The 122,116-nt window shown below is 41.1% G+C and overlaps 2 protein-coding genes across 2 annotated transcripts; one reads left to right on the top strand and one right to left on the bottom strand.

Moving 5' to 3' along the window:
* Positions 1–25,375: 25,375 nt before the first annotated feature.
* FDX1 (ferredoxin 1) lies at positions 25,376–44,563 on the bottom strand. Its single transcript, XM_059818202.1, has 4 exons — positions 44,397–44,563; positions 35,777–35,901; positions 32,899–33,028; positions 25,376–27,894 (listed from the first exon to the last, which is right to left on the bottom strand). Exons 1-4 carry the CDS (start codon positions 44,561–44,563, stop codon positions 27,780–27,782), a joined length of 537 nt encoding a protein of 178 aa, XP_059674185.1. The 3' UTR covers positions 25,376–27,779.
* Positions 44,564–70,811: 26,248 nt separating this feature from the next.
* Positions 70,812–113,614, top strand: RDX (radixin). The gene is made up of 14 exons (XM_059830291.1): positions 70,812–70,846; positions 78,675–78,746; positions 89,857–89,940; positions 94,657–94,752; positions 97,816–98,090; positions 101,822–101,905; positions 102,390–102,536; positions 104,010–104,106; positions 104,791–104,954; positions 105,605–105,735; positions 107,917–108,077; positions 109,055–109,147; positions 110,003–110,245; positions 111,223–113,614. Exons 2-14 carry the CDS (start codon positions 78,735–78,737, stop codon positions 111,385–111,387), a joined length of 1,752 nt encoding a protein of 583 aa, XP_059686274.1. The 5' UTR covers positions 70,812–70,846; positions 78,675–78,734; the 3' UTR covers positions 111,388–113,614.
* Positions 113,615–122,116: the final 8,502 nt, after the last annotated feature.

Here is a 122,116-nt window from a genome sequence, read left to right as displayed (position 1 = left end):
AGCACTGGTATTGATGTGTATGCATTCAATGCTATATATTAAATATTATTTGTTATGTCATAAATTCAATTTATATTCTGTGTAATTTTTTTTAGGTGTCAGTTCTACAAGCTATTGATGAAGCAAAAGTCCCAGTGATGCCACTGCAAATCTTGCATGAGGAAGGACGGCAGCATTTTTCCTTCTCTTTGGCATCATTCATATTGTATGTCATCATCCTGTTAACTTTTGTAAATTTTAGCAATATTCAAACAAGAATTCCTACCCTTTTGCTCTTCATCCAGAGAGATGAGGATGTTTTCAGCCAATGGGATGCAGTTAACAATATGGAGGTGCAGAGAGATCTTTTCAGGTAATAGATACTATTAGGGTTGGGAGCAAGGAAAGGAGGGGAGCAAGACACTGGATGAGAGCAAGATTTATTCTTTAATATTAGCAGGGTTATAGAGAAAGCAAGAAGGAATGGCAGGGCTAAACTAAACACATCTGGGCATGTGTGCATGCATACAGTGCTTCTGAAATTGCATTGGTTCATTCACCAGCTTTCCATTTTCAAAAGCCCTCCTCCACTCCAGCTAATACTGGCCAGTAATGGAGTTTCAGATCTTATTCTGCTTAACTATGCTCTCATAAAGGTGCTTATGCTCCTAAGTCACTAGGCATTTCTGAAAAATGTAAACACTGTCTAGTGCTCTAAGCCGTTTCCAAGTGTTACCAGCATAAAAGCTGGTTTTTAGCTCTGTATCAGACAGAATGGATACTCTCCAGCAGATTTGGGTGGGGGAATGTATGTTAACAAAGTTGTTAGAAATATCCTTACTCGCAAATATAGAATCAGAGGGTCATTATTTTTGGCTCTAATCCTGCAAATGCTGTATCTGAGCAGAGATGCATTTGTGGAGACCCACGTAATGCAATAAACCATCATGCACTTAGAACTATATTAGCATGTATAATTGTGTGCAGGCTCAAAGACTTCATTGCAAGTTGTTCATCTTTTTCAAATCCTGGTATTTTAATAAAAATGGTAATCTGCAGAGTCTGATCTGTAATGGTCACCTTCCAAAGGTAAAATCCTTTGTATGTATTTTGAGACCTGTCATCTAATAGCCCTACATATGCACTTCCTTTAAAACAAACAAAAAAAAAGATGTATTTTGAAATAAAACAGCTACTCTGCATTTCTTTTCAAAACGGTAAAAAGCATATTGCCGTGCTGCCAAGATTACATCAAGTAGCAAATGCTGATTCATTGCAACGATAATACAGCTTTAGAAAAATCTCTAGCCTCTGCAATATAAATGTTCTGTCCTACAAATGATATCTTCCAGCAAGTCATTTATCTCTGCTAGTCTGAAGTAAAAGTATATCCAAGAGTGCTTCGATGTGAAACAAATTATGTGTCTGCTTTTAAGCTGTAGCTAATGCTAGGGTGCTTTCAGCTTTAAACATGTGGTGAACAAGCTGGATGTAGACCCAGTACAATTTAAAATGCACTCCTGTCTTACAAGACACACACCCCGCTGGTCCACGAGACATGTTCTGTGACAATCACAGAAAAAGCACTAGCGGAGAAGATCACTGTCTGCAACTCCTCACTGAAGGAATTAAATGCTGTTAAGATCCAAAATGAATTATACTGAACCACTTCAGAGTGTCAGATGTGACTCTGAAGTCTGCAGCAAGCAGCAGCTTTAGGTATGCTGTTGTTGGGAGGCCAACATTTAATGCACTGGGGTCTCTGCTGCTCTCTTCCCCTGGGCACCCCCACGGGCTGGGACGGGATCTCTGGTCCCGGGAATATTACAAAGAAAGTGGCCCCAAGGCCTGAGCCCCCCCTTCTGCCCTGGCTCCAGCTGGGTGCCCCAAATGCTGGGGTCCCTGGCGAGGTCCTGCCCAGGTCCTGGCCACCGCAGGACACCACGTCTTCCCCAGCCACCTGCCTCCCTCGACTGGCAGTGGAGAGTGGCTGCCTTGGAGAAGGTGCCTGAGTTTTAGGGACAAATGGTAGGTGAGATGTTTCCAAAATGCTTTCTTCTTTTGTGGAGTAGCAAAGCTTCACAGAAAAAAAAAAAAGACTGACTTAGGGAAGAAAGAGTGGCAATGACTCCTTGTTCACTGCTGTCAAGCACACAAAATGAAGCAAACTGACAAATTACCTCTCTCACTTGGACTTTCTGTCCCACAGGGGTTCATGGTCTCATCGTTAATGAGCACCCTGCTTTTGTTTCACAAGTACTAACCAGCATTCCTTTCAGGTGATTTCAGAGATTAATATAAGGTAAATTTAGAGCAATTTGTTCTCAACCTGCAATCTTTTTAGCCCTGGCAAAGGGTTTATGTGCCTGAAATGTCACGGTTTGGGTTTGGGGTTTTTTTTGGGGGGGTGGGTGGCGGGGTGGGCTTTTCCAGCTCACTCCGTCAGTCCCATAAATGCTATTGCTTCATCCCTGCAAGCTTTATCTCTCCAGCACAGCCAAATTCAGGAAGCGGGAAGACATCCCATCTATTTCCTGCTTAAATTAGCTTGTGGAGTTCGAGCAAAATAGATTATAGGTCCTGGGGCTGAAGCATGACTTTTAAACTGAAGGTGTCCCTCTACCCATGCCTCCAAACCACCAGATTTCTGTTAATACCTGCTGGTCCAGCTCCTTTCTTGTTCTGGGGACATATGTGGCTCCAGGACCTGGTGGTCAAAACATCTCACCTACAGCTCTGCTCCTGATCTGCTGTATGACATTTGACAAACCTACTTGCCTCCTCCACTCCCTGTTTTGCACCACTGGTCTTTTCTCTAAACACCCTAGTTTGCTGGGACATGCTGGTGGTTGCTGGTGTTTGCACAGCGCCCAGCACAGGGTGGGGTGCTGCGTATGTGGGACCTGGACAACGGTGCTGTTGCACAAGGAGCTGGGTGAAACCCGCTGACAGCACTGAGTTTATTACAACTGCGGTCACCTCTGTGTTAGCTAACCAAGTTACTTGGTAGCACGGAGCTGTTATCTAACTTTCTACCACATCCACAGCAGTCACGCCTGCACCCATTCAACTGACCTTATTCACAGATGCAAAGTCCGGGAGGGTGGTGGTGAGAAGTTCTCTCTTGAAAAGAAAGACAACTGCAGATTCTGACTTTTTCACTTTCGTCCATGCATAACCAGACGTGACGGAGATTGGGAGATCAGGAGGTGGCCAATGCTTTTGGGAACCGCACACACGTGCATTCGCGTGTATGTGCAGATGGTGAGGCTCCCATGAACCAGGCACACGGACCTGCTTCACATGCCTTGCAGGCTGACCTGTGCATCTACAGCATTTCCAGGACAATCTCAGTGAGCTGGACCTATCAACCTCTTCTCATTTTCATCCATAAAAACACAGGGACGTGGGATAAATAATGCTGGAAGAGTCCTCAGGAGGTCTTTGGTCCAGCCTCCTGACACAGGCTTGAATGTCCATGTAACTCATGTCTGGAAGAAGGATAGCAGTACTCCAGCAATTCACTGCTATTCATCGTGGCTAGAGAAATTTAGCAAAAGGTAGCTGGCTCAGACAGCTAAATAAAATCTTTTGGAATGGATGATGATGATGATTTTTTTAAAGAACCCAGAAAATGTCTAAGAAACCAGCAAAAGCTGTAGTCTTACACCCAATCTTCAGGTTATCTTAATAACCTTTTATATTAGGAGCAGAGACTACGATACACATTTTCCCTCAGTATTTAACATCTCCCCATACCCTGGATCCAAAATACCTGAATACGTGTAAGGACATAGCCTCGATCACACCACTGGACAACCTCATGCACTCACAGCATTTTGAGAAATCATCTAGAAGAGGACCCAAGACACAGGCCACAGTGGGGGCTTTTTCCTCGCCAAGGGCTGATGTGAGGAGAGGCTGAGCAAGCAGCCGTGTTAAGCCTCGTCTTTGGCATTTGTGCAAGGACACTGCCCCTTGGAAGAGTCCTTCGCTCCTGCCAAGTGTAAGAGGCGGTGGAGCATGATGTCTGCCGGCTAAGCGGAGCCCTACATAAACACCAGGGGAAGCAAGCCAGCTCTCTCATTCACAGAAATGCTTGCATGATTTCATTTACTCTTAAGATTAGTTACCAACGTCTCTGTATTGAGGCCACCATCAAGCTAAACTAATTGACCCGCTAGTATCCAAAGGGGAAGACTCTTTGGCTAAAGGTGTTGAATATTTCTGTTAGGACATGGTTGCCACACAGGACCTAAAGGTTTTGGGCATCACTTGTGTTTTATAAAAGTGTACAATGCACTCTGTAATGATTTTTCCTTGATACTAGGTTTGCTCCCGGCCTTATTTTGTCTGGGTTTCCTAGTGACTTCACTGCAAATGTCAGCAGTTCCTCGAGGACAAGTGCTCTGGTAGCTGCTGCCAGTTGCATTAAGTTAAATATTTCAGAATTTAGCCATTCAGTGACCCTACATAGGAGAGGTGTTTTCGATACAGAAATTATTTCTCTGCACTTGATTCTCTTGTCACAAACTATTTCTGTCAGCCTGCTACAAAACTGCTCTCAGACGCAGCTGTAATTCTAATGTGACCATTGAAGACAAGGTTGTCCTCCTCCTCCTTCTCCTCTTCCATCTCCTCCTCCTGGGTAGGGAGAGCTTCTGCAGGGTTTCCTGCTGCCCCGGGGGCAGGACAGGCAGGGGGTGGCAGGTGGTCTGCCAGCGGGGAGGGAAGGGACAGGACCACGCTGCTGCCATGCACAGCTGGGGCTACGCGATCCCAGCAGAGGCTTTAGAAAATGAGCCGCCACGGTAAGGGCTGATGAAGCAAGAGCGACCTGTGGAGGGCACCCGCTTGTGGTTGAAGCCTGGCCATGGGAACATGAGGACCGCCGAGGGATCAGAGGGCAGTGCTGGGTGCAGGATCCCAGGCACCCCACCTGAGGCAGTGGAGCCCCAACCTGCTCCCTGGGACCGTCAGAGGAGAGGGGTCAGCCCATGGTCCCTGGGTGAACCCCACTGAGGAGCCAGAGCTGATGGGGGATGAGTGCCTGCGGGGCTGCAGGGGAGAAGCATTTGGGGATGTTGTACAACTTCCCTTAAGGTGTATTAAGGGGGTTGTGGGAATGTGCAAGATTTGTTATGGGACATTTAGGGGAAGGATCAAAGGCTGGGAAAGGGGGGGATCGAGGTAGACTGGGGAGGAACCAGTGTGAGAAAATAAAAAGGAGACAAAAGGGGCTGGTCCTGGGTAACACCTGGCTGGTCAGTACGCTTGTCTCACCAAGCCCTGCACCCCATCATCACAGCCAGCCCTGCAGTCTTACTAAATATTCTTACATCATAACAAGAATAATTATTTACTACTACTAACAATAATTACTCTTACATTCTTTCCATCCACCTTCTGTGCAGGCACGCCATCTAATCTGACCCCACGTGAGAGACCACCAGCGATGTTCAAGCCAGACTAGTGGGCAGCAGCACGAGAGCCAAGTGCCGGCGAATGGAGCAATGGAGCGGGACCACGAACCTCAGCGGCTGGAGGGTGCCGGTGCCGGCACCCGGGGAAACCGCGGCCTGAGGCCAGCGCTGGGACAGACTGAGTAGCTAATGCCAGCTGCCGGAGAGACCCCTTTTCCGTGTGTGAGTACATATTTCACTAGTGGATGTTAACACAGAGAGGAAGAGTACCTCCCACCCATGCTGTTCACGTGTGTGCAAGGACTGCGTGTGTGTGCAGCTACCTTATGGCATAGTCAGCAGTTTTGAACAAGGTTTTTATAAATGTTAAGTGCCCCATGGACAGCTTGCACAAAAGGTGTGGTGTAAAATGTGTTGAAAGAACTTATGGTGGGAGATGATCCCCCCACATCCAGCTGAAGCCGAGGGGTCAGCTGCCATTTGCTACAGGGAGGAGCTCGTGTGGACCCCCAACCTCACAGCAGGCAATAGCAGCTTTGTTAACGCAAGCAGCCTACTCAAAGTGTTTTACCTGAACAAACCGGTTTTATCTGAAACACCACTGAAAGCACCAAGATGACCCATTCCGCTAGCAAAGCTGGGAGGCTGGCTTGGTGGGGGTGGTAGGAAGGAGGCAGGGCTGCGGTCAGGTCCTTTATTGGCACACCTGCTTGGGAAAGGGATGTCTGACACCACTGTCCCATGTCCACAGGCACCTTTGACTTGAGGAACCTGAGGTGACCAGGCAGCCAAGGAAGTTCATGCCCCAAAGTCACCTTTTGAAGCAGGAGCTGGTCTCCACGGATCAGAGCAGTGAGGACAGTTTGGCACTCAAAGATGCTCTTCGTTGCTCAGGCCGATCTGAATACTTCCATGGCATTGCTATCCCTCTACTAAATATCCAAATACTTGCAGAAATGTGCAGCATATGAGTGATGTCCTACTTTTCATGCAGAGATAGCATGAAGAGTCTGGAAGGTCAGCTTCAGCAGAGTGCCTGGACTTGGGCTTAGCTTAAATGCGTAAATAGCCCCAGACAAGTCCAATAAGATTGTTTATGTGCTTAAATTCCTTACTGGGCTGGAGCCCATGTGCCTATTTTCTAAATAAATTAGAAACCATACCAGATGTTCCCACATTGCTGGAAAAATTGCTCCCTATCAAATTTCCATTTACAATTTTAATTTCTATTACAGAGATCTAGCTATTATTTTTTAAAGTAGAGACTTTGAAAATATTTTTTCATTGTGTAAGAACTAAGAAAAAGTATTCGGTACTCAGGCACCCTGTCTAGATTTTTAAAAAAATGAAGAATTTGTCCAATAAAATGTTTGGCAAAGCCAAAGTCTGAATTTTTTGTGTTTTTTTACCTTGGGATATGAGTTTACAGTATACTTGTCTGAGGTGTGTAAATTCAACAGTGTAGTAATTGGTTTATTACACAGAACCTGGAGGCTCCAACTTTGCCAAGAATTTTTACTGGGTAAATTCTTTACTTTTCTCACCTTCAAAAAGGCCATAAAAGCCACAAGTCTGCAAACGGGTCTCTGTGAACAAAATCCAAGCCCTGCCTCATGGTCAGGAGACCCACACGATGCGGGTGCAGAGCAGGTCTCATTGTAAAACGGGTTGTTAGTCCAGGCCCATGACTCCGAGGTATTTATAGCCTTAATACAGTCCCCATATGAATTCACTTAGCTTTCTGTTAGGAATGCATAAGCTCTCCTCTCATAAAGGGATGGATGCTCTCAAATCTGATTTTCTTCCGTGGCTGGTGTAGAATCAGGCCCTGAAACATATTTATTTTAAAATAAATTTATTTTATTGGGGTTTATTGCAACGAACTGAGCAGGTAAGTATGGCAGTGCTGGGAGATGAGCAAGGTACGTGGAGGGCTGAAAGATGGCCATGGTCAGGGCATGGATTAGGGTATAAAAATGCTCTGTGTGTTCACGAGGTGAGAAGATGCAGAGGCCATGCAATGGGGCAGGGCGATGGCAGGCTCTGGGGAAGTGGCTGCGGTGGCCGTGCTGCTCCCACTTTGTCCCATGGGAGTCATGGTGCAGCACGGGCACCGCAGAGATGGGGAGATGGTGGGATCGGCTGCTGAGCTCCCAAACGCAGGGAACAGCACCTCTCTGCTCCTCAGGTCTGGGTCCACAGCTGGGATGTGCAATACCTCCCAAGGAAGGTATTTCCTGGGGGCAGGACAGGGACACCTGAAGCCTGGATCCACGTCCAGAATGAACACTGATCTGCTTTGCCATCCTTGAGGCATCCCAGGAGACCTTTCGCTGCTTGTTTGCAATAGAGAAACAGTTCAACAGCACCTTCTTCTGAATTATTTTCTTAAAAAAGGAAATAAACTCACTGCAAGCTGCAGTTCCTCCAGTCCAGAGCATCAGACCAGGAGCAGGCATACAGGTGAACTGTGTCCACAGCTCTGCCTGACCCTGCTGCAAGACCTCGGGTACTCGATCCCCTTCCCCAGGGCTGTTCCTGGACGTACTTTAGATGTACAGTCCACATAGGATGTAAGGGGGAACTGGTCTCCCCTACCCTAGTCTACCCTCTCCACCTATATTTGGACACCTAAACTCAGCAGACACAGGCTCCCTTCAAGGAGCTTTAAGGCCACTTTCTTCTCTCCATGCCTATAGAGGGAATGCAGGCACAACCTATGGGAGGAATGATTCATTAATCTCCCAAAATCATGAATAAAGACTATGCCTAATCCATGGGAGGGACTAGATACCACCCTTGGAGGGAGAACCTGTCTTGTGGCATGTGGATCATCTACCTCGTAGAAGAGAGTGTCCATCACACCTGGAGTCATCAGTTACTAGTGGTGTAAACCACCAGCCTCTGATGCTTCTTGTATTTCCAGTGACAAAGTGACTCTGATATTACACTTGTCACCTTCACTGGAAGAACTCACAGTCCTTTTGTTGTTACAAGCACCCTGCTGATTTTGTTTCTGCCAGTCTCTCATCCGTTGATCTCCTACCCAGGTGACACTGGAACAACTCAACTCCATAACATTGCTGCGTGTGCCAGACCCAGCGGGTTGGGATTCAGTTCCAGCAGACGAGCCCATGGGGAGAAGCATGACCATTTTACCATGAATTTCCATACACCTGCAAGTCAAAACAAAAATGAAAATACCTCACATCCTACAAGGGTGTAAAGCAAAGGGACTTCAGGAATGAAGCATGTTTAGGAGGCTCATTCCCAGGATGGAGAAATGTGGCTCTCACCATCTCCTGAGCATCACGTCCCCGCTGGACCCCAGCCGAGGTGTCTGAGTGCTTTCCCCACTTGGCGCTTGGAGGGCATTCGGGCAAACACCCAACGAACCCAAGATAACGCATCAGGTTTGAGGCAGGAGGCTGGATTACTTTGATTTATTTTCATCTTAGGAAATGTGATTACAAAATAGGTCAGCCCAGATGTTAAGGATTCAGCCTGTTCCCTTGCTGATGCTTGATTTCAGCTTTTTTTTACATAGGTGTTATTGATTACAAGGAACCAACAAAAACATGCACCTAAGATTTCTTTTTCTTCAGCATAGCTATTTCCAAAGGAAAAAAAATTGCATAGAATGATCTTTTTAAGCAGAAAAACAAGCCCTTCTCACAAAGGTGACCTTATTCTTTAGAAGAAATAAACAGCCAAAACAACAGCGAATAATAGCAAGCAAATGTTTTGTGATAAAAGCTTGGAAAATTCATGATTTTCAGTCATGTGTTCATTTATCATGAGACTTAAACTAGAGATTTAGTGACATATTGCCACGTGTCCAGCGTTTTGACTGTTGGCTGGGGAATTTCCATGTCCAGCCCAGCTCTAACATCCCCCGTGGGGAGCTGTCCTTGAGAGGCTGCCCCGTGGCCACTGCATCTGAGTAGTTCATTGCTCGTGAACACACAGAAATACATCAAATACTGACAAAACTAATGCTTTTCACAAAATTGCCTGGAGTGGCACTTGTTTCCAGAGGTGTGAAGGTGAGAACAGGGCTGTCCCGTGTGCCTGCTCGGTGATGGGACCATCCCTGGAGGAAGAGCCACCCTGCAGCCGGCACCGGCTCTGCAGACGTGGGAGAGGGGGACCAGCTGCGGTGGCCTTTGCCTCCTTGCACAGGTGACGCCTGCACTTTTCTGCATAGGTGAATTAGGCAAAAAGCTTTTCAGGTTTATGTCAGCTTTTGGCCTCTCGAACCTGCTGGTAGCAGCAAGTTCACTGCTGAGCTCTGCCCGTGTGAAAAAGGCATCCTGGGGCTTTGTTTGAAACCAGCCACCCACACCAAAGTGCTGATAAGGGCTGGCTGACATCGCAACCAAAGTGTCCCCAGGCCCAGGGCATCCGCAAAGCCCTGGGATCCAGCCGTGGACACGTCCGAACCTACATACTGCAGGACCTTGTCCTTCTCAAGAGGCCAGGTCACATAGAGCCTGCTGCTTTTCCTGAAGCAATGGGCTTCTCACTTGCTTTGAGTAATTAAATCTCTCTGCTTTTCAATACAGAGTTTTTTACTGGTTGGGGGTGTGGGAGAGAGGTATTTATTTGCCTGAGTATCAGGAAATAGATGTGTTTTGTAGGTAACATTGAGCCTTACACCAAAATCAGTCCAGAAGGAGGTCATCTGAATCCCTTATTTGTAAACCTACCATGTGCAATTGGTATTAACTGGAGTCTGCGCACTCTGTGAACACCAGCACACGTGTATGAAAAGCTACATATATGTATGCCTATGCGTGTATTCATCTATGCTTACAGATGAGGAACATGCTCGGCATTGCTTATTGCTTTCACTCATCCCATTAGCAAGACCTGGAGGCTGTCGCCCTCCTCCCATTGCCCCCAACATGTGCACACACACTCTTAATTAGCAAACAGCACAAGGAGCTGTGTGCTGTGGGTCAGTCACCCAAATTGTTGAAGAGACACTGCTGAGCATGGAAAAGGGTATCAAAGAAAGCAGGCTGGGCTCACAAATAGCGCACGCACAAAAAAGGACTGTATTCTTCAGATAATTTATTTGCAATGAATAATTCAGCTAGCTTTTGCTGCAAAGCTGAATTAAATACAGAGCATTAAGCACGCTGAGATCCCCAAATAAAGGTCACTATTCACTCCTAGCACAAAGGATTATTGTTTACTATCATTAATTAACTTCTACACAAATCCACAGCCATTTCTTTAGGTTCTGAGAAAGAGTAAGAGGAGAACGTGAGCACAGAGCTGCTATCATTTCCCTTTGGTTTTCTCTCTCTCCGCAGACACGCACTGGCTGCAGGCTGAGTTTGGCTCACCACGGCGTTTTTGGCAACACCATCCCTACGCTGGAGCGCAGGCAGGTCGCTCGTTACAGCACCACAGAGCCCACGGCCCCCTCGCCCCCCACGGCTGGGCTGTGCCGGGGGGTCCTGCCCCACGCCGCCACAGCACCGGGCTCGGACGGTGATGGCCATGGGGCAGCGCCCAGGCCCCCCAGTACTGATGCAAGAAGCTGGTAGATGGTATAAACTGGCATTCACTGAGCGTACGCAGCTTAAAGGATCCGGATTGCTCTGAATAAAGCCTAAGGAGGCAGAGATGTGTTTGCCTTTGGGAAATGGGTTGACGGCCTGGATGCTCCATCTACCTAGGCAGTGAGAGCATTTTTTAGCATTTAATGAGCTTGTGTGCTAATTAGTTCTCTGAAGTCTCTCATTTGAAATACCAAGCTTTACGATAACCAGAAATGCAAATCCTTGGCAATACCGGCAATTATTATTACTGCTGCAGTAGTGACTAGAGAGCAGCTCTTTGCAAGCAAAAAGGGATATACGAGGCTTGGGTCAGGTGGTTATGGAGCTTGTCTTCAGCAGTTACGCCGTGGTCTTCGCAGGTGATGTTGTAGATCACAAACAAAACTGGGTGAAGATGTTTGGCCAAAATATTTTTCTGCTGGAAGACAAGGGTTTAAGTTAAGTTGAAACATTTCATAAATACATGTCAATTTTGCTTAATTGTTTCAGTTTAAAAAGTGCTGAAGCCCTGTTACCTTTATCCATGAAAATCCTTGTTTTCTTCTGACATTTTAGAAAAAAAATCAAAACGAAATTCTACACCAGTTCTTGCTTCAATTTATGACATACCTTTAGAAAAGTGAAGAAAAAGTCAGAAACTAAATATTTTGGGTTGAATTAAATGTTCCATTTGATTCCAGGTGATTTCCTTCAACTTTTCTGTTTGTTGAGAGACCTCCAAGGCTTTGCAGCCTGAGCGATCTGCTGGGAGGAGGACGCAGGGTGGCTGAGCAGGGAACAGAGCCGTCAGCGATCACACAGCGCTACACCGGCCAGCCCGTCCTGAATGTGGAGATGCACCCCTGACAAAGGGCAGGGCAGGACAGGGAGATGTAAAGTGCCATTTTTAATTGAAGAAATATCTGGCTAGGATATAGTTGGAGGAAAAGGCCTGGCTCTCTGCCCTGAGTCCAAGGTGGTCAGCTAGTCCTCCTGTGCTGTGATCCAGCCCTGGATGTCTTACAGCCTCTCGTAGCTGAACATCATCTACCTGATGTCTTGTTATTACTCCAGTGTCATCGGGTCTTTTTGAATTTAGATTTTCTTGTTGGGATTCACCTTAAGAGTTAGACGTCTAATTTCAGGTGTCTACACCTGTGCCAGGCGTCCCAGCTTCCACTGCATTTGGTACAGTCAGTAGAGCATAGACAGCAACTTGGTCAGCCACTAATGGCATGGAAAGCGGTTTGGCAAGTGAGATACATTGCCCAAATGTGGGCACTTGCTGCTATTTGAAATGTCCTAGGACAGTGGATGCAGCTGCACAGGGCTGGCAGATGCCATACAGGAGGTGCAGATCCCTCACCCCCTGGGACAGCACCTGGAGACCAAGCAGTGTCCGCTCCCTCCAAAGTGGTGCCAGACACCTATGTTTTGGCAGTCAGATCCTTCCCTGGTGCTTGCTTTAGGGGACCTGAGTCACTCTCTGGACTCTGCTGACCGTGTTGACTGGACCCCCACCAGCTACTGTGGGAGCTCAGGACTTGGCTCACATCTGGACATCTATGTATACACCCCTAAACCTTGGTGGGCACCCAAAGAGCCCGCATTCAGCCTGAATCCCAGCCTGCCATCCTTTACCTTGGCATTGGCTGCAAAAACATCTTCTCAGCTCCAACCTCCAAATGGTGTAGAGGTGCAGAGGCAAACAGGGAAGGACAGACCCCCTTTCAGTGCAGACAGCCACAGGGCCCCTCATCTGCTGGTGACTGCTCTCCAAATGCAGCTGTTTGTCCATGCCATATTTCCCCTGTTCCCTGTAAGCATGCCATGCTGCTTGGCATCAGAAGTCAAGGTATAGAGTATCTACTGCCTCCTCCACCTCCTTTTATCCAGGTGACTCTCAGAGTAAGAAATTCAGGAGAAGGCAGAAGAGCCAGACAAGAAGCATTTTTTACAATACATTTTTCTGAATCAAATAATATAATTTTTTTTTCAAATTTCTATCTATGTTTGAACTGGTCAAATTTTGAGCAGGAGAGGCTCCCAGCCACCACGTGTGTGCATGTGGGGCAGGAGAGCTCAGGGGGGCTCAGTCAAGGAGAGCTGCTCTGCTCCCAAAACTGTCATTACTCTCCCTCTCACAGATGTTACAGAGAACTTTTCACCAGAACAGTGGCTCAGGCTTTATTAATTATTTCTGTCTAGTCAAATCAACTCTTCCTCCTTAATTAGGCCATTGAGGAAATGCTTCAACAATGACCATTATTCTGTGCGCTCAGCAGCCAGTGACGCACTGAACAGCATCTAACAGGGCAAGAAAAGCAAGCATCTCTCTGCGTCAGAGAAATTAGCTCAGACAAGGGGAGTGAAGCAAACTGATCTTGCAGTGCTCTAAAACGTGAAGGTCAGAGCTCTCCATTCAGCAGCTTCCTCTAGGAATAATTATTGGAGGAGTCGTTCTTATTAACCATGAGGGACAGGTAACCACAGTCCAGCTCAGGATGGGGAAATAGTTCTTCTCACACTGAGCACATCCATATGCTGCACTTGTGGTTATCTCCTGGGAGGTCTTCAAGCCCCTGCATAGTTCCTGCGACCCTGCGGGCTCCCAGCAAGTTCCTGCTCCAGAGCAAGCGGAGTGCTGGGCGCCAGGTCCCACCTTGACCAGCGTGCTGGGCTGGGGGCACGGGGCACCCGTCCCAGCCGCCCCACACATCCCACAGAGCTGTAGGACATCTCGGGAATGACGCCATAGCACTGATTCATGAGCCAGCTCCAGGCAAAGCTGCCTTGCAGCTGAAGGAGCTGGAAGACTGGATCTAGCCCATGTTTTTCTCTAAAGCTTTATTTACTTTACAGCAGTTTGTTACGCATCTTTGGACTCCAGCATGGCGTGACAAAAGAGAACACTTCACCGTGCTGTGAGGGCTGTGCTCAGACATCGGTGAGGGGGAACTGGTGGTAATGTGCGGCAGAAATAGGGACGTTGCCTCTTAATACTCCTTCTTGAGATGATGCGCTATTCTTAGTTTCTCTTTCAGAGCTCCTTTGCTTAGATGTTGTTGAAGGGTGTCGAGAAAGACATTTCCATTGCAAGCTATACTCAACAGCTCCCCACCCAGGATTATGTGCTGTTTGGGGAAGGGGAAGCAGAAGGGGAAGGGGAAAGGGAAGGGGAAGGGGAAGAAGGAGAAGGGGAGGAAGAGCTGGTGCCATAGCTGACGTGGTATGGCTGTGCCAGAGGAACCAGCCAGCAATGGAGGTACAGTCACTTACTCCTTTGCCTGCCAGTCTTTGCAACTGCTGAAAGTCTTGGTTTCTAAAAGAAGCTAATTCTGGGGAAAGAGTCACCATCTCCTGTAACACCGCCTTAACTAACCACATCAATCTAATTTATTCACATTTCTCAGATCCTTTCCTTCTCTCCAGAAAAACTGCACTGGCTTCTAGCTGGAGAGTTAACTGAGTGCATCTCTAGATTTCTCTCTCTCTGCCATAGGCTAATGAGAAAATTGAGCTGCCATTCTCTCAGCCCATCCCCTCATTAGGCCAAGGGCACATTCCACCCTCTCGGAGTGGCTGTGGGAGTCTCCATAGCTTGAATGATTTCTGTGCTCATTAATGCCCAGGGAAGCAGCTCAGGGGTTCAGGGGCAGTGAGTGAGGAGGGTGGGTGCCCCTGTCCCAGCTCCTGATTTTACGTGTGCCAGACTTTCTTAACACCTCTCAATTTGAACCTGGGCTGACACCGGTCAGCCACCATGTGTAGGACAGAGGTGGTGTTCACCCATGAGGTCTTTCCTAACATGGCTCATTATCTGTGGGGACTAGAGATTTACAAAAGGGAGACGACCTCACTGATGATGCTTGCATGTAGGACAAGAGGATAGACCAGAGAGAAATGGTAGGAGAATCTGGGGCTCAGTACAAGATGTGTGCAGTAATTGAGAGGATACAAACTGCAACACAAACGAGACAAAGCTGCTGAAGGTGCCATGCATTGGAGACCTAATGAGGACTGTGGGATAACATGTGCATGTGTAATTTCCACATTTTTCAGACCATCCAGTCATGGCCACCTCAGATTTTCTTCCGAGCCATCCTGCACCCTTTTTACTGAAAATCCTGCCTAAGGAAGTGATGCAAACCAGGGGCCTGCCATCCATGAGAGCCTCAGGGACCATGGTGCAAATAGGACATTCATGACTACCCAGAAACGGGCCTTAATGATACAGGAGACTCCCAGTCCTCAGTGATTACTCATAACTCCATAATGATTACTCACTTTGTTCAGGACAATCACACAGACAGTCCCATGTCCCAGTCACGGCCTTGATGTTTAATGAGTAAACATGCAAAAAACGCATCTTCTTTAGCTGTGCCTGCGTCAGAGAGAAAAAACAGGCTCATTGCAGGGAGTTTCCAAACACAGCTGTTGCTTTCTTCTCACTACTGCACCAGGTCATTTACGCACAGATTGGGTGTCTACTTTGTGCCTATTTGTGCCTGAATTTTAGTCTGCTAACTGAAGAAGGGAATGACCCACTCTCCTAAAGCCCGGGTGAGATTTCAGCCATCCACGAATTAGTGTGAGATTGGTTATGGTTTTCCTCTAGAGCTGAAGGATTGTTCAGATGTGCCTTCTCCCACCTCGAGCTGTTCTTTATGGTGAAATGAGTGCCTCCTTCTCCAACCCCCCAAAAAGGAGACTTGACCACTTATTTAGTCCCACCATCTGCTTGCCAGGTGGATGGAGGTACATCAGAAGGTACTTCCAAGTACAGCCAAGGGGTACCATGACACCAAGGCTCCCATGCAGTTGGTGGGCACTCAGTTTCCAGAGTCTAATCCAGGACACTTGAAGTTCAGACAGAGAGACATCTCCTGAAGTAGGTGTCATGCCACATAGGACTAAACAGGAGGCTAAGTGGTTCTCTAGGAGTTAGGGGGAATTTAGGTGCCTTCAGGTGGAATTTAGGTTAAATCCACTTTAGGTGGCATTTAGAAGGACCAGCTCTAGCTATGGTTACCTGTTTTACTGTCTGAAGTGCACTGAAAGGCAGTCACAAACCCTCTAGACATGTCCTAGGTGTTGCGAGGTGAAGTAGGAGGGTTTTTGTGCATTGCACATGCCAGAGGCTGCCTAAAGCCACAGGCCCCTTTGGCAGGTGCCCTACAGCCCACCCCTTAATAGCAGCAGCCACCACTGACCACGTAAACCCTGCTTTGAACTACCAAGGTGGCTACTGTGTGTGCAGGTGCACTTTGAACCCCTCAAGCTGCTTAGGGGTGATCTTCTCTTGGTCTGATAGAGGTAAGGGCAAGGTGTGGGTGGGTGGCTGCGTGGGAACAATTTTGCAGGGAGAAACCTGGCGTGGAGCAAGGGTCAGGTTTCCTCCTGCTTATCTATTCTGGCCCCATATAAGAGCTCCATTATCCCACTGAGTGTCTGAGACAGGGAACAAGCTGTGATTTTTAAGACTAATTGCCTGCAGGAGCTATTATTTCTATTTTTATCCTTCCCTGTAACAAAAGCTTTCCAGTAACGTCCTCACCACTCATCAGCATTACCCACTACATACATTTAAATAACACAATTACTGTATTACCCTTTTTACTCCCTGCTTGCTTCTTGATGTTCACCCAACAAATAAATGCCACATTTCTGCTTCCAACTCTATAGTATTTATATGCTCTCAGGACACCTTCCAAAGATCATTTCCCAGGATGGAAAGAGACTATGTTGTGAAGGGTACTGTCCTAACCTGGACAACAAGAAAGCAGTGCACACACACTGACCTCACAAATTAATTGAAAATTCACACTGTACAAAATAATAGATTATGGGTCAATTTGGGAGGAGCTTCAAATTCCGTTTGAATGACAAAGATTAAGCAGAGAGGATGTATTAAGGCACCTGGTTGCATAGTCCCTGATAAAGCTAGTATTAGTAAATATTTTGAGCATAGAGATCCATCAAATATAAGATGGAAAACCACCCTAAACCACTCCCACGCACAGCAAACCCCCAGGGAGCAGAAAAATCTGTTGTGAACTGGGCTGGACTTAAGATGACTATCACCCTTCATCAATGTTCCCCCTAAAAATAATCAAAAAAAAAGGCTGCCACCAGAGATTACAGGGGAAGAAATGAACCATAAGGGCTCTTCAAACCACCCCTCATCTTGCATTGCTGTTACAGACTGCCAGACAGAAGGTGCTGGAGGGACATATGTACCATATCTTACATAGGTGCCTTAGTGGTCACAAGGCTGGTAGCGTGTCCTCGCACCGTCCCTGAGCTGCAGCCTCCCTCCATGGGCTGGGCAAGGCAGGGCAGTGCAGGCAGGGAGGGGTTACACAGCCCTGGGAGCAGAGGTGCACAGTATCAAACTCTCTACATGCAGACAACTAAAACGGCCCAAGATACCCAAATGGAGAGGTTAAGAGTCAACCCTTCAGAGGTGTCAAACAGATGTAGTTACAGCGAAGAGTCCACAGCCGTGGAGTTTGCACCCTCTGGGGTCCAGTGGAGAAGTTCCTCGCCCATGATGAAGCTGAATCATGGAAAAAAATCCTTGGATGTAGACCCAGGGGTGACTAAAAATGTCTCTAATCCTCCCACTCTAATTTCCTTTGTTTCCCAAGACAAATGATAGTATGTGAGTATTTACATACTTCTTGCAGACTGACAGGAAAAAAAAGAGACCCATCTTCCCACCCAAGATCATAAGTTTTCTCCTCCTTCTGGGTATATCTTGAAAGATGTTGGATAATTACAACCTAGCTGAAAGATCATACCTTGAAATAACTTTTCTTAGAACTACCTTTTTACCCACAACCTCTCTGGCCCTCCAGGCACCTCCCACCCATTCCAATCTCATCACCAGAAGCAAGATACCTCTTGTCCAACAAACACCAAATGGAGACAGATCTTGCCAAAGCATGTGCAAAAACAGACAATACAGCGCCACAATGTGTCCTCATGATGGAAACACCAAAAGCCATGGGTGATAGTCATGCTCAACCAAAATGCTTTCGTGGAAATTATTTGGGTGAAAACTAAACAACCATTAGTCACCAAAACTGACTAACTGGGAGAGCTGATAAAGACCCAGAAGTATCCAGTTATCTGCAAGTGACGTGCTTTCACAGCACACCATTTCTGCTTCTTGGCTTCTGATATCATGGACTCCATGAACATGGCTATTTTTTCAACTGGGTGGTCTGCTAACAAGTATTATTTCCCCTTCTCAGCCTCGATCCCTGAAAAGGTTTTTCAGATTTTTTTTTCTTTTGCTAGGACACAAGTTTTGCCTCCTAAAGCAACATGTCCCTGTGGCGGCCACTCAGCTCACGTCAGGATAGGACACATTGAGCTCACAGACGTCACACCAGAGGCTCTACACTAAGAATAACCCTTGAATCAACTCTTCAACTGAATCCTTGCTCCTGGGAACTATATTTAAAAAAAAAAGGCAACAAACCCACTTTCATAACCCAAAATACTTCAAGTTTACCAACCAGCTAGTGACAAAATTACTGACTATAGTTTAGAGTAAATTTTGGATTTCTTGGCGTGCTATCTCTTATGAACAAACGCCGTTGAGAAGCTTCTTCCAGTCTGTGGGTACCAAGAAGTCCCCATGGCGGCTCATGCCCTCAAAGGCACTGGAGACACCGTCCAATGTGTTGTTAAATCTCTCTGTTACCCTACAGACAAGTCAAGGGTTGTCTACTGGCCACCATGGCCATCTGCCATGGACTCACAACCACTCTGCCCCAGCTCTCCAGCCCCAACAAACCCTTGGCCAGGAAGACTGGATCCACACCTCTACTTCTTTTTACTTTTTTTATTTGGTTTACTTGTTTCAGTTGTTGTTTTTAATGGAAAAAAAGTATATTTTTTTCCCTATAGATCAAAATTATAATAAATCACATGCAGGCAATACCCCTGGTATCATATGCAATTAAAAAAAAAAGTTAATGACAACTGTTTTATAACACACCAGGAATTATTTAACAGACTAAACCAAAACAGCCTCTGAGTGTTTCTTAGCTCACTTGGAGATTTCATTTGGAAATTTCCAAAAACTAAGGGGTATAATATGTGTGATGTCTGTGAAAACACATTGAATTTCAATACAATCAACTTCCTCAAAAAATCTAGACAAGTTCTGCAATCAACTTATCAGATACACTAGAAATTTTATGCAATAAACTTATCAGTTCCACAAAGTTTATTCAGTTACCTAACCAAGTTTGCAGGATGCAGGGGGGCTGGAGTAGGTGATCTCTGAAGGTCCCTTCCAACCCAAACCTTGCCAACCAAATATGCTGGTTTTATAGCCCTGTGTCCATCATTTTGAAAAACAATGTAATATTAGAAAAGATCTTTCAGAGCCTGTGCTATAGAGAGACTTAAAGACAATTTCAGTAATTATCAGATTTGGAAAATGTTATGAACAAGCTTACCAGAATTAAATGGTACAAACCAACAAAATTGATTTTCTGCACATACCTTTTAAATGAACAGCTTTCACTGTATGAAGAGCAATACAAAAAGAAAACTATTCAAATTTCACAATTTTTTCAAGAAAAAAGAACATTTTTATTCAGCAGTTTATTTCACATTTTCCGTGAGAAAATAAAAGTAATTGTGAAAATACTGTAGTGTGAAATTCAGCTTGGAAGTCAAAAAGGTCCCAGCCAGGACATTGAGACGTTATCAGCAATGGGGATTTTTTTCAAAAGCACTATTATCAAGGCTATGAAATTAGAAAAATAGCACACTGACATTACAGATGGCATCAGAGCCGCGGATAACCTGGGAGAAAATGGAGAAAGCAGGTTCAAGATTTCTGCTGCTTCATATCTTCAGAAGTAATGATGATAATTTGTTTTTTAAGGAAGCTATCAAAGTTAATAGCAACTGAAGAGAGAGCCGTGCCTGGCAGAGACAGCGTACGAAGGACGCAGCGCCGGTTGAAGCTGTTCAGACATGAGGTTTCTCAGTAGTCACTAATTAAATTGCCCCTTGCTGTATGCTCAGCCATCCAGTCCATCTCCAGCACTTTACAGGAGGAGCTTTGGCAAAAGCCACGCAGCAGAAATGTGAGGCTTTCTGGCATTGCCAAGCTGCGAGAACAGGTGTGCTCCGCAAATTCATTTCAGCTCTGTGCACCAAGCCGTACCTCAGCGTTACGCTGCGGTCAAGCCCTGAGTTCCCCCTGCAGCTCCCAGGGATTGAAGGGGGCCACACCAGTACTGGAACACCAGGATGCAGCTCTGGAGCCGGGAGCTGCTCCTGCACCCTTTCCCTGGGCTCCTGGAGGGGCTTTCATTTCTACCACAGTTTACCCCGTCAGGATGCCAGGCATTGCAGTTACTCAGAAAGTAAGAGAAAGCTGAAGAATTTCATGATTATTGAAATGAGCAGAGTTTGCATTTAATACAAATATTAACTTGCGCGTTAAGAAGGAAATTTTTGCAGGATACCCCATGTCTCTCTGACAAAGAAACACAATAAACAGGACAGGAACTGAGCAGAAAAAAACCCAACCCAGATGTACCCACTGAGCGAGTGGAAGTCATGGGATCTGAGCGAGGAGCTGCAGGCGATGGAGCAGGAGGGAAACAGTCGATAAATCAGGGGCTCTCCGGCGAGAGCAGCGTAGGGAGTACAAGAGGAGCGGGCTGGGAGCTCAGTGCACGCGCCAGTGGGGCCTGGCTAGATGGTTTATTTTTATATCTAAATATTCCACGTGCTCTGGAAGGAATATTGCTGTTTTCACTTCTGAAACAGTACTGTGACTTGTATAAAATGTAATTTGTTTTAACATTTTTGCTAAACCAAAACATACCGGTCTGTTTATTTTGGAGAGATGGGGAGCAAGTGGCAAGGATCGGCTAAAGGCTTTTTTTCTTCCCTCACTGGATTTGGGTCAAATGTTTACAGATTCAGACCTGCTGTCAGAGCAGCATCCACCCAAATTTGCTGCCAGGAATGAACTCCTTAAATAACACAGGTCTCCTTCCAGGCTGAAAGGTGACCAGGAGTTTTCAGCAAGAGGACCTTCCTTTGTATTTCTGAATGCACTCCAGATTTGAAGGCGCAAAAAAAGCCCTATCGTTCTCTGTGAATCACAGAATCACAGAATCACTACGGTTGGAAAAGACCTGTAAGATCATCAAGTCCAACCTGGAAAAAAAAAAAAACAAAACAAAAAAAACCCAAAAAAACCACAAAAAAAAAAAAAAAAAGCCCACCACAAAAAACCAAAACCCACCACACAACAACAACAAGCCACAACGCACCCAACACCACACAGCACCATGTATCTCATTGCAGAAACCATGAGCTGCTGACTGCGTCTGCCTGGTGCAATACGGCAAGTGCCGGGGCAGTTGTGCTTGGACTGACTGTACTGCAGCTCCAGCTCACTTTGGGCTCAGAGCTGGGATTCATTTTTCACTCGCTAGCAAAAAGATTTGGGGAAATTATTTTGCCAGAGAGTAAGAATTTCTGGCACCTGACCCTCAGAGGAAGGTTAATGTTACAAAATTCCTAGGATCTAGAGCCGTTATAGAAGCGCTTCAGCTGGAAGGAAGCAGAAATGGATTAAATGTATTATTTATGGTGAAGGCAGGGCTTTATGGTAAACCAGGAGCAGCCCAGCACTGGGCAGTTGGCAGTGCCGATTAACCAGTTATATAAGCAATGAAATACCATATCAAATGTCCCGTGGTTACTCCGTACTTTTACTCCAAGAATTAACTCCTCTTCCCCGGTAATTGGTTTCCCCCCTTCATTTCTGTGTGCTTCTGTAAAGGTCTCTGATGTCTTGTGCCTCCTTTAGGCATTTTTATCTCTGAAAATAAGTACTATAACAGACAAATCAGAAGGGAAATATTTCCCATCCTTCTTATCCAGAGGCAAATACTTAATAAAATGCAAAAGTGATAGAGAATGAAGACCGGCAATGAGGTCTTTAATTAAGGTCATTTTTAATGTGAAGCTCGCGCACAGTGATCAAATGCGAGCTGTTTGAGTTGGAAATACAACATTTGCTGCCTACATCACTCAGCGGAGGGAGATCCCAGTCTCCTGAGCTTCCCTGCCAGGACAACATTCACCCTCGGGGCAGCTCTGCTCTGCTTCCCCAGAGCTCTGCCTCAGAGGCTCCTGTGCTGCCCTTCTCCTTGAAGGATAGCCCCAGAAGGGCAGGAAACTTCAAGGCAAGGGACATGGATTGGTTTTTATTCTCCATGCCAGGACAGAATGTGTTTTTCCTAATTTCTGACGGTAATCCAATGGCTGTGGTGATCATAACAACTCAATTAGGCCGGAAGGGAAAAAAAAGGTGCTGAAATCTGAAGCAGAAACTCTCCTGCTCTGGCCACCCCCTGCTGTGCTCCCTCCTGACCGTCGTCAGTCCCCTGGAACTGAACCACAGCCTGAACGAGCCTCCCCGTCACTCCGAGCTACCATATGCTTTGTCTCTATGACACCATTTGTTTTCTTTTACAGCTATTTTCATCTGTTGTTAAACATTCCTCTGAGATGAGACCTACCTTTATCCCTGGCCAAAACCCATCGCTGGCTCCCTGGGTGGTATATGTCTGCCTCTCTCGTGGATCCAAGAGGCTGCAGCTGCATCACCATGACCTTGTGTCAGCTCGCTCTCTCTTTCCCCTTCTCCCCTCCAGTTAGAGTTTTCTAGGAAGGCAATGCCCTTCTCCTTCCAAAGCATTACCAGTAAAGCCTGTGAGCATCCACCAGATCAAAAGCTAGGGCTGGCTTACCTATGCAAAGCAGGGCTGTTACTTGAGGAAGAGTTAATGAGCCGCTAACCCGCCTCTGAACCTGCTCAGATGCACCTGGATGGAGTAAGACCCTCCAGCTTGCCTGGATATTTGTTTGATCCAAAACTGGATTAAGGAGAGCCATTTTTGATGAAAGACAGCCTGAAGGAGAAACGCCAGCTATGGCCTGGCATTTCCTTCAGTGAGACAGGACTGACCTCTCCAAACCCGGAGACTTCAGCCCATCAGCTGCCAGCGGCAGTTTGCTGCCAGCGGGAAGAAAACCGACCCAGACGTAGCTGCAACCCAGGTACAGCTGCCACAGGCACCCACAGACTTCCCCGGAGTATCTGGAAGCGGTTACTTACTCGGCACCACTGTCCCATGTCATTACCACTTCTCATGTGTAATGCGTCCTCTGTTGCCTGCTGTAGCGCTGGAGAAACCAGGAGAACAAATGTCCCGTCCCGGCATTGAATAGTGTTAGGTTATGTGACTGACGGCTCATCCCCACGAACACGAAGGAGCAGAGGCACCATGATGGGCAGGGGAACCCCTGTAACCTCACCAGAGCTGGCTGAGCCCCGGACGGGGCTGCTCCCAGGGCTGCCACGGGGAGCCACCACCCCACGGTCCATGGGAGAGGCTCCCTGTCAGCTCACGGACGGACAGGGATGCTGCTTGCAGGGGCTTGGGGCTCACGAGGGAGATGGCTGGCGCCATGTTTTCTGTCTGCATTGATCAGCATGGCTGATGCATGCGTGTCTGCACGTCTGCCTGTCCATGGGACTCCATGCTGAGCCTTGCCGCCGGCTCAGCGCAGGTACCCAGTGCCGTGGAGGCCTGGCTGGATCCGGCAATAGCTCTTTTCCACTGCAACACTGAACCTACGTTTCCTTCACAGCTACAGACACCCGAGCCGGCTCCATAACAACCAGCTCCACCCGAAAGCCGTAGCTGAGCTGGGCTCACATGCACGGCTGCTTTAACGTGCTGCACGGTTCCCACTCCAAAATTTAATTCTTACTAGTGCTGTGCTGTGGGGATTTACCACCTGGGGTCAGCACCAGCTGAGAGAATTTCAGACCATACCCTGTCTAGCCCAGGCATGCTCTGAAGAGCCAGGAATGGGAAGGTGGAAGCTCTGCTGTACCTAAGCGGACGTAAAAAAGGTTCTACCAAGTCTGTCCCAAACCCTTTTTATTCTTTCTGATCTCTAGCAGATGCAAGACACGTACCCTACTGCCTGTTCAGGGAAGAAGGCATTGTGATGCGGAAGGGGTTAGGAACAAGGGGGATTACGCTGGCCAGAATGAGGTAACACTGCTCATGGAAGCACATGGGCAGTTAGATGATGCTCTAAATAACCCTTCTGCTCAAGGGAGCTTCCAGGACCATGGAGGGGGACCCCAGAGATACTCCTCTGTGCACAATGGAGCCATGGCTTTAGATGAAGAGTTTGCCCCTGTTGCAAATGCTGAATCACTGCTGGCCAGAAATTACTTTTAACAAGACCTTTTTGAATTTGGACTGGTTCACATAAAAAAACCAAAAGCATTTAACAGGTGACCAGGTTAGAAAGTAAATCTCAGGATTGTTTTTAATGCTTGTTGGTTTATGTATGGACTGCACTCCTTGCTCTCCTGGCAGCATAACAGGGAAAGAGCGAGCACCAAGGCACTACAGCCCCCAGCAGAGTGCGGATCTACACAGCCCACCCCCCATGATGCAGGAAAGCCCCATTCCCCTTTCACATCTTTTCAGATCATTTGAGGAGAAATCATTGAGTTATCTACAGAAGCTGCAGCCCCTTTCCAACATTTTCTACTATCTGATACCTCAGTGACTCAGCTTGAGTGTCTCCTCTCCAAGACTTACTTCTCCTTTTTCCTCTCAAGGAATGAGGATTTTTTTAGTCTACCTATCTTTGTATACCACATTGTCCTCTGCAAGGACAAAACAAAGTCAGGTTGTAGGAAACCTTCTCCACACCCAGAGCAGTGAGTGGGGGAAGCACTGCCACTTTCACTGCAGCTTTTTTGGATGTGGCCTTTTTAATTTGCCTCCAAGGGGGATGTGAACTAAGCTTGGACATACCTGCCTTAAAAGAAGTTTTTGTGATCAAAAAGTAACAAACTGCCTGGAGAACGTGCCTCTTCCTCTCCTCAGCAACAGCTTGCAGTCCAAATGATGGACACTTCCCCTGACAGAATAAGATGTAGCAACAGTGGAGCACGAGGCACCCCCTTCCTTCCCCGTCAGACATCATACCAAACACTAACAAGTACAGCACTGACAAAGTCAATGCTGATTTTCTCCTCACTTTTGAGGAGAGAGAGGCAGAAGAGACCCACTGACTCCATGTTTTGACAGAGAAAGTAAATGCCTTTAGAAAATAGGTTATCTGTAATCTTTCTTCAGACAAGAAAGTAAATAAATATATATTTAACTAGCTTTGATGTTTTAATTGTGTGTCATTGCACAACAATTCATATTTACACTTGAGTGTGCATCATTAACTGTTAAGTTCCACTTTACACCCAGAAATACATTCAATGACATGGAGAAAGAGGGAAGGAAAATCAATACAAACAAGGTGTGTCAGAAAGTGGTATAAAATAAGATTTATTTGCAAACCATTTTGACACTAAGGAAACAAGTATCTCCAAGCTGTGCATTTTGGGGATTACATGTCAGTTCCTTTGCCTTCTGAGATTTCCATTTGCATGCAACATGGGATACCTCTAGAATTTAAGATGAACTTTAAAGTGTCCTTTTTTGCCTTGCTGTGCTAAAGAATTCCTTCCACAGGCACACTATAGGCGAGTTGAAGTCTTTGTAATGAGAAGCTGTCACAGGAAATGCACAATGAAACAACCTTGGCTTAGAAAGAAAACTGTCACATGAGAGCTGTTTCACGTTTGTTTAACACAGTGTTAAGCGCTTCAAGATTCCCACACTGAGAAGTGCCTGGTGCTGTAAGTAAAAAGAACCAACCCAAAGCAAACAAAGAAAACCCCAAAACCCAACCACCAACACCTACCCTCAAACCCCACAGCTACACTGAAACCTGGGATTTCTTTTCTGTGTAAGAATGCACAGTACTTCTGGTTATGACCTGAGTTCCCTCTCTTGGAAGCTGAAGAACTGTGTCTCATGTAAGAAAAGTTCAAGATTTAATAATAATTACTGTACATAAATGAACTCAGGACAAAGTCAATACAAAGTGAGAACTGATTTACCTTAGCGCCTGATTGTGGGAAGGTAACCTCTAAATTACAGTTAGAGCCACAGCAGTTGAAGAGAAAGACAGCACTATCTTCAGAACATTTCTTCACTTTATTTTCACCTTTTGCCCCAACCTCGCTCTCTCTGTCTTCCAAAAAGCCAGAAAATTTCAACTCTGAAGTCATATTTTGAATTAGATGAAATAGGAAGTGTATTCTGAAAACCCTATATGATAAAGTTCTGAGCAGACCACATTAAGCATATCTTGTTTTAGGGGAAAGTCCAACGGGAACACCAGGAAACAAAGTAATAGATCCTCAGAGAAGAAATTAAAGAATCTTAACTAGATCCATTTTCAGTACAGTTCTAGAAAATATTTCTTTTTATAACAAAGAGGGACTTTTTTCACTTTATGAAGCTCAAAATAATCCTAATATTTGACATTGGAAAAATATTTTTTCCTCTCTCCCATAAATATAATAATGCAAGAAAAGACATCTAGATGTCATTGCCACTAGTTCAAATAAGGCATTAATGAATGCATTAGATCATTCAAATGTAAATAAACATGTTATATATGTATAAATATGCCCCAAAATGACCTTATAAGGGGAATAACTATTATATTAGTGACAATCATTTCATCTAAGTATTTGCTATTCTCTCCAATTTTTGTTGCTTAAAGAGTCTTTAGAGACATTATTTTATTTTGGTCTACTTTAGAAAGACTAAAACAAGATCCAACTGAAAGCTCTTCATCATCAGTCCACATGCTACCCCACCATGGGAGTCTCCCTACCTCTTCTGGAGAACCTAGTCCATCTTTATGGAATGAATATACTTGGTCATTTCACATCAACCATCACAGAAATGATCTTGAGAGCAAGGCTCAGAATCTAGGAATCTCTTCAAGCTGAATGCCCTAGCTAGTATCAGACTGCCTCGTGAACAAGCTCAAAACCAAAAAAGTAAGGGATAAAGATTTCAGAACAAGTCTTATGTTGACAAACATTGCCCTCTTCAATCCCAACTCAGACATCTTCAGAGAACAGCAAGAATTTACATTTACCTCCAGTGGTTAAGCCCTCCCATTAGACAGCTCCAAGGCTTTACTCTAAGCCATGTGTATCACCGTATTTGTGGTGTAGTCAAACATAAATACAGTTGAGGTTTACTGACTTCTGATTTGGGCAAGAGATGCACTGCAGCAATTAAGCTGCAGGTGCAAACATTCTGTATCAGACCCTACATTTCATGGTTTTATCAGTATTTCTGCAAGACAAAATTTGCCACTTCTCATTAAGATTCCAAAGTTTGGAAAACACCTACCCTGAAAATCCACTATTTACTGAGGAAGTATCGTATTTACTGAGAACATGAATTAGCTCTGAGCATACCATCTTTAATGACAACACTTCAAAAAGACCCCATGCAGTTTTACAAGTTTTGTTCTCTTACATAACCAGGTCTGAAACCTAGAAATGCCCAGAGGTTTTTAGAAGTGATCCAGTTTTCAAACATCATTAAAGGTTTTGGCAGAATAATGTTATATGAAGTCTGTAATACACTTGCTAACATTTATAATCCAATGATCAGTTATAAGAAGTATTATTGCATTTTAAGCGTAAAAATATAGGAGGTTCTATAAAGAAAATTAAAATAGCATTAATCTAATATTGATAGTCATATAAAATAACTCACAATTATGTAAGTTTCCATATTTAATTACACATTTAAAAATAAGTTATAAAAATAATTAAGCTTCTTTAAAACTCCTAAGATACTTTCTTTTAGGAGTTTTTACTCATATCTACTGATTGTCTAGCATCAGCAACAGCTTCTGGTACTCGAACAGTCATATCATCCATTGATTTCTTCAAGCAGATTTGGCAGCCTAAACGTGATCTGTAGGGAAATACAACATTGTCATTAGTTCTAGCCAATCATATACCTAACAGTATTTACCCCTTTATGCCTCCAACATTCAGCCATCCCAAACACATTAAGATCTAGAAACAGCTACCCTTGTGCATGGTCTTAATCAAGACCAGTAGTGAATTGCATGCATCAATGCAAAGATATGAGTGGCAGTAATCACAATTTACATGAAGTAACAGAGTTCAGTACATTGGAAAGTTGTACACCAAGTACTTCCTACTTGCGACACAACGTATAAGGGTGGCTCTTCCATTTTCAAGGGTCCATTAACAGTTCAGTCAAGTGCAGGGCATGACACTCGATCTCCCGAAGGAGATTTGGCATCTCTGAAGACATGAAGGCAATCAATCTGAATGAAAGCCTCAGAAAAAGCATAGCCTAACTTATCCAGGGCCTGAAGACAGCCCAATGTTTTCAAACTGAACAACTCAAGATTGGGTCATCAAGCCAGAAAGGTAAGAGTGAAAAGACAAGAAACATATGGAGAAGGATAAAATACCCATGGCACCTGAGGAGATGCAATCCTTCATTTTTTACCTATCATTCAGCATGAAAAAATCTTGTATGTGAGCAATTAAAATCAAATTATTTAATACCACCATGAAATTCTGCAGACACCACAAGCCACTTTTATTGCTGGGATATCTTTAATTTAATGTGCATGCCATGATACTTAAGTATAGAATACTTAACATCAGCAAGGATGGGCAATGTTCTGTAGTACCAGCTGAATAATTCAATCAGCATAGGAATGTAGGCAGAGGTATTAAAAAAATGGTACTACATTAATATCTGTACAGAAGTCTTTCAAGCATGTAGTGATCAACTGTTGTTAAAGCTCCCAATTTGGTACTATACCTGAAAGTAATATTTCTATGTAAGTGACTGTATACACCAACTTCAAATTATTGGAAAGTATGTATAAATACATACATTACCAGAAGACTTCATCTCATGAATATGCATCTGTAAGAATAGCTTTAGAAATGAAATCTATTAGAGAGATGTGATTTCTGATATTTATACGTAGCATCGCCTGTAAGGCTTAATTTGACTGAAGCATCTGTTTTTCACTAAAGACCAATGCTAATTGCCTAGGTACTCTGCAGTGTGGCAAGAGATTCACTTCCCGTGAAATAACGCTGCCCTTTATTTTAAGCCTGCTACACAGCAGTACAAAAAACCTAGGCAGCACTAAATAACACTGTGAGAAACAAACTACCTTCTCCTATTCAAATTCTTCCACAGCATTTTCAGTTTTGTAGATACTTAGCCAGATTCCCTCACCCCTTAAAGCTGAAGAAGCTTGGACCCCAAAAAAGTTGATTTAGCCAATTCCTGCATAAAAGCCATTCCACCTTTAACCACTTCTATAGACCTTCCCTTTATTTCCTCTCATTTACTATAAAACAGAAAGTCACAGTTGCACAAGTATAAATATATGGTGAATCCCCATTTGTCATATAATGGTATTTTCTGGTTTTCTACCTGTTCCTACTAGTATCACCAATGTTCCATTTACCTTTTTGAGGGTTTTTTTGTTTTGGTTTTTTGGTTTTGTTTTTTTTTATTTTAACACACTAAACCTTAAGCTGACATTCCTGGAAAGACACTAGCTAGCTGACAGCCTGTTTCAAGTATGCAACGTTACCACTGTTCTGCTCACCTCTCCATCTACATTTATCTGCACCTTTTAACACCAAATTTAATTTCCTATCACTCAACAGCACAAGATCCTTGCGCATGCCTTCGTTGACAGTTTTCGATTTTACCACACTGCACAACACACCACTATACACAAACCTTATTCTTCATTCTCTTTTTGCAAGTTTTTCCACAGATATGCTCCCTACATAAAACCCAGCAACAATCACTTTTAGAACACACTGCTCATCACATACTCTTACCAGACAGCCAAATACTTGTACCTTGCTAAAAGACTTTTTTTTAACCAAATACTTATCCTTTACAGGGCCTTTGCTCTTATGCCATTGCAACTCAGACCTTAGTAAAGGATTTCTGGACCTAAGTAAACTACATGAACTGTAAGATCTTTCTTCATGCTCAGTGACTCATTTGAAGAACTCCTGTATCTGTTACTTCCCTCTACAAAAGCTCTGTTGAATTCTCTCCCTACCATTATTTAGCAGAAACTATAAAAAACCAACAGCCCATACACACAATTAACGTGTCCAGTATGGAATCGGACTCACTGTTCCGATGATCTCATTTTAAAAGTTGGGTTGCTACCTGCCATTCCTTTGACATGGAAGCAGTTTTAAACCAACTAATTAAGCCTTACAGACAGTAGTTCAGAAATGTCATATTGAATTCCTGCGGAACTGCTGGGTGAATGCTACTAGTCATTACCATTTGTTACTACTCATTTTACTTATTTGCTGTAATACTACTTCTATGGATACATCAGTTTGAGACAGATACTCCAGGAAACCCTCTGCAAAGAAACCTTTCAGTGCATGGACATCCTGTAACATCTCTAGAGACAAAAATGCAAAAGAAACTTTGCTTTTATGTTATCTTTTTATATTTTAAGTGCACCTTCTACATCACCTATTGGCTCTTCACGCGAAGAAGTTTCCTGCTTCTGATGTTAGAAAGAAAAATATTTTTCTACTTTTTAGCAAGCTATTTCTCAGCTGATTTTTTCTTTAGTATTATTTTTAAACATTTACATTTGCCAGGGTTTGTGTCCCCCCATCTTACTACTTTTAATAATAGCTGCTATTCTGCAGTTATTCAAAACAGCTTTGTTTTAACCTTTCTAAGTAGACCCTCATTTTAAAAAACCATTAACCTTCAGGGCAGCTTCTAGCTGAAACTTTCCCAATCCAGAGAGTCACTGACAAGAAAAAGCTTTATCCTTACGTGCTGGTTTTGGCTGGGGTAGAGTTAATTTTCTTCACAGTAGTTAGTACGGGGCTATGTTTTGGATTTGTGCTGGAAACAGTGTTGATTGATACACAGGGATGTTTTAGTTACTGCTGAGCAGTGCTTTACACAGAGTCAAGGCCTTTTCTGCTTCTCACACCACTCCACCAGCAAGTAGGATGGAGATGCACACTAAGTTGGGAGGGGATACAGCTGGGATAGCTGACCCCAACTGACCAAAAGGACATGCCATACCATATGACATCATGCTCAGCCATAAAAAGCTGGGGGAAGAAGGAAGGTGGGGCATGCAGAGTTATGGCATTTGTCTTCCCAGATAACCGTTATGCGTGATGGAGCCCTGCTTTCCTGGAGATGGCTGAACACCTGCCTGCCAATGGGAAGTAGTGAACGAATTCCTTGTTTTGCTTTGCTTGTGTTTGCAGCTTTTGCTTTACTTGTTAAACTGTCTTTGTCTCAACCCGTGAGTTTTCTCACTTTTACCCTTCTGATTTTCTCCCCCATCCCACCACGGGCAGGGTGAGTGAGCAGCTGTGTGGTGCTTAGTTGCCAGCTGGGGTTAAACCAGAACACCTTATACTTATGACAGCGCGTAGTAGTGCATCTCCATTATACAAGCTTATATCAGCACAGAAGACCAGGTAATTGGTTTGGCCCAGAACCTAAAAACTTGTAGGAGAATTATGGTAGATGGTAAGAATGAACTAAATTCACACTTAGTAGGCTTATGGGGTTTTTTTTTTTCCTCAAGATTGCAAATGGGTTTTGGGAGACAGGAAAAAGGATAAAACAAAAGAAGCTGAAACAAGTTTCTCATATGCTTGACTTCTTTGCCTTTACAACTTCCCAGAAAAGTTAAGACTTGGCTGAAGTGAGAAAAAGTGTGCCCTCATGTAGAAACAATTAGTACAGAACTCCCATTACTAGCTTAAGGGGATAAACGAGTCAATTCGGAGTACTCCTTTGCAGAGGCATAAAAACCCCTATGCTATACAGGCCAGGTATAAAGTCCTCTGACATAATTGGAAAGATTCTCAAAAACTTCAACAAGCAGTTCCATTGAAGCATGAAGGAAAGGGCTTATGAAACCTTGTAAGACATAGCTGCCTATTGTTCATGTGCATACGTTCTATGATACAAGCTATGTGTACACCAGCAAGTAGTGCAGCCCATGAAGAATGGGTCTGTGATGAGGATGTGAAACCCTGATTACAAAGCATGTGATGGTGGGAGAGATGTAGAACAGAGGATTACTTTAGACTACCACTGGTCTAATCCTATGCACTGAAATACCAATTAGCAGTTAGAGCACACTTTGGGATTAGTTTCACCCAAAGGGACTCTGGCTTGTGTGCTCTAAGAGCACTCTGACATGAATCAAAGCATGGCAGGTGGGGACACTCCATGTGGGACACTGTTTATCCTAGAGAAGGCTTGGGACAGGGATCTTATCAATGTACATAAATACCAGAGCAGTTGTGGAGTCTCCATCCTTGGAGATATTCAAAAGCCATCTGGACATGGTCCTGTGCAACGGCTCTAGGTGGCCCTGCTTGAGCAGGCAGTTGGACCAGATGACCTCAAGAGGTCCCTTCCAACCTCAACCCTTCTGTGATTCTGTGAAAAGAAGATCTGACCAAGACTAAAATACTAATGTAAACACATTCATAAAATTCATTAACTAGCTAAGACTAATGGAGACAGAAAACAGAAGGGAAGGGAAACAAGAACAAGAAAATTCACACACATGACAGCACTGGCAAAGTTTTTGTTGAAAGAACTGGGTTTTTGGGTCATACTTCAGTATCTGACACTTCTGCATCAGACACCTCTGATAAGCTAAGTACTGGCAAGTGCCACTCTTCAGTTTACAAAAACACTACTGACATTTTTTTAATATTAATTCAGATAAACAATATTTAAACATGGCACTCCCATTTGTGTAACAGAGTCCAGATATTCATTAAAAGCTGATTAAGGCATTCTAAGAATACTGGACTGCCCCATCTGCAAACCCTTATTTCCATTCTTTGATGTAGTGAAGGTGTTATGTTGCCTTACGTTTCTGTGAGGCCATATGCCAGGTCCAGCATGTCCATCTCTTCATCAGTAATTGCATCTAGTTTCTCAAATATGTGGTCTTCAAAGATTAAATGACAAGTTGAACAGGCTAGCGTTCCTTCGCATGCACCTAAAAAAACCCAAGATAACAGAAAATTCAAGTTGCGAATTACAGCAGAATTTCAGAAGAAATCCTTTATATGTGTTTGTCTCATACAAGAAGCATCTCTGTTGATTAGTAAAATTAATGTTTCATACATTACCACATGCATATATCTACTCTGCATTCAACTGTCAATAGTATTTCTACAGTTCCCACAACATTAAGATTTACTTGAATGCTGTAGTTAGTTAAAATACTTCACTAATTCCCTTTCTACTATTCGAAGAGAGAGAAGTCTTCTACTAAAAGAATGCAAAAGCAGACAACACTTTCAATCAACACTACTTAATTTATTCCCAAGGTTGACCCTTCTATCCCTTTCTTTCCCACAGTTTTCAGAGAGTTTCCTCAAGAAGTTCAACAGAAGACACCTGCTATACAAAAAATTCCTCAAAAGTACAGGAAGGAGGGATTTTATACCTGGCATTTCTTCTCACTTAACAGAAAACTAATTCCCAGCAGCAAAGGTAGTCAGGCTAGAGAGAGATCGTTTTCTCTGTGTTCGAGGCCTACATGTACCACTAGACAATCCAGCCTGAGCCAAGGATCTAGTCATAGGGTTGAACAGAACCAACATCAACTACATCTACCTGCTAGAACAATGAGGTCATCACAGGACAGTAAAAGCTTGAACACCAACAAATTTGTCTCTGCCACTGTATAGGGCTGGCACCAAGTTCTCCACTTTGTTGAAAAAAGAAACATGTGACTTCAAGAGGAGAAAGCTGAACTCTTCATACTTGTGTGGAGATTGGAGTTGGGGCACACAAACCCCCACCTCTGATTTAAATTTATAAAAGAGAAGCAGGTAAGACATTAGCCAAGTTTAACTTATTTACTCATTTCCAAGGAAAGCAGAACCAAGAGTATTGTGACCACATCACCTTTGTACTCATGTGGAAACAAAGGGAAGCAAGGCTGCATGTATAACCACAGCTATGAAAAGAAACAGTGGGATTCATCAGACCACAAGAACCATACAGAAAGCACTGTGCTGTTACATGTAGTAATGGTATAAACAGCATATATTCAAAGTGAGCACGACACTGTACTAACAGACGATTTTAAAAATGTATCACGTCTTCAGGTACATACAAATGCACATGACAAAGTAGAGCTTAAAGTGACAAATAATGTAAAATTTGTCGTATCAGCACTTTAAGTGTTTTAACGTTGGGTGAGGTGAGAAGAGAAGGGGGGGGGGGGGGAAGAAAAGAGAAAGAACACCGACCAGTCTATTTGACCAGTGGAAGGTCTTTCTGCAACTGTGAAGCTAGCAGTAGCAAACAAATTGAGTACAGCTGAATCATTCAACAGTTTTGTAAGTCTTTACACAAAGGTATTTTTATTATTATTACTGCACATGGGATGCCCCCTAGTGATAGAAGTAGATAGGCAAGATTCACATTTCACATTCCTTCATTTTTTCTGAACACAGAACATACATTTTTACATTGTTTATACTGCATTATTTCTCTGCCCTAGTATGATGTTTCATTATCAAATGATTATTGAAATGGGACTAGCACATGTTATAATTAAAGATTGTTACAGTATCTCCAATTTTTAATTTGGCTTCTGTTTATTGACAGCATTGTCTTTTTTTCCCCACTTTACCACAATGCTTTAACATGGCTGATACTTACACAAACTGAGATAATATTTACTGTAGAATACAAGCAGACTAGCCATAAGCCTATATGACACATTTAATAACTGACACAGAGCTAGTTATCCCAACACATTACAGATTAAGAGACAATTCTTCCCCAAATGTATGCAACTCTAGACGTAAGAGTTGCCGTCTCAGTCTGAGATTTGAAGTCTTATCACAGATTTTATTACTAGCAGTGAAATTTATTTGCACTTACATAAAGCATAACTCAGACTTCAAACTGTGCTACAGTAGCCTACTTGGGTTTTTTTCTGACCATGCCATGCTATGCATTCACTCTTGCAAATTGTACTTCCGTTCCCTGCTTTAGTTTGTACTATTAATTCTTAAGCTCATGTTCATGTAAATACCTGTCCTAAGGTATTTAATTGCCATTACCAAACACCACTGCTTTGTATGAGCAGAATCCTACAACTCCAATAGAACTAACTATGGAAAGTATAAAAGTTTGACAGAATAGAGAGGTGTTATAACTTGCTCCTATTTTGATTTTAAACAGAACTTGTACCGAGTTAGAATTTCATTAGGGCACTGGTCTCCTTTATACCAGTCCTTTAATAAGAATTAAACTTTTTGCTCTTCCCTGCTACCTGACATGGATTTGGTTGTTTCATTCACTTAGCACTCAAGTACTACAGCAATTTGTGCTACAAAAAGCCTGATAATAAACTGAGACACTATGGCAACACTGAAGTAACCAGACACTGTTAGAAATACACCAGTTTTGTGTTGCTCCCAGAACCTTTTAGCTCAGAAGAGCTTTAACACTCAATCAAGGCTCACCCCAAATATTTTTTTTTTTTTTTTAGAACTTGACCAAAAATATTCTACACACCTGCAGGAAAAAAATTGTGAGAAAATCCACATATAGTAGAGCTAGGTTTTATACATAAATAAATCAATAAATATTCATTTACAGTTGGACTTGATGATCTTAAGGGTCTTTTCCAACCTAAATGATTCTATGATTCTATAAAAATTTATGAATAAACTGGTAATGGAATATAATTTCTGATACAGTATTCAGTGAATCTACTTACCAAAACCATCTATGTCTAGATTATTATCAACAACAACATCCAGCAGTGAATCCCCAGGTTTTCCTTTGGCTGTTAGTTTGTCACCATCACGATTTATGAAATGAACAGTTATTTTATCTTCTGAGCTGAAAAAGAAAAGTATATAATGGAATTAAAGAAAGAATTCCAGAATTTAGATCTTTAAATTGATTGAATACTACCAAACCAGTAGCCACTATCAACTTTAAGAGCACAGAAACCTAAGTTATTGGCTTTTAAAAGCTGTAACAGGTATGGGCATTTACTGCTGTACATTGAACAAAGGCCACAAAAAATACGAAAAAAACCAATCCGGTTTGTGTTTTGTCACTAGAAGCTATATAGGAACCTGATGTTTTGCCTTTCACTGAAGAGAGTGAGTGCCATTTTATTTCAGGCACAATATTTTCATTTTTACCAAATAAAAGTACTTATTTTAAATACTTCTCTTCACTGCTTTCTGTGGAGTCTTCCTTTGGATTTATAAAGTTTTAATTGCTCTCATTGTCATTTAGGACCAATTCAAAAATTTTCCCATTTCTGCTTAGTTTAAGGCAATTTACTTTATTAGTTCCAGTATTTAATTATGTTCTCCTCCCAAGAATGAAAACACTCTAAAAGCATTCTGCTTTTTTCAAGCACAGATTGTCTTAGGATTTTACTTTGTACATATTAATTCCAGTGAAGTTCAGAGTTTTGACGCTGGCTTCAAAGAAGGAAGGTTTTGTATTTTCCTGCTTTGCTTTTCAGACAATTATACTTATTTAAGAAAAACTTCTCTTGCAGTCTGCATAAAAATTTCTTACGACTAATGCTTTTAATATGAACAAAATAGCTTTTTGGTGTTCCATATTGTGTGATTTCACATGCAAATCAAAGGAAAGCTGCTAAAATACTAACAACTCACACAACTGGAGTGCTCCACTGGATGGCTAAAACTCTTCAGAAGGGACAGGCAAGGAAGGAGAGGCGGTGGGGTAGCCCTGTATGTCAAGCAGTGTTTTGACTGTCTAGAGGTTAACAATGGTGACAATAGGGTTGAGTGTCTGTTGGTAAGAATCAGGGGGAAGGCCAACAGCACAGTTATCATGATGGGAGTCTGTTATAGACCACCCAACCAGGATAAGGAGACAGACAAAATATTCTATAAGCAGCTGGGAGAAGTTTCACAGTCCATAGCCCTTGTTCTCACGGGGGACTTCAACTTACCAGATGTCTGCTGGAAATAAAATACAACTGAGAGAAAAAAGCCCAGGAGGTTCCTGGAGTGTGTGGAAGATAACTTCCTGGCACAGCTGGTGAGTGAGCCAACTAGGAAAGGCACCCCACTGGACCTGTTGTTTGTTAACAGAGAAGGACTTGTAGGGGATGCGACTGTGGGAGGCCGTCTTGGGCACAATGATCATGAAATGATAGATTTTTCAATTCTCAGAGAATTAAGGAGGGGGGTCAGCAGAACTGCTACCTTGGACTTCCAGAGGGCTGACTTTTGCCTATTTAGGAGCCTGGCAGACAGAGTCTCCCTTGGGAGACAGTCCTGAAGGGCAAAGGAGTCCAGGAAGGCTGGACACTCTTCAAGAAGGAAGCCTTAAAGGCGCAGGAGCAGGCTGTCCCCATGTGCCGGAAGACGAGCCAGTGGGGAAAAAAGACCATCCTGGCTGAAGAGAGACCTTTAGGTGGAATTCAGGAAAAGGAACAGAGTTTATGACCTCTGGAAGAAGGGGAAGGCAAGGAGGACTACAAGGATGTTGTGCAGGAAGAAAATTAGAAGGGCCAAAGCCCAACTAGAACTTAACCTGGCACTGGCCATAAAAGACAACAAAAGATGTTTCTATAAATGCATTAGCAACAAAAGGAGGGCTAAGGAGAATCTTCATCCTTTACTGGATGCCGGGGGAAACATAGTGACAAAGGATGAGGAAAAGGCTGAGGTACGTAATGCCTTCTTTGCCTCAGTCTTTAACAGTAAGGCCAGTTTTCTCTGGGTACCCAGCCCCCTGAGCTGGAAGATAGGGATGGGGAGCAGAACAAAGGCCCCACAATCCAAAGGGAAACGGTTAGTGACCTGCTACACCACTTAGACACACACAAGTCTATGGGACCGGATGGGATCCACCCAAGGGTGCTGAGGGAGCTGGCGGAAGTGCTCACCAAGCCACTTTCCATCATCTACCAGCAGTCCTGGCTGACCAGGGAGGTCCCAGTGGAGTGGAGTTTAGCAAATGTGATGCCCATCTTCAAGAAGGGCCGGAAGGAGGATCCAGGGAACTACAGGCCTGTCAGCATGACCTCGGTGCTGGGGAAGATTATGGAGCAGATCATCTTGAGTGCCATCACACAGCACATACAGAACAAACAGGCGATCAGGCCCAGTCAGCGTGGGTTTATGAAAGGCAGGTCCTGCTTGACTAACCTGATCTCCTTCTATGAGAAGATGACCTACTTAGTGGATGAGGGAAAGGCTGTGGATATAGTCTACCTAGACTTTAGCAAAGCCTTTGACAACATTTCCCACAGCATTCTCCTGGAGAAACTGGATGCTCACAGCTTGGACAGGTGCACTCTTCACTGGGTAAAAAACTGGCTGGATGGCCAGGCCCAAAGGGTTGTGGTGAATGGAGTTAAATCCAGTTGGCGGCCGGTCACAAGTGGTGTTCCCCAGGGCTCAATACTGGGGCCAGTCTTGTTTTAATGTATTTATCGATGATCTGGATGAGGGGATTGAGCACACCCTCAGTAAGTTTGCAGATGACACCAAGTTGGGTGGGTGTGTTGATCTGCTTGAGGGCAGGAAAGCTCTTCAGAGGGATCTGGACATGCTGGATCCACGGGCCAAGGCCAGCTGTATGAGGTTCAACAAGACCAAGTGCCGGGTCCTGCACTTCAGTCACAACAACCCCATGCAACGCTACAGGCTTGGGGAAGAGTGGCTGGAAAGATGCCCAGTGGAAAAGGACCTGGGGGCATTGATCAACAGCCAGCTGAATACGAGGCAGCAGTGTGCCCAGGTGGCCAAGAAGGCCAACTGCATCCTGGCCTGTATCAGAAACAGTGTGGCCAGCAGGAGTAGGGAGGTGATCGTGCCCCTGTACTCGGCACTGGTGAGGCCGCACCTCGAATCCTGTGTTCAGTTTTGGGCCTCTCACTACAGGAAGGACATTGAGGTGCTGGAGTGTGTCCAGAGAAGGGCAACAAAGCTGGTGAGGGGTCTGGAGCACAAGTCTTTTGAGGAGTGGTTGAGGGAACTGGGGATGTTTAGCCTGGAGAATGAGGCTCAGGGGAGACCTTATTGCTCTCTATAACTACCTGGAAGTGACAAGTGATAGGGCAAGATGAAATGGCCACAAGCTGTGCCAGGGGAAGTTTAGATTGTATAATAGGAAAAACTTCTTCACCGAAAGGCTTGTCAGACATTGGAACAGGCTGCCCAGGGAGGTGGTGGAGTCACCATCCCTGGAGGTTTTTAAAAGATGTGTGGATGAGGTGCTTAGGGACATGGTTTAGTGGTGGACTTAGCAGGGTTAGGTTTACAGTTGGTCTTGATGATCTTGAAGGTCTTTTCCAACACATTGAATTCTGTGATTCTATAACTAAAATACAGCTTGTTTGTTTTTAAACTATTTTCTTTCCTATAAAAAGTGAGTAAAACAAGAAAAACTTGTTGGATGGACAAGCAATGAAACCTGCTAAGAGATGAGTGATATAAATAAACTAACTGAAAGCTAATGCAAAAAATCTATGTTTCAATGCAAAATCCACATTTAAGAACAGCATGCTTAGTATTACCTTTAATCTCTTTAGTAATTTGGTCTTTGAGTGATCTATCATATGGAAAGCATACAAGCTTGAAAAATCAAGTCACTCCCTTGAAAACTCTAGCCTGCAGAGCCAAATATTAAAGCAAAAATTTGAAAGTGGCCATACTGAAACATCAGTAAACTGCTTATTTTTGGAACTGGCTGTAAAAGAAAATGTGTTTTTAGCAATCTGAGCTTTGTTGTTTTTCAAAACAAGCTAGATGTTTGTTGCTGTAGACTTAATGTACTTGCCACAACCGTAAGCTCAGTCAGCAGCAATACGCGCCGTGATTCATTATGATGTTGTGTTCAATTCTTGTCATACCATCCATTCCCTGGAAGGCAGCCACAACCTACTATTAACTATAAATTCATACCAAAATTATAATCAGTACTGAAAGATTGACCATGCTGACCTGCAGAACGCAACTGAAGAAAGCACTATAATAAAATTCAGAGATCTTAAAGATCTTTATCTGCACAAAATGCAATTAGTGTTGCACAGTCACCTGTGATATCAAAGGACCACCTCCAGCAAACTGTTCTGTGGGGGTTTAAGTTACCACTCTGCTCTTTTTGCTCCTCTGCTATGTTAACACCTCCCACAGAACAACCAAGGAAACAAGCACCCACTTCTTAGATATACTAGTGAAAAATTCACCACCTTCACTGGAAGTTTAAGACTGATGGGTTTAGATTGCATCTGGAAAGGTATAGATTCACATTCTGACAGCCAAAGTAAGCCACGGACAGTGTATTTTTAAACTGCTTCAAAAAGCCCTCCCAGAGCTCACCAAAACATACTCATTTACTGAAATATTTCTGTAACAGGATAAACACAACGCTGACAGGAGACCCTATGCAAGATGTACTTGCATTTATGGGCATCCTCTGCCCAAGGTATAGACATGGCAAGTACTAAATATTTGTTCGATATCCAAAACATACCCTCTCCTCTGTTATAGGATGAGGTAATCACAGGTAACTTGGACCAAACAGCAAGATGTCTGGCCATCCACTACATCACTGGAACCTTTGGAAAAGACAAGTCATCTTCCTCCCAGTTTTCAAAACACACCTGAAAACTGTCTTCACCTGTGATTACACTTTAACCTGGCACAAGAAGAATGGTCCTGGCCCCCCTCCTTTGTTCCTTCTACCTCCAGCACTCACACTGTCATGCAGTAAACTGGGTCTGGAAACAAAACTGGCTGAAACCCAACCTTCGCAGGTCAATGGCCATATGGATGTCAGAACTGGTACACATTTGGATCTGCCTGTTATATGAAATTTACATCAGTTTAAAACAATTGTGTTACTGAAACTTTATGATGCAATAACACAATCTAAGCTTCATGAACAGCTTAAGCTGATCTCTTTCTAATATAAAATAGTGGGTTTGGGTGATCCCCACTCCAAATTGCCCTGCCATCATCCACACACCAGTATTACAGCAAGTCAACTCATTTTGCTGATCTGGCTGAAAACCAACCATAGAAACAAAGTAGTCTCAGCTGAACCAGCAAGCAAAACTGACAAAAGCATCACTACCCACAACAAAAATGAGGAAACAGGAGTTGGATCCCCTTTTCGGTACTAAATCTTACACTAGCTTCAGCCACCTGTGGAACTGCACCGTGGCTGTACATGCCTAACTGGTGCGGCATGCAGCAAGGGGACAAACCAAAGTACCACCACTAAGTCACTGATTTTTGTTAAAGATCGCTACAGTAATTGACAGGAACTAATCCACCCTGGTTGATTATTACAAATAAATAAATTTTAGTTAAGTTAGAGATAGCCTTCTTAAGTCTTTCAGTAGGATCTGTTTTTCTGCTATTGACTTCTTTACCACTCTTCACATAGCCAAAATGTTTAATTTAAAAAAAAAAAAATCACTGAGGCTTTATTGTGCATGAGCCTGAGTGATGAAAATACTTTCAGAACAGCATGTATGTAATAATCAGACTAGTCAGACATTCAAAACACACACTGTGCTGATCTTTTCAATGACGGGGAGATACGATTAAAAAATTAAAGTCACACCTGCATGAAACAATGTTTAGGCTTTATAAATTTCAAGTAACATGGCTTTTGTCTACCCAGACATTGCTTGCGTAAAAACCCCACAAACACCACCATACTGTGAACTAGTCACAGGCAATTAACATGAAACATGTGCCAGGTCTATGCAAGTATAAATAGCCTCAGGACCATCAGGAAGGACAAAACATATTTTGTAATCTGCATAAAGCTTAACTATCTCAATTCATGCTCAGATGAACCCTTTTCACCAGATCTAAAATACAATTAATTTCTTCATATGGTTGCCACAGTACTATCAGCTTTGTTATCAAGCTTCCCCAGGATACCCTAAATCAAGCATACTGCAAATGCACAGAAGAGCACCAGAGAACTGTAAATGCTCTTCATTGTCCCTCCCATGCAAAAAAGAGTAACTACAGCAAGAATCCTGACAGCTACCTCTTCCCCCTTAAAAGTAGTATCCAGCTATTACTTCCACTTCTTACATTCCTCCAAACAAAACAAAGATAACAACAGTAGCCTGGTGTTGCACATGACAAGACCAACTCTATTATTCCCAGATCTTTTATTAAATGGTAAATCTAACAGCCCTACCTAATTGCCTGAAGAGTTTCATGAATTAAACTATTACACAGGCCTCAATTGAAATATGGCAGTTAAGTCTAAACTAATCTTTAAAACATGTAGTAATTATATTGTGCCCCAAAAATACTGTACAGCTATTTAAACCGGTATAAAAGAATTTGAGATAACTACTGTTCACCATGAAATGCAAAGGGAGAATAACAGATAAAAATGGAGCAAGAGAAAGAATGCAATGGAAATGAAAATATGATGCCTGATACTTCACTGAAACCCTTGGGAACTTCTACTCACAAGAATCACCTCAGCTGATGATTTATATAGATAGGTCTTCATCCTCTAGACAGAAATACAGCTAATTTTACATGTACAAACAATAATGTATCTTTTTTACCAGAGTAACACTGACTATATAACGTTCAGGAACTGGGTCTCAAATAATATGATATCCAGAAATAGTAGGACTCCACGTAAGTGGAGAGAACACTAATATATGAAAGAAACAAGGATTTTCTTTTGCTCCCAACTCACTCAACCAGGTTACAACAGAGTATATAAACAATACATTTGAAATACTTGCTTGCATGAGCTTTTTTGCCAGTATGCTTGCGCAATAAATGTGAATAAATTCCAATCTGTATTCAGTCTGTTTGTGAAAGACCTGGGAGATTACAGGTCTTACGTTACTATTAGGCAAGGAAATGTTTTCCCTTTCTAGTATACTTTTTCCTCCCATTTTTACACTGTTAAATAACTTTAAATACCTTTTAAAAATTTGACAACTTTACAAAAACCATTTTTGAATGAAAAACTGCTAATCAGGGATCTCAAAATAACTGATGGTCAGGGCACTCACTCAGTGGAGACTTATTAAGACACTCAGCAGGGTCACTCAAAGAAGAGATCTAAATTAGCAACCTACCTATATCATATGGGAGTCCTAGACTAGAAAGTTCATTTGTCTCTCCATATTAAAAGTATCTGCTGGAACAAAGTAATAGAACACCTACAGGAGAGTTTAAGAGCAAACTATTGAAACAGCTTTGATGGTGAGGGCACTACCCAACCCTCTGGAAACAGGCTAGGCTATACCACTGATGTTGGACAGCTGATCATGGGTCCTTTTCAGAGTGAAAGAAACTTCTCTAGCAAACAAGTAAGGCTTTTAAAACTTCTGCATCTTAAATACTGAGAGTTAACTGTACGCTCTGACCTATCTCTGAATATACAAGCTAAAAGCCAGAAGGCCATGCATAAACAGTCTTTGACTAACACATACTAAGTTGCAAATCTATAGTTGTGGGCAGTGGACTATTAAATGTCTACAGATGTAATGCATTTTGAAACACCTCCTTATACGTAACTGGTGAGGAAAGGAGGAGTTCTGCACACTTAGATGCACGAGTGCTCTTCAGTAAAGAAAAACGACACTAAAGGGAGAAGAGATCTTCAGTATTGACCTCTCTCTGATGTGCTGTACTTTTGCCACAAGCCTTGCCAAACTTTCACGAAAAAAAAAAAAAAAAGCAAGCACTGCCCTGCATGAAAAAGCAACATAGGTAAAGTCACGACCTTTTAGAAACTAGTCTGAACATTAGGAACCCTAGTTTAGCGTTCCATAACGTTACAAGCTCTGTCAACAGGGTTCCAGATCACATAGGCGCTGTGGCTTAACCGCGCCGCAGGGTCGGTGCGGTGCCTAACCCAGGCCGGCCCACGGGCACCTCCAGCTAACAGTCCCCGGCACAGCCTCGCGGGACACCGCTCGCCCCACCCGCCGAGGGCGCTCAGCCGACAGCCCGGGGGGAGGCGGGTGGCAGGTCCCCCCGCAGAGCACCTCAGTGCCATCGCCACGGCAGCCGCAGGCGGGACGGCGAAAGCCAGGGCGAAGCGCGGCCGTGAGGGGGCCGAGGAGGAGGCCGGGACCTGCCCCGAGCGGGCCGGGACAGCGGCAGGGCCGGGACAGCGGCAGGGCCGGGACAGCGGCAGGGCCGGGACAGCGGGCCCCGGCGCGGCGAGCGACCGGCCTAAGGTCACGCAGCGCCATCCCGGCCCGGCCGCCCCGTGCCACAGGTGGCTGTTGGCCCCGGGTGCCCTCAGCGCCGAGGCCCAGACAGCGGCCCGGAAAGGCACGGCACTGCTGCGGCGGGAAGGACTCACGGCTCCGACCCTCCTACCTGAGCACCGTCCGGGCAGAGAGGCTGAACTGCCGGGCTGCCCGCACAGCAGCGGCGGCGCTGCCGCAGCCCGGCCTCGTCCCGGCTGCCGGCGAGGCGGAGAAGAGCCAGCGGCGGGAGGAAGCGGCGGCAGCCCGGAGGAGCCGGGCCGGCCCCGGGGCAGCCATGGCGACGGCAGGACGGGAGCGCGGGGCCTCCGCGCCGGCACCGGAGGAGGGGCGGGGGCAAAGTCCCACCGCTTACGCTTCTGGTACAAGCTGCGGCGATTCCCACAGCCGCCTACGTAACGCACTTCCCGCCCCCTTTTGACGGCGGTGAGAGGTGACCGCGCGACGGGAAGGGCGGGGTTACGCAAAGTGCGCAGAGATGCACGGTAAGGGGCCGGGCCTTACGGAAAAGGCGCAGGGTGCTACTCGCCCACGGGGCTCGCAGCGGGGCCCTGTGCGTCGCCGGGTTCCTGTCTGCTTCCTACACCGTAGGCCGGTGAAAGCGCTCTGGTTCCCAAATCCAAGCCCTAGGCCTACTCTTCCCGGGAAGGTGGTCCCGTGGAACCCGACGTGTCCTGCCCCGCTACCCGGTTGGGCCTGTGCGAGGTTTAGTCACGGCTCGGGCCAAGGCGAGGGCTCAGCGCTGCCTGGGCCGCGGTGGGGTCCCTGATCTCCTTCTATGACCAGGTGACCCGTCTAGTGGATGAGGGGAAGGCTGTTGATGTTGTCTACCTGGACTTCAGCAAAGCCTTTGACACTGTTCCCCACAGTATTCTCCTGGAGAAGCTGGCGGCCCGTGGTTTAGACAGGTACACTCTTCGCTGGGTAAAAAACTGGCTGGATGGCTGTGCCCCAAGAGTTGTGGTGAATGGGGTGAAATCCAGCTGGTGGCCAGTCACAAGCGGAGTCCCCCAGGGCTCAGTTTTGGGACCGGTCTTGTTTAATGTCTTTATTGATGATCTGGATGAGGGGATAGAGTGCTCCCTCAGCAAGTTTGCAGACAACACCAAGTTGGGAGGGAGTGTTGATCTGCTTGAGGGTAGGAAGGCTCTGCAGAGGGATCTGGACAGGCTGGATCGATGGGCCCAGGCCAACCGGATGAAGTTCAATAAGGCCAAGTGCCGGGTTCTACACTTTGGCCACAACAACCCCAGGCAACGCTACAGGCTTGGGGACGAGTGGCTGGAAAGCTGCCCAGCAGAAAAGGACCTGGGGGTGTTGGTCAACAGCCGCCTGAATATGAGCCAGCAGTGTGCCCAGGTGGCCAAGAAGGCCAACGGCATCCTGGCTTGTATCAGAAATGGTGTGGCCAGCAGGAGCAGGGAGGTGATCATGCCTCTGTACTCGGCTCTGGTGAGGCCGCACCTCGAATACTGTGTTCAGTTTTGGGCCCCTCACTACAAGAAAGACATTGAGGTGCTGGAGCGTGTCCAGAGAAGGGCGACGAAGCTGGTGAGGGGTCTGGAGCACAAGTCTTATGAGGAGCGGCTGAGGGAGCTGGGGTTGTTCAGCCTGGAGAAGAGGAGGCTGAGGGGAGACCTTATCGCTCTCTACAACTACCTGAAAGGAGGTTGCAGAGAGGTGGGTGTTGGTCTCTTCTCCCAAGTGACTAGTGACAGGACTAGAGGAAATGGCCTCAAGTTGCGCCAGGGGAGGTTCAGGCTGGATATTAGGAAAAAGTTCTTTACTGCGAGAGTAGTGAAACATTGGAATAGGCTGCCCAGGGAGGTGGTAGAGTCACCCTCCCTGGAGGTATTCAAGGAGCGTGTGGATGTGGCATTGTGGGATGTGGCTTGATGGGCATGGTGCTGTGTGGTGTTGGGTGGGTTGGTTTTTGGTGTGTGTGGTTTTTTTGTTTGTTTTTTTTTGTTTTGTTTGGTTTTTTTTTTTAGGTTGGACTTGATGATCTTACAGGTCTTTTCCAACCTTAGTGATTCTGTGATTCTGTGATTCTGTGACACATGCTGTGGAGGGGGTGCCCAAGCAGTCGCCGCTACATCCCAAATGCCCCTTGGGAGGCCTGGCCTGTGCGGGACTGGGCTTACTGGCTCCAGGCAGGGCAAGAAGCACAACCCCCGGGGAAGGGGAGCTGGCAGCTCAGGGATCTGGGCTGGGCCGCCCAGGCAGGACCACCAAGAAATTCCCAGTTCCTCATTACTATTTCTTATGACAGAAGATCAACTTCTAAAACTCAGGCATCAGCAAAGGGACAGCAATGCTATCAGAGGCTTTAACAGGAGGTGAGCATTCATGGTGAATGGCTCAAATACCAGTATGTGCAATAGGAAATTTTGAGATTTCCTGAGCAATTACGGACTGCACAGGTAGACTTAATTTGGTTCTTTCAAATGTACGCATTGCTCTACAAGTTTTGATTAGATGGTTATGTAGATCCCCTTCACCCTACCACATGCAGACTGGAGAGTGCTGAGGGAGGAAGAAATGGAGCATTTACTTAGAAATAATTCCTTCAAACAGTGGGAATAAATGGGGGAAAGGAGGAAAGTTGTTTACCTCTGTTGTGCTTGAGGTAGCTAAGATTATTCCTGATGCCTTTTCATTTTAGGAGTGTGTTTTTGTTGCATCAGAGTAAGATCAAAGAGGGAGATAACATTATACTATATGAATACTGGTGTATTTTCTTTAAGAGAGGAGAAGGTTGTGGTGGAAATGTCAAGAGCCTCCAAACTGTCTGGCTATAAACCAAGTGATTTGAATGTGCCAGTTTTCTCTACGTCAGATATATAGCTCCTACCCTCTAAGTTAGACTCAGTGTCTTTAGAGGGATCCCCTTTACCCATTACAAATATGGCCAATGTAAGATTTTACATAGTCTGAATCTTGTCTTTTAAGCTTTATTTCAATTATTGCTATGTCAAAGTAGCTTTTATAGCACCTACACTGTATGAATCCTGTTATACTAAATTTATTTCACATCATTATCCTTTACAATCCAGTATTCTTTCCTTAAAAACAAATTTACTGCTGTCCCCATCTAGATTTAGCATAGGATTTTAAAAGTGTTACAACTACCTAGATGAACAGTGTATCTCTAAATTTCAGCTGACAATGAGGTTGACCATTTTTTCTAGGCTATTTCCTTAAAAACTCTACCTGTCACAGAGGCTGCAGTAGCTTTACAAAGGTTACCACTGTGTAATACAGGCAGAATAGCTTTCAGTTGTTCTTTGATTACTAGCAAAACAATTGCATTTGTTCAAAAATACCGTGCACAGAGTAATATTTTTAAAATATGACTGAAATCAATGCACTCAATATGTTTATGAAATCATATACTAATATAAATGCAGTTAATATATGTGAATATATAGTAGAGCAGTCACTGAAATAAATACTCTGAGGGCCAGATCCTCAGTGAGTATGCTGGTGTCCGCTCACCCACTCTGAGCTCTGTTTCAATAGGTTTCACTCTTCTGCAACACAAGAGAATGTGGCCACAAAGACTACAGTTTATTTCAATATTGTCACTACAGCATAGGGTCATGTATGCATGCTCATAAGGCGGTATATAGCTACATACATACAGTTTTATGTGGACTTTTAATATTGTAAAGCCAAAAGAACACATCAGATAATATGGTCTGACTTTAACCAGAAGGCTGCTTGCTATAAATTAATGATTAATGCAGGACATAAATCTGAAAGGGACCCTCTGGACCTTCTAGTGTAAATCTTTGCTGTCACATGCAACTCAAGTAACTAAATATAGAAGTATTTATCTGTTTCTTAAAGTTTTCTTGCTGGTATTAACTGCACTGAAAAAAAGTCCCCAAATGTCGCTCCTTAGAAGGGTAGAAGGCCTAATTATTTATTAATTTTCAAATATTTTATTTTATTAGTTTATTTCTTAGTATAGGATTATTTATACCAATTTGGCCTTGGCCAGTGCTGCCCCTGAGTTTAAATAGTTTTTGTTCTTTGTGATGTTCACCCATTATTTGTTGTACCCCCTCCAACCCTTTTATTTTAGCCTCTGTTGTTACTAGTCTCCTTTCACAAGACAGGGAAGTCTTACTATTCTCCTGATTATCCCACTGAGTCATTTGTGCATATGTTAGTGTGCTGGTTTTGGCTGGGATAGAGTTAATTTTCTTTGTAGTAGCTAGTATGGGGCTGTGTTTTGGATTTGTGCTGAAAACAGTATTGATAAAGCAGGGATGTTTTAGTTACTGCTGAGCAGTGCTTACACAGAGTCAAGGCCTTTTCTGCTGCTCACACCACCCCACCAGCGAGTGGGCTGGGGGTGCACAAGAAGTTGGGAGGGGACACATCTGGGACAGCTGACCCCAACTGACCAAAGGGATATCCCATACCATATGATGTCATGCTCAGCATATAAACTAGGGGAAAGCTGTCCAGGGGACTACTGCTTGGGGACAGGCTGGGCATCGGTCAGAGGGTGGTGAGCAATTGGTTTAATTTGCATCACTTGCCTTTCTTGTTTGTTGTTGTTACTTTCCTTTTCATTACAATTTTTGTTATTATTTTATTTTATTTCATTTCACTTATTAAACTGTTCTTATCTCAACCCACGAGCTTCTCACTTTCACTTTTCCAATTCTCTCCCCCATCCCGCTGGGGCAGGGGGGGAGTGAGCGAGTGGCTGTGTGGTGCTTAGTTGCCAGCTGGACTTAAACCATAACAGTCCTTTTTGGCGCCCAACGTGGGGCTCGAAAGGGTTTGATATAATAACAGATTCAACAGAGCATATTAGAAGGGATTTCTATCTGTTAAAAGTTACAGGTCACAACATTGATTCATCTGTTCTTGACATTCATTTATTTGATCTGCACCATGTTGTTTTGGTTTTTTTTTTTGCTGTACCTGTTAAAAATTGGTGTTGGCTTTTTCAGTTTGCTCTGTTCTGTAGTGATTAGTGATGTTTTGCCTGGGAGATTTGTTATTAAAACACTGACCTTGAGCTTGGTCTGGTATTTGGTCTCTGTACTGAAGCCATTACAGAAGTCTCTGTACTTCGGGTACCATCTCATGGAGGCAATTAACAATTATACTTCTTCCTCTAAGAGGTTTTTTGTGGAGGAAGTACAGAACGGCACCCTTGCTACCTTCTTCTGTGATGTTGTCTCCCTCGTTACAATAACTTTTCAGTATCTTGAACATCCTTGGGTAGTTAAAATACTTCTATTGGTATTTCTTAGAAATATTGCTTTGGTTTTGTCTAAGGTTAACAAGCAATTTAGGAATATGACCCAGGCTCCGCGAGAGTATGGTTGTGGGTGGCACGGCATGTGGGAGAATATGGGCAGGTATCTAGAGAACTTCTCACCTCCAATGGTCTGGAACTTCACTCCCGAACAGCTACAGGATCCTGATGAAGTGGTAGAATGTTTGAAAAAAAAATGCCGAGGCTACTCCAAAGAGGCACAACTTACAGCACTGTGCTGGGCCCTGGCCAGTATCTACCAAACACTGCTTGATACCATGCAGCATCCTCAGGGAGAAGAGAGGGAAAACAAACCAACAGGCACTGTGGCTGAACCGGGCACTGTGTCAGTTGCCCTTATAACTAAAAACAAACAGTGGAAGCGGAAGTCAAATGGTTTAGTAAGGGATGAAGAAGCTTCTCCTAAGAGGGCGCAGGAGAAAGAATCAGAAGAGGCAGCCTGTTCTACGGCAGAGCAGTCGCAAGAACAGGAGGAGGAAGAGACTGAGATAATCAATGAGACAGAAACCACCCGATCCCTATCCCTAAGTGAGCTGCGAGATATGCGAAAAGATTTTAGCCGTCAACCAGGTGAGCTAATTCTCAGCTGGTTACTTCGATGCTGGGATATTGGGGCCAGTAGTCAGGAATTGGAGGGTAAGGAAGCCCGGCAGCTGGGATCTCTTGCTAAGGATAAGGCCATTGACAAAGGGATTGGAAAAAAGGCAGGAGTCCTCAGTCTTTGGTGGCGACTGCTGTCAAGTGTGAAGGACAGGTATCCCTTCAAGGAAGAACTTGCAGATTCTCAAAGGAAATGGACCAACATTGAGGGGGGCATCCAGTATCTGAGGGAGTTAGCCGTGTTGGAGGTGGTCTATAATGACCAGGCATCCAGAGACCCGGATGAAATCCAGTGCACGTGGTCCATGTGGCGAAAGTTTGTACGAAATGCAGCGACGTCATACACCCACACCCTGGCGATAATGACCTGGACAGACACTGAGGCACCAACTATAGATGAACTGGCCAGACAACTCCGAGAATACGAAGATAATCTTACTCCCTCCATGTGTGCTTGTGTCTCGGCTGTGGACAGACACAGACTGACCCAAAAAATGTTTGAGCAAGCTGAGAAGTGTAGGTTTTCCTCATACACTCCAACCAAAGCTTCAGCTACTAAGAGTCAGCTTTTTCCTGTTCAAGCGAAAGGGTACCGGTGGCGCACACCACGTGCAACCCCGTGGTTCTTCCTGCGTGACCAGGGGGAGGACATGAGGAAGTGGGATGGTGAACCTGCCTGGAGACTAGAAGCTCGGGTGCAGGAACTGCAAGGAAAAACAACAGCCAAAAAGCATCCATCCAGGAAAATTACTGCTCCAGTGTCTGTTGGGCAGAGTAGAAGGGCTGACTATACTTTTGATCCTGATGAAGGGACTTCTGTTTTGCACTTACAAAAACCAAGTGGATAATGCACAAGGATGGGGGAGTTCAGTGCATACCTCAAGTGATTTAATTCTGGGTGAAACTAATTCATTATTTGAGTTACATATTACAGGAATTACTATAGCAGGAACCACCTGAACCAATGGAGGACAAGCCTTACAAGAAGCAGTGCAAGTGCAGCAGTGATCTGACCTGAGCTGGCTGTGGTGCCCAATAACTCCATGCAATACAACACCTCCCCTGTCCTGAGTGACCACCATAACAGATGGATCCCAAAGTCATGGACTAAATTAACTCAGTGGACATTTTGTGGACATTTGTGGATATTTATGGACACTTTACAGACATTTCACAGGGGTGATCCATAGACTAAGGGAATGATATCTATGTACTATATCTAAGGATGGGAAGGGTGATGGTAGGTAATGAGAATGTATTGGATAGTGTGCTACCTGAGTACGACATAAATGGTATGGAGTAAGGGGTGGAGAATGTGCTGGTTTTGGCTGGGATAGAGTTAATTTTCTTCACAGTAGATAGTATGGGGCTCTGTTTTGGATTTGTGCTGAAAACAGTGTTGATTGATACACAGGGATGTTTTAGTTACTGCTGAGCAGGGCTTACACAGAGTCAAGGCCTTTTCTGCTGCTCACACCGCCCCACCAGCGAGTGGGCTGGGGGTGCACAAGGGGTTGGGAGGGGTCACAGCCGGGACAGCTGACCCCAACTGACCAAAGGGATATCCCATACCATATGATGTCATGCTCAGCATATAAACTAGGGGAAAGCTGTCCGGGGGACTACTGCTTGGGGACAGGCTGGGCATCGGTCAGAGGGTGGTGAGCAATTGGTTTAATTTGCATCACTTGCCTTTCTTGTTTGTTGTTGTTACTTTCCTTTTCATTACGATTTTTATTATTATTATTATTTTATTTTATTTCGTTTCACTTATTAAACTGTTCTTATCTCAACCCATGAGCTTTCTCACTTTCACTTTTCCAATTCTCTCCCCCATCCCGCTGGGGCAGGGGGGGAGTGAGCGAGTGGCTGTGTGGTGCTTAGTTGCCAGCTGGGCTTAAACCACGACAGTTAGTTTGAATTCACTCTTGTTAAACATGGGTGACTAGTTAGTACATTCACTTCAGATCTTGTACAGTGTCTCTAATGGAAATACGTGGCCCTGATACATCCTAGGATTGTATTTGATTTTTTTTCATGTACGCATCAAATTAGTAACCCCAAATCATTTTGTGATTAGTTAATAACCCAGATGTCCCTTTTTGCTTCTCATGAATGCAGCTGTCGTCAACAGCAAGAGTTCTTGGTTCCCCCAAACTGAACACAGTAAGCTCATTGAACTTTGCTTCGATCTACTTTCATGTGGGATTTTCATTCATACACCATTTTAATGAATAAGACCATTTCCATTAACCAACTTTACCCCTGTGTTGGGCATGTTCCATGCCCTCAGGCTGCCATGGCCCTGAGCATGTTACCCCCTTGCAGAAGTTTAGCTGTCAGAGTCCAAGGTCAGCTCCTTCACTGATAAGAGCAGTTGTGAACAAAGCTAGCAGCAAGGGCCTGCCTCTCCTTTCCCTCAGAGCCACTTTTAAGCTGAGGCTTTGTGCTGGCCTTTGCCTGTGCCACAGTGCAGCTGTGCAGCAGCTCTGTTTGCATCATCTCGCATCTCCATGAGTCTGGCCCTGACCCGGACTCACTGACTTGGCATCCTGGCTTGGCATTGTACCTGCCTCCTCACTGCGGCCATGCTGGGTGACCGCTGGACTGTGTCTGACCCTGACCACTCTCTCTTGACCCAGTCTTGACCCTGGCTCACCATTCTGCATCCTAGCTCTTGTTGGTGAGGTGACTGCTTTCACCTGCCTTGGTATTGCACTTAGCTCCCGGCACACCTTCCACTGCAGAGCAGCCAACTCTTGCTGCTCCCGGACACCCCCCCCACCGCCAAACACAGAACCCTCCTAATTCCCTCGTAATTTCTATATAATGTACACGTATGGGTGGGCAAGCTTGAAGAAAATGGTGAAGGAAATTGGGTCAGGATACCTCCATGAAATAAGAGTAGCAGAATGAAATAAAAGAAAAATTACAAACACTGTGTACCTAACATCTCTCTGAATCCCACGTTGGTTGTGTGCAAGTTTTTGTTGCTTGTCTCCATGGCATGTTCATTCTAATGGTATACACTTCGCAAGAGGCACTTCATCTTTCCTATGTGTTCGTATAGGTTCTTGCACATTGGGGAACAGATGTAATACAAACATTTTTTTATAAACATGTCCTCCAATGTTTTACTATTTTTTAAGTTTATGTTTGCAGGAGGCCAACAAACCACTAGATGGCAAACAATTTCAGCAAGATAATACATAGGTATTCACACAGTCTTCTGTTCTCAAGCTTCATCATTGAGGCCATGGAGTGTAGTCCCATGGCAATTTATAGAAATCTGGGGTGAAGCTGATATGGTCCTCCTCCTCCCTGCTTCTCCCTCCCTTTTGCTGTTCTAGTGTTCATGACCCAGGTGTGGAGTGGATTCATAGAGGTGATCTATGCAAAAACTCACCTAGGAAAAAAAGAAAGGGAAAATAAAAAGGAAAGGAAAAAGAAGAAAGTAAGTGGTTTCCAGCCATTTCGATTCCATCAACCAGCTTACAGGCCCCCTGTGCAAAACAAGAAGATGTATTCTGGGAGAACAGCAGTCCCGGCTTGGATTGTTCTATGCTGCTGAGCAAAGGTACCACATATTCCTCTATTTGGCATAAAATCCCAGGGTTCAGGATGATAAAAACATTGCATATGTATACCAATGGTCAGCAGATAATTTCTGTAAGTTACTACAGATGATCTGTCTGAGTCCTGGTTTTCTATCTACAAGAGACATGGCATGAATGCATATTTACAAAATGCAAATCCAGCTGTTTTAAAGAGATTTTTCTTAAAAACAAATCCACCAAGTAATAAGACTTCCGTATTTGATTAGCTTTTCTGGTCATTATCAAAGTTCTGTGCGAACATGTGCTTTAACCTGGATTTTCTTGTAGGCCAAATTGTGTCAAACTATTCCTTTCAGTTGAAATACTCAAGGAGGTCCAGAGAAAGGAAGGGATCCATGGTCCATGTGGAGCTCTCCTTTTGTGATCATGTCCTGTTAACCGGCATGGGAGCAGAACCATCTCATCGGAAGTTTCTTCTCTAAGGTGTGCGATTTGTGATATCCTAGGATTCCCCACTCTGGTTTTTGGCATAACTGTTCAGTCCTCTGGCTACCATTTCTCTTTGATTACAAGAGTTCAACTAAGCCCTCACAAAAAAAGACAGGACAGCAGCGGGCCACATTGTTTCGTCTTGGCAACCTTCATGTGACTGGGGGCAAGAGTGGTCATGTGAGCTGCTGAAACAGAACATTTTCTACATATTTGTTCCTCCAAACTACGGCATCTCTTCAACCTGATTTTTCTGAGACCGTGTGAATGACCAAGCTTTCTCTCCAGCTGCCGCCACAGTTCAGTAACACTGACCTTGATCTAATTTTAAGCAATCAAACTTAAAATAAAATGTAGTCATTGATCACAGGAAGCTCCAACCAGTCGGAAACTGGCAGAGATTTGGTCTGTAGCTGAGCGAGTGGGACACACAGGCTGGGCACTTTGTTGTTACCTTCAGCCCAGGAGCATAGGACCTGAGAGCGGTGAGGTCTGAAGTAACCCATGCTTGAAAGGAGGCAGGAATGCAAAGGAGAGGTCATCAACCAATGAAGGATTAACAGATAGGTAAAATGCTCACGGGGTGGTTGTTTTTATTTTGGGAATTAAAGTGGTTTGTAAGTCTTTCTGTAAAAGGCAGGTAATCTGAGTACCATCAAAGTGTGTGTGTAGCTGCCAAGCAATTCTGCAGCTACAGAGAGATTTGGGAACATTGGCACTTTGTTGGTGAGGATCCAATAACTGCAGTGCAGCAGGGCAGGAGAGTGTTCTGTTTGCAATTGCTTTGTCTTTGTTGGTTTTGCTATAGCGCCTGAAATACAGTGCGAAACAGATAGAAATGTTCGGAGTTTTGTCATTCAGAGAGATAGAGCTCTGGGAATAAGCCAGAACCTGGTGTTATCCACTCAGAGAGGAAAGCTGAGGAGGTGGGTCTGGCTTATGACAGGAGGGTGAATTACTGCCATAGAATTCTGCTAAACTGTAAATAATTCATTGCTTCGAAGCCATGGTTCTGTCATACGTAAGAGACTGTGAAATCTGTGTGAGAATTTGCATCTCTGAGTAGGGGATTTTAAGGTTAGTTGTCTCAGAGTCTTGGTACTCTTTAATAGAAAGATGTGTGAGTTTTTCCACAGGAAAGCTTTTCTGACTCTTCTGAATTTCTGAAATTCTTCTACATCGTTATGCATAACATTTCATAGCAACAGCTCCTTCATATGATAAGTTGAAAAAGTGTGTGGACAGTTTCATGTGGAATTTTCAAAACAAAGCAGAATTTGTCACTGAATTAGAGCCAGATTTTCTTTGTGAATATTTGTCTCCATCAATGGGGGATCTTAAAGTGTGTTCAAAATACAACTGTACAAGGTCGGGAAAGAGACATCCACTGCAGGCTATTAAATAAAAAATCGACCATGTCCAGCTCATGTCTGAAGTCCTTGATCTGCAAGTTGTTGCAAGATGGGAAGGTATTCCGGGGAAGTCAGTGCTTGCGCCATTCTCACATTCTTTCCCAGGTGTCGACTTCACAGTTGCTGGAGACAAAATACTGGGCTTGAGGGACCTTTGGTCTAACATAAAATGGACTCTTCTTTGGTCTAACTCCTTCCTAATTTTCATGCTTATAATAACACCCTTAAGTTGAAGTTGTGGAGTTCTTACTGGAAGACAGGAGTTGAGGACCAAAATCCACCACACCTTCCCTAGTGAATTTGGGCTGGGGCAATCTTCTTCACTACTACCAGTGTCCCAACTCCTGATCAAGACAGTAATTAGATTCTCCAATTAAGCAAAAAAGCCACTTTCCGACTGCACAAGATTCAAGATGACAATGAATTACATTCATTGGCCTGATATCCACTGCCGTTGCCTACTGGTGCCCACTTCTCTTCTCTGTATAATGCTGTTATGAATTATCAGTAACACATTTTTATTCTCTTCCCAGGAGTCTTTACAGTTGTTTGGTAAGAATACATGTAACAAAGCGTGAGCAAAATCTCTCCATTAAGCAAGGATGTTGATTGCTGTAGATGCTTCAAGTCCTGCTGTCCTGTCAGTAGCAAGTGGAGTGAGTGATGTATGAGGTCCTGCATGCTGGACTTTACTACTTTTGAAAAATAGGTCTTCGTATAGCCCGCTAGGAAGGCATGCATTTACTTTTAGTGGTAGCCTATTGGTTGTAATGAGAAGCAGCTGAATTACACATGAGAAAGTCTTTCCTATAAGATTCTTAGAGCAAGTGTGTTGCACAAACGTAGTGCACTAAGGCAGGAGATTTCTGTGTCCACTGGGAGGCATAGCAAGCTAGGGCTCCATCTTGCTCACAGCACTGCACACGCTGCACGTACCAGCAGTGAAGGGAGGCAAAAGTTTTCATCAGATTTTTACATCCGGAAGTAGGAAATTGAGAGATTTCTAGAATAAAAATGAGAATGTGGAGAACTGGCAAGAAGCTGAGGTAGTAAAATGCATGTATGTCAAAATGTTCTCTGGTCAAAGACTATAATTTCAAATAAATTTTGTTGCTGTTGTTCACAGTCATTGGAAGTCATAATTGATATGACCAAAAATAAAAATGCTAATCAATGTATAAAGCAATACTGGGGGCTCAGCTTCTTAAGGTATACATCAGCAGTTGTGTAAGAGGCCAAATTAGATACCTCCATGTACATGTGGAGAAGGACAAAGTTTTGATGCTGCAAACATTTGTGCATGTGAATGACCATATCTGTTATATGTTAAAAATATAAAAAAGATTACGAAACCAGCCAAAGGCTTACCAATAAGTACTAGCACATTTGGGACTCCAAGGGAATCCAGGTTGTAATAAGCTTATCAGTTATGCTTCTCCTCCGACAGTGTAACTGGACTTAGAAACAATGATCCTTCTCTTTGACACCGTAGGAGCATGTATATCACATCAGGAATGTGAACAGTGGTGTTTTCAAAGCTGGTAAATTTTGTGATTTTTAAAGTATTGTAATCAAAGCCTTCTTTTCTGTCATTTCAAAATCAGGTCATCAGCTAGGAATTGAAAATCTAAAACCAAGCAAACAAAAAGTTCTCTTCCCAGGCTTGAAGGGAAACCTGAATGTAAGAGCACAGAAAGGAAATAAAGAGAACCCCAAACTATTATTAAGGCCTCATGAAGTTTTTTTTTAATGCCAGTCTCATGACTTTCTGGGAACTGATTTATTGAAAGCCTTGGTTTGGCAATTCTGTGCTTGGCTAGCTTGGGCTTGACCCATGTCCCCTTTTTTCTTGGCAGCACTTAAAACAGTTGAGATGTAGCCTATGCTCCTTCGTAATCCGAGATTGCTGTGTGCAGTGAAGAACCCTTAAGCACAGAAAGTTAACAAAGTGACCCAAAGCCGTGGGGCCCAGCTGGTGGTGCAGGCTGTGGGGCTGGGTTGAGGAGCCAAGGGCTCCCCAGGACCAGCTTCTACGTGGGTTTAGTGCAGCTGACACACTCCAACTGGTGTAGAAATTCTGTTTTACTTTTAAATTGCGCTAGTTTGGCTGGCAATAATCCAACTGCTGGAAACTCAGTTGCATAGAGAGAACTTGTCTGATATTTCCAGTTCTTCAGCATTTACACGAGCTGCTGCTGCACACCAAACAGACACAGCGTGCAGCCATCTCCTGCGGCAGGTCACGTCCTGCTGGAACACTGCAGCAGCAGCGCCAGGCTTTTTCACGACCATTCAGCAATCTCAGCAGTAAGGCAGCAATAAAACAATGCTTCCAATGTATTGCACTGGCTTTGCCTCTCCGCTCTTATTTCAAGGCAGAGCACTCTGCTGGCATATATATATATCGTGCAGTAGGTTTCTCTTGCACTGCTTTTAGGGCTCTTAGCCAAACTGCTGGCACAAGGTTGGAGTTAGTAACCCACAGCAGTACCACCATCGTTCCAAACTGCTGAGGTAGCACTCCACCCTATTACTTTTTTATACACTTCTGTTTTCTATATAGAAATAAGGATAATGGAATCATGCAGCTCTCAAGTCTTAAAACAGGCCAAATTCTTTGTTCTAAACCGGCACAGCCGTGAAGTTAGCAGAGTCCTGCTGCATGACACCAGCACAGAGCTGGGCTAGCTGTCACGATGCAGAGGCCTGTGCAAAGACAAAAAACCGAATTATCTAACTCTGGTGTTTTATGCCCTGTGTGATTAAACATGATACTTCTTTTAGTAACCCCCTTAAGAGCAAATGTTTTTTAAAGTTTCATTGCAACATCCTGGCCTCACGGACTTGCCTGCAGAGTTCAGGACTGGCGTTTGTTGCACTTGACAGCTTTTATTTGTGGACTGGTGTCTTACTAAGTTGGAAGAAACTTGAACTATTCTGTTATATAATGGAGAAGAAAATGCTTTTCCAGAAATTACTGTTTGGTTATGAAGGGAGGGTGGGGGTGTGGGGGCTGTTTCCTGAGCCAGCATTGTTGCAGTCATTGCAGACCTGCTTGTGTCTTTGCCATTTGCAAGCTGGGACATCCAATTAATTAGACTGAACTTGTTTCCTGTTGTATCTACCCATCCTGGGTTAATAGTTTAGAGGGTGTGTATAAAAGACTGAAGTCCCTGGCACTGCAAATATATGAATAGTTTTATTCAAAAGACTAAACTCACTGCATGAAAGACCAAGATGTCATCACACAACAGCTAAAGGAAAAATACTTGGATTTTTACATCTTTATCATTACAAAACACTTAAATTTTACTGAAGCAAAAATAGTTCAATTCAAACACAAGGTCACAGAGTTCCATGGTTTTATTTGAGTGTATTATATTTTAATAGAAGTACAACAGAAGTTAGCGGTTATAACAGCACCCCACTACACACCGGAGCACAACCTGTGTCAAGGTGTGCCTGTCCCTCATGCAGATGTCAGCCTCTCAAGCAGCCTGCTTGACACCTGCAGAAATGCTCACAGGCAGCCCATGGGCAGCCTGTCTCTATACCGATGCAGCATGGTGCCCCAAACTGAGCTGTACTTACTGTGAATCAACCTCTGAGGGGTGCTCGCTTGCTCTCAGATCCTCATGCTCTAGCAGGTTGCACAGCTGGGTTTATGCCTGACAGAGTGCCTCTATTGTAGAGGAAGAGTGTGGAGCATCCCTCAAAGGGCAGCTGAGATACACCCACTCAGACCAAATATGAAACCAGAATTACCCACATCCTTCTCTGCAGTATCATTGTCTCAAGTGCATCTTCCTCTGCTTCACAAGAAGAAAAATCTGGGGGAAATCCTGTGTTCTCTTCACAGATTTTTGCTACAGCTCTGACATCTTATGTAAAGAAGTATAATGGTCCCAGCTTAATTTAGGGTAAACAGTATCTTGTAATCCATCTTTGGTCGATTTGCTGAATTATCTTTCTTGTCCTACAGATTTGTTAGCGGCTTTGCCTACTGCATAGGGAAAATACCAGTCCAGGGGTTTAGATTTCATTGTATCTGCAAAAATTTAGATTGCCAGTTCTGCAAACCAAAATGCGTATGAGCACTTCTTTGGCTAAGACAAACAGAACTACTAATGAGACTCATAGGTCTTGTGAGACTTAACTTTACTCTGTATTTTAATTTACTGCAATAGAATGTAGCGAGCCTTTGAGTAATAGATTACATTAGGTACTACACAAATATTTTTGTAACTGATTTCTGAATATATTAAGATACAGATTAGCAGGTTGAGTATCTTAAACTGATAAAGAAAAATGTTAGCAACAAAAAATCTCTTCCAGGGATTTTGAAAATGTGATGAGAAGCAAATGACATCTGGTTATACTAACATCTTGAAGAAGGCCTGAACCTTTTATATAGCATTGCTCTGAAGGCTCTTGATGAAGAAATTTCAGCAGCAGTTCTCATGTGGCAAGGTGAAGAAGTGAACACAGAACGCGCCTACTTCTCAGTGCAGGTGACAATGCAGCTGCTGGTTTTACTCACAATATCTGGGTTAAAAGCCCCTATGCAGACTTCAGGCGTATCTTCATCTTGCTTGTAAAACCACCTTAACAATACAGCCTCCCTTACTGTATTTTCCAGGATGTGGTGTTTCAGTGTTATCACAAAACTACTAATGAAACAGACACGTAAGCAAAAATGTTGTATTCTGCTCTGCTGCCATTAGCAGTAGTAGCATGACTACGCTACTACTGAAAAATAAGCAGGTTACAGTAAGAGCTGGATTCACTTCTTCCATACAGAGTTGTATAGTCAGACTACTGCCATCAGATTCTGTATATGTGGGAGAATGAATATCAAAACGAGCCTTTGCAAATACCATGAACTTCAAAGAATCTTGGGTGGAACCATGACAGACCTTTCCACAGGGAATGGTAGTGCTTTTCAGGATCTTAATACTTGGTGATTGCATTTTAAGTTAGAAATTTTAATTGCTAAGCAGAGCTATAAACAGGAATCTAACTCACCATTTTTATGGTCTGTTGCATTTGCGAACAAGGTTTTCTGAGCCCAAATAGTTGTACAGTAACACCTGAAATGGATCTCTGCATAAATTAATTTCCCAAAAGCCTAAGTTGCCTAGAAGAACTGACTTCCTACAGAAACGAAGGATTTTCTGAACAGTTGTGTAACATGTATTTCTTACATTCTCCTAAAGGGAACTAAAAATTGACCTTTCAGAAAGACGGAGTTTGGAGCAATTACTTGGTCTTCAGTAGTCTCTTTGAAACTTTGCTTTACAGAATTAAACCTTAGAGATTCCTTCCCCTGTTTTTCCTCAAGGCATCTATAGTTTGATCACTGATGTGCTCTCTCTGTGGGCTAAACCTAGATTTATTTCTAAGAAACTGTTGAGCTCACTGGAGCATATAACTTGCCATACTGCATTATGTTCATTTAGCCCAGTTGTGTATCTCCAACTGTTCTCAATTCCCAGTGCTTCTGAGAAGATGCAAAACCAAAACAAAACCAAACATATTTTCAACAGAATTGGGCTGATGGAGACATTATCCTAATTACTAACTTGTTTAAACTTTGTGTTTCAAGCTGTTTCTTTCTTTTAATACCTCTTATATAAATAACAAGAATATCCAGAAATACAGTAATTCAGGACAAGAGAATGTTGCCTGTCCTCTTAGACCCTCTCTGTGTGTTTTGACTTCAATAACATCCTGGAGCAGTGAGTTTCACAGTCTATTTTGTTCTTTGATGAAAAGACAACACTCAGTTTCAAATATACGAGTTGCCAGCTACACAGTCTGCCTCCTCTTGTACTACAAGACTAAGAAAATGAAAGCTCACAGACCACATTCTCTATTCTATTTTTATGTTTGCAAGCCTTTTGCTAGATCTTGACCTGGAATTTCTAGGGAATATTTACTAAAAAATGACCTAAATAATACTGTACTTCCCATTTATAAACAGCTTAACAAAACAGAACTTAGAAAGGAGGAAAGGAAGGGAAATGGGACAGCAACTAGACTTGCCCTAAAGGACAGTAGTTATAATTTAGAGTTGTCCTCTGATTTCTTAGTGCGGGTGACAGCTACTTACCTCCTCAGGTAACACTTTATTCACTGGTACTTAGTGTCAAGACCAATGGGTTGACCACCTGCCCCAGTTTAGGCTGCTGCATGCCAAAATGTCACCATGTGATTTGGGTTAGTCGCTCCCTGTTGAACTTGCTGTTCTTTCCTACTGACCAACCTGCTGGCTGTTCCTTTTTGTTAGTCACTCGCTAGTGGTTTTGTGCTTTTTCATAGGAGATCACATATAAAGACACAAATAATCCTTGTTGTCCCAGGAAGACAGTTTTTTACAGAGCTTTCTATTCTCCTTCTAGCAGCTGCTGCATCCCCAGGCTGAAAGAGAGGTTTTAGATTAGGATGACTGCTAGCCCCGAGCACATTTACCCTGAGTTGGTTTGGCCAGGCTTTTCACACATTACTGTAATTACATCACTGTTTCAAATTTATACGATGCTTTTTCTCAGTGGCTGACTTGTTAACAGAAATACAACAAAGCATAAACTTCCAATGGAAGGTTTCAAGCCTGCCCGTTTCTGTTCAGCTCCTTTTCTATCCACAAGATGCCAATGGAGCATTCATCCCCTCTTGGTTTTCCATTCCTCTACAGTACTCAGGAAAAGCCTGTTGGGTTTTTTTTTCTCCTAAGCCTGAGTCTTGCATATTTGCATATCTTCTTATTCATTTCAGTTCTTAGGCAAAAAGTTCTAATTCAGTTAGAGGCCTTTTTTTCATGTCAGTGTCTCCAAATGCCTCCTAATTCTGTAGTCTTTCAGGCTGCAACAATTAGAGCTGTACACAGATTTCAGCTGAGGTTGTATGATCTGTACATATATGAAACTTAAACATTTGGTTGATCATAGCCACATACTGTACTGCCTACATCGACAGCTGTCTTTTTCTGGAGACAATATTGTTAACATATAATGTGCAAGATTAATTTTTTACCTTCTCTACCTTGTGCAAACTTCATTTGCCATTGTGCTCCCTGCCCACCAACACTGATGAAATTCCCCCAGTCTTTTGTAGATTGACAACAGAAGTTTGCAGAGCTCAGCTGAAGCAATGAGGAAAAAAATTCTCAACTGTACTTACATGATAGGAAATGATGTAAACCAAACTTCCATTTTCATGCAAAGCCTCAGTGGTTTTGAATGGCTCCATGTAGAAGAAACTCCATATAGAAGATGATGAGCAATCAGCAGGGCAACCAGAGTAACCCTTCTCTTGATCTGTTAAGTGGGAGCAAGGAACATACTCTCTTTAAAAGAAGCAAAAAATGACCAAACCAAAGGTCTTAGCAGGAGGAATGCTTCATCTCATCTAATTAAACTCCAAAGATGAACATCTGAGCTATAGAGATGCGTGCAGCAGACAGATGTTCAAACTACTAGAATTCATCAACTCCAGGATGTAACAAGATTTTGAACTTTCAGATAGAAAAAGTAGTAACCCAACCTGCTGGTTTCAATGCAGCCTGCAAGTAGCATTTAATGCCAAATGTTGAACTTAAAAATGCGTTATCTACAGTCTAGTCTGAACATTAAGTCAGGATATAGGAAAAAATTGTTCATTGTTTAACAAGATAAATGACTTGGACTAGTACTTCTTCTGCCTTCATAGTGGATCTCAGTTTTATAACTATCTTCAGCCCAGCTTTTGCCATCAAACTAGATTCCTCTGCAACCTGATAACTTTAAAACCTATTAGCCAACTTCAACCAAATGCAACAAAGGTAGGGGCCTTGGAAGAAATTAATCTAATACAAATTTCATGTAAAAGGCTGTCAGGAAAGAAGAAAAAGACAATTGAGGTGTCCCCAGCTGGGAAGGATTGACTGAGTGATCTAATAACTTCTCGGTCTGCAGGGAATCCACACTAGGCAGAGGTCTCAAGTTTGCCTCAGCCACCGAGAAGAATTACAGCTACACCAAGTCAGTCAGTCATAGGGCTGTTTCCAAGCACACACAACCTCAGTCTATCTAGTTTCATGGAGCAACTTACCTATTTTGTAATTCCAACTTCAGCAGCATCTGAAGTATCAAATCTGTCCTTATGTGCCATCCTTTCAATCTCTGTTCACCACTGAACTTCATGAATGATGTGTAATAGAAAATCATTAACAGAATTCAGACCCTTAAGGGGACTAAGTCAAACTAATTTCCCATTTCAATTTAATCACATTTCATTGCTTTGGCATTCTTGTAATATTCTAGTCCACCTGGTTCTACAACTGCCTTTGAGATATCCTTAAGGATAGCCAAAGACTGTCTTTTAATATTTTTTCTAAAGGCAAATAAATACTCTTAAATCTTTCAGACCTTCTTCATACACAGGGAAACGAAAAAGGAGCAGCCTTTAAAAATATACTCAGAGAAATAGCACACTGACGTTCCTAGCATCCTAGAATTTTCATGCCTTTCTCCCTTTCCTGCCTTACATTTTTCTTTGCTGAACTTTAATGGTGGGTGATTTGTTCTGATAAGGTTACATTGCAACATAATAACTGCTGCAAGAGCAGGTGCCCTCTTAAGGCTAAATTACCTTCCAGACTCAAAATTGCATCTTTGTAGGTGTGCTGATGATAAAGCCCTGAGATTAATCTAGTTCTGCAAATGAAGTGTCTTGATACATTCCTCACTTGCTATGCTTGTGAGGTGAAAAAAAATGAATCTGTGGGGGTATCCACTTCAGCAACAGAGCTGTAGCTGGTTTTAATGACACATGCTTTTGCTAAGATCAGCTCAGCCTTTTTGTTCCTAAATTCCTTCAGAAGCCCAGAATGATGGCGGACTTATGACCTTGTACTCAGTACTAGCAGATTAACTCTGAAATAAGCCAATGATTTCAGTGGAGGCATAACATTTAAAAAAAGAGAGGGATTGTATTCAGTCCCTACTTCTTTACATAACGTTCATGCTGGGACTTTTTTTTTTTTTTGCTGTTGCTTTTTTCAGCAGAGTTTCATGATTAAGGGCTACACAGGTTTTAGCTGAAAACAACTTTGGCAAAAATTGCCATCTGTTTTCTTCTAACTAAAACTCTTTTTTAATAAAAGTGGGTTGAGGAGACTGTTGTGGAATATCCCCTTTAAAGAGGTTATGGGGTGTTTCCTTTGGTTCTGCAGGCATTCTGTCGTCTTTTGTGGTGCTCCTGGCATGCTCTCAAAAATGTCCCATATCTGGAAAACACAAAACTGAACAGTCTTCTTCAATTTTCACTTTTTTTCTAAATATATATAAATATTGCAGGAAAATCCCATCTTCAAAAAGGAGTTTTAGCCACTCTATTTGGAAAGAGTTGAGGGGAAAGCTGGACTTCTATTCTGAGGTTTTGACATGTCCACTTTTGTAGAACAGGGAGATGACACAAAGTCTTGAGAATATATTTTGCCTGAAAAGTTTTATCTCTCCTTCCACAGACTTGTTTATTTCTGCTTGTTAATAAAAAAGAAAGTAAATGCAGTAAAATCAGAAGGGGTCAGCACCTAAAAATACTTCAGTGACTGATTCCTAGTAAAAAGCTTGACTTTGTAATATGATTTTGTTTATTCACAAAGTTGTATGGCCTTGCGGGGGGGGGAAGCCCAAAGCATTTGCTTTGGCTCTAACGGTTGTATATATTTTTCAAGCTTTCAAACACTTGCATCCAATTCCTTGGTAACCATATTCCTTTTTTTCACCCACAGAAACAGTTTAATCAAAAAAGTTGTTGTCTGGATTGGTGCCTTTATCTCTGCCTAGTACCTTTCCTCCTATTTTATTTCATTATAAATACTTAACACAATTTTGCTGAAGTGAATACCTCCATGATTATTGGTGCCTTTGACTTCCTATGCTATGGTCATGACCCAGCTACAGCCACATTATAACTAAAATAAACGCTGTCACTAAAAAAACAATGCTGTCATTGCAGAACAACTTGCACTTGTCATAACAATTATAACTATGAATGAGATAAAAACATTAAGTGGCCAGAAGCAGGAACTGCAGCTAAGTGTCAGCTGTTAGATGACACCCTTATGTATTGCTGAAGGCATGTTTGGGTGACATGACACAGGAGCAGTGACATAAGCAGATATGTCCCATCTGGGATACAACGGCTTGCCCCAACCTTAATTGCAAAGCAGCTTTCTTTATTAACTTGTCCCTTGTGCAATTACCAGCAGTTACCAAAAAAAAAAAATCATAAAATGATTAACAGTGGTTGAAATAATAGATGGTACATAAGGGCTGCATAATACATATTTTGCGTGCACAAATTAAATTAGCAAATTATTACCACAGAGATGCAAATACTGATTCACTTAGAATGAATTGTTAAGATCCATAGTTGACACTGTTAAATAAACACACTCCTCTACAAGGAGGATTTTTGCTACTTCCAGTCTTGAACAGAAAAGGTATTAAAATTTGGCCCCGAGATAGGCTGACACCACTGTGGTATCTTTGCTGTAGTACCAGAGACTAAATACCTGAGAGAAAAACAAAGATGTGTCATTGGAAGAGGTCATCATGTGTGAGAGACGGTCAGTGGTAAAGCCTTTGGGTTTCTCACTCACCCAGGCCCCAGCCAGTGTAACATGTCTGCTTCTAGTGGGCACAGTCATCAAGAGAAGGAACGTTCTCCTTAAGTGTTTCACCAGCAGGAATTCATTGGGACGCAGGACAAAACTTTTGCAAAAAACCTTAGAGATTTTCAATAGCAAGGTGACTGCTGGCCAGCCAGTTTCAGTGTCAAAATTAGAGGCTTAGCCTCTTCAGCTAGGTTATTAAAACAAAAGGTAGAATGGCCCGACAGCAAGCTAGCTGCCAACACAGCAGTTCATTAGTAGATTATCCTGACCGCTGTTTTTCACATGTTTTGATCAGCCTTTGGGGTCCTGGTTTACCCTTTCCGTTTCCTGCCTGTCCCTGAAGAGGAGGGAGAATCCCCCTTTCCATATAGCTTTTTGCATGCTGGACTGTCCTCCCTCATCACAACACTCGTGCAAGGGAATATCCAGCTGCAGAGTCCCAGACCTGGACTCCGTGACATCTTCTCTGGCGCTGAGGCTTGTGGAGGTGCTGCCAATTGTAGGATCATGGCATTGAAGGACACCTAAGTGAGCTTCACACAGCTACGGTGCTTCAGAAAAGAAAAGGACAAACCCTTCCAGAGTCATACCATATTTTGCCTTTTGAACTTGATCAAAGCTGAGACTATATATATATATATATGCACGCAATAAAGGCAACTGGAATGCTCAGTGTTGCTACTGGAACCCTTATATTTTTATTGAAATCTGGTATTTTAGTAATGCATGAAAAATACTTTTTGGCATTAGATACATTTAATTTTAAATGACAGAGAAATTTAACAACAGACATAAAAACTATTACTTCAGACATTTATTGTTATTTCACCAAATATTTAAAATATCTGTGAATTGGATTCATCTAATGACCACAAAATTCTTTCAATTCTCTTTGTTTCTAGCAAAGACTTTAAAAGGCAATCTAACATACTTGTTGGAAAAAGAAATACGATTAATGTCCACTAAGGTAACATATCCTATTATTCAAGTACTAACAGAAGAATAAACAATTTGGTTTTAGACCGTACAATTAGTAATAGTAAAATTACCCTGCAGTAATTTTAGACTATGTAAGGTCTGCTTCTGTAAACATATTAATAGATGAGTATGTGTGTGTTGAGTCATATGCATAAATATTCCCAGACAGAGCGGCTAGCTTCCAGGCTTGTAGACTAAGTCCATGTATAAGTTTTCATGTTAGCGGCACAGTATGGGCAGAACTACACTTCTATCCTAGCTGATGGCATAAATCTTAATTGAATTAGAAGATAAAGTCAAGGTGTGGTGCATACCATTTGAGATGCCAAAAAATTCAGAAATTCCTCAAGGTGATTTTTTTTTCCCTTAGTTCTCCTTTCCAAAATGCCTTGTCCAGTAAATGCCCCTTGGACTGTACATTTAGCTTTAATAAAAGTAGTTTCTAACGCACAACTGGGTCTTCACTGACTAATGCTTTATGCCTTTGCAGGTGCACTGAAAAAGAAGAGAAGCATTGGCCGAGAAATCTTTACTTTCAAAAGCAATTCTAGGATTGATTCCTCAGATAGGGCAATGAAAATTTAAAATCTGTTTTTTAATGAAGGGCTGTATTCTGGCATTACTGCTGGAAGACAAACTTTTATATCTTGCAGTTATGGCATTCTTATCATTAACTTTATCTTTATAACCTACCTCTTAAAGAACTGTGTAATTTAAGTTGATATGGGTAACTGAAAGCTCTCTTTATTGCCTGTAGTTCCTTCTGTAGTTTCAATTTCATGGCTAAAAAGAATACGATCTCTAACTACACTTTTGTTTTTACTGCCCTGTTTTATCAAACAAACTGCAATTTTACACCTTGTTAAGGAAGCAAGGTGAGAAGAAAACCACATTATACTGTTGACAAGGAAGATAAGACTATTATTTACCTTGACATTTTTGAGCAATAATATTCTCCATGTAACAGAGTAAGAGATAAAGCATATCCTATGGTGATAATGCACAAATTGAAAGAAACTTTCTTCCACGTGCTATCAACGCTAGTAAAGAAACCATGCCCCAGTGCAATAATCCTATATTTAAGCCAGTTCACAATGGACTATTTTGGAAGAAAAGCGAGCCTCTAATTCAGTCAACTAAAGTGAACACATTTTATCTGTGCACTGCACTGAATCACAGACAATTTCTTTAGGTGACTGAATGAAACTGAGTTTCATTTTCTGTGGGGTTTTTTTTCATTTACCTTGGATCTTACTCTGACCTGCAGGAAAAGACTGTCTGAACAGGGAAGAGAATGTTGCATACTAATGGTGGCTGGTCAGCGGAACTATGTATCTGCAGAGGCTGCAAGACACTTCAGAAGTTTAATGTACTGCAAACTATTCTGTTTCAAGCCAGGATGTTCTTCATGACGAAGAACAACAGAGAGAAGGAGGAATTAGCCACTGTCACTTCTTCCTTAGAGCAAAATGGCATAAATAAAGCTGGAATTGAAATTTTAGCCCATGGGAGGAAATTGAACATACCTTTAATAGACTGAGATGTTCAGGTTCTGTGGTGATACCTGCAAGAGGAACGCCTGTTTGAAATATACAATAAAATGCATAAAATCATCACAGATTAAACTCATTAAATGCCTCCAGAAGAAGCAATTAAACTATAGCTTATATAATTCAATTTAATTTCATCATAGTTTGTAGTGTGTAGTCATGTCCGAATATTCTTTAATTTTTGTCCGAACAAATTAAAAAAAATTTAGTCAGTGAGGCTCCCACAGATTCTATGGGAGATTATTCCTTGTTGTTTGCCAGGCTGCACTCCTCTTCTTCCCCTTCTCCCCACCTCCAATTCATCCTAAAATGTTATTATTCTTTTTGAAGCAGCTTTAATTGAAAATTCCTCTTAGTTCTTCCCCCAACCTTTCTTTATCAGACAGCCAGAGGGCGAGGTGTATTAATAGCAGCTGCATGACTCAGAGCTGGTAGCTCAAGTGGATCCCTTTGCACTGAGCTTTGCTGTTTGGCCTCCCTGGGTATGTTGCCACCGAGCTCAGGGAGCACCTTCACTTTCTTGCAAACAAAATTAATCTGCAAAAGCACAGAGGGGGCTGGGACTGCCTCAACATCTCTGTCCTTCAGAAGGATTCTCCTTACTGCTGTTTTCTTCTCCATCCCCATTGGGATTGTATATGAAAAATGAAAAAATACATATATGAAAAAAAAGTGTAAACCCATCCCTCTGTGTGATTCTTTCCCCCACCTGAGTGATGAAAAAGGAGCAAGGGTCCCATCACTGCAATGAGACGGAAGAAGGGAACAGGGTCAGTGCTCTCCACTCAAACTGCATTCCGCACTCTTTCTCTGAAGGCTTCCCTTTCCTCAGGGGCCATCACAGAGTGAGCCTTCCCAGCCCCTAGCTCATCACACCCCGAGCCCCGTTCCTGCCTGCTGCGTCCCCCCGGCTGGTGGCACCGCCAGCTCCGTGTCACCCTATCTGCCCAAACACCCGACTCCCGCCGCGCCCCAGCTGTGCCTATCGCACCCACACGGCCCCCTGAAAGACACGCCTGCCGCCTTCTCCCCCGCCAAAAAGGAGGGCACGTTATTACCTCGCGGGGCTTTTAGTGGAAAACATCCACGCTGCCAACTCCCCCCTCTCTGGCTCAGGCTTTACTGACATTTTCTTTAGACCCGGCTGCCCAGCTGTGCGAACCGAAGAGCTCTTTCTCCTCATCCTCTCCTCACTTACGTGAGCGAAGACTTTTTCGAGGACAGCTTTACCCCTGAGCAGCTATTACAAGCAAACACGCGTGGGCAGAGCTGGGCTCGGGCGATTTCCACGGGGCACTCGCGCCCCCGAGTACCGCCTCAGCCGAGCGTGCAGGACGCTGCGAAGCTCCATGCACAGGGGCCGCAGCGCGGTACCGACTCTAGCGGGCCTCGGGGCCGCCGCGCCCCGGACACCGCCTCACAGGGTGGGCGCTCGCCGCCGTCCCCTCACGGGAGCTCCGTCTCTAACCGTCGCCGTCCCCCCATGGGAGCCGCGGCCCCTCAGCCTCCCTGTCCCCCAAAAGGAGCCCCAGCCACCACCCCCTCACGGCCACGGCACAGCCGCCTCACCACGGCCGCGCACGGTTCCTTCCGCGCCCGTGGGCCGCTCGCGCGCTGCCAGCCTCCGCCAACGCCGGCACTACGGGCAGCAGCTTCACGCCGCCGGACGCGCATGCCCGGCCGCGCCGCGCATGCTCAGTGCGGGCGCAGGAGCAACATCTGATAGGGGGGAAAATCTGAACGGCGGCGGTCGCCGCCATATTGCGGAGCTGTCAGCGGCGGCCGCGCTTGGCGCCTCGTCCCCGGCGGCGCCGCGAGCAGCACGGGGCGGCCCCGCAGCGCCTCCTGCCCCGCTGGGAGGGGGGAAGCTGCGCGGCGGGGGGGGGACGACACCGCCCTGCCCCACGAGGAGTGGAGAGCGCCGCGCCCAGCACCGTACCCCGGGGTCTCGTCCCCCCCGCGCCCGGCGCCGCGGAGCGCCCACCCCGCTCGCGCGGGAGCGGAGCCCCAGGTGAGGTGGGGGCGCGGGGAGCAGCCGTGCCGCCGCCCAGGGCGCGCTGGCCCCGCGGGGCGCTGAGGCGAGGGGAGCGCGGGCGGCTGTCAGCGGGCGCGGGGGCGGGGTCTCCCCTGCCGCGGCGCCCCGGAGGGCAGCGCGGGGGCGGCAGGCCGCGGCCGTGGGGGCCCGCTCCCCCGCCGCGCTGGCGGCAGCCGGAGGCGGGAGACCGCCCGCAGCCCTCGGGGGGCGGGGGAGGGCACCAGCGCGCAGCGGGGCGACTTGTTGCGGCGGCGACGCCGCGTTGCATCGCGCTGCCCGTCTGCGGGGCGCAACGCGCGCCGCCGCCTGCGGGGGGGGGGGGGGGGGGGGGCCGGCTCGCCGACCCCGCCGCCGCTGAGGGGGCGGCGGGCGGGCGGGCGCTTTGTTGGGAAAGCCCCGGGTGCGCGCCCTCGGTGTGCCCGTGCCGCGCAGCCCCCTCTGCATTATTCATGTCCCCGAGCGTCGTGGCTCTTGAGGTTACCGTAGACATGTGGCAGTCGGGTCGGCCAGCTGACTGTGGCGGTGTGGAAGAATAATAAGGAATTACTTCATAAACAAGTTCTGTGAAGCATCTGTTGCTGTCTATTGTTTTTAACAAATGCACATTTTTAGAGTCCTTAAATACTGGCCGACGTAATGGGCACAGCGGCCCTGAATGAGCCTTTGTGCATTGTTTTTTTTGAATGGATTAATGTTTTGTAGAAGTTGTGGGCATTTGTAATTAACCTTGCTGCTTAAAGTCTAGCGCAGATAAGGGGTTTTAGTTTCAACTTTGTGGAATTCATTTCTCTTTTGTCAGTTTTCTTAATTTGAATGTGAAAAAAATAACTCTTTGGACTCTATGCCAACACAACTAATCACATCAGTTGTAAGGTGCTATTAAGCTGTCTTTTCCAGGCTATGTAACACCCTAGACAAGTATTTCATGTTCCTCTTTCTGGTACAGGCTTTGAAAAAGATTCCATCTTTTTTTATTGAGTTACGGGAGTTGTAATTCTGAGTTTTAATTAATTCTGTCTTTGTGACTGGTTTGTGTCAGGCCTCAGACATGTCCCTGCATCTTACTCTGTTTTGTTTTCATCCGAGATGCTTGTTATCATGTTTGTGTCGTAGAAACATTCTGAGGATGCATCTGCCTGCACAGCACTTCACATATTCACAAGACCGTAGAAATACCATTGTTGCTGTCAGGTCTTGTGTAGTGCATTGGCACAATGCTGCTAGGCAATGTGTGTTGTGAGGGAAGACATGGAGATGGTATACAGTAACGTTATGGCTACTGTGATGAGGTAGTTTTGTGATTCTTAAAGATAAGAGACAAGTAGTAACTGTTTATTGAATTATAAGACTTGCCTCTATTGATCTATTGATTTAGCATAAGAGGGCCTGTGAGAAAAATAAACTGCAAGTCAATGCAATGTTCCCAGATAAGCAACCTCCCAGCAAATGGCAATTGCAAGGCAGTGGCACATTTCCAAGCTTTGTGCCGAAGTGACACAGCTCTTCCATCAGGTTGGGAGACTAGAGAGCAAAGGTACAACAAACAGCTTTATAAAACACACGGAAAATGACATCGTGTGACATGTCAGGAGCTGTCCAGAGATTTTTCCTTGCATGCTGATTGAAAGCAATGGTGTAAAAGTGTTTGTAGAGACAACAGGGTTCTGATCTGACTATTTCTGCCATTGCAGTAGAGAGTATTACAGAGCTGCCAGAAGAAAAGTTGGCTCACAGAAAATTAGGTAAACCCGTAAAGAGAGTGAGAATATAGATTCATCTACAATGTGCAAAATTAGGGGGGTAAAAAGTGTAGAGGTTATGATATTAGAAAGCAGCTCCTGGTAAAGAAGTTTATTTTAGCCACTGCCAGGGTAGGTATTTGGCCTTTCTTCTTCAGCAGTCTTGCTCAGCTTTTTGAGAAGGGGTACTTCTGTTGGCAGAGGTAAAGAGGGAAGTTGTTTAAGGTATTACTTCTTTCTATTGGATGTGTTGAATACATCAAAGCTGTCCTGTTGCTTTGTGTTGTATTAGGAGTCTGTGGGAGTAGAGGAAAGGGAGGATTTTCGAGTCTGTAAATGTAAACAAAGCTTTATACAAACTTCTGAAGAAAGTCCTGATTGTTGAAAGATACTGATCCATTAAAGCAGCACTCAGTGTATCTTGCATGCTCAGCGAGTTTACTTCAGAGCTGAAGGGGCCTAGGTAGACTCTTCCCTTTCAGCATTGAAGGTCTGTATCTGTGGGTTAACTTTACGAGTAGGCTAATTCTTAGCTGTGCTTTGAATTTAAAATCTTTTTTTCCTTTCTGCTTTAGATGTTTATTAATCGGTCTATGAAATGAAACCTTCAAGTCATGTAGTACAAGGAAAAACAAATATTACATTGGCCTGAAAAGAGAGTTAATAATCTTTACGCTAGAACATTTTTATTTAAGAACTCTAGCTCATGTATATAGAGACTGATGTGAATGGGCAGTTCGTGTTCATAAGCTTCCTTTATTTTATGGAACTAGTTCTACGAGATTTAACAGCATTATTCAGAAAATATAATACCTGGTTTTGAAATGGGAAATACCCACAATTTTGGTTATGTCATAATTCTTTGCTAACTGTATTTTTAGATAAAGGTTTATTTCACCTTGAAACAACAGAGTACCCACATCAGTCACACTTCCTAATTTCTATTTTTGCTTGTATATCAGATGTACATGGGAAGATTGGCCATTCTGTCATTGCAGGACTCTTCAAAATCTTAGTTATTTCAAATAGTGCAGTTGTGGGTACTTTAAAATTTGAAGTAAGGTTACTAAACTTAATAAATATAAACTGTATGTAAATTGTATAGCACATCTGTAGCATACCAGCTTATTAACTGGTAAAACTGCAAGTATTGCACTAATATTCGTTGGCTGGTCTGTGTTGCTTTTTGTTTAACTACTGTGTTGGCAACTGCCAAGTTTTCATTTGTACTTCTGAAGTTCTCAGGAACTGCAGTTTGGAAGAAACACTTCACTTTTTCAAAATATATTTAGCTATAAAAATATTTAATGCATAACAATTGTACTGGTTATATTGCAATTTTTTTCAGAGAGACAGCAAGCCTATCTAGTATTTCGGGGAAGGGAGGATGGGGGAAATGGTGGTTTTAAGAAGGTAAAGATTCAGCACTAAAAAAAAAAAAGTCGTTCGTATGTAATACTCTGCATGTAATATCTAGCAATAGTCAAATCTCAATTATTACATGTTAGTTATAGAATTCAGCTCTTTATTTTTCTTTTTTCCTTTTTTGTGAGATAGATGGCTTGTTTTGGTTCCCTCCTTGGTTTGCTTGCATCACAGACAGTTGTGTAGACACCTCTCTGTCTGAAAAAGATGTATGCAGAAGCAAAGTCTGTGGCAAATAAACTTCTTTATTGGACTGCAGCAAGTGTGTCATTAGGGAGCTGTTAGTGTAAAAGATGATTGCCCTGCAGGCATTTGCAGGCTGCTTTGGAGTAGAGAGGCGTTTTTGTAGAAAGCTGAGACCAGTTAGTCAGGTACCGTGGCCTGTAAGTTGCCTTTTGCTGCCTCCCCAAAGATCTAAAACTTTTAGGTAAACAAATGGAACGGTATAAGACTTTGAAACAAAAAAGTATATTAATTTTAAATAAGTTCCTGTAAATAAATTAGTTAGTTGTATTGCTATGGCTAAAGCTCTGTGGTCCCTGCCATCTGTATGTAGGAAAATAGATGATGAACCTCTTCCTAGAGCTTAGGAGGCACACTTGCTGAAGAGACTTTCTGAGAGAAGGTCCCAAGCTGTCAGATAGGGATCCTGCTTTTGAGGGTTGGTTCTCTGCCAGCCAGGCATCCCGCTCAAGTCTTCTGCCTCCTATCCCATCCTCACCTGACCTGAGACCCATGGCTGTGTGTATGAACGTTTCTTTTGAAAACAGCTGCTGCATGAATTATTTGACAGAATTTTGGCATCAAGCATTTTATGCACCATCATTTTCCAAAGAAAGCTTTCTTTGTCATCTTTCAACAATTGCTTTACTTGTTGTCTTCTGTGGCATAACTGGAAACATGGGTGATACTGATTTAAAAATCCTAACTGCCTTGTAGTGAAATGAATTGAAATCACAGTTCTTCATTTCAAGAGAATTCTTGAAGTTCAGGATGATTTTTTTGTGTTTGTGATGTGGAGCCTGCTGATATTTTGGTGGTTTGGTCCAGACTCCAGATTACTGCATATGCTGTGAAGGTCTTGAGGGCTGGCATGTTGTCGCAGTAGGAACTCTGCAAAGTCACAACCCTGCTAATCCTGACTTGGAAGAGGCACCTTTGGGAACTGAAATGCCAAAGTGATGAGCCTTTATGTCTAGTAGGTCACAAGCTGGTTTCAGAATGCAGGAAGTGACAGGGATATCATTCCCAATTCCAGCTGGCTGGCTTTTTTTCCTCTATTTGCAATGCCATTTCACATGAGTGTTAAGATAAAAGTAAGTATAAGTAATTAATTGTTTCAAAGATAAAAATGTAGTAAAACTGATATGTTGCACCCACTAAATATAAATTTATTGGAAATGCCTAAGTAGCAGAAGTGAACTCCCACTGCAGTAATAATAGTGGAGATGGACAATATTTTGCCTGGCAGTGATTTTTTTGTTTCTTCTGGCCAAATCTTCCTTACATTTGTTTTGTTTTTAATGTTAACTGGTGCCAATAATTGGGAAAGATAGGGTGTTATTTTTTTATTCAGTGCTTATTTGATTTCAATTTTTGCATAATTTTAGAGATCTGTGAACTTCTTGATTTTTATATACCTATAATACTTAGTTGCAGTGCTTTTGCATGAATATACTGTTTCAAAATTGCGTAACATTTTGAGTATGAAAGCATATAGACACAGGCTGGTTTTGCATTATATATAAAGTGGAAACAATGGTCCATGAATTTAAGTTGTAGACCCTATAAGTTGAGTTTGACTTTTTTTTCCTTATAATATGGCACAAGGTCTTTATGATCTGAAATAGAAAAAAGTTCAGCATAGTTGGCTCCAAATTTATTAAATTTCTTTCCTTTTTTTAAAAAGAATTTTTTTTTTTTTACTCTAGTAAGAGATTACAGCAAGCACTTCAACAAAAAATATCTGGGCTATTAATTGTTTTGCATAGATTTTTTTTTTTCCTGTTCATTGTGTACTGTGATAATTTATCAGGCCCACGAGATCTGTGGGGCTGGCAGTGAGACTTCATTTCTGTTGAGTTTTGCACAAGAGGATTCTTACTTTTAGCTGATAGCTTTGCTTTATTGCATGCAAACAATAAATGTTAATTCTGTAAACTCATTTAAATTACAGGTCTACCAGTTATGATTTGATGACACAGAATTATCCTATAAAACTTTGTAGTCACGTTTCTGATTTTAAAAATTACCTTAAGGTTTTAAAATATGTTTTCAAGTAAGTAATTTAGAGGGTTGGCTGATAGTAGTTGAACAAAATGTTTGGGTAAAACCCGAAGCAAAAAGTTGGGACATATTTATGGAAGAATTTGCAATGATGAAATGTATGAGGGTATGAATTTGCAATGATGAAATGTATGAGGGTATGACAGTCAGTTGAGAAAGTGATAGACATGGTCTCTCTTAGAAAGACCTCAGAAAGTAATCTGTTGATAACACAGACCTTGTGCCATACGCTCTCATTTGTCTCCTGGAGACTGGACGGACTTATCAGTCATCTTACCATATCCCTTCTTTTCAATGCTAATATAACTATAGGCACATAAAAATAGTTGTGATACTTTCTATTCCTTTTGGTACTGTTGAGTTGGCATGCTTATAAAATGGTGTATGAGAATCTAATTTAGTTTTTGCATCGTTAATTAACTGAGTTTAACTCTAGGGCTTCAATCTGCCTTCAGTTTTGCAAGCAATGAGTCTCTACTGACAAAAAGGTGAGCACAGGGATTACTACAGCTCGGAATCCTGCTTACTGTTAGCAGATATTAGAGCTAAGCTTGTTTTGCTTTTTACTACTCTTTTGAATTCTTCTGAGGAGTACATTAGGGAAAGGAGGGGAAAAGAGGAGGCAATCTCTTCTGTGAACTGGAAATGTGCTATTGAATTTTATCAACAGCCAGTGTTGTAAGGACCCAAACAAACTTTTACGCCCCCCACCCCTGGAAGCTTTTTTGGTTTAAAAGAAAAAAAGGAGGAGGGGCAAGTTGTGGAAAAGTGTATTTATATTTTTCAATGTTATATTGAATGATATTGTGGAATAGTGAAATAGTTTTACTGGTACAGTCCAATACTTTAGAATATCTTCTGTAATTAAAAAAATAATTTACTGGAATGGAATTGTCTTTATGCTAGGCAAACATAGTGTTATACTTTTATAGTTGTGCTACACTAGTTATGTCATAATGAATATAACTTAAAGATACTGTTTTAACTTCTTCGGGCTGATTCTTCTTTAAACAAAATTTGCTCCATATCTGCATTATACCATTAGATCTCTCTTTCTGTAATCTTTAGTCTTAACATTCATTTTTCTTTACTAGCCAACAACATTGATGCTTCTTAAATTCTGTTTTCATCCTTCATTTCTTTTGTCCATTCCCTCTTTTCAAATATATCTCTACAGTTAAGAAAAATAAAAACAAAATGCTAGTGCACCTTAGGTTGCTGTGCAAATGTTTCTAATATTTACTGTATTTTTTTATTGCCAAGAAGCAATTTTTCTTTATGAATGAGAAATCATTTGTACAAAAGTTGGTTTTTGATAAATGAATTACTCTAAACATTTTATTTTTCTCCTTACATATATATATATTTAAGCACTTCTGAGAATTTTATTCATCTGATGCAGTCATGGAGTTATAATACTGGAATCTTGGATTATTCAGAGTAGTATGCCACTTTCATTTTTCTTAGTATGACTGTAATTCCAGTTAATATTATTTTTGAAGGCAATGCTACCTTTGGTACTCTTTGCAGACCAGCAGCAGGACTGATTCACGGAAGTCATTACTTTAGAAGTGTGCAAGAAGGTGACTAGCTGTTCATTCTTTCTGAGTTAGAATTAATTGAAAAGGAGGCAGGATGCTATCTACCAATACATTGCAAGCATATTTTTTCAAGGCATAAAAACTTTTTTGGAACAGGACACAATAGTGAATACTTTCATTACCATGTAGACATAACTTACAGCTGTTCTGCTTAAAAAAAAAAAAAAGCAGCTCTATTATTTTAAGCAGAGCAGATTTTCTTCCTTTTTTTTACTGTGATGGTATACTTGCATTTCTTTTCATCTGGAAAAATGACCATATCATTCCTTCACTGAGAGAAACAGATGCTTTTATAGACATGAAATACAATTTTGATGCTTTAAAATTATGTTAGGCTTTTTCTTGGTTTTCATGATGTTTCAAGTTTGACTGGAGTTGACAGATTAAATTGTAGCTTTGGAGTTCCTTGTACAAATTTTACTTCTTCGCAAATAACGTTAAATGTTTTTAATACTAGAAGGTGTCTGATTATCAAAAGTTTTAAAAAGAATTTGTAGCACTTGGGGAACTGTTATTTCTTATTAGTGGATTATTAGTCTACAAAAAATAGAAAGGAGGTTACTGCTTAGATACCTGTAGATTCTGGTGCTGCCTAGTTTAGTTGCTCTTTATTTATGTTATCTACTGAAAAGTGTGTTTTGTACATGTAGAGCACTTGTTTACCTGCCTTGGAGTTTGAACTATTTGCTGTAATGTATATGAACTCTGTTATGATTAATTTAAAACCAACCCTTTTAATTTTGTTTTTGACAGAAACAGACAAAGAATTTGTAGAAGATTTAAGCAGACGAGAGACTAAAGAAAACAAGGAAAATGCCGAAACCAGTAAGTAGCTGTTCTCATCTTACTTTAGATGAGTAAGCTCATCCAAAAGCTAACAGGGTTTCCATGTTTTAGAGTGGTGATCTTATAACAGCTCTAGTTATTTTGACTCTGCCCTTTCCAGATTTTATAGATCTGATAAGGTACAACTGGAGTTGAGATAGTTTAATACTGACACGTGAAAAAAGATCAAGAAAGCTCAGTACTGCAAGTTGCATGGAGCTTGGAGATGAGGGCAGTACTTGTAAACCACAATGAACTTAGAGCCCATTTGGCTGGCAGGAGGAATGACTTTTCAGGAATCCTTGACTTTGAGATGAGATGACATACAGTGGTTAATGGAGCCTGACTCAACGGCTGTGAGAATCAGTGGAAGAATTTGCTGCAGGATTTGTCAGGGGAAGACAGAACATGCGTAAAGGGTCTGTGACAGCAACAGCACTAAGTTAGGTGGTAGTTTTACCATGGTGGAGGGTATAACCTAGAAGGTAAGTGTTGAAGGGAGGAAATAAGCAATGTTTGGTCTCCTGTTCATCTCACTTCAGCTGAGATAGGGGTTCATCCACTCTCTATCCAGGGGAAAAAAAAAATCTCCAGCTTTTATTTCAATAATAGTTCTAGAATTCTTTGAGGAGATAGGTATTTAGCAGCTTGATTCTTTTACTCTTGATGTAATATTGGTTCCTTAAGATTTCATCGGCCATGTGTTAAATGACTTTTGGTTGTCTCTTCCCCTTGTATTCAGTGAGCAAACCATTCAGAAAGGGAACTGAATTGTCAGGGGAGATTATTTCTATTCAACTCAATTGGTTTATGTAGTAACCTTCAGGCTTTCTTTGTTTACTGTTGTTTCATTGAGGTAGTAGATTAGTAATAGATCTGCCCTGCTACTAAGAATAAATATGTCCATGTGCATGTGTGTACACATATACGTACCTATACATAGATGTATAAAAAGTTTTTGATATTAATCAGAAATTACCTGTGTAAGTAGTCTGTATTGCACACCAGTGTTTGGAACTGGTACAGCTTAATGAGTAATGCGAGTATGGGATTGTCCAAGGGCTAGAAGTTCTGTTCTGAGCTTTGCTGTTGGTCTAATGACCAGCTGGCCTTACCATACTGTTTCTGTAATTTCTTCTTTCCCCCCTGTGGATTGGGGCCAATATTTTAGCATCTTAGCACTTTCTGAAGTTGGAAGTAGTTATTCGTATCCTGCCCGCTTCTTACAGAAAGCTGCACTATTAAGGGCAGGAAAATTAATTAGCAGCATACTGTTTTCCAACCTTTTTGAGTCCTGGCTATGGTAACTGAGTAGTGCCTTGACAGAGCTTCTCAACTGGAAAATTGTATTTTAAGAATAAGGCAAAAAGTCACTGTGAGCCCATGTTGGAGCCTCAGGCCTCCAACTTCATGCAGCTACAGAGCAATGAAGTCACAGAAGTGATGATTAGAAAAAAGACAGCCTGAGTGACGTTACTTCTTTTTAAATTCTGGGATTGGAACCATGAAATTTAGGCGGCAGCGTTTCCCTCTATTTTAATGACCTGAGAAAATCGTAGGAAATACAGTTTTTGGGTTGTTCACAAGAAAAGCAATATCCTTAGAAGTGAGATTGCAGAAGTGTTGGAAGAACTCACAATCCACCCTAGGAATGGAAATTAGCTACCAATCTTAGGAAAGAAGCAGGACTCATGCCAAAGATGAGATAATTTTTTTCCTTTTATGAGGAGCTTTATATAAAGAGTTCTCATATGTTGGGATGTTCTTGTATGTCTCCTGATGATGTAGGCACATGAGATAAGGAAGCTAAGTGAAAGGAGCCATTAAGAAATTAAATTAAATTGATTACATTTCTCGAAAAATGTCATATGGATTTCTTCCTGTAAACTACAGGTTGCTGTAATTGTAATTGTTAATCAGTGAATGAAGAAGTAGCACACATGCCAAAGACAAAGTAATTTTCCGTATAAAAATCAAACCTCAGATCTTTCTCTGGTTGCTTCTTAAATGGTAGATTGCTTTGGAGCTTTTCCCTTTTCCCTCCCTGCCCCCCTTCTTTGGAGACTGTAAGAGCCTAGTCATTGGTTATGTTTAATGAATCCAACATTGTTCTTTGAAGAGTCTTGCTGTTCTGCTAGGGTTTGATAGTAATGGACTACAGAAGGTCTCTTGCTCTGGACATTCACTGTAGCTCTTACCAGTTGTCTTTAAAGACAATCCACAATAACCAAATGCGCTTCTAGTCCGGAAACTATTTGTGCTTCAACTCCTTGTTCTTTATTTTTGACAGCTGTTGCAATAAGATGTCAGTGTTCCATAGTTTTATTATTGGAGGTCTTTTAACCTCAAAACAATGAAATAATCATGGATAAGAGCTAAGAAAACCCAGTTAACATAACTGGTGAGAATTTGGACCGTGTTATTTTATAGCTCTCTTCTCTTGCGGGACATGGTTTAGTGGGCTTGGTGGTGTTGGTTGATGGTTGGACTTGATGATCTTACAGGTCTTTTCCAACCTTAGTGATTCTGTGATTCTTCACATTACTGTCATCTATTTAGGGTTTTTTTTCCAGATTCTGCTGGTCGTCTTGTAAATGCGTGAACCTGTGCAGTACCACTATAAGTAAATTCTCTCCATGTTTTTGGAATGAATTTTTTTTTTGTTACATGTAACAAATAATTAAGCTGTAGATTCGTTTAAATTAAATCAGTAAACACTAAATCACAGAAGAAAAAATGGAATAGATTTCAGTTTCACTTTTTTGCTTTCACATTGAGAAGTTAGGTAGTATTCCAGACAAAATTAAGTAAATGAAGACCAATAAAGGGTCTTGCAATAGCTGAATTTTAAAGTAAAGATCTTTCATTCTTCCTGGAACCTGAAATAAGGTTCATGGCACTGGGTAGTAAAAGGTCATTGTTCTTATGTGTTTAGGATTTTGTCTCTTAGAGGCTACTAGGTTAAATAGCTTGAGTGAAAAGGCTGTTTTGAAAGGGTAAAAGTGTCTTTAATATATTGTCCTGAGATATTAAAGTAATATATGTCTGGAAAATATACATTATTGAAACATTTTCTTGTTTGATTGCTTTAGTAGAAAAGTCTGTTTGTTCACTTTGGCTTTCCATTTTTTCAAGCAGTTCACTCAGCATCTCTTCTACTTTTAAAACAAAACAGTTCTGAGACTCAATATTCTCAGTTCTGCCTAGCAGTGCAAAATTAAGTTCCATTTAGCTTCTGTTGTGATCTATCTAAAAAAAATTGGTCACTTTGATTAATTAGGTCTTTGCTGCTGTAATCAAAATTGGAGCTGTTAATAGGGCTGGTTTTAGTGTGCTTAGTTCTCTGCTTGCTGAAGAATAGAATATTTGTTGAATCTTATTTTCAGTGCTTTCTTCCTAAAAGAACAGATACAAAATATTTCTCAGCTGTATGCCATTCTCCCCGATCTTCACCAAAAATAGAAACATAGAAACTAAAATTAGACATCATTAGTTACATAACTGTTAATCATTTCATAGGCTAAGAAGATTAGGTTTAATTGACTGAAATATTAGTTGTGTTTATTAGGTGTAAGAGGAGTTAAAATTATCAGTGTTTTTTGCTGGTAATTTGCAGTATTTTTGTACAAGACTGCAAGGTGTGAAAGAAAAGGCATTATGCTGGGTAGTAACAGGGGTAGATGTCAAAGCTTAAGATTGTTAAAGTCTAAAAACATAATTCTTTTTCATTTTACAATATTGTGTATTCAGAAGGAGTAGATACCAGATTCTGGAATAATATGGATGTTTAAAATTTGAATTAAAATCTACAAGATCAAGTTAATTTCTGTAAAGTGATTGAATGAAAATAGTATATAAATTAATTTTTGACTAGAGTGTTATTTTACAGGAAAATCTTTGAGATCTGTAGTGCAGTATTTGAATTATGGTTTGAATATGTGATTTATTTCTGCAGTATAAATAGACAACTGATGTCAGTTTGGAGGACTGCTTTCTTTCGATTTATCTGTTAGTAAAATTTCGTTGCCATTATTCTGTAGCCTTCTGTTCCTAATGCTGTTTAATCCTTACCTTTTTACCTTCTTCATTAATTCTTCTCTTGCATCTCTTCCTATGTCTGCTTTGAGGTTGAGGAGAGTGTGCTGGATATATTTGTACACTTTATAAAGCAGTGGGACCAATATACTCCTACTCCTCAACACAAATAATTTAATACGCAAACTTGATATAGTAATCCGCTCAACTATTGTGAAAAAACTCTTGGAAGAAACTTTTTCGCTATATGCAATTTTCTTTATTTGTACGAGTTGGACTAGTTTCTGTGGCTTTTACACATGACTAATTCATATTGCATTTATTAAAACAAAGCAAAACCACTGGAAACCTTTTTCATGTAATATTAAATGGCTTTCTTACTAAATATTGGTACATGCTTAGTTTCGGCTTACTGATGAAAGCTAAGGTGCCACTATTAATATCTATGAATGATGGCTGAAGCACAGTAATAGGAAATACTAGACTATTAAGCTAACAGTCATTTTTTGTACATATTCTGTAGAGCGTATCTACATTTGAGGAGAGTTCTAACCGTTAATGTGGTGACTGTAATATCCCATTAAATTGTGGAGGATTTTTCAAGTCCTTAAAGCAGTGAAAGAATACAACAAAAATATAATTCCCATATGAAATGTGTGCTTTCAGTAAGTGCACATGGATGTTTATTGTTCCAGGTATGGTCATTGACTATACTCTTTATGGGTTTGGATAAATTTTTTCGTAGATAAATTGCTTTAGATTGTTTTTTATAAATACTATTTTGTGAGCTGTGGCAAATGTCCTCACAACCCATTAGCAACATTTGTTATTAAAACATCAGTTGCTCCCTTCACAAAGAATAATCAACATGTATGTATGTGTTCTTCCCTTTCCCTTGACTGTGTTTACTCATTCTGAAGCAAGTCTAGTAAAATACAGATAAACTCAGACTGCTAGTTCTGATGTCAAGGACCTGGACAAGCTTGAGAAGTGGGCCCATATGAACCTCATGAGGTTCAACAAGGCCAAGTGCAAGGTCCTGCACCTGGGTCGGGGCAACCCCTGGTACCAATACAGTCTGGGAGATGAAGGGATTGAGAGCAGCCCTGCAGAGAAGGACTTGAGGTACTGGTGGATGAAAAATTGGACATGAGCCGACAATATGCGCTTGCAGCCCAGAAGGCCAACCGTATCCTGGGCTGCATAAAAAAGAAGCATGGCCAGCAGGTTGAGGGAGGTGATTCTGCCTCTCTATTCCACTCTGGTGAGACCCCACCTGGAGTACTGTGTCCAGCTCTGGAGTCCTCAGCACAGGAAAGACATGGACCTGTTGGAGCAGGTCCAGAGGAGGGCCACAAAGATGATCAGAGGGCTGGAACACCTCTCCTACGAAGAAAGGCTGAGAGAGTTGGGTTTGTTTAGCCTGGAGAAGAGAAGGCTCCAGGGAGACCTTATTGTGGACTTTAATACTTAAAGGGGGCTTATAAGAAAGATGTGAGCAAACTCTTTAGCAGAGCCTGTTGCGATAGGACAAGGGGTAATGGTTTTAAACTAAAAGAGGGTGGATTCAGACTAGATATAAGGAAGAAATTTTTTACGATGAGGGTGGTGAAACACTGGAACAGATTGCCCAGAGAGGTAGTAGGTGCCCCATTCCTGGAAACATTCAAGGTCAGGCTGGATGGTGCTCTGAGCAACCTCATCTAGTTGAAGATGTCCCTGCTCATTGCAGCGGGGGGGGTTGAACTAGATGACTTTAAAGGTCCCTTCCAACCCAAACTATTCTGTGATTCTATAAGGTGAAGAAGATAACTGTCAACATGCAAGGGTTTAAAGCATTATTATTTGGGAAAAGCTTTACTACAAATAGATTTAAAAATGTGTATATGTACCCAGATACTGGGACAAAGCAGTTTTGTCAGAAGTAAGGAACAACTGTACTTTTTGTAGCAATTTTTTCCAAATGTTTGGTGATCCTTTTATGGTGAAAGGTTTCTGTCCCTGGCTGCTTGTTTATATTGTTCAGTATAGGCAAATGAGCCAAGCTAAATAGTCACTTTAAAAGCTGTGAGGTAGGTATTGGTATTCTAAACAGAGATTTGGTGCTCTAAAATAGAGCTTTGCAGTAGCGTTTTCCTGTATGTCCAGCAGACTTTTTTTCTATGCTATGCTAAACTTCAGTGTGTTTTTTATTCCCTCTTACAGCAGCTTTGTTTATAAAATGCACTCTTAAAGGTAGCCAGCTGAAGAAAACTTTGTGCTAAGCATTTTCTTTCTTTTAGAATTTTTAAGAAAATTAAAATAACTCATTAACCTGCCCTTTTATCTTTCCATTATGGACTTTTAAATACAGTCTGTGCTTGTCTAGATGCTTGGTTTATGTAACTTAATGTATAGTTGCATAATGGCAATATATTCAGGATGAAATTCTGCCAGAAAGAGGCAAACCCTAAAAGTGTTCACATTTTGCCTATGGGTTGTGTTTTTGTTTTTTTTTTTTTTTAAATGGCACCTTCTTCCCAGCACGAGTGCACTTCTCATCTTAGCTTTGCTGTACAAACATCAGTATAGTCACATATCTAAAGTGGGAGCTGAGAAGCTGTCTTATCCTCTGCATTAAAACCGTATATAGCTCCATGGGTTGGGTGTTGGAAGCATTGGAGTTTTTTTGTTGTTTGTTGGTTTTTTGTTTACCGTGTAAGTCACAGTGGCCTAAGTCAGTGATTTCTGGTGTTGGATGCAAGAGAGCTGGTTTAGGAGTGCTGTATTGCCAGGTTTCAATTCTGTATGTCATCACGGAGCTGCTGTTCAGGTATGATGTTGCCTGGTCTGTGGAGGAGGAGCAGAGGATCTCTCACCACATGGATGTTGCCAGAGGATTCATAAAGTCTAAGTTACCCAGTTACTAAGCCTACAATAGCATTTTAAGTATTTCTCAGACATGATCACCATAATATTTTAGTATTTAATATTTGCATAGAGATACCTAGGTCAGTAATAAGTGATATAAATTGTAAATTGTGTCACAAAAAATAATGTTTGCATATAGCCACTTTTTAACTGGAAAAAAAAAAAAAAGAAAAGTTTGCTCAGGCATACTCGTCTGAATTGCATAACCACCTAGAGAGTTTCTTGATTCCTTTACCAGAGTAGGATCCTTAGAAGGCATCTACTCAGAGTTTGGTCAAAATTACATGCTCATATACCAAATGAGACTTGTTGCAGCTCTTACCCTGAGCCTATGCACAGCAGAACGGGATTTGTCTCACGACTGAGCAGCTAAAGTTATTGGCTAAGTCTTGTCTAGTGCTTTGTCATAGTTTCTGAAGTTTGAAGGAAGGTGTGTAATCCCGGTGAGAGCAAGACTGAAAAGCAGCATTAAATGGGTCTTGTGGTATGAGCAGTGGTAGCCTTCCAACACTTCCTACAGGAAACCTTCATACATTTCTTTGTCACCGTTGCAAGAGCTCCTTCCTGTTTCTGTATTGATGTGGTAAAGTCTGTTCAGAGTAATTACGTTCAGATTAGTGTGTGTCTTCATAATTTGTGGTTCAGATAATTTCCCCTGTCACCAATGTCACATTAGGAGTGTTGCTTCAAAGTAGCTGGATACCCAACAGCAGATTACATGAGTGACAGTCCATTGCTGAATTTACTGGGCCTTCTTTCTCTGCCTGTGTTTTCTCAATTCCCTGCCTTATTTAGCACACAGATTCATTAAGGTTGGAAAAGACCTGTAAGATCATCAAGTCCAACCGTCAACCCAATACCACCATGCCCACTAAACCATGTCCTGCAATGCCACGTCTACATGTTTTTTGAACACCTCCAGGGATGGTGACTCCACCACCTCCCTGGGCAGCCTGTTCTGATGCTTGACCACTCTCTCAGTAAAGAAATTTTTCCTAATATCCAGCCTAAACCTCCCCTGGCGCAACTTGAGGGCATTTCCTCTTGTCCTGTCCACTCGTCACTTGGGAGAAGATACCAACACCCACCTCTCTGCAACCTCCTTTCAGGTAATTGTAGAGAGTGATGAGGTCTCCCCTCAGCCTCCTCTTCTCCAGACTGAACAACCCCAGTTCCCTCAGCCACTCCTCATAAGACTTGTGCTCCAGACCCCTCACCAGCTTTGTCCCCCTTCTCTGGACACGCTCCAGCACCTCAATGTCCTTCTTGTAGTGAGGGGCCCAAAACTGAACACAGGATTCGAGGTGCGGCCTCACCAGTGCCGAGTACAGGGGCACGATCACCTCCCTACTCCTGCTGGCCACACTATTTCTGATACAAGCCAGATTGCCATTGGCCTTCTTGGCCACCTGGGCACACTGCTGGCTCATATTCAGATGTCTGTCGACGCCCCCAGGTCCTTTTCTGCTGGGCATCTTTCCAGCCACTCGTCCCCAAGCCTGTAGCATTGCATGGGGTTGTTGTGACCCAAGTGTAGGACCCGGCACTTGGCCTTATCAAACCTCTGTAATGTGGAAACTTCCCCCATGACTATTCTTAATGTAGTTGGTTAGCTTTTTTTTACAGACAGCGGAACTGACACCAGAAGCTTGATTTTGTTGAGAGTGTGCTGTGTGATCAAGGTTTGGATTAGATAAGTAAACTGTTCTGGGCTCAGTCTCAGGTTTTGCCAAAAGTAACCTTCTTATTTTGCATCCCCAGAAATAACTGAAACTGTGAAACAATGTCATTAGGGTGTAAAAACTCAGCATTTGTATGCCAAAAATCTAAGTCAGTCCAAATGTCTTCAGAAGGAAAATGAAGTGTATTGTTACTTTTGTCTCTTCTTAAATAACTCATATTATAAAAGGTAACATTTTAATATTGCTATGATTTAATTTGCAACTTTCTTAGTAGAACTGAAATTGTAAATATTAATCAGCAGTTGGGTGATCTGTTAATCGGAAGTTCAAAGAAAAAGAAAATTGCTGAAGACTAAAGCAGTTACTGTAATGCATATAAGTGACCAGGCACTCCTGATGTGTATTTGTAGCTATCGCAGATGTAACAGCTGTGTACTCTTATCACATTCTACTTTTATTTGAGGCAGTAACATCCAGAAGTGAACAGACTCTACAGGCTGTGTTGAGTTTGCCTCTGTATTACAGCTGTTGTTTTACTGTTTGACTACTTCAGTTCTTGTGAGTGATAGACTTTCAGGTAGCAATTCTTGCATTTGTAGAAGATGACATTTGTTACAAGGATATTTATGTAAGAAGTTTCTGCTGCAGCTCTAAAAGTCTGCCACAATTAGTTGAACTTGCTGTGCTTTGTAGATCTTCTGTGAAGCTTCTTGTTTTGGCAGTGCTGCTGTTACATAATGGAGTGCTTTGGCATTTAATAAAGTTACATTTTAGCCTTATCCCTTGTAACTTGCTTACTTGTAGCTGCCTTAAAGCAGGCTTCATTTTTAAAATTGAAAAACTGCTTAAAGAAATTAACTTGTAATTAAGGGGCAACCCCCCCACGCTTAAACCAGTGCAACTGGCAGTGATTTAGACCTACCATTTAAAATGTTTTTTTCTATTAGAGAATAAGCAATTTTTTTTTCCTCTTGAAATGGGCAGAGTGAGAGAATCTACAGAAAACACCTCTTTTCCCTCTGCTTGACACACATCCTCTAATTTTTTTTTTTGCAATAAAAGTTTACTATCTTTTACTCCAAAGCCTTCAACTCTTGTTCTTTATCAGTGTTTGCACATAAAAAAGTTTGCTAACCCCCTGCTATCTTCCTTGTTTGCAGGTCTATAACCTAGAGGTCCTCAGACTCCCACTACTCTTGTCTTGTGTATCCAGCTCATGCCCAAAGTTGTTTGCCTTGACACTAAAGAAGGCAGTGAACAAGCTTAATCTGTTGCACAGGGACTAACTTCTATCCAGTTTTCTTTTTCGCACCTTAGATCTCCTTTCTGTGTTCTGTCTTGTGGAAACTTTTCCAGACTCTCATTTCTCAAAGTATTCCACCTGGTGGCAAAATCAGGGAAATAGTTAATGGAAATGGTTTACACAGGCATAGATCAAGTAGTGCAAGAACATGTATTACAAGTCCTAATTTATTCCTAGAATGTATCTGTGTGCCTTAAGTTTCATGTTTCTGGTTTTTGCATTTATAGCAAAGTAGATTTGACCCTTAACACTTTATATTCGTATTCACTAAAGATAAATACAATGTGATACCCTGGCAGTAGGAATGGAGGACTGTTTTAACAGTGAGAAGACAGTACTGTGCATTTAGTACTTTGTTCTGTTTCATGAAAATTCTTACTTCTGTGTGTACCAGTTGAAGAGAAATTGGAACAGACTGTTGTACTTCCAAGTAAGGTATGTGTCCAGATACCTCCTGGAATATCTGACTGCTTGTTTTAGAACAAATAAAAACACTGACTGTCAGGAGTAACCTGGAAAATGGTCCTCTATTTCAGGAGAAAGAAGTAGCTCATTGAATGGCAGTGGTTTTTCAGTCTTGTAGTACGAGAATCAAATGGAATCAGTATTAAGGGGCGCTAACTTCTATAGTTCCTCCTTCCATTGACGAAAAATCTGCTATTAGTCTGTCCTGAGGTCTATAAGCTCTAGTCCTATATACTTTAAGACCGCTGAACCTCTTAATTTTAGAAATGGTAGGGCAGGAGGCTGCTTGTCTTTTTATATTGCCAAGTATAAATACCTTAAAATGATAATGTATATGACTAGGAACTTTTTCTTTTGCACATATTTGGGAAGCCCACTGAAAGATAGTGCCTAGTAGCTGTACGTACCAGTGTTCTTTGAGTGTTCAGTAGTCACGTCAGCTACCCATTAAATTGATTTTGAACTTTGTTCCCTGGTTTGACCTTCAAACCTAGTGTTAAATATTATCCTGAATATGCTTTTATACTAAATAAAATATGAGATTTTCTGCAGATTCAAATTTTCCATTTTTATATTTGCTGTGTTCTGTGTGTATATGAGACCATTAAAACTGTTGAAATTATTTACCATGTATTGTTTCTTACAGGCTTAATTGCAGTATATAGAAGCATTACACTGTTACAGTATGATTTAAATATTTCTTTGTCTTCTGTAGATCAATGTCAGAGTAACCACAATGGATGCAGAGTTGGAATTTGCCATCCAGCCCAATACAACAGGCAAGCAGCTCTTTGATCAGGTAACTTATGTGTGTCTCTGTATGTATGTGTACAAACCCATTAAAACTATTGTGGGTATTGAGGCATGGTTTGAGAAAGTGGAAGTGTTCTCATGTATAGGTAATGTTTTTCCTTACATTATCTAAGCTATGCTCTCAGTTAGTTTGAACTTCCTCATTACTTCTCACAGAATGTATTAAATTCAAAGACAGCTCTGTGTAAATAGGCTAACAGTGAGGCTTCAGTTGAATCATGTGTATAGAACTGCTTTGAAATTAATGGTATTTTTTTATGTCTTATCACATTATAGTTGCAACTGCAATATAATTGTTAGAATTACGTGTATGAGAAACTTACATAGCCTTCACTATTTAATGAATGTAACAATAGAAGTTCATTAAGGAAAGCTAACATCTTTTATTTTTTCCAAGAATGGAAGCTGTAGATACTTTTTCATTTCCTAAATGTTAGAAAAGTAATGTCCTATGATCCAGTTTGAAAATTTAGTTAAAAAAAAAAAACACTAAGTGAAAATGATGGCTTTAATGTGCTTATGGATTGCAGACCCATCAGAACTACACATTCTCACTTGATAGTGTGTCTGTGGTACACCAGTCAAATGGGCTAAATGAAAGATTTCTTGAAAAGGGTTGTTCTCGCATTTGTTTCATGTGATGTTAGCCATCAGAATCTTGAAACAATTTTTTAATCTAGGTTGTGGAGTGTTCTAGGAAATGTTAAGAATTGAAGCGTGTCAATGTTTTGTTTCGTATTTCCTTGAGAAACCAATAAATACATTATATTATCTAGATCCAAGAGGTATGCATTTAGTTAAAAATGCAGAAATATTTGAAATTACTCTTCAAAAATGGTTAACTATATCAAGAATTATGTCTAGTAGAACTGTCGTTTCTGTCCACTCCACTATAGATGCTTAAAGTATGTAATGATGGGTATTAAGAGGAAGTAACACACTGAAAGAGTTCTTAAAGAACTCTTAAACTTTTAATTGACCTTTGAGTTGATTACATGTCTTAGTATATAAGTTGAAAGGAGGAGAATGTTTATTGTTTTGTAACACTGAGCTTTTCCTTTTAGAGGAAAAAAAATTCATTTGCAATTTTTGTTTGAAATGACTGACTCTTAACATTTCTACCTCCTGCCTCCTTCTCTAATATCCGTAGCAGTATATCTTCAGCCTCTACATAGGAATAGAGTTCATGACTCTTACAAAGACTTCTTCAAGAAAGGGGCTGTCCTGCTTTTTGAACAACACCATCAAATAAAAAGTATGGTATTCTGTGGCACAGAAGCCTCAAGCTGTTACTTGTCTTTTGCCAACCTTTGCTATCTTATGCCATGCAGTATTGGGTGGGGTGACATTCTACTGTGTAACATCTTGTGCCCAGGTAATCAAGTTTCTCCAAACTGGGGCATTCACAAACAGGGAACAAAGATATGGCTCTGAATTCTTCTTCATGCTCTCTTCAGCTTTGTTCCTCAGTTCACTGTGTGGCTTTTGACATCTCACCAGCTCTTACAATCAATTTCTGGAAGTTTAAATTGAAAAACTGTTAGGTCAAGCAACATCAACGTGCATAGTTGTGTGCGAGGAGAGAAGCATTTTCAGCCTGATCTTAAATTCATGTGTGAGTTCCACAGAGTAACATCAAGAGCTGAACTGTATTGCAAAACCAGCATGAAATTTGCAGACAAAAGTTATGCTGTTTTTCTATAGAAAGATGATTGAATAGCACTGTTATTGAGAGGATTGGTCTTCAAGGTTTATGCAAAAATGGTGGACGTGGCAGTAGACTTGCTTATTGCTTGCAGAAAATAACCTCTCCGTGAATTAAGTTGTTGTGTAGTCCTCCTCTATGTTTTTGGTGAACTACTTGTCCTTTTTTGCAGTCAGTGGTTCTTTTAAGCTTTTAATTGGTGTTTTCTGGAGTTGTTGATTTGTTTCCCATTCCATGTGTGTGTTTTCCCATCATCTTCATCTGCTAGCAGACAAGAATTCAGCATTTAATGTCTGTGGCTTTCTCTTTTTCTCTTCCCTTGTGAAACTCAGTGTAGTTTTTGTTTATTGCACAACCCCCTTTTTTTTTAATTATTCATATTTTAGAAGGTGCCTTAAGATATTTATCGTTTGTCCTTCTGTCTATCCTGTCAGTTGTCAGAATGGACAAGAGGGGATCTGACCTCCTTTAGTCAACCAATTTAGCATCTATAACTTTCCTAGGAGAGGAAGAACCCTGTGGTGGGTGTGTTTCCACACACTGGTGGTAATAGTGGGGGTTGTTTTGTTTTGTTGTTTTCAATAAAGTGTTAGCACTGAGCATCAGTACCTCTGGTGTACTGTAGTTGCCATTCAGAAAGAATGGGAGGGCTGTATCCTTTATTTCAAGTTACACCCCACTCTCCTTTCCAGATATCTCAGAAGCTTCCCTTATGATCTTTTGGAAGATGACTCAATGAAATTCTTGCTACGTTGTCTTTATGTATATGTTCTGATTTGCCAAAACGTATCTATTGCTCTGGTTCTTCTCCAAGAAGTTTTTACTGCCCTTTAGCAGTCAAGTTGTAGGATGTGATGGTGGATAAATCCATTTTACAGATGTGATGAAGACTTGCATGAAGCCACTTAAGGAATCTTTTGGGCCAGAATCTTAAGTTTCTCATACCACGCTACTGGAGCGCGTTAGCGCTTATATTATTTCAGTACAAAGTTCCAGAAGATTTTTTTCTTTCCTTTGAGCTGAGAGGCAATGATAGACGATGCTCTTTCCTTATTTGTAGAGTCTGAAGTAAAACAGGCTGATGTGTAAGCTGTTTTTAGGGTTGATTTGTAAGTATGTGTATCTCTGCATTGCAGTAGGCAAGTCGTCTGTATTTAAATAACTTGCAATGCGCATCTCAGTTAAGGGCCATAGTTAGCAGGTGAGAGCAATATGTTTTGATGTGAGTGTAAGTACTCGTCTTCTTATGGGCAGAGCTGTTGAGCATCTGCAGTTCTTACTGACTTTTGCAGCTTAGAGAGCTGCTGAGGTACAAAGGCTCAACTTGGACAGCTGCAAAGTAAAGAGTATTCTCAGAGTCATCTGATAAAGCCATAAGTAGTTTGATCAGCATCATATAGGAGATCTGTGCCAAAAGAAGCAGCAGGTCTGAAATTTCTGTGTTGGGACACCAAATTTAATGTTACTCAGGACCATACTAGTAACATAAACTTGTTCTTAACATTTCTTATGTTCTAAAGTAAATGATATGGGAATTCTAGAGAAAATAACTGCTCACTAAAGGAATCAGGTTGGATCCATGAACATTGTCCATTCTGTGCTTTGGAGCTTGAAGGTGAAAGGGTAGAGAAGGAAAAAAGGTGCACTTGAATGATTGTTAAGTAGTAATACAAATATGCAAGGCAACAGAATTAAGTTTGCACAGCTATCTTGTGACATTTTCTAATTTTCAAAATCTTAATTTTGCAACCCGATAGTACTACTTTAAAATGGAGGAGGATCTATGTGTAAAATTCTATTTACTTCACATGCATCTGAATGCTTCCATAAAACAGCCTTCAGTAAACCAGCTTGCCAGCATGGTCCAACCTGAGAACATACGTAAGTACTGCCATACTGGATCTTTTGGAGCCAGAGTTTACAGTTATTTAATAATCTTTGCTGGACTTTTCTGATTAATTGCGTATTGAATCCTTGTGTACTTTTCTATGCAAAAGACTTGTAAGATAGTTCCACAGTTTCATTATACTCCGTGTTGTAAAAGTGCTTCTTTATGTTTGCTTTGAACCTGCTATCTAATGATTTCTGTTGATTCTTTTAATTCTTACATTATGAGAAATAATGAATAATCATTCTCTATTTTCCTTCTACATGCCATGCAAGTTTTATAGATCTATATCATGTTTTTCCTTTCCTCATTTCTCTTTTTTCCTTTACAATGAGAACTTTGTTCGCATAATTAAAATTGTGGTCTTCTACGTACAATATTTTGTTTTTATTAAATACCATCTTTTATTGAGGTTCATCTTCCTTTTTGCTGTTCATTCGCAGATCTTTATGGAAGGTTTTCTACAGCAGATTTTGTCAAATCAGTTTCATTCTTTTTTGCAGATCACATATGAAGTCCTGGGGGACTTCACTAGTGGTTATAGTACAAGTCCATTGTGAAAACAGTTGGTTTGTTTTTTTCTTTCTTTTTAACTAGTATATCCATTAAAAGACCTTCCCTCTATTCAAGGACAATTTTATTTCTTTAGTAGCCTTTGGTGATAGACCTGATCGGAAATCTTACAGGAAATCTGTGTATGGTTTATCAGCTAGGTCATCCTTATCCCTCTTATCATTAACTCTTAGAAGATCTCAAAAATATTTGAAGGAGGTGATTCATCCTCATTACCTCATACTTGTCTACAAGTATTCTTTTATATTAGTTTCACCAGTTGTCTTCTGTTGAAGTGGACTTACTTGTCTGTAGGTCTGCAGATCACTTTCCAGACATGCTTTCAAATATCAGGGTCCTGTTTGCTACCTGGTATTCCTCAGGTGCTGAGTTTGATGTACGCAGTAAGCTGCACGTTCCAGTTGGTAGTTTGGAAACACGGTGTTTGAGTTTATTTAGAACTCTGAGGTAAATGCTTCCCTGAACCTGATGTTTCGTTACTATTTATAATTTTTAAAATCCTGTTGTAGTGATTACTTATGATAATTTATCTTTAGGTGGTGAAAACTGTTGGTCTTCGTGAAGTCTGGTTTTTTGGGCTACAGTATGTGGACAGCAAAGGCTACTCAACTTGGCTGAAGCTAAACAAAAAGGTAACAATTCCCTAATATTTAGGCAAGTGTACAGTTTGAAATATACTTTTATAAGGCTTGCTGCTTTAATGTTGTAGGTGAGATACATCTGGCTTCAAATTTAGTTGAAAAGTTGCTTATCATTCTCTTTAAATGACAAAATACAGTGTTAAGTTTGGTTAGTTATAGAAGAATATGCAAAGCTGCATCAACATTTAATTTAAGAAGGAGATACTGTTTCCTGTATTTCCAGTACCATGGTGATGCATGTATTAGAAAAACTTAAATTCATATGATTGTCCTGTCTTCATGTAGCAAAATATAATAGAATAAATGTTTTACAGTTGGGGGTGTGTGTGTGTGAAATATTTGAGGTTTAGGAATTTGCATGTATACAGCTATAGATCTTTAAACAAGGCACCAATAATAGGCTCCTAAACTTTTGTTTAGGTATCTAATAAGTAGATTGTAGGATAATTTTTGGTTTGGTTTTTCCCCAACAGCACTGAGCACCTTGTTCCTCCCAGCTATAGGGAGCCAGGTCATTTCACTTTAAATTCTATTTACAAATTTGAATGGTCAATTTTTATTTTAATATTGGCCATCAGGTTATTAATGGCACTGTTTAAAATAAAGGAATTTTGTTTAGTACAACTTAATCAAGAATACCTTTTTTATCTTCAGTATTAGGAGGTAAATTGGGAGGTTTTTAGGAGCAAGTCCCACTGTCTGCATTTATATAATCTTTCCTTCTCCTCCTGGTAAATCCAGCAAGTTAAACCTGCTAACCACCAAAGCTGTCTCCTAGGATTTCATGTGTCTTGTTTCATACGCAATAAATGTTGTAGTGCTACAAATATTTTGTTAGCCCTAATGGCTTGCCTCCAGTGGTTGGAGACTACAGGATTTGGTGCATCGTTTGTGAAAAATATAGAAGACATTGCTCTATGAAAGTCCTTAGCAAGTTAAGTTGCTGGTGCAGTTCAGGAGCAACAAGGGTGTGCTCATTCCTTTAACTTTGACTAAGGCAGTTACCTACCTTTTTTTTTAAAAAAAAAAAAAAAAAAAGCTTGTAACATTTGATTCTTAAATGCATCATCATAAACTGGCTCTAACTTGTAAGTTACTATTTAAATATTTGCGGTAAATACAGATAAGATCTGATAAATCACAGAATAGATGTGCAAATAAGGTATTATTACGGCAAGAGCACAACTAATCGTTCACTGGTGAGATTAAAGTGAAATACTGTGTTATGTAAATTAGAAGCAGATGGACAATAATGAAAAGCGAGCAGAACTTTTAAAATTGACATCTGAAATGTTGAATATAGTACTTACGCTGCTTTACATATGTGAATAAATGGTTGCATCATATTTACAGTTTTTGATACTTCCTACCAGTCAAGGAAACAGATGCATCATTTCATGCATAGTGAAGAAGTTCTAGGGGGACTACTAGTGCACATAAAATAAATGTGTAATAAAGTGCTTGAGGAATTGGGCTGTATGAGATTTATTTTATTACGAATGTACCTTTTAACAATCACTGTATTATTTGATGTTAAAATTAGTTTAACTTTGGATGTTTTTGCTTTAGTCATAATCAGTGCTTGTCGTGGATGGGAGAGATAGCTGGTGCACCTCACTTGTAAGGGAGAAGCAGCAATATACTTTATCGATATAAAACAGTGAGTTAACAAAGTTCAATGGTAAATGTGATAGTGGTTTAACAAGATTCGATGGCAAGGTATGCTTCATTATTTACTGCATAGAGGACAGGGTCAGACAAAACTGTCAGGGAGACCCTCCCGTTGAGTCATGAGATTCAGAAAGGACCCCCTTGCATTCTAAACTCCTTCTCAGAGAAGAGTCTAGGTGTGGCTGGATCCAGACTTAGTCCCAGACTTGGTCAACGGTTTATGTCTAAAGGATTATATAGGCACAATCAATCCTTTTATATCAGTTAGCTAAAGTTTCAAAGTTTAGCAAGCTATTAGTCACTTACTGAGAATCTGGTGCAGCGGAATCTCTCAGCCTCAAGGAGTAACGTTGAGAGGCGTCCCTACTCAAGGGGAGATACTGGCTTGCAGCCTGTTGTCATTTCAGGAGAGCTCAAAGGGCTCTTGGGCTGCTCACTATTTATGGGGGTAAGATGATTGACTCATAGTCATATTTGCATACCGACCACAGACTTCAGTTTCTTCCAAGTTTGGCTTGAGTTGAACATTGACCAGCACTGTGGTTAAGTGGACGCATTGCCATAAATTAGCCCTTGACTATTGTGTTGTTATCTGTCTCCCCCGAATCCACTCTGAGCCAGATGCATCATGACCGGACGCATCCATCATGACCACCACTGGTGGTTATCACTTGAGCAGGGTTACAGGAAAAGGTCGCGGGGGGGGGGGGGAGCAGGGAGCACACCGTCATAGTGCTGAAAGCTGAGCCCAAATTAAATGGAAAATTCTGCATAAAAATGCGGTTTTGTTGAAGTTTGAAGTAGACACTTACTTAAAACTTAAGATGACTACATCTGATCTCTTCACAGAAATCATGATTATAAGGCTTATCCATTCTAGACAAATAATGTGATTAATGGAATTAATGTTTTTTGCACAGGAACAAAGCACATGTATTTAGTTCAATAGTTCAAAGGCTTTTAAAAGAATCCAACTTTACACTTACATTGAAGAAATGTGCTGTAGTTCTTGCTAAAGAAACCTTGTTAGACCCTAATTTGTTACTTCCTGCAATTCATCCTTGAATATAGTTTTGATTTTTTTAATATGTATTACAACTTCTTTTTTTTCCCAGATCTTTATTGTAATCAATACAAATTCACACAAGCCTACAAAAAACCTCTTAAACAGTCTTTGAGTAGTATTTCAAAATTGTCTGATTTATCCAGATTAGTGTACTTGATTCAGTGCCATGTGAACCTTTAGTGAGTTCCACAGCGGGCTTGTCAGGAAGCACTGGATTTCTGCGTAGAAAAGCTAAAGAGTTCATTACTACTTAGTTAATTACATTTAATATACCATTTAGTGCTCTTTTTATTTTTTTCTTTATTCCTCTCCCTCAGGTAACACAGCAAGATGTAAGGAAAGAAAATCCTTTGCAGTTTAAGTTCAGGGCCAAGTTTTTTCCAGAGGATGTATCTGAAGAATTAATTCAGGAAATAACTCAGAGACTTTTCTTCCTGCAAGTCAAAGAAGCGATCTTAAATGATGAAATATATTGCCCACCGGAAACTGCAGTTCTTCTGGCTTCTTATGCTGTCCAGTCCAAGTATGGAGATTATAGTAAGGAGATACATAAACTAGGCTACCTAGCCAATGACAGACTTCTCCCTCAGCGGTGAGTTAGATGTTTTAGCATCATCTGCTGCATATAAACTTGATTACAGTACATTTTTTATAATTAAAATATTAACTGATAATGTGCATTTAATGGTAGCTTTCTTAAGAGTGCATGTTTTGCTAGTAAAATTTAGAGATCCTGATTTAGACTCTAAATAACAAAGAAGCGTCACAATCATGGGTTTCTTGAGACCTATTTCCTGTTCCATCCACAACCGTCTGCACAGATGTAGTTGAACAAATTTCCAAAGTACTCCAGAATGATCTAATGTTCCTGAAGGCTTGCTTCTGCTAAATTAAAATCAAAATACTCTAATATAGAAGTCACTAAGATTCATTTGATACTCACTCCTTTCTCCAGTTCTTGATGTTTTTGTACACTTAATTATTTTCAAGAAGTTATTATAATTTATAAAGTATATTGCAAGTAAAATATATTGCAGAAAAATGCTAGCCTGGACAGAACTTTTAGAAGGTAAATTGTTGTCAGTGCTGTTAAGTATAAACTCTTTTATATCAGTCACTCATCTAAGTGGTTAGGAAAAGTAAGCACCAAGATTATAGTTCTGTTTCTTTACGCAACTGAAACCATGCTCCTGGCATGTATTGGCAGCAAGTCAAGTGTTGCAACAGAAATGTACAAAGTTAAACAGTTTTGTTAGTGTAGATGAATCCATGGTGAGGTATTGTGGACAAATGTGTGCTTACTAAATATGTAACATCAATGCATCTTCAAAGAAATGAGAGCCATGGAACAATTTGAGGTTTCTTTAAAAGTGATATGCTTTGTCTCTTTGGCTTGAAAACTAAGAGTGGAAACTCAGTTATTAGTGTAACTAAGCTTGAGAATTTTCTAGCAAGCAAAAAGCAGTTCAAAGGATTGTGGTGAAGTACTGAAAGAAGTATTTCGGAAAATGTTTCGGATTTTTAAAAATCCTGGCTGAGAGTTTGGTTTTGGCTGTTTTCTTCTGACAGTGAATTCTATACCTCTTTCTAAAAAATACCCTTTGTTAGGAAGGCAGAGAGAGGTAGAACCAGTAAAACTGTCATTACTCAATCTGTTAGTTCACAAATCTTAGTTTTTGCTCAGTTATGATGACAGCCTGTGAACACTGGCGTGCTTGTGTACGACACAAACTGAAATACTTAAGATGCTCCTTTCAGTAGACAAATGTTCCCAGCATATGCTTTCAACCAGTCATGTGCTAGTCTGCACTGAGTGAGCACACAGCCTTTGTATTAATTCTAACACAATTATTCCTGTTTTGCCTCCTGTCTCCAGGAGATTTGCCACAAAACTAACAAGTACATCATAAAAATACTTCAGAACAATATACAATGTAATGTCAAAAATACTTACTTGTTTCCCAAAGTAGGCTAGCTTTGCAAAACTGTACTGAAAAAGGTCAGAAAAGATTTGCAGTTCCTGTTAATTACAGAGTCGTAATGTTCACCTGTCAAAACTACGACGTATTTCTTGGATCAAAACTATGACTTGGGTAGCAACAAGGCATCAAGTCCTTGCTGAGTTATTTTATTACAACAGTCCTTGCGTATCTGGTAGTGATGTTTCATCAGTAGCATGTGAAGAGAGAATGGAGGGGACCAAATGATGAGATGGCTATTGCCAAAGACATTGCCAGCTTTCTTGAGGATATCATAGAAACACAGAATCATCTGAGGTTGGAAGGGGAGCTCTAAAGATCATCTAGTGCGGTCCCCTTACTGAAAGTAGAGTCACCTAGAGAGGTGGTTGATACCCCATGCCAGTTAGTGATTGAGTCAGTTGGACAGTGCCCTTAATAACACGCTTTAACTTTTGATCAGCCCTGAAGTGGTGGTCAGGCAGTTAGACTAGATGATAATTTCCAACTGAAATATTGTATTCTAATTACAGCAGGTTTCTCAAGGCCTTTTCCAGTTCGGTTTTAAATATTTCCAAGGATGGACACTCTGCAGCCTCTCTGGGCAACCTGTTCTAGTGTTTGACCACCTTCGCAGTAAAGAAATAAAATCAAAAAATTGTGTTTAAGTGTATTTCACTTGTGCCCATTGCCTCGTGGTTTTCAATTCAAATTCAATTCAAAAAGACTAAAGTGCAAAGAATTTCTGTAGAAGTAGAAATTTAACTTAATTTGTAAAGCCCAAGAAAGCACAAGTCACCATGAGGGTGACTGAGCACTGGCACGAAGAAGAGCTTGGGAGCAGGGCTTTTATTTTCAGATGGGCACTTGTGTGACATAATCCTGGGATCATGTATTTTGCACTATCCTGTTTTGGCCTTTATTTTTTTCATTGTTAGCTTTATGTTGTACTGCTATGAAAGCTTTTGGACATTTTGTGAATATCTGTTGGAGGAGTAGAAGAAATAATGGTGGAAAGCAGCTCACAGTGTAAATATCACAATGTAAAAATCAGGCCTGATTTAATTATAGAATTTCTTTAATAAATTAGCATTGTCCTAGAAGACTTGGAATTAATTTTTTATATGTAATAGAAACTTGTAAATGATTGCCAGGATGCTTTTAGTTTATTACAGCCAAAGCAGGCTGGTCTACTTTGTGTGTTCCGTAACAGGCTTCTCTAAGTATTACATTTAGGGCTTATACTTATATTCAAGGCTAAAGATGAGAAAACAACCAAACAAAAAGAATGTCTTGTCATTGCATGTTCTTGTATCATTTAGCTGTGAACATGTCAGCTTTGTGCAAGTGCAAAAACTAAAACCTCTGCCTCAGTTTTGAGGAGGAAAGCCTGTTGATAGGGATGTACACTAAGCAAATCAAAATGTGATACAGCTCCCACTGAAAAGTGCACTTCACTAGATATGGGGCAAAGTAGCAAATCAAGTGATAGAGAGATCCTATAACAGAAGAAACACTGCATTAGTATCTTCTGCATCACTCAGTCTATTGTACTTTGCTAAAATGTAGGGAAATGTAGGGAAAAGTAGTAAATTCTTACTTTCCTGAGTAAAGAGAACGGAAGGAAAATAACTGTTCTGACTTCCTTAGTAAGATTATTTTGCAGTCTCTTTTTTTAAATTGTCCTTTAAAATAATTTCTCTAGGAATGCTTGAAATGCTAGGTGCATGGAATAAAAGCATAATAAAGTTGTCATATGCATTTGATTTCTTACTGCAGTACTACATTGAAAGTTCTAGTAGGTCAAAACATAATTCCACCATTGCAGCCTGCTGTAGATAAACCTCAAATAGTTTTCTGAAACTGCTTCACTACTGATTTTATTTATAAAAAACCAAACCAACCGCAACAAACTAGTCCACTAACTTGTCTTAATGTGTTACTTTTTCTTTCAAATGACAGCAGAATGAAAGCTTGAGCATATCTCTGCATACCTAGAGATTAATTTGCAGCATCATTGTAAGAGGATTTTATAGGTCTGCATTTTCAGGTGTTCCAAACATTAGATTTTATGATGTTACTGAAAATTGAGATCTGCCATGATGTGACTTTTATATTACAAAAAGTATAGAATACCATAATAATAAAAAAAAAGGTGTTTTCACACTATTTTAAAAGTGTATTTGTTGAAATACCAAGTTTCTCTGTGTGTCTGGGTTAAGAAGATGAGCAGTGTATAGGAAGTCACGGTTAAGTTTGCTCAATTAAAGCATATGTTATGCTGTGTAACCAAACTTATTTTTATAAGTTTAAGAGATTAAATTGGTTGTTAGTGTCATTTAATAGCAACAATTTCTATTCACAGTGTGTTAGAACAGCACAAACTGACAAAAGAACAGTGGGAAGAAAGAATACAGAACTGGCATGAAGAGCACAGGGGAATGTTAAGGTAATTACTTAGAAAATATTCCAAGACCTGTATGGGTTTTTTATTATTTATTTACTTACTTACTTGTTTTGGAAGACATTATATTTGTTTGGAAACTGCTTTCTTTGATAACTGCCTACCCTGCTCAGAATAAAAAACTTCCATGAAAGCTGCGGTGAGGGTTGAGTTTCTAGTTAGGTTACATGATTTACCTACATGATTTCTGGTAAGGTTGTCAACTGCCTTTGTCCACAGTTGCCTGTGTCTAAAATATATTTATTATTTCCTTAGCTCATGGGGTGAAATGACAAAGAGCGATGATTGAACTGTACTTGGGTATTAGGGTGTAAAGCTCTACAAATATCTGAATCAAAGTACACATGAATTTCAAAGAAGAGAGATTTAATTCCTGACTAAATTTTACACTAATTTGTTATTCTGCAGTTCCCTTATTCTTACAGTGTACTTGATTTGTCTACACTATGCCATTTTCTTCTTTTTTCAGGGAAGATTCTATGATGGAATACCTTAAGATAGCACAAGACCTGGAAATGTATGGAGTCAACTATTTTGAAATAAAGAATAAAAAAGGAACTGAATTGTGGCTAGGAGTTGATGCTTTGGGTCTGAATATTTATGAGCATGATGATAAGTAAGTGGCTAAGACTCATTTTGCGGCTCTGTCCTAGGAGATCCTATCTGAGATTATACAAAATCCACCTTACTGTGTGTTCAATAACATCTAGCAAAACAGGTTCTCAAAGACCTTCTAATCTATGCAAAAGATAGAAAAGGAGAGATAGATGTTAACTGCCAGAATATTTGAATTTTAAAGATTAAATAGGGATGCGAAAGAAGGTAAAGGAAGAGCAGTTCTGTGTAAATTTAAATTTACATTGCTTAATATGGATGTATAATAGCTAGACCATCTTTATATTGTTTCTTTCTGTACTTTTCACTTCCTCAAGACTTTCTCTTCAGTCAGGATGAAAAGGACATTGAGAAGATGAGTAACATATTTAAAGAGAAACATTTTGTAAGAGCAGTGACTAGGATTATAGCTGTTAGAACATGAAGAACTTTGGTATCTAAAAATGAAACCTTTTAGACATCAAAGAAAATAGATTAACCTTGTGTCCTGATAAAGAGGTCAAAGAATCTGTCCTACTTGAAGAGGGATAAAGCTGAAATGTGCAAAATTTGAAGAACCTGAAAACAGAACAACAGACTTACTCTTTTGTTTCCTTCCAAACACTTTTTAGTAGTATCTGATGTCCACAGTCCTTTCACAGTGATTTGAAGTTAAACATGATGTGTCAAACACCAGATAACAGCTGTCAACTGAACTGAAACTTAATGCTCTTTGAAGTATATGCCCTGTAACAAAATTCTGTAAGCCTTAATTGCCATTAGATGGCAATATAACTCCTGAAAGAAGGAAATATTCAGAAAATGTTGAGATCAGATTGAATGATCAACCAATTTTTAATATTCTTTAACTCCCAATAGTTAGCAAACAAATACTTAAACGTTTTCTAATGCTTGTAATTATGATAATATAAATTGAAAAAACTTTCTGTGCTCATGGAGAAAAATATTTACAGTTATGCAGTTGGTGTATAACCTTGTAACGGTTTCTGAACTGAATTTATTTAAGATGCAAGGAAAATAAATTTAACTTGAACTTTGGAAATGTAAGAACATATTTTACATCTGAGTTAAACCGAAGTACAGTGTTGCTGAAGGCTAATTTAATTTCAGTCTTTGGAATGTCAGACTTTTTTCAAATTTAAATATTAGTCTTTTCACTGAAAATAAAATTATCAATAGCTTATAAAGAATCAGTACATGATTGTGATGTTTAGCATCTATTTAATGATAGTAGAATGTCACAAACTGAAATTCCTAAATTCCTTCTGTTACAATGCCATGTAATTTATTCATTATGTATTTTATTCATTTGCTGGAATAATGTGTAAAAAAATTGTCTGCCAAAATATGCTTGAACTGTTGTTACGTTTTGTAAATGTTAAGTGTGATAGTGAAAGTGGTACGTAGTTAAGACTTAGTGGACATAAACCAAATGCACATCTTTGCTTCTAATGAGAACTTTTTCTCTTTGAAGGCTGACACCCAAGATTGGTTTTCCTTGGAGTGAGATAAGAAACATCTCTTTTAACGACAAAAAATTTGTCATAAAGCCAATTGACAAAAAGGCCCCTGTAAGTAGTGTGTAGAATACTATGCCTTTGTACAGGAAGAGATTTAAGCCTGCAGGAACTTGCTCTGGCATTATGGCATGAGTAAATATTTTGTGACATTTATTATTCTTATTGGTAGAATAGTCAGTAATCAAAAGGAAATTTTGATTTTGAAGTATGGTATGTTTATTTTCTCTCTTTTCATTCTGGTTGATACTCTTAAGACTTTTTATGTTTTGTGGTGTTTTTTTTTTTTTAAATGTAAGTCAACTAGTATTTTGTGATGTCTTGAAAAGCCACAGTGTAAGATGCTAAATTCTCTGGCCCCCCACCTCTGTCTTTTTTTTTTTTTTTTTCTTTTACTACAGCAGCACATTTCATGGGACTTTCTAGGTCAAAATTCTTCAGTTAACTAACTTACTGAAATAGAGCAGTGAATCATCTCACTTTTTTAGAAATTTAAATAAATAATTTTGTGTAAAATAGCTAACCTCTACATGGAGGAATCCAGGTGTAATTTTGAATTTATCTTGCAAGTTCCTTACAGTAACTAGATTTATAGATTATGGTGTTGGATTGCTCAGAGCATGAATGTCAAAATATTTGTAAGTTTATATTTAACAAATGCAAGCATGCTGTAATGCTTTGAGTCTTGTTACAACTGTATTTTTAGATTAATGGTTATGCTGCAATTATTTTTGCTAGGATTTTGTTTTTTATGCACCCCGTCTGAGAATTAACAAGCGAATTTTGGCACTGTGTATGGGAAATCATGAATTGTACATGAGGAGGAGGAAACCTGATACAATTGAAGTGCAACAGATGAAGGCCCAAGCTAGAGAGGAGAAACATCAGAAACAATTGGAAAGGTAATTAACAAACTTCCATGAAACAGAAAAAAATTCTTCTACCCTTTAAGAAAACTAAGTCATAGAATATCAAACATCTTAGCATTCTAGAAAAGAGAGAGCTGTTTTTCTTCCTATAATATGTAAGCTGGTTTGTGGATTGGCATGGCTCATCTGTCTTAATAGAAAGCTGTATCTTTTTTGAGCTTTCAGCATAGTAATAGTAGCTGTATTGTTGTTTCTCATTACGTTTTTGTGAAACAGTCTTAACTCTCTGTTACTTGATTCTTAGACTTTTATACTCTACAGGTGAACCTTTAAAGCAAGTTCAGTGAAGAATGTCATGACTTACCTTTTGTATATTTAAAAAATACCGTTTCTAGCCCAGGTGAAACATCAGCCATGTCTAAAATGCAAGTATAATTATGGATTTACCTGGTTGAACCATAACCAAGGCTGCTGATCAGTTCTGTTCATAAATTGTTTTTCTGTACAGTATTTTGAAACAGAAGCTTGGTTCTTCTTGCCTTGTAAACTGAATTTGAAACACTTAAAATTATGTGCTTCTCTACTAGCTGAATAACCTGAAAAATAGGCTACCAGCATCCTTAGAGTAGAATTTAATCTGTTTAAGGTAAAAAAACCCTTTTACTATTTTTTTTTTTCCCCAGGGCACAATTAGAAAATGAAAAGAAGAAAAGGGAGATAGCAGAAAAGGAAAAGGAAAGAATAGAGCGTGAAAAGGAAGAATTAATGGAACGCTTAAGACAAATTGAGGAACAAACAATGAAAGCTCAGAAAGGTGAGCTCTTACTGGTTCCGGATTTCTTATATCTGATGACAATACTTAGTTCAGTTGGGTAGTTCAGTTCCACAATTCTCTTGGTACGTGTGTGTGTGGGGGGTGTTTTTGTTTTTTTAAATTTATTTTATTAATAATAACAAGAATTTAGTGATGTATTACTTAATTTAAGAAGAGAGATTCTTTTTCAGTGTTAAGACTTAAAAGATCATATATATGTGTGTGTATGTGTGTATATTTGTAATATAAACCCAATCCCTAATATAGCAAAAGTTTCAATTTTTTTTAATAAAAAGGAAATTCATGTGTACATGGTTCAACTCAGAATTATGAAATGCCTGAAGTGCTGAAAACTTGGAGTTGGAGGGAACAGGGAAATTAGAGAGGAAGATTCAAAGTACTTCCAGGATTTTGTTGACCTTAGCTTTTGATTTGGAAATTCCTTTTTCCTTCATTTTCCTATTCTCTTGTGAGATTTGAGAATTTTAAAACTCAAATCTTGTCAGATTTTAGTGAAAAAATGTAGCTTCACCAATCACAGTTCTTATTTTGAACCACCCTGTAGACTCCCTGCCTCCGCTATTTCCCAGTCCTTCCTCTTCATGTTCTTTTTTTTGCTTCAGGTTTGGTTCACATTCATAAAAGTTCTCTTCCTCTCTTCTTTTCATAACTGTTGGCTTCAGGCATGATAGATAGAATTACTGACTAAATCTATGCAAATAAATTACATATGCCTGATGCTGTTCTCTAGGTAGCTCTACCCCTGTATCTTTCAGTCTTCCAATGCAGAACAGGTTGGACACATCCAGATGGGTAACATACAAACCGTGCCTTGGAATTGCTTAAGGGAGAGCTATTTAGCCCAGGACAAAACAGTGTCAGGGTGATTCTAAAGGTTTAACAATACACGTTTTTCTTGTAACTTTTGTAAGCAATATAGCCTAACTTCTGATGCAATATGTAATGTTCATGTGTTGCTGGTCTTTTTAGCCTTCTATTCACATGTGGAAAAATGTTTATGAAAATGGTGTCTGCGTTCTGTAGTTGACTTGGTAGTTAAGTGTTCTCCATCTTCATGGGAAGATTTTGTTTGTTTTGTTTAAATATTTATGCAATTTATTCAATTTTCAAAGTACTGCATTTGTACAATTCCACATACTTGTAATGCTGTTCATTTCATTTTATAACTGAAGCAGTAGGCCTCGGAAACCAACTGAAGAATATTGATTACATGAGACATACTTAAAACTACAAGTGCAAAGATTAAGCACATGTCAGCATACCTGGGGAGATGCTTTTTTGGTATTAAAGCATATGGTGAAGGGTGAAGGGCAAATGGATCGTTCCAGTAATTGAGCAGTTGTTTAGGTTTTCTGATGAAGGAATCTATGCAGCTATGCCTAGACAAAAACATAGTGGAAAACTTATCATTAGAATCAACAAGGAGCTTCAGAAAGTCTTTTTTCATAGTTGCTTCATTTTGCACATCAGCGGAGTGTATTTTGCCTGTGCAAATCTTACCTTGCACTACTGGTAGATTATTACTACTTCCTATTTCACTCAGAGTTATGCCCTTTAGATTGCAATATTTTGCTAACGAGGCAGGTAGACAACTATTATCCTCCCTTGATTTAAAATTTTCCTGTTTGCACCTCTTTGGCTCTGTTCTATGGAGAATTTTTCTGACCCTTCCAATGGGTCTTTGGTCATTTTGCTGGAGGCACATGCCTAAATTGTCTGTCGCAATTAAGGAATCTTTGTCAGGCATTGCAATAGAGTAGAAGAGTTTTTTGCTTTTTTACTGTGAGAGTATGATTTAATGTATATCAAATCTCCTCAGTAGTAAGAGTGAGGGTGTATGTATATGTACATATATTTTGAGTGTTAAGTTTTATCAGAGAGGTGATAATTTTCTGAAATACTGGTCTGTCAGAACTGTCAGGTGAGATGAAGTATATCCAAAGTATGTCTTAAAGGTGGGGGGGGCGGGGGGGAGGGATCAGACATGGAGCATAGATTCAGGTAACACGGTCAACAGCTCTTCTTAGATTGAGGCAGCCTTGTAAATCTTTGTCAGCTTTCTAGGTTACTTTATTTTGAGCATGTTACAGCTGTTACTTGTGTTACATATGAGGAAGAGCTAGGTAGTGATATCTTGCCTACAAACTTTCTTTTTGGCAGAGCTAGAGGAACAGACTAGAAGAGCTCTAGAACTAGATCAAGAACGAAAGCGTGCAAAAGAGGAAGCAGAGCGCCTGGAAAAAGAGCGTCGAGCAGCTGAAGAGGCTAAAGCTGCTCTAGCCAAGCAGGCAGCTGATCAAATGAAGAACCAGGAACAGCTAGTAAGAAGCTTTAACCCTATTTTGAAACAAATTGAAAAAGATCAGTTGAAAATTTATTCTTGGTTATACCTGTTTTGTCAAATAGACAAGTACATTGAAACACAGATAAAAGTATGTGAAATACCATTACAGATTGTTGTAGGACCTTTTTTAGAAAATGCCATTAGATTTGCCACTACTTGCAAGAAAAAAAAAAAACTGGGGCTGTAGGAAATTAAATGATGAAGTAGACACTTCAGATTGACAGCACCCACTACATTCTCTTTCTAATAGTGTCAGGCTTATCTAGCTGAGAACAAGAGTAGCTTCCTTCTGCAGTCCGCTGGGAAGCCTGTTCTCTGAAGCAGGTCTGTTCTGAAGCTTGGTGGTGGTGGTGGGGAGTTGGTGACACTGTGGGGTTTTTGTGTTTGGTTGGTTTTTTGTTGTGTTTTTCCCCCTCTGTTTCCAGCATTTACAGTTATCTTCTCACATTCTGTGCTAGACTGCTTCTCATTCAAGATTTGTACATAATAACCAAGAAAGGCACAAAAACAGTAGAAGAAATGATTTCTCAACTATAAACCAGCTTTTGATCTTCTGTAAACTTAACATACAATTCTGAAGGCAAGATTTAGCTTAATAGTACTGAGATTATGATCCAGAGTCATAATCTTACTGCTGGAACCATTTAAAGTGGTATTAAACTGAAACAGCCCCAAATGCTAATTTGTAAATACAGCTTGCTCTTTACCAGCAAGCTTTGGAAGTGCAGAAGATAAGTTTTTTGGGTTTTTCTTCTGGACTTATTTCCATCAGGCAAGAGTACTGATTCATTCCCTCTGTCATGTACACTTAAAATTTCTATTTTTAGCAGAGAAGTGATGGATGGTAACTAACTCTTTTCAAGTCAGATCATGGCAAAGGCTCTGCTTTCTTCCACTGCAGAGCCAAAATTATACCAAATTAAAACTTCTGCTTCATTTTTTTGTTTGTTTCAGGCAGCAGAACTTGCTGAATTCACTGCCAAGATTGCACTTCTAGAGGAAGCCAAGAAAAAGAAAGAAGAGGAAGCCTCAGAATGGCAGCACAAAGTAATGAGCTCGTGCTGTGTGAAGTCAGAACTTCAAAGAAACTAAGGGAGATGAGTGCGGAAATCCCACTGGAAGTCCATGGGATTGAATCTCTCTCTTTTCCTTAGGCTTCAGAGAAGCCTTTCTTAAAGGTTTTTGTTCTTCAGTCTGCTGAAGCCAGCCTGTACTTCTGTTTAACTCATTTCTTAATATTAAATAGTCATTAAGGGGGGGAAATTCTCATCACAAAGGTATGGTCAAAGATTTGAAATGGCTTCCTTACGTTTGGTGACGAAATAGATTGGAGCTTCATGTTGGAAAAGAAAACACCTCAGGAGGGCGATGTATAAAATCATGAGTGGTGGTGAAAAGATGAACCAGAACAATAACAAAGGCACATCAAATGCAAGTGGACAATAGTTTAAAGCAAAGTAGTATTTCTTCACAAAATCTGTAATTAGCTATGGGATGTGAGTATTAATTGTGTGCACAGGTTCAAAAAGTGATTTCACAAATTCTAACAATACAAATTCTGGTTAAATATGAAATTTTAAGACATTGCCTTTGATTTAGGAAGTTCCTGAGCCTCAAATTTCAGGAGGCTAGGAAAGTAGGAAAGCAATCAGTACTACTGCCCTATTCTCTCACTCTTCTCTTGTCTACTGCTGGAAATAGCTGGGCTCCGGTACAGCTGGTTCTGAGTCATACCTTTTTTATCCTGTATTCCTATTTGACAATTTTCAGTGCATAAGCTAGTAGTGTCACTTATAAAGGACAGTTTCCATATGTCTGAAAACATGTCAAATACTTATTTTTATTTTTCTGACTATTCATAAATCATTTTAAAAGATGCTAAGTACTGTTTACTATATTTAGGCTTTTGCAGCCCAAGAGGACTTGGAAAAGACCAAAGAAGAACTGAAATCTGTGATGTCTGCTCCTCCTCCTCCTCCTCCCCCACCAGTTATTCCTCCAACAGAGAATGAACACGATGAACATGACGAGAACAATGCTGAAGCCAGCGCAGAACTGTCTTCTGATGGTGTCATGAATCACAGGAGTGAGGAAGAACGGGTAACAGAAACACAGAAAAATGAACGTGTTAAGAAACAGCTCCAGGTAATGAAGATTCATAGTTGTATCAACATAATTCAGGCTTTGGGTTTTCATTCTTTATTTGTCAAAAATCTCACTGAAATTACGGTGTGCCAAGGAAACAGCCTTTTTATAACTTACTAGGTTTATTACTAATTTACCAACCAGTATCATTCATAGTGTTCTAGAAGTGGAATAGATAGAATGATTGGATGTAAGATTGTGCTTTATAGCTTAAAAGTATTAGTATTTTGTCACATTGGCCAGTAAACATTTCTAATAATTATATAATGTCCAGGACACTGAATGTTAAAACGTAATGCTTTCCTTTCTCAATACTGAAATTAAGTGGTATGAACAGATGCTTGCTTAATAGTATTTGTGTTTATTTGCAGTCATTCACAGACGTAAATGCAAAAACTGAATTATGCCTATTTTGAATTAATCTTATTTCCCTGAAATGGAGCATTTCCTCCTAGACTAGTCTTATCCCTCAAAGTATAATAACCTATGTTAGCGTTAACCCTTTGTCTTGTTATGAAATGTCTATTTGGGAAGGAAATAAAAGAAATGGAAAGCTGCTTCTTTTCCTGGCCGCAGTGTCTTAGTAGTGTATGTGTAATACCCTTTCTGCTTGGCCAATCACCGAACAGGATCAGGGAGATACACAAGACCTGTCTTGATTCAAGCAGAAATTGAAAAATAAGGTTGTTCTCCTGTTTTATGCTGCTGGTCCCTTTCTTCTTGGATGTTATGGTATGAGGCCTTTTTAGTTTGTTGCCCACACTTAGGTAAGGAAAGAATCCTATGCTCTCCTTCTCTTTTCCTCTGCAGCCTTTCTGATAGACCTCACAAGTTGAGTTACTGAACAACGCAACAAGCATTTCATAGGTTGGCATTCAAGAAATGCTTATCCAAGTTGCAGAATAGCTGTTATCAGAAATACCAGAATCATTAAAAGATTAGTCAAAGCACTTAAATGCAAATATTTTATTCAACAGGCTTTAAGTTCTGAGTTGGCTCAAGCCAGAGATGAAACCAAGAAAACACAAAATGATGTCCTTCATGCTGAGAATGTTAAAGCAGGCCGTGATAAGTACAAGACTCTTCGACAAATCCGACAAGGCAATACAAAGCAACGTATTGATGAATTTGAAGCAATGTGAGAGCTGTTATTTTGCATATATGTTCCTCGTAAAGCTGAACCACCAACAGAGAAAAAGGCAGGCCTTTGCAGATTTGATGGATTGCACCCCACTTTGCCAAAGCACTTAATACCAGTTTGACTACAGTGGCTAGAAGACAAATTTAGGGCAAGCTATTCAACAGTAAGGCAGTCTGTCATCCCTAGCTTTTTGAGTGGGAGGGTGTGGAGAATGATAGGGTTTTTTTCCCCATCGTGTTTTCAGTTTCATTGTTTCATATTTTTTTCTTTGGAAACTGATGTGACATATATAATGACTGACAAGTGTATGTGTTGCTTAAACATTAAGAAATAGAGAGAAGAATCGAACTGAACCTAAACTGGATAGGTACTATTTCATTAGGAAGTTTGAAGTTACATTTTTCAATGTAGCTACACCATTAAGAGTTTGATATTGCTGACTTTCAGTTTTGTTTTGTTTTTTCTTCCAAGCGAAATTCTTTGGTGTTTCATGTCCTGTCATCATTGATGGTTTTCTTTGCCTACCTGTTCACAAAGGTCTGGATGGCAGGTGGTAGTTCCAGGAAATATTTTTAAATGGAACACCACCTGTGGGCAGCACATGGCTGCTGATAGGCTTGAAATAAGTATTGCTTTTCCTAGGTGATTCTTTTAGATGCGCAAAATTTTCTAATGCAGCAAAGGGGGGAAAAAAAAATAAAAGCTTCATGTGCTATTTGCTTGTAATTATTTTATTTGCAGTAGGGAGACCTGGACCTTTCTGGCAAGGGAGCATATGAAAACATCAGTCCCAGGGAGGGGACAGTATCCTACCTCACTACTATATACATGATGACTGGTCCTTCAAACACCATAAAAAAAAAAAACTGTTTAAATTGACTATCACTACACAGTGATATCATAGAACACTAGGAGCCCTTACTCCTAGGATTTTGTTTTACTTTAAGATGGATTTGTAGTGCTAAATACTGTCTAACTGCCTTTTGTTGAGTTTAAATTGTAAAAGGATCTTGTGTGTTTTAAAGCTGTAACCTGTCACTGGTATACTCTCTCCTGGGAGGGGTGTAGAATGTGCATGTGAGTTAGTTTGGTTTGGGGTTTCCAAATACAAAATGAAAGTTCCCAGAATTGGAGTAAAAGTGTTTGTAGCTTCAGTTTTCAGTGAAGCTAGTATGTAATTGTCATATCTGATGTCAGATCATTGTTATTAAGTCCTTTCCCTCTTGAAAAGGAGACCTGCTTTTTTGAGAAATTTGCTTAGAAATTGAATTTTAGAAATAACTTTACAGTTAATGTGGACTGCAGTTATTCCTTCTGTTACAGTACCCTAGTAAGTATCTACAGTGGAAGAACCCTGCTTTCTCTGAGGATGGTTCAGCTCTTTTCTGTTTGATATTATGCACTCATAAATTTACACTTATCTATTAAAATTTGCCATTTTATTAAACATTTTTTTCATGCACAATAGGTTTAAATTTCTTATGAACAGTCCAACTAAGTTTTTTTTATTTTGCAGAGTTAAAGGTTGGCTATGTGGGGTGACATCATGAAAATAAAATAAAGATACATTAATATATTTTTGGTTTGTGGGGCTAAACATATCTAGTTGATCTTGGAAGACTGATGTGCAGATGGTGTGCACATGCATCAAAATGCTGCTTGGTGGAAGTTGGTGTTTCTACTTGCGGTGCATTGTAAGAACAGTTTTTGCTTCAGAGGCTTCATACACTGAAGCTTAAGCAAATTTCTGAAGTATTCAAACAGTTTGTCATAGCAGGTGAAATACTGTGCTTCCAGTGAGTTTTCATTTTTCCCTGGAAAGCGTGCACTAACACTGATACATCAGTTTCAGTGTTGGGGAAAAAATACCAGTAAAGTTTGCTGTTCATAAATCTACAAAATATAGAGTAGGGCTAAAAGGATTAGATCCATTTCTAAAACTGTGTGATTTTTTTTTTTTTTTTTTTCCTAAACAACAAGGAACAACCATTTGTAATACAGATTTTCACAATGAACAAAGTGGTAATAGCTGCTGTCCCCGGCAGTTGGGAACACTTACTGGTGCGGAAATACTAAGAATACATTTAATGATTACTTGGTGAAGTAATTTTCCACATGCTTTTTCCTTTAGCATCATGTTTTGTGTTGTACAATTAAGCTACAATTACATTACTATTTTGGATAACATTCATTGGTTAACAATAAAGAGATACAGTTAATTTCTCTGAGGTCCATTGTTGTTATTTAACACACTTTTTTCTGACAGCTTTGCTAAATGCACTGTAATAGCCTTTTTCCAGAGCAGTGTACAAATTTTGATCATCTTTTGTTTCACACTTCGGTCAAAATGAAATTTAAAAGAAAAAAAAATTCAAATTGTATCCCTAGAGAATGGTACTCCGCTTAAATTACCACATACTGTTGGGAGGAAGCATTGGTGATTGTCAATTCAAAACAGGATGTGAATCATCAGAACAAATTGGCTTTCTTGAGGACAGAGGGTAATTTGGCCACAGAAGAACTCTTTGGGTAATGTAAGAACTTTCAATCACTGCCTTACATATTGCTTAGCCCCAGGTTAAGTGAAATTTAGTTTTGATAGGTCAATGTCTTAAGCACTGAGAAACCTTTATGTGGTTTTTTGATACTGCACATTATAGTGGACAGTGCTGTCAAATATATGCATAGCCATATGCTTTAGATAATGGCAAGTTTATGGGCTTTTTCACCTGTCTAATACACTTGGAGGTTGCAGGAACAGTCCTGTACAAATAGGTATACAAATTAATCTGCTAAGCAGCTCTCACATAAATTAGACATCCTCTCAGGTGACATTCCATTCTATGTTGCATTTGTTTGGCCTTGCACTCAGTACAAGCACATGACCCTTTTTGTTACTCCGTATGGCAGAATTGCTGTGATGAATTAAGACATGTGTACTTGATACTTTTTACTGTGCATATTTCTAGTTTTATACTTCTGTCTTCTTGGAGCCCCTCCTACTGAGGCATTAGATTTGAGGTTTCTCATTTGTTAGAGAGCTTCTGCATGGGTTTGTAACTTCAGAATATTGTGCTTGAAAGGGGAGGTAAGTGCTTTGAAAGGTGGTTTTTGGGTTTGGTTTTTTTTTTTTAATATGCTCTTGAGGTGGAGAGAAAAGGATACAAAATAGAGCCACTATTTATAGGCCAGACTAATACAATCGCCCAGAATGCCTCAATGTGAAGGAAGATATTCTATCTTCTGGAAGTAGTCCCTTCTGCACATCAAAACCTATATTTTCTGTTGGTTGTACTCTTTGAGTAAATGTTTCTTGTATACTCGGTGTATTTTGTCCAAAACGGAACAAAATTCGTATCTGCCTTTTTAAACCTAGTTTGGAAAGCATTATTGTGCTTTCTTAAAATATGTTCTCTAGGGCTGTTCAGGTAACCTGCTTAAGCACCTCTGAGGAAAAAGGAGGTATGTTTGTTCTAAATGAAATATTTTAAACTTCTGAGGAGGAAGTACCTCAAGTATATTTTCTTACTTTTTTAAAAGAAAGATGTTAAAATAATTAGTTAAAACCTTTTGCTTTCAAAAAGAAATCTGTATGCAAGCATTTTCCATGTCTGTTCAAGCATTTTCCATGTCTGTTCACATGTGGATCATCTAAAAAGCCTTGTTCTCCCCAAGACATCAGATTAGTTTCAAGAATTGGGGATTTTAACGAAGATAATGTATCCCAGTGGGATGAGGTTGTTGATGTCAGTGTTCATAAAGATACTTTCTGGGTAAAAATATCAACATAAGAAAATTGAAAGCTTCCTTGCAAAAGAGCAAAGTTCACTTTATTAATAGAAGTTGTCTCATACACATAAGGTAATGTATCTTGGCTGGGTGATAAAATGTTCCTGGAAAATACAGTAAGTGTCAATGGGTCAGCATACAAACTGTGGTAATTTCTTTGACTCCCTCAGAGCATATTCTGTTGTTTGTGCTTAGAGATGGAGCGTACCTGCCTCCCAGCTGAAATGCTGTGCTGGCTGGTCAGCTGGGTGGGTGGCTGAGACAGTTCTGGCAGGCCACCGTGGCTGCCTGCCAGGCGGCGTGTCCCTCTGCTCCACTCTGAAGCAGGCCATGCAGCACCTCTCCTCCCCAGCCAACTGGTCTGCAAGCATATGAGTTTTAAATGACTGGTCCTTTTCCCAGTTTGGGGACCGAGTCACCAGCTAGGAGCAGCTCAGGGCTGGAAGGGATGACATAACAGTGAGGAGTAATGGTAGAGGACTATAAGGGAAAAAAAAAAACAAACCCAAACCTTGTGGTGAGCTAGAATCCTTAACTGGCCTATTTATTCATTTGTGTTGAGGACTCCAGTGTACTATTGCAGCATCCATGAAGTCACTATATATGACCAATAATTTGTTTAGCAAATTCAGCAGCCAATTTGTTGCAGGGAGTTGCATTTCTCATTTCAGAGCTGAGCCCACATCTGTAGGCATAGGCCAGTTATCTGATTTTGTTTTGATTCATGGAGTCTATCACTTGTGTTCATTTTACTGTTTGCAGATTCTGACTTGATAAATTGCTCCTTTGGAGTATGGTTAGATAAACTTTGACTTGCTTTGCTTTTTCTCCCTTTGCTGCACAGAGATTGCTGACATAGCAAATGTATGTGTTTCAGTTAATGTAAATGAAGTGGACTCACCAAAACCCAAAAAACCTCCCCCCCAAAACTCCAATCCCAAACCATCAGATTTCGTCACAAGAAGAGACCACAGTATTTGCAGCAGTGCCTGCAATATTCTAGATATTCAGGAAGAGACAGATTATGCCTACATAGCTCATAGTTTAGGGGAAGACAAAGTTAGCAAAGGGAAATGGAGCATTTGGAATTGCTGGAATTCCATTAGATGTTTATATTGGCTTTTGTAAATAATATGTGTTGGAGTGTTTCTGTTCACAGCAGTAGGCTTTAGTCAGCAGAAGAAACAAGGGGAGATGGAAACGCACATCAAAGGAGGTGGCCTGATAGGTGCAAATATTCCTAATGCACGTGTGCATAAGAATTAATGTTCCCTGTGCTCTGGATAAGTGGATCAGGTGAAAAGAGATCAAGCTCAGAGGTAGGACAATTGCGTTGCTGCTTTTTGCTTGGTTTTTTTTTGTTTGTTTACACAAGAGGAGTTGCTGTTACCTGAATATTTAGCTGAAGGCTTTTAGAAAACCTGCTGCCCAGCAACAAAACATCTTGGAGTTCTTGAGGCCATGTGTACCCAGACTGGCCTGTGTATTATAGCTTGCTAAATTTCAGCAGAAGACATCCTCCGCAGTCTGGTAATTTTGCCTGAAAGCATTTCTTCCTTGACAAGATAAGAGTTGGGTACATGCACGGTTCTAAGCTGCCCCATTGCCTGTTCCAGCAACGTGAAACCCATGTGTACCCACATGAAACAGTAATCGCATGACAGGCTCCGTGAGCACATAGGCTGAACTCCGCGGGATCTCTTACCAAGTCTATGGCTCCCTGTGGCCTCAGCTTTCACACTTCTTAATCACCCTTGATTTCTTCGTTAAACTTGATACAGTATTTAACAACTTAATCTATAACTTCAATAATATTCCACTAAACTGAGCTTCCGGTGAATGGTTGACTGTGTCAAATATTTTCTTAAACTACATTATACTGATGATTTGAAAAAGTCTAGCTTTACTTTTACTTAAGCAGCACTTCTGATTAATTAATAATCTCTATGAATATGGTAATTGCAGTCATATTGCCAGAGAGAGATTCATTTGCATCGGGGCTGAAGGTGAAACCCTTTCTGCCAAGTGCACTTAGATCTTCAACAAAGTAAGTTGAGAACGTGTAGGTAACATCCAGAATACACAGATCAGTCTGCCTTGCTGCCGCCTTTATTACTGGGAACAAATTCATTTACGTTTGAGTGAGCAGATTCAGTGTTTAGGCATTTGGGACAGGACGGCAAGCTTGTTCACACATCAGAAAGATTTCTAAAAATTAGAAGAAGTCTTCCTATCATTAATCTGCACTTCTGCTGCATGTTTCCTGTCCTTGATAGTTTTTCTTCAGTTTAATTCACATTTTGTATTCTTGGATCTCTTCTCTTGCTAACAGTGTTTTGGGCACCCATCTTGCTGCTCAGTGCCAGTCGTTGTACTTCTCTGTACCATTTGAAAACACAGCTCTTCCTCTTTCTTCTTTTGCATTTGGGATCTTACAGTGGTGTTTTCAACAAAGCCAGCTAACTCATCATATTTAAATTTAGAACTATTACTGCTACTTCTTGGAATAATCTCTGGATTAATTTTGGCTACACATTCTCTTATGAGGCATGCATAGTATATGCTACCTTATAGAAGAAGTAACTATTGACTAGTTAATAATTGCTAGTAGAGTTCTGGAGAACAGAAAATGTCAGAAAACAAGTACGTTAATGCATGCAGAAAACGGGAAGATCTGAATCACAGTGTTTATACCCATGAGGTTCAACTTTGAGCCTAGCCCTAGTCATGCACACAAGGGAGCACGTGGGAGAGAAATTCTGTGCTTCCGTTGTGTAGCTTACCTGTCTGTCTCTACTATGCAAGAGAAAGTACTGGAATAGGGTGGTTATGCCTGCTCAAACAGCAGAGCAGTCGGGCATGACTGCACTGTGCTATGGCTTTGCTTTTCTGCACAACAGTTGTCCTGGATATAAAAATACTAAAAAGGAAAAGAAAAAAAAAACCAACCCAAAACAAACCCCAACAACATGAAATGTTTTGGTTTGGTTTTTTGGGGTTTTTTTGTTTTTCTTTTTTTTACTTTTTCCTGTGGATTCTTATTTAAAGGAGTCATAGTTATGTTCCTCCCTGGCTTCAGACCTCTGCAGGTCACTGTGGTAAAAGCTGAAGTCCTCTCTAGCATAAGCACAGATATCTTCGAGGAGTTCAGTATCCAGTGGCTCTTCAGCCCATCCTGACTTTAAGAAGCAGTGGCAAGTGTGAGGGGAATGGATCTCTTACCTGTCTCTGTTCATTTTAATACAAGGCGATGAAAATAAATCCTGGGGACCCTTCTTTCTAGCAGCGGCTTCTGTATGCTTTGGGTGGCCCTTTTCTGGTGTGTTTCTCCCAGTCTTTGAACTGGTTCTTACTTCTCACCTTGCTTTACTGCTGTTGGCTTTTTCTTTCCTTGCTAGCGTGTCATGCCACTTATTTCATCTGAAGAGTAGATTTCAGTTTAGATCATTGAGACCTTTAATGCAATTAAATAACTTTGTTTCAGTCTAAGAATCCAGATTAAGACAGGGAAGGAAGATGTTGCGTAATTATTAGTTTAAAAACATTGTGTGGGAAAAAAGTTTAGGCCTTAAGACTTGCCAAAAGAAAGAAGTTGCATTAGCTGACTACTTAAACTACAGGGTGAAAACAAGTGGCAGGCAAGGTAGACTTTTTCTCAAACTAAATTTATGGCAGCCAAGTACTTTGGTAAAATTCAGTAGGCTTTATATTTATTTATTTATTGATGCTTTAGAGAGCACTGGAGAAGAGCATACTGTATATTTCTTTGTTCAGTCATATTTCCTTTAATTACTTCTGTTGTGTCTTATTCTATCAATTTAAGAGTAAAAATGCCTTTTCCTCCCCAGTGATTTTGTAAAATTGTATTTTGCCTATGACACTCCAACTAGCTTTGCAATCTGGAGCTTAATGGATGCATTTAACTGAGCTTGATAATTTATACATATCTATATACACATACATATATATATATAAAAAAAAATAACATGGTTAAACTGGAAATTTCTAATACAGTCTGTGGCATCATGCCCTGTAATGGCTGTATTAAAGTGAAATACACAAGTTGCTACTTATTTTTTACATAAATTTTAATCTTGACTAATTTTAGAAATCAAGTTTTTAAAGCGGTGTTTAAAAATTATTTTAAAAATATTACAGCATGCAGAGTGAGTATGGTTCAGTTTTGTCCTTCATATCTAAATTGGATCTGTTTACCCGCATGTTTGTTTTTATCTTCCTGCCAAAGCCAGTTGTTTCTGGGGATCTCTTAGTACCAGGCAACATTTCACTGGTTTCAGTGGTACCTTCCCAGTCTGCAGTTTCACTCGCTGCCAGAAGCCTCTTTCTCTTCCCCACCCCCGGCCAGGAATTGCTGTCAGGTTTTTAAAACACCAGAGTGCTTTTAGTACTTCTGAATCTTGACCACAGATCTTATTTGCTTATGCTCAAACCCTGGAAGTTCCCACTGACTTTCTGTGCCAGAAAATGATTTGTGTGGGAAACAGGCTGTGGTACAAAATTTGACATGATGTTCCTCCGTGTTACATTCTGTGGCTGCCCTCATAAAAAAGTGCTGTTGAGGGCTTCTTACTTTTAAATAGCAACTCATTCCCTATGCTTATTGAATGACAAAGAAAATCTGGTAATTAAGTCTTTTTCCTGATTCCTTTTGAATAAAATTTGGATCTATTAATACATAAGTATTAATATAGCTGAAGTGTTAATAAAGCTGAAGTGTTTCTCTAAAACAATCAGAATGAGAGGTTCACACTATAGGAAGGCTGAATTTTAAAATACTGATTATTCTTTGCCAATTCAGAATATAGTATATTTAAGGAAGTCATTCTCTAAAAGACTTCAACAATGACTTTTCATAAGTCAACATGGAAAATATACATTTTTCAAATGTATCTTCACTCAAATAAATTTTGACTCATTGTAAAGATTTCCATCAGAGAACTTCAAACTTTAGGAGAGAAATAAATTTGAGAGAGATGCTTTATACTGTCCTCATGAATACTAAAAATTTTCACCAAAGGGCTCATGCAAGGCAACGAACGGAATAAACCCCAGAGCTTATACAGCAAAACAGCACATGTGCTATGCTAAACAGAGGAAATGTCTGAAATCGTACTGGCTGTGATTGAATGTTCTAAAAATATGTCTTATATTTGGTGTATTTATGCACAATGCATCTTATTTCCGCCATCTTTGGAAGCACTTTAAACACAATCTTACCTATGTTGCACTCAGCTGTGCTTTGTTGTCTGTGTTAGCAAATTAGTCCTTTAAAACTACTCCCTGGGTGGATTTTAGGTTAAGTTCTTTATAATGCTAAAACTTGCCACCAAAACTCTACTGGTATGTGCAAGAATTTGACTTGGGCATAGAAGAGTTATCAAAGAGAGTTGGACCTGCTCTTCAAGCTGAAAGTCAATGAAGATGGTTTCTGGGTGTCCTTAGGGGCCTTGGCCACAAGAACCGTGTGTTTGTTAAATCATTCTTTTCTGGTGCTCCCTCATTCTGCTGATATCTTAAACAAAATTCAGTTGGAAATTAAATTCAGGAATTTGATACTTTTCCAAATAGTTACAGGGAGTGACGTATGGCTTTTACGATGTTGCTGCATAATTCTATTTATTGTTCTTGTTTAGTATCCTTTTGCTAAATCTGCTTGATCTCTCTGTGTCTTTTTGTGCAGGTTACAAAAATACGATCTCTTGCAGCCCTTAGAATAGGAACAAGGTAAAGATCAGCAGAAGATCTGGGGTCTGCCAAGGCCTGCCATTGCGCTTCTGTAAATCTGGACAGTTTACAGTGCTTTAAATTAGGTGCCTGGTCTGTGAAGAGTTTTCTGGAAGGACCAGGAAGTGCTGTTACGACATTTCGTTAATGTTTGGTTCTCTCATGGTCTCTCTACGTCTTTCCTTTGTGGTCTTTTCTTAGGAGAAAATTAGCTTTTTGAAGTATTTAAGCTGTTGTTCTTCCCAGAAAAACAGGAAATAATACTAATATGTTAATCTTTAACATGTCATGGGACTTGTTAGAGTGAACGGTGATGTGACCCTTCAAAGTGCTCCGGGATCTTGTAGGCTTTGCCCACAAATGATGTAGTGTGGGAAACCTGACTCTATATCCAGCCTCGGTCAAGTGAAGTAAGAGTAGATACTTTCCAAGTTTTATTGGTTTTCTACACAATTTCTAATAGCCTTGATCATACATGAATAGCCTCAGATAATTTTCTAATGTAAAACTCCCGATTTAATATGTCTGTACATACATTTCCAGTGTAAGCACCCGTTGCTGCTTGCCTTTTTGTACGCTATTGGGATGCGCATACTGTGTATACGTAACTGCATTGAACTGTGCACCACGCACAAAAGCCTGAATAAATGGGTTTTAACGTTAATCCAAAGAATCACTATTCATTTGATGATCAGTGTTGCTTATTGCTAGACTGTACCATTTTTGTCATTTCTCTGAGAAGTTTAATTCATTTTGTGGCACCAATCACAAGTGGAGTTTCCAGGTATATGTCTTGTGCTGTGATCAGGTAAGCCATGGGAGGCTGGATTTGCAAAGAATGGACTTCTTTTAAGGGAAAAGATGGGACCTGGTAATTAAGGCAGCTGGTAATTGAGTATATGGACACCTGAATTATTCCCAAATTCAGCTAGCATCCCCTGGGAATATGCCAAACCTTGGAAACATTTGTGCTCCTCGCGGTGCCTTCCTGCACAATGGCCTCCTGCATTGGGAACTGTGCAGGTCGATCCATCGGAGGACTTAGATCTGAAACGGTGGGTGTTAAAGCCTCACAGCATGCGTCCAAAATAGTTAGCTGGTAATTGCCCAGCGAGGGAACTGCCTCAGCGCTCTCTGCAAGCCTCCTGTTGAACAGGGACGCTGCCCCGGTCCTCGCTGCTGTGCCTCTTGTAGGC

This window comes from Gavia stellata, chromosome 1 (genome assembly GCF_030936135.1).
Source record: "Gavia stellata isolate bGavSte3 chromosome 1, bGavSte3.hap2, whole genome shotgun sequence".
Taxonomy (NCBI): Eukaryota; Metazoa; Chordata; class Aves; order Gaviiformes; family Gaviidae; genus Gavia; species Gavia stellata.
Note: the sequence above shows the minus strand (reverse complement) of the source record. Positions and strands in the feature narration are given on the sequence as shown.

Bases quoted from the DNA above. Each gene is read 5' to 3' on its own strand.
- FDX1 (XM_059818202.1), bottom strand. From the start codon at position 44,563: ATGGCTGCCCCGGGGCCGGCCCGGCTCCTCCGGGCTGCCGCCGCTTCC. The intron at 33,029-35,776 runs GTAAGTAGATTC...GGGTTTTTTTAG, and splicing joins TCTAGACATAGATGGTTTTG to GTGCATGCGAAGGAACGCTA. The intron at 27,895-32,898 runs GTAAGGCAACAT...ATTTCCCTACAG, and splicing joins GCATATGGCCTCACAGAAAC to ATCACGTTTAGGCTGCCAAA.
- RDX (XM_059830291.1), top strand. The intron at 102,537-104,009 runs GTAAGTGGCTAA...TTCTCTTTGAAG, and splicing joins ATTTATGAGCATGATGATAA to GCTGACACCCAAGATTGGTT. The intron at 104,955-105,604 runs GTAATTAACAAA...TTTTTTCCCCAG, and splicing joins CATCAGAAACAATTGGAAAG to GGCACAATTAGAAAATGAAA.